General features: G+C 38.5%; 2 protein-coding genes across 2 annotated transcripts in view; one reads left to right on the forward strand and one right to left on the reverse strand.

Annotated features, from left to right (window-relative positions):
• FYB2 (FYN binding protein 2) overlaps positions 1-40,492 on the forward strand; it is a 94,714-nt gene extending 54,222 nt beyond the window's left edge. Inside the window, 13 exon segments of the mRNA XM_039238088.1 lie at positions 890-1,008; positions 3,580-3,723; positions 9,898-10,012; positions 10,103-10,143; positions 12,233-12,293; positions 13,353-13,451; positions 18,166-18,194; positions 19,637-19,697; positions 34,038-34,121; positions 36,334-36,427; positions 39,692-39,848; positions 39,954-39,987; positions 40,213-40,492. Of these exon segments, the coding sequence (XP_039094019.1) occupies positions 890-1,008; positions 3,580-3,723; positions 9,898-10,012; positions 10,103-10,143; positions 12,233-12,293; positions 13,353-13,451; positions 18,166-18,194; positions 19,637-19,697; positions 34,038-34,121; positions 36,334-36,427; positions 39,692-39,848; positions 39,954-39,987; positions 40,213-40,234 (1,060 nt within the window). The 3' untranslated portion in view covers positions 40,235-40,492.
• Positions 40,493-46,323: 5,831 nt separating this feature from the next.
• On the reverse strand, positions 46,324-118,969 carry PRKAA2 (protein kinase AMP-activated catalytic subunit alpha 2). The gene is made up of 9 exons (XM_039238865.1): positions 118,818-118,969; positions 93,640-93,781; positions 80,712-80,805; positions 79,861-80,005; positions 70,894-70,981; positions 68,930-69,154; positions 54,522-55,026; positions 52,941-53,067; positions 46,324-51,694 (listed from the first exon to the last, which is right to left on the reverse strand). Exons 1-9 carry the CDS (start codon positions 118,909-118,911, stop codon positions 51,456-51,458), a joined length of 1,659 nt encoding a protein of 552 aa, XP_039094796.1. The 5' UTR covers positions 118,912-118,969; the 3' UTR covers positions 46,324-51,455.
• Between the last annotated feature and the right edge of the window lie 11,329 nt (positions 118,970-130,298).

A 130,298-nucleotide genomic window follows, 5' to 3' on the forward strand; every position in this document is an offset into this window, starting at 1 on the left:
AGAAAAATTAAGAAGGCTGTTATGTTTTCCAGCAATAGATGAGGAAGGCATGTCTGACAAGGGAAATGATAATTAAACAGGGAGAGTTGCAGGGCACCTGGGTGGCTCAGTCAGCTACGTGTCTGACTCTTCAGTTCAGGTCATGATCTCACAGTCATGAGATCAAGCCCTCTGTCAGGCTCTGTGTTGACTTCACAGAGCCTGCCTGGGATCTTCTCTCTGCCCCTCTCCCCAAAATAAATAAGTAAACTTATTTTTTTCATGTTTTATTTATTTCTGAGAGAGAGAGAGAGAGAGAGAGAGAGAGGGGTGGGCAGGGGTAAGAGAAAGAGGGAGATACAGAGTCTGAAGCAGGCTCCAGGCTATGAGCTGGCAGTCAGCACAGAGCCCAATGCGGGGCTCAAACCCATGAACCGTGTGATCATGACCTGAGCCGAAGTCAGACGCTTAACCGACTGAGCCACCCAGGCGCCCCAAAAAGTAAACTTAGAAAGAAAAAAGGCAGAATTGCTTGAACTAGGATGGTATGTTTGGGAAATGTGAGAATCTAGGACAAAAGTGGAGGAAAGGAGCAGAGGGAGACCCGGTTGGAAAGAAAGATTGTGGCAAGATCATAGTGGGCTTCTGTTTTATCCTATAGGCGATAGGGAGTTCCTAGGGAGATTTCAAGCAGGGATTTGTTCTGGCATTGATTGGAGCAGATAGAAATTCAATGAGATGATCTAATGGGTGACCTGATCCTCATCTTAGAAGAAGTTGGGGAGAGAAGAGGGATTATTCATGTCTGTTTACATTCATTTTTTCTATTCGTTTCATTAAGGTTTGGGTGGTACACTATGTTCTAAACCTCTGAACCTCACTTTTTCCCTCGTATCTCTTCACATCTAAGCCCTACACATGAGGATGAAGAAAGGAAAGATGAAGGAAAGGAGCTGTGTGAATTGGAACCTCAAAAACGAGAAAGGGGTCTACATTCAAGCCATCTTTTCAAGGTACGAGTCTGCTAGGGTTCCGGGCCAAACAGAGCAGTTCAGGAATGTTCTAGGAGCAGTTCATGGAGGGACCTTTCAGAGGCTGTGACAGCAGCTGTCCAGAGTCACAAGATGCAGGGGGTGTTGGGTGTTTTATCAATGAAATGAACGTGACAGTAACACAGAGCTCTAGCCTTGGATTTTCCACTCAGTAGCCATGAAGCAGACCTTAGGAGGTGGGCTGGGTCTAGTGTGAATTCAGCAAGGTGCTCTGGGGGCAAACATAAAGAGATGGCCATTCGGGTGCTGTGCCCTGCAAAAGAACGAGCCTGGAGGAAGGGCCTCGTTAGGGCATGTGTTCAGAGGCGCTGCTTAGAACAACTTCTTCTCAGCTCGGCCATCTCATCTGTAAAAGAAAAAGAAATAACCTGTACCCAGTTATTTCCAGTCCCATCTTGATTCTGTCTCGTTAGTGAAGATAAAAAGAAGTAATGTACGTGAAAGTGCTTTGTAAACCCTAAGCTGCCATAAAAATGAAATGTATTGTTAATTATTACCTACTAGCAAATACCACACACTTGTGTCTCTTTGTATCCAATTGACACTGTCCCCTTGGAAACAGCTGGAGTGGTCAGAGGCTTCACCAGTTGATACCACCAGGGCTGCTAATACTGCTCAGAACATTCTAGGAGCCTATTTGAGATGAGCCTATCTTATGACCTCAGATTGTTTCCATTCCATCTGCAGGACTTGGGTGAATCCAACAGGCTGTCGGGGTTGTGGGCCTGAAGCAGTGTGTCGGCCCAGAGGCCAGGCTGGCCAGGTTGTGTGTTTGTTTATAGGGTGTCACAAAACACCATAATTCAGGGAAGAAATAAGTCACTAATTATGAAAGACTGGGACCAGAGTTAGACATTGCATGTTGAGGCCAGAGGGAGGGCAAGGCCGTAAGTGGGGGATGAGGCTGCGATCAGGAAGGGGTTAATCAGGAGCATGCAAAAGGCAGTAGGGGAGGACGGTTAGTCATAGTGACCATGAAAGAGCAAAACCAGGTATGGGGGGGGCGGGGTCAGGCTACCACTAAAGGGACACATTCCTGCTTTCAGAGAGTAGATTTGAGTTTGAGAATAAAAAGTACTTGGATTGTGTTAGATAAATGTGGTGGGTGGTGTAGCTGGGCAGTGCTGATTGGGGTCAGATGTAAATGCTAAGTCAGTAGAAACAGAATCCATTGTGACGCCAGTGGAGCCTGGAAGCACTCCCCAGGACAGCCCGCAGGAAGCCCCGCCCCACTGTATTAGGGGCCAGTGAAGGAAGGCAGTTTGGCAGGTGTGTGAAACTGACTTTCTTCCTTGTCATTTTTCCCCATTAAAAACTTTGTTCTCTGCTGGGTAACTTAAAAAGCTGCCCCTCCTTGTATTCTCTGTTTGTCCAGGTCCTACCAAGACCTCGAGAGATCCCATACTTAATGTCTCTTAAGTACTTCAGCTGTGTCCCAATTACTCAGAGATAGTGTCCTGGTCAACCCTCCCATCCACGTGCAGCTGCAAGGACCGTAATCTCCTCTCCTAAATGGCCAGAAATGCTGTAATTCTCCTTGGTCCTTCCAGGGCCTCTTCCTGGTAATCCATCCAGACCCTTCTGAAACGCACATCTGCCCAGGTTGCAGCCTGAGGCTCCGTGAAGCCCACGGTCGGCCTTTCCTGCAAGACCCTGCATCACTCAGCCTCATTCTGTCACATCTTCCACGTCTCAGCTTTTTTCCCCTCTTCTGGCCACCTGTGGCTTTGCTCATGCTGATTTGTGTACCAGGTATCTCTTTATCCCCTCAGTCGATCTCTTACTTACATTTTAAAATCCCCTTTAATAAGACATGGTTTAGAAGTCTTCCCCCACCCTGTCTCCCAGCCTAGAGAATGGACCTCCCCTTCTCTACTTCCGTCTCTGTGAATAATACAACTGTAAGTAGTGCTCACCACACTGTACTTAATTGTTCATGTGTACTGTCTCCATGATCGGCGCATAGGCCACGTGCCCCCTGTCTCTGTCTCCAGAACTCAGCATTAGTGTTGACAAATGCTGGAGGGAGGAAGGATGAAAGGAAGTGAAGAGGAACGGAAGAATGACAGGTGGAAAGATGAAATGTCATGGCAGAAGGAACACAGCATCCCTTGGTGGCCAGGAGCACAGAGCTCTGAGCTCAACTCCTGCCCTGGTACATGACTAGCTGTGAGACCAGAGCCCAGTGATTTAACCTTCTGAAACTCTCCATCACATGGACTAGTGATATTTTCCTAATGGGGTGTCATGGCGATGAGGTGAGATTAAATACATGAAGAATATTAGTGCTGTGTTACATGCGGGCTGCCTCCTGGGGGGCTGCCTCCGTGCTGGGCATTCCATGGCCATTCACAGATGAGCAAAAGATATCATATGCATCCTTGTGAAACTTAGTCTAGGGAGGCTGTGTTTGGTCCAATAATAAATCCTTGCTATCCGTGAGTAATGAATGAATAAAGGACGGCAGGAATCTGAAAAACAGAGCAAGATAAATCCAGGTTCACCAGTACCCTCCCTATTGCATGTGTTTAGGGGGCTGCCTTTGGAGGGATGCTGGGAAGAAACAAGGTGACGGAGGTCCACAGAGGCAATGGGGGGACGCTGCCCGGGAAGCAGGACACTGTGAGCGACGCTGTCCAGATGAAGCCTCGCCCCCATGACCCGAAGCTGGCCAGGCGCTCCTTAGGCCACTGTAAGTCGTGTTCTTCCTGGTTCTCTTCACCATCACCGAATGATTTTAAAGGTGTGCATGTCCAAGATTGTAGATTATTTTATAAACATTTATCGAACATCTGTTAGGTACTAGGTAACTCGCTGTAGTGACACAGGTATGGGGTCGTGGAAAGAGCATTGGATTTAGAAGTAGACCAGAGTTCAAATCTTACCCACTATGTAAGAAATAACTTCATGTTCCTGAAGTTCTGTTCCTTCATTCAGAAAAAGGGATCATACTGTGGACCTCACAGGAGTTTTGTGAGGGCCACGTCTGACAGTATGTCACATACTAGGTACTCAGCAAATACTTACTTCATTCCTCGTATATCTACCAGCTCCTGTTGGATTTTGGAGGCCAAAATAATTGACACACTGTTGATATAGTATGATCTCATTAGTTGCCTTTACTTAGGTTGTATTTTCCTTCCTGTGAGTCAAGACTCTTGATTATAGGTAACCATGATCACATCATACTGTATTAAGAAAAAAAAAAAAAAAGCTCACCTTGAGGAAAGTCTGGCCATGGCTGGATCTAAGTATACAGGAACACAAAGACTCAGTAGTACTTCTTGTACTCCTGGCTCTTCACCCTCTGGCTTGGGTCCACTTTCAGACAAACCCTACCCTGATGGAGGTAAGATGGCTTCCAGCATTAACAGGCTTATCCCCTATCATCTTGGGAACCCCAGGGGAACACTAGAAATTGTAACTTTCTCTCAACAGTTCTGAGAAAAGCCCCACATTTGGGTCTTCCTGGTTCTGATTGGGCCACATGTCATCGATGAACCAGCCATCATGAATGGGAGATATGATGCTGTGGGTGGCCCAGCCTGTGTCATAAACTCACCCCTGGAGCTGGGGGCAGAGTCAATTCTACCAAAACTATGTAACTCAGGTTGATGGATTTCCCAAGCAAAAGGAAAGGGATGTTGTCAGGGAGAGAAAAAGAAGATACCGGCTATACAAAACATGTCCAGCCCAGTAAATCACGGCAAACCACTGACATTTCACATGTTACAAATCAGTTATGAGAAGAATAAAAACACAGTGGTCATAAGATGAGCCCAGGGCCCCTTAAAATCCACCTTTGGACTAGTTGGCCACATCCCTCCATAGTCTGCTGTATTCTGTATTTCCCAAGTCACATATTTAAGTGCCCTTCTAATTTTGCCTGATCTCTGTTTGGAATCCTCTACTTCCTGATGTCCTAGGCATCCTTCAAGATCTGTCTCAAAAGTCACTTCCTCTGAGGCCTCCCTTACTCCAGTCCATCCTCCTCTTCCCTGCTCTCCAGGGAGGTGATTCCTCACTCCTTTCTGATTCCATGACATGAAAACAGCAACTGAGTGACCACATTCCATATTAGGCTTTAGAGTTAAGCCATCCTGGGGCCTAGGAGCACTGTATACTAATCCCATAATCCTAGGAAATTTATGGACTTTCATATGCAAATGGGAATAATACTACCTATTTTCCAGGGTCCTTTTGTCAATGCATATAAAGTATCTTGTTAGTGTGCTCAGTAAGTGTTAGTTCTCTTCATTGATTTCCTTATCTAAAAAAATTGTAGCGTCCTTTACATTCTAATTTGTGGGATATGTGTGTGCCTCCAGTGATACATGGTGAGCACTGTGTGATCAGAGACCATTTGGTATTTTGCTCTGTTTTTCTGCAACCTGGTACAGTGTTGGGCACCCTGGAAATACCCCAACAAAGCTGTTAAGGGAAGGAATAGAAGAATAAATCCAACTTCAGTGACTCTCTGGTAGGTTTGACATCATGAATAATTCTCTGGACTAAGGCAAGTAAAGAATACATTTTTGGAAAATGTATTAAAGTATCACAGAACTGATGTAAAAAGAAACCATCCATGTATTTGCAGGAACCAGGAGCCCTGGAGGGTGAATTCCAGAGCTACTCTAGGCCTGAGGGTTTTTACTGAGCTCCGAACCCCTGCGGCCTCTGTTCTGACTGCATGCGATGCAGAGGACAGACACTGTACCCCAGGGCCTGCCCCAAGTCAGCTTATAATAGGAGACTCCTGGATAAAGTCAGGACCTCAAAGGATTATGTCCACATAGAATGAGTAAGACTCTGCCTACAGTTAAAAATGCTGTTTTGTATTCTTATAAATTTGTTACAAAAGGCTAGAACCCAAGTGTTATGAACATCATAATTTTTTTTCAAAAATAAATGTGACAACAGGCGACAAAAAGAAATTTCTGATGATTTAATGACACGAGAAAGCACAGAGTTGGCATAAAATCAAAAACCGTGCCTTGAGAAGTGGGTAGACTTAATTTGGAGTATAGCAAAAAAAAAAAAAAAAAAGGAAAGAAAAAGTAAGGGAGAGGAAGACAAGTTGAAGTGAATAAAAGAGTTAAAGGGGAGCCCTGAATATGGGGCTGAGAACTGTTTTCATGCAATCACGTACTGCCCATGAGGAGTCACTATAGATGTGAGGATTATGCTGTGAAGAAAACAGTCCAAAGAAGATTATTTTGAGTAATCTGTACATAATGCACATGCGGTGAAAGCACAAAGGGAGATGCTGGGTCCATTAATGGCTCTTTGCGGTACTTGTTTGAGTAGCACAGGATGTTTAGTTAAGGAGAGTGCACACGAAAATGGAAAGTTTTGAGAAGAAAAAGACAACAGAGTGTCTTTCTATACTCCTATGCAAATAGGCCTCTTGTGAAAATGAACAAAATAAAAGTGTTACTTCTTTTGGATGACAAAAAAAGGACAAAGCATAAACCCCAGTGAGCCGAAAATTGTCCATTTTTGACCCTGGTGCTGCGTGAAGGAAAAAAATAAAATGATTACCGTAAGCTGATCCACATGCGCCACCCCCACCCCCACCCCCGGCAGTTCAGATCCCCACGGCTGTGTGTGGTCCAAAAGAAACCCAATTTAATGTAACGTGGTATCAACTTAGTAGCCTTCCCAGATCACTGGTAAAGCAGATAGAATCCTCTTTGATGGAACCTCCTTCTAGCCCAGGTTTCAAATAATTCCACAATATATACTTGTAAAAAAATCACAGGGAAAACCATCTGGCGGCATCTATTAAAGTCCAGGGTGTGCCTGTGACTGGCAGCCCCATGCCTATTCTTGCACGAATAGAAATGCATGCTTCAGTTTACCAAGACACATACAAGTTGTGTTGTAATGGTGGCTACACTTATGAGAAGGAATGACGACCGGAACAGAGCATGGGAGGGGCTGGGGGGCCAGTGGCAGTGTTAGGTTTTTGATCTATGTGCTCCCCGCATGAAAATGTTCAATTTGGGAAAAACCACTGAGCTGCACTCTTAGGATTTGTGCTTTTTCCTGTATAATTAAAATTGAAAACATACTAGGGTAACTTTTAAAAGATACACATGGCGGATATGCCTTCCAAAAAAATAAAAAAGAATAAAGAGAAGAAACCTCAGTCAAGAAAGAGGAAGATGAGGGGCAAGAAAAAAGAACAAATAAAAGTATGTAATGAGATGGTAGATATAAAATTTAACATATCAGTAAACACTATAAATTCAGTACACAAAACTCTAGTTTAAATCCATTTAAATCATTCAATATTATAAAATACTGAAGTGCCTTTATGTGCCCGGCACTGTTCCACATGCTGGGGGTATAGCAGTAGACAACACTGATAAAAATTCCTATCCTCAAGGAGGTTGCATTCTGATCCGCAGAGACAGATAATAAATATATAAACAGTAAAATATCCACTGTGTGGAACGGCAGTAAATGTTATGTGGAATAGACAAGGCAAGGAAAGAGAATCAGGAAAGCCAAGGAGAGGTGCTAGAAGTTGCGGTTTTAAAGTGTTCGTAATAATTTGACAATAAACTATTTGTAAAAAAAAAAAAAAAAAAAAAAAAGAAATTCATATTAATAAAATAATACTTTATGCAGCAAAAAAAAAAAAAAAAAAGTGTTCGTAAATGACTTCAAAGATGTAAAGTAGGTAGGAGAGCCATGTGTACCTAGGGTAAGGATGTTTTTCGGGAGTGCAAATATCCTGGGGCAGGAGCCTACCAGGTATGGGGGCAGAACAGCTGGGAGCCGGGACTGTGTGGCTGGAGCAGAGTGTAGTAGGAGATGAGGTCACAGACGTGATAAGGGGCCAGATAGTGTGGGGGCTTCTGTAGACCATTGCAAGAACTTTGACATTTACTCTGACAGGTTTTGAAGAACCAATGACAGGTTTCGAGCACAAGAACAGAATGATCTGATTGCATTTAAAGAATCATCCTGGCTGCAGTCAGGAAAGAAGAAATGCAAAGGGATAAATTAGGGACCTGTTAGGAGCTTGTTGTACTAATATGTGTGTGTGTGTGTGTGTGTGTGTGTGTGTGTGTGTGTGTGTGTTGTGAGAGAGAGGGAGCGAGGGTGGGAGCTTGGAGGAGCGCACGTGGTAGACTTGTTGAGACGTGTATGGATTCAGGATAGAATTTGGAAGTAGAGAAGAGACTCAAGGATGTCTCCGTGTTTGGGGCCCAAACAACAGAAAAGATAAGCTGCCACTGTTTATTCAGTTGGGGCTGGCTTCAGGAAATGCAGATTTGCAGAGAAGCCATGAGTTTGGTTTGGAACATAATGTGTTTAGACAACCAAATGGGAGTGATGTGAAGGCTGACGGGGAATCTAGAATTTGTGAAAGATGTCGAAGTTAGAGATGTAAATTTGGGAGTTGTCTGTGTTTTTAAAATGAAGCCATAAACTTTTACATTTGCTGCAGCCAAGGAAGGATTAAGAAAGAAAAAAAACTTGTCTTGAACTAGGAATTAAGCACCTGTGTGTTCAAGATCTTTGCTTTGTGCTGGGAGAAACTTACGGATAACCTCTTACAGAAAGGCAGCACCTGATGGATCAAGGAGCTGATGTGCTTGAGACAGTTTGGGGTCTACATGCTGACTTCTTACCAGGGGATAAGCTTTTCTTACTTGGTTCATTTAATTACATGAGTCAATTTGCACATTGCTTATTTCTCAGATGTATCACTTCTTCTTTCTGATTAATCGTTCGTGTGTGAAAATGGTTCTGAATCACCCGTACTCAAAATATCAAACTATGCCAACTGATAAAAATATGACAGTTTTATGGTTATGACACGTTTACAGCTCTGTGAAATAAACCAGCACCTGTAATTAACAGGCTCGCTACTTGTGCCCACAATCTCTGTACATTTTTCAACCTGGCACACCATCTTCTGGCTAATTCCATCACTGAGGAATAAGGAAATGCTAATGTGCTCCATCAATTTGTCTAAGAAATTTGAAGAAAAAAATGCCACAAAACTGAATAAGATTATCTAGATTTAAAGAGAGAGAAGGGCACCTGGGTGGCTCAGTCGGTTCAACATCCAACTTCGTTTCAGGTCATGGTCTCATAGTTTGTGAATTTGAGCCCTGCATCGGGCTCAGTGCTGACAGCTCAGAATTTGGAACCTGCTTCGGATTCTGTCTCTCTCTCTCTCTTTCTGCCCCTCCCCCACTCACTGTCATGCTTGCTGTCTCAGAAATAAACACTGAAAAAAATTTTATAAAGGGAGAGAAACTCTAGGGCTGTACCATGGAGGGTTTCACCATCTGAGGTCTGAGATTAGACAATAGCCATCAAAGAAGAGGGTGGAGTTACTGGTCACTAGGTAACTAGCACCCTTCCTGAATACGTATTCGACCTTAAAATACTCACTTAAGAGTCGGTGTTTTCATCATCCCAACTTCAGAGAACCATAGCTGAGTCTCTGCAAGGGAAAGTGGTTTGCCAGAGAAACGTGCCTATCGAGGGGCGCCTGGGTGGCTGAGTCTGTTGAGCGCCCGACTTCAGCTCAGGTCATGATCTCACAATTTGTGGGTTCGAGCCCCACCTCGGGCTCTGTGCTGACAGCTAGCTCAGAGCCTGGAGGCTCCTTCAGATTCTATGTCTCCTTCTCTCTCTGACCCTCCCCCGTTCTCACTCTGTCTCTGTGTCTCAATAATAAATGTAAAAAAGATTTAAAACAAATGTGTGTGTCGAGATTATAATCCAGTTTATGAAATCTGCCTTTGCTATTCTTGCCTCCACTACCGTGACGTGCGAATGCATTTATGCTAGCGCTTGATGAGCTATTCTTCCAGGACTTTGTCTGTTTTCTGTACAGGTGGGTATGTGGAGGCCTTGGAGGTCACTACAGAAATGCCAGGCCAAGGGGCCTGGAAGCCTCACTCCATCTCAGAGGAGATGTATGATGATGTTGACTACCCTGGCAGAGCGAGGTAAGTGCATCTCAGCCCTTCGGCCCTGTGGTGAAACTTTAAAGGTACAACACAACAGGTTAATGGTCTTTGCATTATTTCTCCCTGCAGAACCAGGTCAGATTTCTCTAGCTCATTTGCTTCAGATAATGGTACGTAGAAGAAGACGTTTGAAAATGTGGGTAGGAATTGCTGATGCTTCTGTGACTTGGTGTAAGGTGTCTTTTATCTATATTTATACTTTTAATAATGCCACTCGGGCAAGGTGGTGCTAAGCTAGAAGTGGTCTGAGGTGTGGGCTAACAAATGCTTTAGGATCATGCAGATGAAGCCACTAATAATGGGGCTCTCATGGCAAAAAAAACAAAAAAAAACAAAAAAAAAACCCTTCACTGTGAAATGCTATCCTTCCTGATGGCTTCACGATGCAGGTCTGATGATAGGAATGTTTTTTACTTAACACCCAGTCATGGTTTCCTAGAACTTTTAAGATCAGCCTTAACATGGTCTAGAGGCCTTGAGTGGTTTGCCTCTACCTGCCACTGGAGTCTCTTCATACCGTACAGTCTTCATCAACATCCATTCATGCCGATCTCCTTTTAGCTTCTCATACTTGCCAAGCTCCACCTCAGAGTGTTTTCATGTGCTCCTCCTCCTTCATGGAGTGTTCTTCACTTCCCTGGGCCCCTTTGCCTACATGACTCTTACTATTTCTTCTGACCCCAGCTTCTGCATCATTCCCCCCGGGAGGCATAATCTACTCAACCTCAGGGTACCATGGCCCTGCCTCTCAGTCCTTTACAGCTATAATTTTATATGCATGCAATTCTTCCATTAGTAACTGTCTTCCCTCCTGGATTATTACCTTCTTTATGCATGCTGTTTTCCCTAGCCCCTAACAAAATGCCAGACACATTAGACATCCAGAAATTATTTGTCCAATGAATGGATGAAGAAGTAATAGAGGAGAGATAATCAAATGCTTCTCTGGTTGCTTTTGTCCTCCTTAGAATGTCAGAATTTTTGATGGTAAAACAACCTTAGAGATCATGAAATTCAGTACCCCATTTTAGAAAGGAAACTGAGGCATGGAGAATTTAAGTGACTCTCCTAAACTCACTGTGTTTGAGTCACGTTTTAAACTTGAAAATCCTCAGGGAGCCTGGGTGGCTCAGTCGGTGTAGCGTCCAACTTTGGCTCAGGTCATGATCTTGTGGTTTGTGAGTTCGAGCCCTCTGTCAGGCTCTGTGCTGACAGCTCAGAGCCTGGAGCCTGCTTCAGATTCTGTGTCTCCCTCTCTCTCTTCCCCTCCCCTGCTCACACTCTGCCTCTCTAAAAAATAAACATTAAAAAATTAAACTTGAAAATCCTCCAATACAGGGTAGCCTCAAATTGTATCTTAAGCTGATGTGTTGGAATTGGCTAAAGTCATGCTGTGAAGGGGAAGATTATTCAAGATGCTTTGGTTCTCTATTCTTGCCCCAACATTCAACACAATATGTGATGTTTAGTAGACTCTGCATGTTATATACAAAATATGCAAAGGAAGAGGGTAGAAGGATGCAATCTGTTGATAAACCTGCTTTCTTTGACCATACCAGATCAGACTTGGGATCAGGGAAGAAGCAAACGTGAATTTTCATTTTATACCTAATTTTACAAGGGTTTAATTATTGTTACCATATGCTTATAAAAAACATGTGACTACGGCACTTGGGTGGTTCAGTTGATTCAGTGTCTTGACTCTTGATTTTGGCTCAGGTTATGATCTCATGGTTTGTGAGATCAAGCCCCACATTGGGCTCTGCGCAAACAGCACGGAGTCTGCTTGGGATTCTCCCTCTGTCCCTCTCTCTCCAAATAAATAAATAAACTTTAAAAACAGATATGTTTTTAAACATATCTGGGTGGCTCAGTCCATTGAGCATCCGACTTCAACTCAAGTCATCACCTGACGGTTCTTGACTTCAAGCCCCACATCAGGCTCTGTGTCAACAGCTCAGAGCCTGGAGCCTGCTTAGGATTCTGTCTTCCTCTCTGTCCCTCTCCTGCTTGTGCTGTCTCGCTCACTCTCTTTCTCTCTCTCTCTCTCTCTGTCTCAAAAATAAATAAATGTTAAAAATTTTTTTTAAATGTACCTGACATGAAAGTGTACCTAGCACCTGATAGGTATCTAATAATTTCTTGTCAAGTATGAATTTGAACTATTGTCATTATAATAAATATTTTTTTTAATTCCAGAAGAAAATAGTGAAGTGTATGAAGAGGTCTACAAAACAAAAAGCAACTACTCAAAAATAGAGTGAGTTCCTCTCTTTCTTAGCTCCATAGCTAATGGTATTGCTGGTAAAGGAAAACTAGACTTTAAGAAGTAGTCCTCTTCCTCTTCCCTTGACCCTCTCATCCTTAGGATTTACATCATGAGTAGAGATAGCTATTTTAATACTACGATTGTGATGAATAAGAGACTTGGGATTGTGTACAATCATATGCTAGAATATTTAATCATATTGCTTTCTCTCTTAAGAAAACGTCCATCTCTCAAAGTAGAAGACTTTAATATCATGTTAGGAATTAAGTGAGAAGGGAGAAGTAAATAATAATAAAACTTGCTTCAGTCCTATCATTGCATTTACAGAAAGAAATCAATGGTTATGACTTGACTTGTGTCTTTGCAAGTTAATAAGACTATCTCTGGGATTTAGACTTAATTTAATATCTAAGAATTCAGTGTTCAACAAATTCGTATTTGTTCAAATGGGCTTTACTCGTCAACTTTGGTTTCTGAGGGCACATTGTGGAAATGACAGCAGCAGTGGTCAAAAGCAAGAAGTTCGAGGGTTGGAGGGAAGAGTAGTGTTCCATGCTGGGTGGGACGCTGTAGATGTATCATTCTCTCTCCAGCTACCCTAAAAAAAAAAACCCAAAAAAACCCAACCCAAGAGCATATTTGGAAGAATTTTAATGATTAACTGCGTGATAAATGTACCGCTATTGTTGTAATATCAGTCATCAAGTAAAAGTCAGTGACCTGATTTCAGGAGCCAGGAATTCTTATATTTCCAGTGTAGTTTGTAAACTAGTCTTCCCTAAGTCATCTTCTCTAAAAGGAAGACCTTGCTTCACATATGCAAAATAGAGACCATTTGGGGTGGATAAAGTTTGTACTGATGTATAATTCCCTTCATAGCTGACTGGTGTGTGTTCTTTCATATTGGCATCTAAATGAACAAGAAAAGCATAGAGGTCGATAAGGCATTTCCACTCTCTCCCTGGAGTGGGTTGCATTCTGGAATGAGCCTCTTCCTTCTGGAGTACTCTCTCAAATGCCATGTTGTTTATATCTTCGCGTTCCTCTTAGTTTAGATGGAAAAGAAGCACTTACAAGACTGCAGAAATTCTTGAAGAAGGAAAAGAACAGATTTAAAATGAAGAAAAACAAGTTGAACAAACATGTAAGGTAAAGATTCTTGTGCAGCGTCTCTTCCCAGGAGAAGACTAACAGTGATAGCCTGATAGTTCTACATCCGCTTCTCAGAAACCGTGCAGGGCGTATCAGCAACTAAAGTCGATGGCCTCCTTGTCACCTGCCGCCTCTTTCCAATTTGTGAATGAACCACACCCACAGAGAGTAATTAGGTGACAACACCCCTTTGGAAAAAAATCGATGAAACTGGGTTATAGACAAGGGTAGAGGGGAAAGTCTTAAGCAAAGTCCAGAAAGTAAATTTTTCCTCATCATCTTTGGCATATATCCCTGTTATCACCAGCCATTATGTTATTAATTATGTCCTTTTATGTTTTCTTAGCCCTGTGCTTTTCTGTGGTTTCGTATGTCTACGCTTCTATATTCTAATTTGCATCTCTGGAGAGAAGCAGTGTGTAGAGAGGGGAGATGAACTTTGCAGCTGACTGGTTCATGTATCTCAAGGTCGTACACCTGGAAAGGACCCTCCAAGATCGCCCCACTAATTGCCAGTGTTTGAGAAGGTTACGGGTTCACCAGCAGTATGGGAGACCCGGGTTCTGGTTTCAGCTTTGTCGTTTACTCTGTGTGCACTTGTGGGCAAATCATGACCCAGCCCATGGTTCCTCTTGCATACGAGCAAGGCTGGGCAGTCTCTGGAGACACTTTTTTAATATGTAGGAAGAGATATAGACGTAAATCTGTGTCTTATGAAAGGAGGGGGCAATAAGATAATTTCCCCAAGGTCACCAGATACGTTGGCATGGAATTCTTACTCTGCCTTGACGTTCTTGTCCATCATAAAACATGGAAGTTATGTGATTTTTTAGTCCAGTTGTCTGCTAGATCTAGATCTACCAAGAGATCCAACAGACTGTAGGGTTCATGGATTGTAGTTCTGACCATGGAAGTAGAGCTCCAGTAGTCAGTTAGACCTATGCACGAAGGCATACTCTGGCCCTAGCAGGTTAGATGCTTCTGACCAAAAATGAGTAGCATGATGCCTGTCATCCCCTAAAACTTTGATCCAGGTGAAAATGCTGATGTTTTTTAATGCAAATCCGATTTCCTTTGTCTTAGAACTATTCAGTGACTCCTTACGACATTTAGCACTAATACCCAATATTTTTCTATGGCAAGTGAATATTTTATGGAAGCTCCCTTCTTGTCTAGTTCCAGTTCTCACTCAGATTTCCTCTACCATCCCATATAAATACCCGACAGATGTAACTCCGCCATGGTATTGGTGCCTCCTTGCTTTAACCATGACATTGCCTTGGTCTGGAATGTACCAACCCTCCTCCAACCTCCTTTGATTATCAAAGTTCTTGTCTTAAAATTTGGTCAAATAGTATCCCTTCTCGGACGCCTTCCCTGAACCCCTCTACCCAGACCCGGATTATCTGTGTCTCCTATGTCTCCCTAACATCCTGTGCATGTCTTGTAACCTCTATTAATACTCCTAAGAAACCCTTTTTTCTTAGAGAATTGCAGGGTTACAAGAGAAATCCATATTATCTAGTCTAACTCACTACAAAAGCTTCTCTGCAAACTTCCTAACAAGCCAAATACCTGTGCTCGCACACCTCTATAAAGGAGAAATTCACTACCCGCAGAGAAAGATGTTTTATCTTTAAGACAGTCTATTAAGATTTTTTCCTGGGGTGCCTGCATGGCTCAGTCAGCTCAACGACCAATCCTTGGTTTCAGCTCAGATCGTGATCCCAGGGTCATGGGATGGAACCCTGTGTCTGGCTTCGCACTGTGTGGCGCCTGCTTGGGATTCTCTCTCTCTCTCGGTCTCTCTCTCTCTCTCTCGGTCTCTCTCTCTCTCGGTCTCTCTCTCTCTCTCTCTCCCTTGGTCTCTCTCTCTCGGTCTCTCTCTCTCTCCCCCCCTCTCTCCCCCCTCTCTCCCTCTGCCCCTTTTCCCAACTCACACTCTGTCAAGTAAAAATAAAACAAGATTTTTTCCCTCGTAAATCCCCTCAGCCTTAATTTTTCAATTAACAACCTATAGATAAAACAGGACAAGACAGAATTTCTTTAATTAACGTTTGTTGAGCTTTTTGATTGAGGGCTCCTCTCTTGAACACCAACTCCTAGTTAACTGTCTTACCTTCAGAGAGAGGTTGTAACAGTGGGAATGTGGCATTTAAAAAGAGTAAGGCTCTCCACCTGCTCTTTCTCTCAGATACACACACTGTCTCTTAGGACAGTCATTAAATGGTGTGGACTTAGGTATAAATAAGCCAAGAGTTAAATGCCACTGGCCTTAGCTGTGCTATGGATTTTACATGGGAATTAGATGTTAAACCTGTTCTCACACCATCTGTTCCAGATGCACCAACTTCCTTATTTTTCTTTAAAGAGACCAAGCACACCTCTGCCTGCAGGTCTCTGCATTGGCTGTTTCCTTTCCCTTTCCCAGAACATTCTTACTCAGCTAACAGTGTGGCACACTCCCTCACTTCCTTTAGATGTCTACTCCCGTCACCTTATCAGTGAACCCTTCCCTGACCATCTTCTGAAAAATGGCAAACCCAGCTCTCACCTGCAGCTCTCCTGTCCCCTCATCTTGCTCTATTTTGTCCAACTGCACTTCTGTCCTTACTTGACAGAGCATAAATATCCTTGTTCTGTCTGCTTCACCCTGCTAGAATCCATGAGGGCACTCATGGTTTTGTCCACTGCTGCATCTCCAGCATAAAGAACAGTGCCCGAGACAATAAATAACAATAAACAGTGACAATAATTTATTTAAGAATAAATGTTGAAAGAGTTAAATGACCCAGAGGAAGGAAATAGCATTCGAGATTTTTTGTAGCCTCCATTTCTATGATTAAGTAGGAGCTACTGGAGCACCTGGGTGGCTCAGTCAGCTAAGCATCCGACTTTAGCTCAGGTCATGATCTCACTGTTTGTGGGTTCGAGCCCCACCAGAGCCTGGAGCCTGAATCCGTGTCTCCCTCTCTCTCTGACCCTCCCCTGCTCATGCTGTCTCTCTCTCTCTCTCAAAAATAAATAAAACATTAAAAAAAATTTTTTTAAAGTAAATAGGGATTACCATCACTGTGATGCAACTAAAACAGAGGAAGGAATTGGTGTTAAGAAAGGCTTCGCTGAGCTAGGAACCCCTGAGTGGAGAAGCCAAGGAAGTATGCTAACTAGGCATTGAGCACAGGGGGGCGAACTGCTTCATGTGTGTTCTCTCTCCAATTCTCACAATACTCACAATGTGACAGAACAGATAAAAACGGGGGGCTTTGAAAAGTTAGGTTGCGTGCACAGGGTAAGTGGATAAGGGCAGAACTCCGAGTCAGATGTGGCTCTCTCTGACTCCGGGGACTGCTGCCCTCTATTCTGACACCACCGGGTCTGGGTGTACAGTCACTGACAGCAGGGACACTGAGTATCCTAAGCTCCCTCCCCTACACACCTTCTTAGGTACACCCATGCTCCTCTACTAAGTCAGCCTGTAAGATAGAGCTGGTATGCACTTTAGAAATGAAGAAACTGAGGCGTGCGTAAAGGTGAGCTGATTTTCCTAAAAGTGCTGTTGCTTTGGACATTCCTTTCTTGTGTTCTTAACACAGTTTTGTACTTTGGGTCTCCCTCACTAAACCCCCAGCTACTTTAGGGTAGAAACTCTGTCTGATCATTTAATATACCCAGCACATGGGTCTGGCCCATTGTGAGTGTCCCCATAGAACTGAACTGAAACTAATTGCTTAACATACATGGATTTTTTTTCCTACCGCACCATACTTCCTTCCATCTCCTTAACTGTGTAACCAAACAATTTACTTGGGCCAATGTCCCTCTCCCACATAGCAATTTGCTATCTTCCATTCCCCCCGGCCTGGAATTCTGCCCTCAGGATATCCTTTTGGCTTATTCCTACATATAGGCAGGGTACCATGTCTGCAGGGGGTGGTTCTCTTTCACCACAATGCATGTCCAGGCGCACCTCAGAGATGTTGTGGGTTGGGCTCCAGACCACCACAACAGAGCAAATGTTAACAATAAAGTGAGTCAGATTTTTTGGTTTCCCAGTTCATATAAAAGTTGTGTTTATACTGTGGTCTATTAAGCATGAAACATGTCATAAAAATGCACATACCTTAATTTAAAAATCTGTTGCTAAAAATGCTAACCATCATCTGAGCTTTAGTGCGTCATAATCACAGATCACCATAATGAATAATGAAAAAGTTTGAAATAGTTTGAGAACTACCAAAATATGATGCAGAGACATTAAGTAGGAAAATGTTCTTGGAAGAACGGTATTGATAGGCCTGCTTGATGCTAAGTTGTCACAAACCTACCTGTCAAAAATACAGTGTCTGTGAATTGCAATAAAACAAAGTGCAGTAAAACAAGGTACACCTGTATTTGATGGGCATCTCGGAAGATCTGCAGGTGAAAACTGGATCTTGTGACTGGATGGGGCAGAGCCTGAAGCTGTCTACTTAGAGAAGGGAATATGAGTGGTCCCAGGGATACATAGGCTCCTTTTCAAATGGTGGTGTGGAAGCAGGGGGAAAGGTTGATCAGAACAAAGCTACAGGAAAGGTTTGCTTTGCATCTTTGCCTAGATGCATCTGCATCAAGAAACCTGGTCATCAATATGTTATTTGAGATGGATCAGCTAATCTTTCTGAACCTGACTTTTCTCCTTAACCCTTTTGTGTCTTTTGTCAATCAACAGTGCATTTTCCATTTCGCTGCCTGATTTAGGTAAGTGACATCAACTTACTACTGGCACAAAACTACTCAGTATTGGCATATTCAGGGGCAGGAAAAGAGAAGTAGTAATCCTTCCTTCATTCCATATTTAATCAAAGTTTGACACATAAAGATCAAAGACAACATTTTATCCAACAGGATTACTTACTTTGCGGAAGATGAGTAACATTTCTCAAGTGCCTACTATTTACCAGGCCTCTTAAAATCCTAGAAAAATAGTATCTTTTTAGGGAGGCCGTAGGACCTACATCCACATCTCTTGAGTGATCTGGGATTTGTACTCAAGTCTCTCTGATTACAAAGCTGTGCATTTCACATTACACCACACAGCCTCTTGTAGAATCTGACGGTCAAATCATCCTAGTTAAGACAGAAGTTGGACCTGTTCACATTGTAGTACACATACAAATTGAATCAAAGATGGGTCACTGGAATATTCTTGGCTATAAAAACAATACACAGATTAGCACATTGCCTCACACACAGTATGATCTCAGTACATGTTCAGTAAGTTGAATCTGCCAAAAAAAGAGGGCCATGTGGTGTTTGTTGGTTTTTGTTTGTAAGCCTTAGCCATGGTGGTACTTTGATTTCACTCTGATTAGGCAACTCAAATGTATATTGTATTCCAGAAATAGGAGTTTGCTGTACTAAATAACAAGTGAAGGTTCTATAAATCAACCTGGTAAAATCATGGGTCCCCTCAAATTTCCTTGGTCCATGTAAAAATCCAAAAAGCCAACTCAGAATAGACATGCATTGTACTCCCAGTCAAATTTATGAATAATCAAATGCGAATTATAAATAATTATACTAAGAAGGTCTCAAATTCATTCAAGTGGCAAATCACTTAAACATGGAGTTCTATGTAGAGCAGCAAGAAATGTGACTATCTAAACTGAAAATGTCTACTTAGAATTATGCACTAAGATTGAATTTTATGCTAGATTATTATAGAATAGCAGTTACCAATGGTTTGAGATAAAAATTAAGGAGGAAAAAACATGGATGTTTTACTTAAATGTCTTTTTCCAGAATTTTGGAAAAGTCCTCTTACTGTTCTAAAAGTAAAACATCTTTGCCAAGTTCCAGGATGATGGGAAACTACTCTAAAGATGACCCTTTCAGCAACTCATATTTTCTGAAAATATGCATGAAATTAAATTGAGACAAATATATACATATGTATTTGAGATACTGGGCAGCCACTATTTAATCTCTCAATTGAATTTCTTCCCAAATGGAGATTCTTTTTGTTCTTTTATCCTTCCAGCCTGTCTGTATTCTGGGAGCAGATTTTGATAAAACAGACATGGGGATGGATGTACCTAGATAATTGGGTATTATGGATACTTGTGGATCATTTAGAAGGCCCAGAAGTTTGTATCAGCCATGCCTAATAATGGACTATTTTGTTCCCGTCCTGATCCTAGAACTTAGGTCTCAGGAAGGTATTATCTATGATAACGTGGATATAAATGAAAAGGAGTCAAGGTAAGTCATTTAACCTCATTGGTCATCCCTTCTGATATTTAACCCATTTCCTGGTGCTTTGTTAAATATGGTCAGAGGGCCACCTCTTCAGAGCCTTAGAAACTAGATGAAAAGTCAGATTCTGATGTCCCTTCCCTCACTAAGAAGGGAAAACAGTGAATAACGTAGATGATCTAATAGTAGTAGGTGATTCAGAAGTCACTAGAGCTTTGGAATCTGTTTCTTATCTTTGAATCTAGAGACTTGAAACTCATTTTAATGCAACATACCCTGATTTCATAACCTCCTATGTACAAGGTAACACAGAGGATAGCAAGCAGTATTTTACAGAACCTCTGTTCTCAAAGACAAAGTAACCATCTATGAAGAAAGAAACCATGCTGAAACTCGGTGCCCACTCTCTAGCTCCTTGTTATCTGTCCTTTCACTCTCAACTAAATGACTGCAAATACAGGTCTCCTCTACACATCTTTGATTCATTTAGGGTTCTAATTTTTTGGTACTTATAAACACTATTGCTATAAATATTCTTTTTTTTTTTTTTTTTTTTTTTTTTACAAATAGTTTATTGTCAAATTAGTTTCCACATAACACTCAGTGTTGCTATAAATATTCTTATGTCTTCTGTATGTCCAAGAATTTTCCCTGGAGATGCTTAGAAGGGAAGAGAAATGCAGAAGGGAATGCAGATTTGTACAAAAATGCCAACTTGTTTTCCAAAGTGGTTGTGCCATTTTACACTCTTCCTGGCTGTTTGTAAGGGGAATGTTGATCCACGTTTTTACCAACACTTAGCACAGAGAGAATTCTTAATTTTTGCCAATTTTGTGGATGTAAAATACTAAGTGTTGAACCCCTTTTAATATTCTTATTCATCTTTCCTTCTATAGAAGACCTGTCCATACCTTTTCTTTTTTCCTATTGCGTTGATGGTCTTTTTATTTCTTATTTATAGATTTTTCATGCATTCCAGATACCATCCCTTTGTCAGTTATATATGTTGTAGACACCTTCTCCCACATTGTAGCTTGACTTCACAACATTGTTCCTGGTCTTCTAATGAATAGAAGTTCTGAATTATAATGCATCTGAATTTACCAATTGGTTATTGCCTTTTGCTTCTTTTGAAGAAATCTTTATCCCAAGATCATTTTCTTCTAAAACTGCTGAAGTTTTTGCCTTTTACATTTAAACCTGAGATATATCTAGAACTGATTTTTGTGTTTTGGTACTATAATGAAGTAGTGATCCAATTAAATTTTTTTCCCATGTGCATAAATGGTTAATTGAATAGTTCCACCTTTCCCCATGGATGTACAGTGTCATCTTTGTCATACCACATTTCTATCTATGTCTGAAAGTCTGTGTCCAGGCTCCCTATTCCAGTATCCTTCCCATGTTAATAGCCTGCTGCTATGAAAAAGTAGCTAATAAGATTAGTACACTACGGGGGTCCTGGATGGCTCAGTCAGTTAAGCATCTGACTTTGGCTCAGGTCATGATGTCACCGTTCATGAGATCGAGCCCTGCATCAGGCTCTATGCTGAGAGCTTGGAGCCTGCTTGGGATTTTCTCTCTCCCTCTTTCTCTGCCCCTCCTCCACTTGTGTTTGTTTGTTTTTTTTTCCCCTCTCTCTCTCTCAAAAAGAAATAAACATTAAAAAAAGATACATAAAATAAACTACCCTGAGAAAATAGTTGCTATCAGTGTCTTGACATGTTTTAAGACATTCATGCCTAATATACAGTCAAGTTCTATCAGTGTTCTAAGTGTACTTTAGAAAAATATGACTTCTCTGTTTGGTACAACAATCAACATAGGCTCTTTAAATCATTCTCTCATTAAAATCTATAGATTTATGAATTTTTAGATGTTTGACCCATCAATATTTGAAAGAAATAGCTTGAAATATCACACAAACATGGTAAACTTGTCAGTTTCTTCCTAAAGTTCTATCATTTTTTGTTTTATATATTCTGAGGCTCTTTTGTTAGTTGCTTACAAAATTAAAAATACTTTATAGTGAACTGACTGTTTCTTATACGGGAGAGGTCTCTATCTCTAATACTATTAATAATAAAAATAATACATAGCTCTTATTGGGGTCAGTAACTGTTATATGCATTTAATATGTATTACTTCACTCAGTTGTCCCAACAATCCCATGAAGTAGATATTATTATTATACAAACATTTCAGAAGGGGCACTAAGGCATAGAGGTTGTTACTTGCTCAAGCTCACACAGCTAATAAGTGTAGGAACGGGATTCAAACCCAATCCATTAGTGAAAAGTTACTACTATACAGTGTCGTATCTCCCAGTGATGTTCTTTCCAAACGTCTAATTTGCTTGATATGTATCTATTGGAACTTTCGTTTAGTTAGGATTTCCCTACTATATTTTTAATCCTTTAATGTTCTGTTTTCCATAGTCTCACTCATTGGGTCTTGAATAAATGCATAGAGCTGCATTTGGCTTTAAAAAAAATCCAATATAAGAATCTGTCTTAACTCCTACCTTGACCTTGGCATAAGGTTCAATCTTATGAAATACTGTGGTGCTGACACTAGCATTTTCCACAGGACAAACTTGCCATTTGTGCTTGCATACTGCTTGCTGCTGTCTGGTTTCAGCTTATTTGGTGGGGGCTTTTAAGGTACTATGTGCAGTACCTACTCTAAGTATAAACAGTAGCAATTTTTTAAAACACTTGTATCTAGTAGGTTTGTACTGGGAGGGCCCTTTCATGATACTCTTCTGACCTACTGCTAAATGACGAAGTCCAAAACTCTGAGCAAAAGGACAAGGTAATCAGCGCTATACTTCAGGAAGAGTAAATGGATCCTTCTGCAGAATGCTTTGGAGAGAAAGTATGAAGTAAAACGTATGTTAAAATGTCATTATAATCACTGGAGTGAAAGATGATCAAATATTTAGGGTGGCAAAAGAAATAAAGGAGAGGAGAGATTTCAGAGGAGCACTTAAGTGGATTTTGTTAAACTGTGAAGTCCTCTAGTGGAAACCACATCTTCGTCTCTCTTATCCGCGTCCTAATATAGCACTTAGATGATGGCAGGTACCCAAGGAATATTTTGTGAATAAGTGATGTTTACCAAATCAGCCCTATCAAATTCTGACCAAGATCTTTTTCATGTGATAGAGTAAATCTTCTGTAGTTTGGCTTCACATAAACTAATTATTAAAGGCATTTGTAGCAGAGAGAACACTAATGGAAATTAGCAGAAGGGAGAGGGAAGACAATACCTGAATTCTTTTTTTAAAAAAAAAATTTAACGTTTGTTTATTTTTGAGAGAGAAAGAGAGACACAGCACGAGCTGGTAAGGGACAGAGAGACACAAGATCTGAAGCAGGCTCCAGGCTCTGAGCTGTCTGCAGAGCCTGGCGCAGGGCTCAAACCCACAAACAGCAAGATCATGACTTGAGTTGAAGTTGGATGCTTAATTGACTGAGCCACCCAGTGCTGAAACCTGAATTCTTAAAACTTGGCTAGTTTTCTTGTCACACCTTGGTAGATAGGTATTAGGTTGAGGAGAAACCTAAATAGCTCTAGGTTAAATTGTCACTAGATATTCCAGACCTCTGCTTTTTATTTGCTTTTGTTCAATAAATTGTCTCCTAGAGATTTAGCAAGGGAAGGAAGAAGAGGGGGATCTTGAAAAGGTCACTGGTATGGCTTCTACATCATGGCACCAGTGAGACCTGTGGCATATCCTCTTCTCTGAACCTTAGTTTCTTATACGGTAATACAAATCCTCATCCTGCCAGATTCATTAAGCTAATTAGATCCCTAGAAAAGCTAAAATAAATTGACAAAGGGACAAAGAGTGGGCCATAATGTTCACATGGCTAGCATGGATAGAAATTGGTATGCCCTCTCTGAAAGGATAACTTGGCAAGATGTATCCAAAATGCCCACACCCTTTACCCAGTAATTCCACTTCAAGCAATAAGCTCTGGTAAAAAAAAGGAAACATAAAGAAAAATATTTATGCATAAAAATGTGTATCTCAAGAGTATTTATAAAAAGATGTTTCAAACCACCCACCCAAATATTGAAAAATATAGTAATCTGCCAAGTATACGATAGTACTCAACACGACCTTTTTACATTATATGCTAAATATATACTGAAGAATTTCTAATGACACGGAGAAGTGCTTATTACACTATAATAAAATTGAAAAATAGATTGCAAAATTGTATATATAGTATGATCTCAATTCAGTTTTTAAAAGTGCTTGGCAAGATGTTTTAAAGGAAACTTAGATGTCTTGGAGAGGTCAGATTATGCTTTTTTTGTCTCCTTTCTACATCTTCAGATTTTTTAAATACTCCAAATTGTAGCAGTGCTTGCTGTGAAAACTAAATTCGTTAACATGTAAAATGCCAGCATAAAACTTGACACATAGGTCCTCAAAAAGTTTTAGTTCCTTCTATGAAACCCTCCCCCTCCCTGCATCCTTTTCTTTTTCTTTGAATGATCTTTGTTAAAAAAATTATTACTAAAAATTCCATAGAAAAATAAATAGAATCTTATAACGAACCCTCATGTACCCATTACCCAGCTTTAAAAATTACCAGTTTATGGCCAACTTTGCTTATACTGTCACCTACCTCCCAATCTCCAGTATTTTTTAAATTAACATACAGTATTATATTATTTTCATGTGTGTAATATAGTGATTCAACAATTCTATACCTTACTTAGTGCTTACCATGCATGGTAAGTGTACTTTTAACCTCTCTTACCCACCCCCCCATGCACCCACCTCTCCTCTGGTAACATGCAGCTCTCTAATAGGTAAGAGTCTGTTTTTCACTTTGTCTTTTGTTGTTGTTGTTCATTTGTTTCTTAAATTCCACATCTGTGTTAAATCATATGGTGTTTGTCTTTCTCTGACCTATTTGACTTAGCATCATACTTTCTAAATCCATCCATGCTATTTCAAATGGTAAAATTTCATTCTTTTTATGGCTGAGTAGTATACCTGTGTGTGTGTGTGCGCGCGCACACACGCATGTGTGCATACATGTTTTTCACACTACTTTTTGTTGTGGTGGTTACATACCACTTCTTTATCCATTCATTTATCGATGGACACTTGGGCTGCTTCCATCTCTTGGCTACTATCTACTATCTACATCTACTATTTGGGTAAATACCCAGTAGTAGAATTACTGGATCATATGGCAATTATATTTTTAATTTTTTGAGGAATCTCCATAATGTTTGCCACAGTGGCTGCATGAGTTTTCATTCCCAGTGACAGTACATGAGGGTTCCTTTTATCCACAACCTCACAAACACTTGTTGTTTCTTGTGTTTTTAATTTTACCTATTCCAACAGATGTAAGGTGGTATTTCATGGTGGTTTTGGTCTGCATTTCCCCTCTGGTGAGTGAGATTGAGCATCTTTTCATGTGTCAGTATGTCTTCTTTGGAGAAACATCTGTTCTGTCTTCTCATTTTTATTTGGATTGATTAGGTTTTTTGTTTTTTGATGTTGGGATGTAGGAGTTTTTTATATATTATGGATACTAATCCTTTATCAGATACACCATTTGCAAATAGCTTCTCCCATGCAGTAGGCTGCCTTTTAGTTTTGTTTCCTTGGCTGTGCAGAAAGAAGCTTTTTATTTTGATGTAGTCCTTTTTATTTTGATGTAGTCCCGATAGTTTATTTTTCCTTCTATTTCCTTTGCCTCAGGGGACAGATGTAGAAAAATGTTGATACAGCTGATGTCTGAGAAATTACTACCTGTGCTTTCTTCTAGAACTTTTATAGTTTCAGGTCTACACTTATGCCCTGAATCCATTTTGAGTTTATTTTTGTGTGTCATAAGAAAGTGGTCCAGTTTGTTTTGCATATAGCTGTCCAGTTTTCCCAACACCATTTGTTGAAGACATTGTTTCCCATTGTATATTCTTTATTCCGTATCAAAAATTAATTGACCATAAAATTGTGAGTTTATTTCTGGATTTTCTGTTCCATTGATGTATGTGTCTGTTTTGTGCCACCATCTACTGATTTAATTCCTATAGCTTTGTTAGTATATTTTGAAATCTGAGCTTGTGTTACCTCCAGTTTTGTTCATCTTTTCAAAATTGCTCAGGCTATTTGTGGTTCTTTGTGGTTGTATACAAATTTTAGGATTGTTCTAGTTCTGTGAAAAATTGCTGTTGTTATTTTGACAGGATTGCATTAAATTTCTAAATTGCTGTGGGTAGTATGGGCATTATACAATATTGATTATGTCAATCCATGAGCATGGAATATCTTTCCATTTGTTTCTGTCAGAGATTACAAGTCTTTCATCTCCTTGGTTAAGTTTATTCCTATTTGTTTTTTGTGCAGTTATACATGGGATTGCTTTCTTAATCTTTCTGCTGCTTCGTTAATAGTGCATAGAAATGTAACAGACTTTGGAATATTGATTTTGTGCTCTGTGATATTACTGAATTTATTTATCAGTTCTTAACATTTTTTGGTGGAATCTTTTGGGTTTTCTGTATATAGCATCATGTCGTCTGCAAATAGTGAAAGTTTTACTTTTTTCTTACCAATCTGGATGCTTTTTATTCCTTTTTCTTCTCTGATTGCCATGGCTAACATTTCCAGTATTCTGTTAAATAAAAGTAGTAAGAGTAGATATATGTGTCTTGTTCCTGATCTTAGACGTAAAGTTATCAGTTTTTTACCAATAAGTTAGGATGATGTCAGTTGTGGGTTTTTCACTTATGGCCTTTATTGTGTTGAGGTATGTTCTTTCTAAACCTACTTTGTTGAGGGATTTTATCATGCATGGATGTTGTACTTTATCAAATGTTTTATCTGCATTGTTGAAATGATCATATGGCTTTTATCCTTTTTCTTGTTGCTGTGACATATCATGCTGATTGATTTGTGAATATTGAACCATCCTTGCATCCCAGGAATAAATTTCACTCCACCAAAAAACGACTAGAACTGATAAATGAATTCAGTAAGATCAGAGTACAAAAGTGAATTTTAATGTATTGTGGGATTGATTCAGTGTGCTAATATTTCGTTGAGGCCTTTTACATCTATTTTCATCAGAGATATTGATCTGAAGTTCCCTTTTTTGTAGTATCTTCATTTGGTTTTGGAATAAGGGGAATGCTGGCCTCATAGAATGGATTTGGAAGCTTTCTTTACTCTTCTGGGTTTTTTTTTTTTTTTTTGATAGTTTCAGAAGAATGGATATTAATTCTTCTTTGAATGTTTGGTAGAAGTCACCTGTGAAGCTATCTCGTCTTGAGCTTCTGATTTTTGTTTTGAGTTTTTTGTTTTTGTTTTTATTTTTTTAATTACAGATTCAGTTTCTTGCTGGTAACTAATTTGTTCAAATTTTCTATTCTTAAGTTTTGGTAGGTTATATGTTTCTACAAATTTTTTCCATTTCTTCTAGGTTTTCCAATTCATTGGCATATAATTTTTCATAATATTCTCTTATAATCTTTGGTATTTCTGCATTGTCATTTCTCTTTCATTACTAATTTTATTTGAGTCTTCTCTTTTAGGAGTCTAGCTAAATGTTCTTTATCAATTCATTGATCTTTTCAAAGAAGCCCCTCCTGGTTTCATTGATCCTGTCTTTTTAAAAAATTTTCTATATTGTTTATTTCTGCTCTAATATTTACTATTCCCTTCCTTCTACTAGTTTGGGGTTTTCTTTGTTCTTTTTCTACCTCCTTTGGGTGTAAGATGAGGTTACTTATTTGAGATTTTTCTTTTTTTTAAATTTTATTTCTTATTTTTATTTTTTCAAGTTGGAAACCTTTTCCTTTTTTTAAATTTTAGTTTATTGTCAAGTTGGTTTCCATATAACACCTAGTGCTCATCCCACAAGTGCCCTCCTCCATGCCCATCACCCTCCTCCCCCCCACACCCATCAGAGACTCTTGTATGCTGAGAACTGAGGACTGACGGGTGAGATTTTTCTTGCTTCTTGAGGTAGGCCTGTGTTGCTATAAGCTTCCCTCTTAGAACAGCTCTTGCTACATCCCAAAGATTTTGAACCATTGTGTTTTCATTTTCATTTCTCTCCATATATTTTTTTTTCCTCTTTGACTTCTTGGTTGACCCATTCATTGTGTATTAGCACGTTATTTAACCTCCATGTATTTGTATTTTTTCCAGATGTTTTCTTGTGGTTGATTTTCTAGTTTCATGGTGTCTTAATCAGAAAAGGTGCATACTATGACTTTGATCTTCTTGAATTTGTTGAGACTTGTTTTGTGGCCTAATATGTGATCTGTGCTGGAGAATGTTCCATGTGCACTTGAAAAGAATGTGTATTGTTTTAGGATGGAATGTTCTGAATGTATCAGTTAGATCTATCTGATCCAATGTGTCTTTCAAAGCCACTGTGTCCTTAGGGATCTTCTGTTTAGATGATCTGTCCATTGATAGTAATTCAATATTACTATCAATTACTTGTCATTATCTGCTCTATGTATTTGGGTGTTATCATGTTGGGTGCATAAATATTTATAATGGTTTTATCTTCTTGTTTGATTGTTCCCTTTATGATTATACAGTATCCTTTGTCTCTTGTTACAGTTTTTGTTTTAAAGTCTATTTTGTCTGATAAAAGCATTGCTACCCTGGCTTTCTTTTCACTTCCGTTTTCATGATAAATGGTTTTCCATCACTTCACTACCCATCTGCAGGTGTCTTTAGGTCTAAAATAGGTCTTTTGTTGGCAGTATATAGATGGGTCTTGCTTTTTTTTTTTTTTTAATCCATTCTTTCACCCTGTGCCTTTTGATGGGACTGCTTAGTCCATTTACATTCAAAGTAATTTTTGATAGCTATGTATTTATTTCCATTTTGTTATTTGTTTTGTGGTTGTTTTTGCAGTTTTACTCTGTTCATTCTCTTACTCTCTTCTCCCAAAGTTTGCTGGCTTTATTTAGTGATATACTTGGATTCATTTCCTTTATTCTTTGTCTATTACTACTAGTTTTTTATTTGTGGTTACCATTTTGTTTATATATAATTATCTTTTGCATACAGCAGCCTATACTTTGTTGATGGTTGCTTAAGTTTGAACCCATTCTTTACTCCCTCCCATTTTATGTATATGGTATCATATTTCACATCCTTTTATTTTGTGAATCTCTTGACTGATTTTTATAGATATACTCATTTTAACTACTTTTGTGCTTCCTACTTTCCTTACTCCTACTTATGGTCTTCCTTTCCATTCAAAGAATCCCCTTTAGTATTTTTTATAGGGTTGGTTTAATGATCATTAATTCCTTTACCTTTTATTGTCTGGGAAATTCTTGATTTCTTCTTCTATTCTGAATTCTAGCCTTGCTAGATATAGTAGTAATCTTGGCTGCAGGGTTTTTTCTTTTAGTACTTTGAATGTATCATCTCACTCCTTTCTGGCCTGCCAGGTTTCTGCTAAAAAATCAGCTGATAGCCTAATGGAGTGTCCCTTCTATGTAACTGTTTTCTTTTCTCTTGCTGCTTTTAAAGTTCTCTCATCACTCTTTTTTGCCATTTTAATTGCTGTGTGTCTTGTTGTGGACCTCATTGGTTTGATTTGGTTGGAAATTTTCTGTGCTTTCCGGATCTGAATGTGTTTCCTTCCCTATCTTCAGGAAACTTCCAGCTATTCTTTCTTCAAATAAATTTTCTGCCCCTTCTTCCTTCTCTTCTCCTTCTAGGATCCCAATGAAGTGAACGTTAACGCACTTGATCTGTTACTAAGTTCCCTAAGTCTCTTTATTTTTTCCCCTGTCTCCTGTTCAGCTTGATTGCTTCCCATTACTTTGTCTTCCAGGTCTCTGATCAGTTCTGTTGCTTCCTCTAGCCTACCCTTTATTCCATGTAATATATTTTTAATTTCAGTTATTGAGTTCTTCATCTCTGATTGGTTCATTTTATGTTTTCTATCTCTTTGTTGAGGGTCTCACTGGGGTCCTCCACTCTTTTCTCAAGTCCAATATCTTTATGACCATTACTTTAAATTCTCTACCAAGCATACTACTTATTTCCATTTTGCTTAGATCTGTTACTGGTTTTGTCCTGTGCTTTCATTTGGGACACATTCCTGTCTCCTTTTGTCTAACTCTACGTGTCTGTTACTTTGTGTTACAAAAGTTAGGCCCATCTCCTGCTTTGGAAAGTAGTGGCTTTATGAAGAAGAGGCCCTACAGTGCCCCCTACAGGGTAGTGTTCCCTGTTCACCAGAACCTGGTGCTGCTGGAGTCTCTCTTTTTTGTGTTGCATGAGCCTTGCTGCTGTGGCTGAGGTGCATTTGTCTTAAGTCCAGTCATCTGCAATGGCTCTCTACCTGTTGTAGGCAAGGTTTGGACCCTCTGTTATTAGGCCAGACTTGGGTTTGAGTTGACTCAGACCAGGCATTTGCTAGAGATGCAATAGTACTAAACTGCAGGATAGTTTCCCTGTGTTGTCCTGAGAAGCTTGCTGGTGGACAGGGCCTGCAATCATACCAGATGTGTGCCCCCAGCCACAGTCTGACTGGTGTGTATGATTATTTTCCCCTCTTGGAGCAGGAGTCACTTTGCAGTGTGCTGGGCCCTGTTGGGTCTGCTTACACACTGTCAGGCTTGTGGTACTGCTTTGGATAGGCTCTAACCAAGTGCATATTGGAGACACAGGTCAACAGAACAAGGCAGGGGTGGGTGTGGTGCCAGCAATCTGCCCTGTGTGCTGTGAGAGGGGACCTACAAACTCACAGGCCTGGTTGTAGGGGGCAGATCCACAGAAGTGTGTGGGGATGGGGCAATTGGTGATAGCAAAGTAGTGTTCACAGCACTGGTTCCCATAGATGTCAAGTCTGGGGGGAGTAGAGGAAATGGTGACCACCTGCTCCTTTGCTCCTGAAGAAGATCCCTGTCCATTCAGCACATGTTCCGAGATTAGTAAACAATTATCTTTCCCTTATACCCCAGCTGTTTTTTAAACTGCTGCTTCTATGCTGTATTCCCTTGGAGCTATTTGCTGTGCTATCTCTTTAAGGAAAAGGACACCGCTTCCTCTAGCCCTCTTGGTTCTCCCAGAGTTGATCCCCCTGATTTTTAAAGTTACAGGTGTTAAGCCTAACTGAATGTAAGAACTCATGAAATTTGGCCCTCTAGATTTCAAAGCTAAATGTTTTGGGCCAGGGGTGGGGTGGGTTCATCTTCCCCATGCCTGGGGTGTCTGTTTCTTTCCTTGCTCCTTGCCTGCAGCATCCCTCCCTCCTGTGTACAGTCCTGAGGGTCTGTTTAGCTTCCTACAGAGACTCTGCCCTTCTGAGCCTCTTCAGTATGGTCTCTTCTTTCCATTTAGCTGTAGAGAATCTGTTTTGTCAGTTTCAGATCATTTTATGGTTTTTTTTACACTGATTTGGACATTACCTAGTTGTATCCATGGGACCAGGTGAGCTTAGGGTCTTCCTACTCCACCATCTTCCCTGGCTTTTCCCTGCATCCCTTTCTACTAATGTTAAACACTAGTTAGATTAGTCTTGTCTCACGGTAATGATTAATATTAGTCACGTTTTAAAGGCAAAGAAACTTGAGGCTCAGAAAGGGAAATATGATTATAAGCAGGTTGATCTCTTGCTTCTGGTTTCAAATTTGGATCACCTCACATCAGAGATGAGCAAACTATGGCCTGTAGGCCAAAACAGCCGGCTACCTGTTTTGGTAAATACAGTCACAACGGCAGAGTTTACTAGTTACCATAGAGATGGTATATAGCTTGCAAAGCTTCAGATATTCACAATCTGGCCTTGACACAGATTATCCAAATATACTTCTAGATGACATTTTATTATTTTTTTTTACAAATAGTTTGTCAAATTAGTTTCTACATAACACTCAGTGCTCATCCCCAAAGTGCCCTCCTCCATGCCCATCCCCACCTCCCCCCCACATCCATCAGTCCTCAGTTTTTGTCAGCATTCAAGAGTCTCTCATGGTTTGCCTCTCTCCCTTTCCCCCACCATTTCCGCCCTTCTTCTCCCCCTTGTTCCTCCGTCAAGTTCCTCCTAATCCTCCTATACGTGCAAACATATGATATTTGTCCTTCTCTGCCTGACTTATTTCGCTCAGCATCACACCCTCAAGGTCCATCCATGTTGCTACACATGGCCAGATTTCATTGTTTCTCATTGCCATGTAGTATTCCATGGTATAGATAAACCACATCTTCTTGATCCATTCATCTGTTGATGGACACTTAGGCTCTTTCCATGTTTTAGCTATTGTGGAGAGTGCTGCTATGAACATTGGGGTACATGTGCTCCTATGCCTCAGCATTTCTGTATCCCTTGGGTAAATTCCTAGCAGTGCTATTGCTGGGTCATAAGGGAGTTCTATTGTTAGTTTCCTGAGGAACCTCCACACTGTTTTCCAGAGGGGCTGCACCAGTTTACATTCCCACCAACAGTGTAGGAGGGTGCCCGTTTCTCCACATCCTCGCCAGCATCTTGAGTTCTCTGATGTGCTCACTTTAGCCACTCTGACTGGCGTGAGGTGGTATCTCAGTGTGGTTTTGATTTGTATTTCCCTGATGAGGAGGGATGCTGAGCATCGTTTCATGTGTCTGTTGGCCATCTGGATGTCCTCTTTGGAGAAGTGTCTGTTCATGTCTTCTGCCCATTTCTTCACTGGGTTGTTTGTTTTTCGGGCGTGGAGTTTGGTGAGTTCCTTATAGATTCTGGATATTAACCCTTTATCTGATATGTCATTTGCAACTATCTTTTCCCATTCCGTTGGTTGCCTATTAATTTTCTGGGTGGTTTCCTTGGCTGTGCAGAAGCTTTTAATCTTGATGAGGTCCCAACAGTTTAATTTTGCTCTTGATTCCCTTGCTTTTGGGGATGTGTCAAGTAAGAAGTTGCTGCGGTGGAGGTCAAGGAGGTTGTTTCCTGCTTTCTCCTCTAGGGTGTTGATAGTTTCCTGTCTCACGTTCAGGTCCTTTATCCATTTGGAGTTTATTTTTGTGCATGGTGTGAGAAAATGATCTAGTTTCATTCTTCTGCATGTTGCTGTCCAGTTCTCCCAACACCATCTGTTAAAAAGGCTGTCTTGTTTCCATTGGATATTCTTTCCTGCTTTGTCAAAGATCAGTTGGCTGTATACTTTTGGGTCCACTTCTGAGTTCTCAATTCTGTTCCATTGGTCTATGTGTCTGTTTTTGTGCCAATACCATACTGTCTTGAGGATGACAGCTTTGTAGTAGAGGCTGAAGTCTGGGATGGTGATCCCTCCCGTTTTGGTTTTATTTTTCAGTATTACTTTGGCTATTCGGGGTCTTTTGTGGTTCCATACAAATTTTTGGATAGTTTGTTCTAGTTTTGAGAAGTATGCTGGTGCAATTTTGATTGGAATTGCATTGAATGTGTAGAGTGCTTTGGGTAGTAAGGACATCTTAACTATATTTATTCTTCCTATCCATGAGCATGGAATGTTTTTCCATTTCTTTGTGTCTTCTTCAATTTCCTTCATAAGTTTTCTATAGTTTTCATCGTACAGATCTCTTGTATCCTTGGTTAGGTTTATTCCGAGGTATTTTATGGTTTTTTGTGCAATTGTGAATGGGATCAGTTTCTTGATTTCTCTTTCTGTTGCTTGGTGTATAAAAATGCAACCGATTTCTGTACGTTGATTTTGTACCCTGCAACTTGGCTGAATTCTTGGATCAGTTCTAGTAGGCTTCTGGTGGAGTCTGTCGGGTTTTCTATGTAGAGTATCATGTCATCTGCGAAGAGTGAAAGTTTGACTTCCTCTTTGCCAATTCTGATGCCTTTGATTTCCTTTTGTTGTCTGATGGCTGATGCTAGGACTTCCAGCACCATGTTAAACAACAGTGGTGAGAGTGGACATCCCTGTCGTGTTCCTGATCTCAGGGGGAAAGCTCTCAGTTTTTCCCCATTGAGGATGATGTTAGCTGAAGGCTTCTCATAGATGGCTTTGATGATGTTTAAGTAGGTTCCTTCTATCCCAACTTTCTCGAGAGTCTTTATTAAGAAGGGATGCTGTATTTTGTCAAATGCTTTTTCTGCATCTATTGACAGGATCATATGGTTTTTATCTTTTCTTTTATTGATATGATGTATCACATTGATTGATTTGCGAATGTTGAACCAGCCCTGTAACCCAGGAATGAATCCCACTTGATCTTGGTGGATGATTCTTTTGATATGCTGCTGGATCTAGATGACATTTTAAATTCTTTGTAAGCATAGTTGTCCAAAAAGTGCTGACATTTCCATATATGTTTTAGTTCAGTCTTTATCTACTTGCTCAAAATATTTTTCTCCTCAGAAATGAAGATAAATTAAAAACCTGGAAGCCCAAATTTTTGATGGCAAAGGAAAAGAAAGAGAAAAAAGGTGAAGAATCTGAAAGGTAGGTACAGAGGTGCATTTACATTACAGTTTATCTGCTGAAATTTATACCTCTTACTAGCTGTGTGACCTTAGGCAAGTTATTAAATAATTTGATTTTCAGGTTTCTCATCTATAACATGAGAATAATAGCACCTATATTATAGTATGTATAGTTGAGAAGATTAAGAGAGAGAAAGAATATGAAAATGTAAAGTGCCACACACATTTATTTTCATCATCATTGTCCATACTTTTGGTGGATAGGGAGTAAGGAAAGATTTCAAGCTAGCCTTTATCAAATGAAGAAAAAACTTCACCTTCTTTTAGGCTGCAAAAACTTTTCCTCTATAGATGGAACTTAAATAATATACCAGTTTGAACTCAAACTTCGAGAAACTGTGATCACATAACAAGATTAATTTCCCTAAAACACAATTCTAGCTATGACTACTCCAGTGTTAGAAATATAGTTTAAAAAGTATATTTTAACTCCAGGTCTAACCATCATTCATGTGATTTGAGTTCCCAGAGTTGGCTGTTGGAGGAGGTGATGTTTTTACTGTCCCAGACAGTTACTGTATGATCTGTGCTCTGGTCTTCTCAAGGGCACTTTAATCGATGTCTTGGGGAAACCCTTGCCTAGTCACTGAGCTGGGAACACTGTGTGGTTTGTCTGCTCTGGGAAACCTATCTAGAAAAGTACTGTAAGAGCATCCCAAAAGAAAGCAGGCATCTGTCTCCACCAAATTTAAACTCAGAGGGATGGCATAAAATGGCCATCTTTGGGTTTGGACTTTATGTAACTTTTCCCAAGTTCAAAAAATGTATTCGGAGACTAGAAAAAACATCTCTCCACCTCAACTTCATACTTTTACTTACCATAGCAAAACAGAATTCCAAGAGAGAAAATATCAGTGAAATTGTTGACACCCCCTCCCAAAAATGTTTAGTATTTTAATGTACACGTAAGTCTTTCCAGGAAACAATTTTCTGGTGCTTCTTTATTTCTTACAAGCAGTTGATATTATAGTTTACTTTTATTTTCAACTGAGTAAATTTTATATTGCAGCTATTAGGGCTACCATATTCCTACAGATTGATGTATCAATTTCTAGGTCCTTTATTTCTACCGTAACTTTTCTACCAGTAAGAAATGTTTTCTGCATTAGTTCAACCCTTTTATTATTCTCTTTTTTATTCTCTTTCTGAATTAAAGATGACAAGTTCTCAGAGAAGTTGAGGAAGGATAACCCAGCTATAAAGGCATAGAAATAGCCCACCTTCCAAGATGTTCCAAGGTGGAGACTTGGTGTGTGCACGTGTGTGTGTGTATGGAAAATGTAGATTGGGGCCTGATTAGAAAATGCCCTGTGTACCACACTAAGGAATTTGACTTTATCTTATGGGCAATAGAGACAGATCAAAGATTTTAAACAAAAGATGACATGATCAATTAAATTTTAGAAAGATGACTCTAGAGATCGGTATGCAGAAAGATTTGAGGAAGGAAAGGTAAAAAAAAAAAAGGCATTTCAGGCAAATGAAATGTGGCAGTGGCTGTAATCTTGGGACAGAATGAAACAGATAAAGGAGACATTTCTGAATAAAACTAATATGACCTGCCTGATTTTTTTTTTCCTTCTGCCAATAAATATACTAAACCACTAAAAAGCAGCACCAATTCCCACCCACACGAAGAGCAGGAAAGAGGAAATGGGAGGAGTGAAGGGTGTAATCAGTCTCTGCTGTAGGGTTATCTATCCTCTTTTATGTGCATATTTTGTGGCAATTTGCTTTATTTTCTTAATTCGCTTCTTCTCCAGAACAATTCTGCAAATAGGACAGTTCTCTGATAGAAACACATAAATTTATGATTTTTGTAAACAAGTTGACTATACTTTGAAGTCTGATTTAGAGAAGTTTCTTGTTAAATTGTTGATTTTAGTCTAAATTATCTTGGTATCCACAAAGAAACTACAACTTTTTAGTTATAAGGAAAAAGTAATTGGTAATACCCTGTTCAGTTGTTCTGAAACTCTGCTCTAAGTGGAAATATATATATATATATATTTCTATACACACATACATATATAGGACTATATATAACTTTATATAAACAGATACACACAGAATTATACCTGAATTTATCCTGAAGCAGAATAAGTTTATAGATTTGGAAACTTAAAGAGTTTATTATGGTACATTTAACCCTATCTCCATTTGTCTTGCTACTTTTCTCCTAGAAATTTCTTTAGAACAAAGAAGCAAAACTTAGAAAAGATCAGGATGGAAAAAGAAGAAAAACGTTTTAGAGAAAAATTTGAGGTATGTTCACCTCTGAAGGTAAGAATTTAAAGTGGAAATTCCTAGCCTTTAATATTGTTAAAGATTCTACAAGAGTTGCACTTTTGCCTCTGGGCTCGATATCCATCACTAAACAACTGATACTGCTATTTCCTGATACATTTCTATATGATCATGCCTTTGTACATTCTAGCTTCTCTGCCTGGAGAAACTCCTGAGTTACTCTTTAAGGCTCTGTTCAAATGTCACCCACTCTGCCTTTTATACGCATATCTGTTGTAATACTGGTCAGTTATAATATAGCCTGTGTCTCCGTGTATATTCTGAACTAAACTGGAGTCCTCGCTGAAGGAGAGATTTTGTCTCATTCTTTGTTTCCCAGGTCCTAACATATCTGGATACACAGTGTTCGGTGAATAACTGATGAGATGTATAAATGAATAGTCAAATGGGTGAATGAAGGAAGCAGTATCTGAAGCTCCATGATGACTTCTGTCATTAAGAATCCATGGAGTATTCCCTTAATTCCAAGGTTCAAATGGACCTCCCTTCTGATACCATATACTGTCAACATGAGAGTTTATTAAGAAATATTGAATAGCCTCCCAGGTCCCAGATACTGGACTGAGAGAATGTGTGCATCCTGCTCAGAAATGATCCCCATTACCAAATAGGGATTAGGCTTTTTTTTTTTTTTTTTAATTTTTTTTTTATTTCTAGGAGAGAGAGAGACAGCGTGAGCAGGGGAGTCACAGACTGAAACAGGCTCCAGGCTCTGAGCTGGCAGTCAGCACAGAGCCCAACACGGGGCTCGAACCCACGAACCACAAGATCATGACCTAAGCGAAAGTCGGACACTTAACCGACTAAGCCACCCAGGCGCCCCGAGATTAGGCTTCTTGACATGGCATGTAAAGCTCTTCATGTCATGACTTTTGCTCGTCTTTCTGATTTTATTTCCTGCCATTCTTTACCTGGTACTTCATGCTTTGGCAACAAACTATGCATAGTTCTGTCCTCAAGCCCTACTATTCCCCTCCTATCGGCATTTACTTGTTCTGTTCCAACGGTCTGGTATGTTCTCGTTACTTTCTGCCATCTGACCAGCTCTTGTTCATTTATTAGCTTTCAGTCATCTCCTCTCCTCCAGAAGACTGACCCACACTTGCTCATTAAGGAAATCACTCTTCCTCTGTATTTGAGCTTATATTATTGCAATTATGTGTTCACTAAACTATGAGCTCTTGGAGGACAGAGTTATTTTTTTTATTTTTTTTATTTTTTAATGTTTTATTTATTTCTAGGAGAGAGAGAGACAGCGTGAGCAGGGGAGGGTCAGAGAGAGAGGGAGTCACAGACTGAAACAGGCTCCAGGCTCTAAGCTGGCAGTCAGCACAGAGCCCGACGCGGGGCTCGAACCCACAAACCGCGAGATCATGACCTAAGCAAAAGTCGGACGCTTAACCGACTAAGCCACCCAGGCGCCCCGAGGACAGAGTTATTTTTATATTCATCTGTAGAACAGAATAAAATTACCTTTGTAAATGTCCAAAAATGTTTTTGGACTGGATTTAAAAAAAAAAAAAAAAAAATATACGTGAATTCCTCATAGCAACTCCTGCTTTTTAAATTTCTTTATTTAGAGAGTCGGTGTGACTGGAAAATAGGGGAAGAGCAGGGGAGAGAGAAGGAATCTTAAGCAGACTTCACGCTCAGTGTGGAGCCTGACTCAGGGCTCACTCCCGGGAACCGAGGCAAAATCAAGAGTTGCCATGCTCAACTGACTGAGCCACCCAGGTGCCCTAATAACTCCTGCTTTGGACCAAAGCTGCTTAGTTACTATACCTAGAAACTGATATGAAATTACTGCAACTGTGATACTACTAGTTTAGTTTTAAAAAGTTGTTTCTAAATTTTAATATTTTTTTAATTTCTGAGAGAGAGAGCGTGAGCAGGGGAGGGTCAGAGAGAGAGGGAGACACAGAAACAGGCTCCAGGCTCTGAACTGGCTGTCGGCACAGAACCTGACGCAGGGCTTGAATCCATGAACCGTGAGATCATGACCTGAGCCGAAGTCGGACGCTCAACTGACTGAGCCACCCAGGCGCCCCAAAAAAGTTGTTTCTAACAATTGTTTGTTGGAAAGACCCCATATTCCATCTAGTACTTTTCTAACTATACTTGTCACTGTCTTAGATGGGACTGAAATTCCCGTCGTCTGATGTGTATGATTCTATTCCTTATTACCTGTGGTGGGTTTTCTTATATCATTAGAAAAACTATGTGCCATTTCAGTTATTGTTATTCAGCTCAAATCATAGATTAGTGCCTCATCTGTGTTATGCACTGAGGGTACAAAGATGAATAAAACTGTCTTCCATTTTATAAGACAGTATGTTTATTAAATGCTGTAATAGGAGTATATACAAAGTGGTACAATTAAACAGAAAATTACACATGGCAGTCATAAAAGTCTTCATGTGAAGTGGTTAAGAGAAAAAGATATTTCAGGCAGAGAAAACTGTATGAACAGCGAATGGCCTGCAAACATAAAAGGTACATGGTATATTCAGGATCATAGCTTGATGTGGCTTGACAGAAATGGAAGCATGAGAAATGATAGTCTGCAAAGGACCCTGAATGTTATGCTGAGAAAGGTGGATCTTATTGTGAAAGCACTGAAGAATCTTTACGACTTCACAGAAAGCAAAGTGAACTGATCAGATTTTTGTGTTAAGGAATCACTGTATTCATAGTGAACAATGGCCTAGAAATCAGGGAGGAAGGTCAGAAATTGAGTTTTCTCATCAGTTTTTTTCACAAATGCCTGTTTTTTGACCACAGAAGGAGAGTGGGAATTGATCCCCACTCCCCATTCCTAGTACTTTATATATAAGCCCAGAGAGGAAGGGTAGAAAGACTGGCACCTAGCAAAGCAAGGTATATAAGAACATTATAAACTCTAAAGCACGACACAGATTTTTCTCTTTCCCTCTAATTTTCTTAAGCTTATCCACTCCTGAGTTTGGTGGTAACTTTAACATATATCCATGATATTTCTTGACACCCATGTTAAGACCTCTCATCCACCAGAATTCATTCTAGTACAATTAGGTAACAGGTGTGAAAACACTTTGAAAAAAATGTAAGATTGTGGCATTTTACTATTATATTTTCCTATTCCCTTAGATGTTATTTAATATCTAGCCTCTTGATTATGTCCTCCATTAATTTTGTTAGAATAAAAACGATGCACACAGTCTGATTAGTAATTTCTTGTTTCAGTATGATAAGGAGATTACCGTCATTAACACAGCAGTGGCATGTTCCAGGAACTCAAGAAATGGAACGTTTGATTTGCCAATAACCCCGGGAGAAGAACTGCAAGTCATTGACACCACTGAAGAAAATCTAGTGATCTGTCGCAATTCCAAAGGCAAATGTAAGTTAATGGCTTATCACCCAAAAAATTTCAGTCACTGTCTGAGAAAAATCTCAAAGCATTCTATAACTTTGAGATTAGTAACAGTGATTTCTGTTTCTATAGATGGATATGTACCTCTTGAACATCTAGATTTCAAGTAAGTGGTTTGATTTTATACTATAAGTCATGAATCCTAAATACTTAAGAGACTGTGTATGTTATCTCAAGGAAAGACTACCAAATTTATTTAAATTCAAGAAAAGTTTTAAGAATTACTTTGCAAGAGACTTGATTGTTGTGTTTCCAGTTATCAAACTTCTCTACAGGGCATAAGAATCCCAAACTGGGTGGGAAATCTACCACTCCCTTTCTGTCTTCTCAGGCATCAAGGCTGGTCACCTTAGGAAGATTAAGCTGCACCAGTAAGGACTAGTCTGAGATCTTAGTCCTGCCTCGCCTGTCAGTTCACACGTTGAGTGGGATGGTGGGATCTGTGCAATCGGAGAAGAGAAAAACAAATCCTCCACATTTAGATGTTGGTTTTACTCCTAAATGGTTATCTTTCAATGTCTGTGTTAGCATGTGAGCACTTACTTAATGAGCCCTAGCCAAAGTGAGAAACCATGCCTGATGGCACGTAGGCAGCTGTGCAGATGGTTAGTTTGCTCCTAATATTAGTATACAAGTGTTGATAATTCCTAGATGTTGTGCATTTAAACTGTGTGTAATTTAATTCTGAAAAAAGTAAATAGTGTAACCAAGGTCTTTTAAATACTCAGATTTAAGATATAAAGTGTAATTATGGCTCAGTCTTTCAAAAAAATCAAGTGTCCTTCTGCTTTGTCAACAAAATCAGACAAATGCTAATTAATATTGGCGTATTTTGGGACTAGAATGCTAAAAAGCAATTCATTCCCAAAGGAAGAGCCTAAATATATTTTACACAGTAAATATATATGTGCTGTCAGTTTAAAACATCCTGCCATCAAAAGGAAGAAAAATAATTCTATGCCTGAATCCCTATTCAAATAGAATTAAAGGGGGAAAAAAACGTGGAGCTGTAAATAACTGTGTTTTTACATGGTGTGCACTGCCTGTCCATGAGTTAAAGTCTATGTAGGCATACAGCTGTTCTAAGTGGCTTCTTCAGCCCTGAAAAACTGAACAATTTTGCTCCGTTGTTTATACAGGCTGAGTCTAGCCTTCAAGGATGTAATGGAATTTGTCCCAGGCCTAATGCTTTATACTGTGAAACTATTTTTTTAAGCATCCAGGTTCTTTTATCATGTTCCAAATGGCAGTCACCAAGAAAGGCCAAGCATAAAAAGTATTCATAGGGGAATCGGTGGCAGGGTAGGAAGACTCTCAGCTTGCCTCATCCCGTGAATGCAAGTGGGTAAGTATCAAACATCTAAAACCCCAGAAACAAATCTGGAGACTGGCAGAACAAAGTCCCCAAATAAGGGTGGAGAAGGTGCAGAGTGCCAGAGACACGGCTTGGGAGAGATGGATCGTGGCCCCTACAATGGGTAGGGCCACCTGCAGGACTCAGGAGAGTTTTGAGCAGCCTTGGAGCCAGTGGCAGCAGTGCCAGAACACACTTAGTTAAAACGTACCACAACAGCAAAGAGCCACTGCAGACTACTGGCCTGAAGGATAAAGCAGCTCAAGCACATGCTGGTGACCCTCCTGGAAGTGCCAGGTCCTGGGAACACACCACTGCAGGGCACTAGAGGACCCCTTCTTCACAAAGCTAGTAACCTCAAGAAGAGGACACATCGCTGACTTTCCTAACCCAGAAATAGGCACAGAGACTTGGATAGAAGAAAGAACAAGACCGGCACAGCTGGAAATCTAAGCAAAACAGATACAAGTAGTAACCTGCCTGATGGAGAATTTAAAGTAATGATCACAAGGATACTCATGGGCCTTGAGAGAAGGGGGAGGCTATCAGTGAGACCCTTAACACAGAGATAAGGAAGGACAGCAGAAATAAAGGGCTCAATAAGTGAAATGAGACTGGTAATCTATTTCTGCTTGGATCCCCCTGCATTGCATCTGCTACTCCATGAGAGGCAAGCACAGCCCTCCCGCACACCGTAGAAGATGAGGCTAAGTATGGCCTGTGGGCAAGGAGGTAAGTGAGTGAGAGGCTGAGCAGATACCTCTCCTGCAACAATCCTGTACAGAGAGTCAGAAACTCTCAGCTCTGAGCCTCACTTTCATCAGGAAAACCAGGCTACTCTGTCTCCATGTCTCCTTGGCTCACATACTCTCAAAACTAAACAACACTCAACCTACTTCACAGTGTTATTAGGCTGTTATGTTAATACAATAATATAAGTAAAAGTGTCCTAAAATTCTTAGTATACAATACTGTATAATAATTACTTTAATACCTGGCCTTTTCTGTGGTTGGAAGATGTTAGAAACAAAAGTAAGATTTAAATGTCAAAAACAAGACTGGAAAGAATGGCTGGGACGTTATAAGTAAACAGAGTATTTTCTGTGATTTCAAAATATAAACCCTTATTCTAATATAAGCTAGTACCTAATTACTGCTTCTATCCATAATCAATATTATGCATCTTGTTCACAAATTTCAGCCACACTTCTCCCATTCTTTAAATCTTACCCTTCAAAATAAGTACCTCATTATTGATCTACGAAGTTTAAACACTGTAACTAACACTTCAGTGATATCAAAGCAGATGCCCTCTGTCTCCTAGAAGCCCTAACCTAGCATAAAACCTCAACAGAAATTTTTTATAAAAAGACAACAGCATCCCAAAGCACTTTACCTTAAAGGAGGCTAACCCTGGCACACTCAAATTCATGGACAGGACGGGCCGCCAGCCACCTAGAAGTCTGCCCCAACAAGCCCTTCCCTTCCTCCTTTAGGGTTCCTCTGTGAAACGCTCTCTTTTCCAAGAGGACATAGCTTTCTCCTGAGCAAGCCCTCTCCCACGCGTCTTCAGAACTTTTAAAACATAGATTCTGAGGGAGAGAACACAAAGCAGGGAATAAAATGAATACGTAATAACAAATTCCTAAGAAGCCCTTCTTTGGGGACAAAAGAGTAGGGATATTACTTTTGCACCCTCTTTAAACTTCCTACAATAAGCATCCATACTCCTACAATTGAGGAAGCAAAAGAAAAACATTTTAAGTTTGCAGATTGTCATACCGTATTTTTCAGATAGTGCATTTAGATAAGTATGAATGGCGACCATTGTAAGTACATAGGCTCACGTCTACATTGTTCATTCTCTATCCTACACAGCCTTTAGTGTAGAATTCTATTGTTTTTACACTGAGGTCCTTTCCCTTCCTATTCTATGGCTGTGGTTAGCAGATTTTTTTTTCCTCTGTCATTTGTATGTCCTAGTGTCATTCCTGTAAATATGTGACTTTGCAAAAGAGGCTTCACAGATGAAATTAAGGTCGCTAGCCAGTTGACCTTAAAATAGATTATCCAGGTGAGCTCACTTCTCATCATAGGGGCCCTTAAGAAGAGGAAAGCAGGAGATATTCAGAGCATGATCCTTCCCCCGGCCACCCCAGCCCCATTGCTGGCCTTGAAGATGAAGGGAGCCACAGACCAATGAGCAATGGTGGCCTCTGGAAGCTGCAAACGATCGCTAGCCAACAGGCACCCAAGAAATGGGACTGTAGTCCCACAGCATCATGCACCTAAATTCTGCCAACAATCTGAAGCAGCCTTGAAACAGATGATTCCCCAGAGTTCAACCCTACCAGTGCTTGTGTGACCTTGTAGCACAGCCTTGTGTGACCTGAAGAAGCAACACCAAACTTCTGACTTACAAAACTGTAAGATAACAAATTCGTGTTAAGTCACTGGTTTGTAGCAATCTGTCATGACATCAATTGAAAATACAGTGGCTAAAGTTAGAAACTACAATGTACGACAAAAAGTGGTTATGAAATCATGGCAATCTTTTCCTTCAACAGCTCTCTCTATAACTATTAACTGATGTGTAGAATATTAGCTTAATGACGGAGCAGAAACAAAAATAGCTTTCACATTAACCAGAGACTTTAATTTGATTTTGTGAAAAAAGCTTATAAGCAATCAGGCTGCTTTTCTCTCTTGTGTTTGTTACCTGTGAGGACGCACAGTGCAAATACGAATCAGGGAGCATCCAGAACTATGAACTGGTGTGTAGTTCAAGAGGACAGCTTCACCACGTGGTTACTGGAAGACAGAGCCTTGTCACTGATCATTTCACACCCACCAAAAATACCTAACAAACAAAACTGAAATTTGAATCTATAGTTAATAAAACACAAAAACACTCAAAGTCAGGGCTTTTTTCTTCTTCCTAAAGTCATAAAAAAATGATCCCAACTTCCAACAGTTTTAAAAAGATTTTTAAATATGTTACCAAGTGCTTCAACAGGTGAATGTGTCAATGGGGTTTTTCTTTTTCTTTATCAAGGATAGGCTAAAAAAGAATGAATACAGGATACTCTTTAAATTTTTTTTGAATAAGAGCCAATCTTGTATTTTCTTGATTGTCATGGTCACAACCTAATGGCTGTCAACTTTCAGTTTTATTTGTTGCACTCAAAACTCACTGTATATTTCATCATACATGACAAAGAACACAGGAATTCTTAAAACATTATTTAGATTACTATGCTGAGAGTTCACAGTTCTCTAACAATTTTACATTAAACACACAAATCATTATACAACCATACATATTTGTGAACAGTCTTGAAAGAAAGCTGTATTTTGGTACATTAAGGCAGAGTCAGCCAACATTTTAAGAAGTTCTGAATATCTGTTGCCACAAAAGACAAGTTCAATATTTGAATATTTGATATTTTCAAGAAGTTTTAAGTCACTTAAAATACCAGAATTTGTGAAACTGTGGTCTTAAACATTTTTTTCTTACCACATAAGACTTACCTAAAATCAAGATACTCATCCTATCAGTATCAAAGATCTCTATTAAAAAAAAAAAAAGAAGAAGAAGGGATTTACCTTAAATAGGGTGATAAACCCTGTATTGAAGCGAGGGCCTTCAGTTTCTCACACGTCTGTGAGGTAGGTTATTGTCCACATTGTGTAGATGAGAAAACTCAACCAAACTGAGAATCAGATTCCATATTAGATTTTTGTTCTTTGCTCTGCATTATTTCTTGCCTTTACAAACATTTTAAAGGGCTGAAATATAAAGATTGCTCTTCAGTTTAAAAACAGGAGAAAGTAGCCAAAGTTTTGCCAAAGTGACTTAAAAAGTGAAGCAACGTGAAAGGAATAGAAAAATACATCCAGCGAACAGCTTCTGACAGGAATAGGGTAAGGCCTGGCCACAAACAGGCAAAAGCAAACAAAATAACCATTTGTGGACGGTAGATCTAAGGAAAAAGGAGAGGAATTAGAAAAAAGATAGTTCAAATTTTTGACCAATTATTACTATTCCACTAATTTGAGAAGGCACAATTAAGGTGTTTTTGTATACAACAATGGATCTCTTTCTTTCTCCATTCAGGAAAATGTTATCTAGAAGGATGGCCTTTCTTTTTAACAAAACTAACCGAAAAGGGATCTTTGCTATGAGAAATAAGTGCTGACATTAGCAGCAAAAAATTATGCAGTTCTCCTTGGATAGAACATTCCTATTCCTCCTTGAAATTCTAAATCAATACATGGTAGTTAACCTTGAAACAAACGTACGAACCTCCTCAAGATTCTATTTACGTTCAGAAAAATTTCCACGCTAGAATATTCTACAAATACTTAAGCTTTTGTCCTGGAAAGAGCATACTACTCTAGGATTTCCTTAATTGCACTTTAAATGTAACTGGAATTTACCTACCTTGCTTGTCCAAATAATAAGCTACTTCCCTAAGATCTAAACTGCTTTAGACATAAACAGTTATTACCGAAAGTCACATCGCAGTCACGGCTGCAAACTGGCACTGCTGTACAAGGCTGGCAGTAAACAGGGACACTGGCTCTCACGTTAATACCAGCCCACGGTCTGCTTGCTAACTTCGAGATCCAGCCTGATTTTTATCAGGTTATGGCTGAAAAGTTTAATTAAAGCTCAACCCAGTCTAGACTGTGAGTGCTGCTGGTCTTTATGCTCTTTCTGTTCACTGGCATCAAATGCATCATGATTATATGTGGAACAGCTAGTAAGGATGCCAGCAACTTGCTTAAGGAATCTATCATTTTTAAAGCTCATCAAACAAATTACGTTTCAAAGTTTTGTTAAGATTTGGGAGAATATTGGGGCGCCTGGGTGGCTTAGTCGGTTAAGCGTCCGACTTTCGCTTGGGTCATGATCTCGCGGTTCGTGGGTTCGAGCCCCGCATCGGGCTCTGTGCTGACTGCCAGCTCAGAGCCTGGAGCCTGTTTCAGTCTGTGACTCCCTCTCTCTCTGACCCTCCCCTGCTCATGCTGTCTCTATCTCTCTCCTAGAAATAAATAAAACATTAAAAAAAAAAAAAAAAAAAAAAGATTTGGGAGAATATCAAGCCAATAATTAGGTAGTTTGTGAATATAAACAGCCTCTATGAAAATAGTGTTTATCACCTAAATACACATACAAAATGAAAAATTATCAATCTGTATATGAAATTTAGGTAAGCCTAATTCAGATAACAGTCAAAACCTATGATAATTTAAGTTAGGGGCTGGAGCTACTTTTACTTTTTATAAAGATTGTGCTACAAGAATCCTCTAAATAAAATTAAAGATTCATGCCTAAAAGTTTCTTCAGTGTTTTGGAAGCACCCTCAATAACTCAGAAGTATTTTAAAATATCAATATGCTAATCATAAATGCTTCAGGTAATTGTATTAGTACAATCAACCAGTTCAAATAATTTAAGAAATATTCAATTAAGACTATTTTATGTCACTCTAAGACTCGAAAGCAATATAGATCTGTATTTATCTATGACTCGGCTACTCAGATGTTTCAGTGAGTCAGACTGTTCTCCCCTGGAGGTAAGTGGCAAAGAAACAGCAGTGATCATCGCTCAAAACTTGTATGGCATTAAAGCTTTGTGAAGAGCTCTGTGGTCCTGCTTCCTCATCTGGAAAATGGTTACCTCACAAGGTTGCTGTAAGGTATTAATAAATAAGTTAATAGACATGGTCTCAGAATCTAAAAGTCACTATAAAAATGTACCAAACACTTCCCACACTTCAAATTAGTACTATTTTGCCTACGCTAGGTACACATGATGTTTTAACATGTTTGGTTTTCTGGATGATTTTTGCCATTTGTAATCCCGAGGGCAGCTGTATTAAAATTTTTTCAAGTATTTGCCTTTAAAATACCTCACCGAACAAATACAGAACATTCACACTATAAAATTTCTAAATATGTAAAAAGTGAACACTAACACAAATCACATAAAAAAAGGCAAAGACAGAACTTTAAAGCTCAAAGGTACCTCAGAGGCCTTTTAGTCTATTCCTCCCACTTTAGAGGTTACAGACTGAGGCCCAACATAGGTGTGACTTACTAACAGATTGCACATATCCCTTATCCAGAGTTCCTAATAGAGCCTCTGAGAATTATTAAGTTACATTCCCTATTTAAAAAGTCACAGAATGACCAGGTAAAGTAATACCAGACTGAAAAGGTGGAGATCTTTAAAAACAAAGATGGACAAAACTGTGAAGATGTTTAGCATTTAGATATTGAGGTTTCACAGCCATTACCAGGATTTAAATTCGTAACCAGTGAATAGACAACGATACAGTGTCTGTGGTAGGCACGGTCTACGCTTTTTATATTTTATCCATTTATCCATATTTTATAAATGGAAGATACAGTGCTTATCTGTACAGTGCTTAACTGAGTAAACTGCACAATAGAAGTAATGAATTCAAATAGTCAAAATACCTGTAACCATTTTCTATGATTATTTTCTCAGTTATGTCTCATCTAATATAAAAAACCAATTTATGTTCCCTGAGTACAAACTGGCTAGAGAATAAGAAAAAGCAAGCCCACAATTATGTAACTGTTATGGGAACCCTATTTGCAGAAAATGGAGAATTGTCTGGACTACATAAACCCAATTCCCTGACACAGAAATACCATTACTTCTGATTAATTTAGGCTCCTAGATTTTTCTTATAGAGGACTAGTATTAAGGAATGTGAACACTTGAGATTACAAAAGTATTTCAAAAGTTTGTTGTTTCAAAACAAAAACCCACTTGAAATAGTTTGCCTATCTCCCTACTCAATGAAAGATGTTATCTGATTCCTACATTTAAAGATATCAGGAATTAGATCTAAATATGGTGTCCTATATAAAAGCATTTAGAGAATGTTCACTGACTACACATTTTGAAAGGGAGAATCAAGGTCATGAACTCACTGCCAACAGGGTCATCAACAGTCACTAGTCTCGTAGGCCTTTTTTTTACAAATAATCTTAAGGTTTTTTAGCTATCCGTTCAACACAGCACAGAAGAAATTTTGCTCCTAAACAATACCACAACCTGATTAAGAAGATCAAGGTGCTATGAAACACATCGCACACACACAAAATTCTATGTAGTCCAGCATTTGCTCAATGATTTTGTCCACAGGTTAAATAACATGAATTTTTTCTGATTTTGAACCATATTCTCTCCAACAACTGATGAGAAAAAGATATCTTAATTCTATTCTTAACTACTCTAATTTTAGCAACCTGGGACAAAGTATTTTTCAAAATTGCCTTTTCCCATGGGATATTAAGTTTAAAAGATAGTTATATTACTTTGGGCAAAGCAGGGTTAAAGTTAAATGGTATTTTTTTTTTTCACTGAAGGACGTTTCAAAGTCTTAATGCTCATAATCCATTGCCATCCTCAGGCAGGAGAGGCCTGTGACATTTTCCAAACTTGCTCAATGGGCTCGTTTTTCAGCAGAGCATCTCAAGGGAAACACTTTCAGAGTGCTACTGCAGAACCACATGGAGTCCATTTCCATGATGTGATTAAGTCTTTATAACCTAATAATAGAAGCTCTCCTCCAGAATCTTAACTGGAAATTCTTCTCACCCAGATCTAACTACCACATACCACATCTACAATCAACCAGCTTACAAGACTGAAATGTGGGAATTGAGCAATTGATTCTTTCCCTCTTCCTGCTTATTAGCAACAAGAGCTTCCCAGGACAGTGTTCTAGCCCCTGTTGGGCTGGACTGAGCCTCCTGAAATCTTCTCTATACAAAGCAATTTACTACGCCTTCTAGAGTCACAGAGTAGCTGTACTTTAAAAACTTGAGCATACAGGAATCAAAACTGCAACCCTGGTTCTCCTCAAATTCAACAGGTAACCATCAAAGTGTAGGTATTCACAAATACTGGCAAGAATGAGAAAATAGCAAATATTTTTAATTCTCAATAAACGTGATAAACATCCATATAAAATAATTTTTATATGACTAAGTTTTTAATATCTGACTTACAGAGCTAAAATGCCACTGTAGTCCTTGCTACTGTTTCTCCACCTTCAAAATTCCTAGGGATTTTGTCACTGGGGCTAGGACTCATCAGATTAATTCCTCATTTCTAAGGTCATCCCATTCATAATCAAGAAAATGTTATGAGGTGGCCCTGTTTTTCCCAAAAGAGGTATTTACACATTTGGAGAGGCCAAAATTATGCCCTATGCATAATGCACGTCAGACTAATAACAGCAGGACTGCTTTCCCTATAAAAACTACAAAAAGTACCCTTTGTTGCCACTAGATGGCAGCCTTTCAAAGGCTTAAATTTAAAACAGTTTAATGTAAACCCACCCTCTTTCCTAAACTGGCAAGCAAAGATTCCTTTCAATTTAAGTCAGATTTAAAAGTTCTTAACACCATTTTTAAAAAGTTCTATAAGCCAATATGATGTGACACACTGCAAACTCCTGACTCAAAACTACTTAAAGACAGACATGCTTATCTTCCATAAACACAAGAGAAACTTAGCCTAACATTTTCATTTGCTTCTTGATAGAAAACATCATTTTTGGCAAAGAGAAACCTGTTTTCAAGAGCTTAATCTTTCCTAGGGTAACTCAGGTGAATGAGAGTGTTAATTACAACATATTAAACAAAAGAATAGATAAATACAAATTAGATAAATTACACATAATTTAAAAATTAAATACTTTCACTAAAACAATATAAGCAATGAGCTATTATCTACTCTGCTGTATACAGGTTTCTTTTTAATCTTTAAAAAATAAAACCTGCACAAGGCAAAACAAAGAACCTGTTTGGTTTTCCTTTAAAAGCACTGGTGTCTGAATACATATATGTATATATGTAAACAACACATATTTATTCAAGAGAGGGTTTGGTTTTTTGTTTGTTTTTTTTTTGTTTTTTTTAATGTTTCAGGCTTCCCTACCCTAACAGCCTCAACAGTGAAGGTCAGAGCCTATTAAGCTTTGGAACTACACAAAAGCCCTTAGGGCCAGAACAATGGTTTCAAACTGGGTGGCTAGAACCAAGATACAGAACAAAGAAAGGGACCCAGAAAAGCTGTAAAAGCTAAGTCGGTCAGCCACTAAGAATCAAACAACAAAGACAATGGTGGTAGGAAGGTTGGGGAGGAGACCGGCTGCTATAACAAATTTGAACTTCAGATGAAGAATGAGCAGTGTGGGATACAACAGGACAGACACAGAACTCTCCACCACCACATACATTAAGTCAAAGGTAAGAGTTCTCTCTTAAGGGACTGCTGATATTTTGTTTTGTTTCATTTAGCTATTTTATCATGCTTGGTGAAATACAAAAATAAATAGAGCCAAAAATAATCTGAGGAAAGTACTTCTGAAGGCATGTTTTAAAATGATGTTAAATTTTTTTAAAAAATGATAACGTTTATGAAAAACACAAAAGTTGTTGCAATTCTAGATGTCCCAATACTGAGTAGAACATTGAAGGCTCTTAAGATAAATATATTATTCGAGGAAATCTCAAAGCCTCTAGCTGATTACAGCTGTTTTTAAAGAACCTGGAAAAACCAGTTACCTGTTTCAGGACCACAGCCCTTCTGTTAAAACACTAGGCAGTATTTGCAAAAACTAAAGCTTCTAGAAGAACTTAGTTTCTGAAATTTGGAGGACAAGCCTTTAAGATTTTAACATTTAAATACTATCTTACTAACTGCCGTATTATTTTTTTAATCTTCTTGTGCAAGAGAACAGGGTGCATAACCACAACTTAAAGCCTGCTGAACTTTTTAGGAAGTAAACTGGATTTACCTACATTAAATAGTAAAGCAAAAAGGTATTGCCAAACTATCCTTTGATGAGACGGTTCACCAGTGAGAGTATATTAATCATCTATAGTGAACTCACAATTTTAAATTAACAATAATCTTCACTAACGTTAACCTATTAAAGGTACTGCCTATGAATTTATCATAGGCAAATAGAATTACAGATGTCTACAGGTAAATAAAATGTCAGACTTTTTTTGTTTTCAGTAATTCAATGGCATTGAGTGTCCCTTGGAAATATTCATGACTCTCAATCAGTATTCCAGAGTATGTGATATCCATAAATAAAATAATAATTTCAAGAATATATCTGATTTTCACAGTGCAATAACAAAGACAAACTAGAGAAACATCAACGGGCTAAAGTAGTGATCAGACTGGCACACATTTCAAAAAAATCCATGGTGTGGCTGCCTAGGCGAGGTGACACTGAAGACAGTGTGCTTCCTGTCAAGGAGCCAGAAAGAGAGCCAGAGAGTGAATGACTCTCTGCTGTTACAGAATCAAAACTCGATCTGGGTCTATGTAAGCCAGCTGCAGAACAGGAACGCTGAGGTGTTGAGGAACCGGACCTCTGCTCCACCACTTCATCTGAAAAGAACCAAAGAAGAACAAATTACATGAACGGTGTAATTGTCTGAGCCCTTCCATGAAGATGCCACATTCAAAACAGTAAGTAAGCAAATGTGAACAAGCTCAACTTAGTGGGTGTCATGTTTCAGAGTCTGGGGAGCAGGGGTGGCTTTCCTCCCACAATCATAAAAGACATCACTAATCAATCATGACACTGACACAGTCAAAATGTCACCCCTAAATCCTTCTGTCATACAGTATTTGGCATCAGCCTTGTAATCAAATTGATACCCCATAGGAAGAAAGCACATGCTTGGAGGATTATTTTCCTGCAGCATATCAACAAAAGGTATCACTAAAAAAAACAAAAGTTGCCATCATACAGTGGTTCTGAACATTCAGTGCACACTGTGACTGCCTGGAGGAGGGACAAGGAAAATCTTGTTAAAAATGAAGACTTACAATTTCCCAGGACTCACCTCTAGAGATTCTGATCTAGTAGATCTAGGGGTAGTTCCCAAGTATCTGCATTTTAATATGAATGCTGGGTAATTCTGATGATGATGGTCAGGGACTATATAAATACGGCTATTGGTGGTGGTGGTTCAAGAATAAAATTTAACTATTCTATTGAAAACAACCTCCCCAACTCTGACCTCAGTTCTACTCTTATCTAGCACCTGGCCGTGGTTTACTGCTTTTATCCCACTTGGGCCTCTGAACTGAACAAACCCATTTGGTTCATGAAGGTTTGACTTCTGGCACACATTAAGTACTTAGACACAACCCACAACCACCTGCAGATTCCTTCATCTCCTGGACATCTGGGGCAGACGAATGGGCTGAATCCCAGGAAAGACCATTTGGCCAACCAGGATGAAGGAGGCTGATAAACAGGGAAGTGTAAATATTACAATCCTAATGGTAATAACATATGAATGGGGAAATATGACAAAGAACCAGACAACATCAGCAAAGTTTAGGTAAAAATTCCTTCTCTACTGTTCCTTACTTTTGCTCCACAGCCACCAACTTCAAGTAATTTTTTTATGCTAAGGAGGCATTTCTTTTGAAGAGGTGCTGAATTAGAGATACTCCAGATGTCTTCAAACCTTTCCATTTCACTTACATTTTTAGTCAACTCTGGATTACTAAAAAACCAGTACAGAAGACCTACCATCATGTCTTTGAGATGATTTTAACATCTTTTCAACTAGTGCCAAGTTTTATCTTCTCAGAGCTCATGCCTGCATAGCTTCCTTACCATCAATGCTTTTAAAGTCCAAAAGATAGCTTCTGTTGTCAACCAGGTAAAGTTGTAAGCTCATTTTCACATAATTGCCAGTCACTGGATTTTTTCTTCTTACACGAAGATGGTATGCATTCACTACCTAAAATGGGAAATCTTTTTTTAAGGAAAAATGTTACAAATAACAAACTAAAAAATATCTTCCTTCTTATTGCAAAGAATAGCAAAAGAAACAAATGAGAGAGATGGGGTAGAGTAGGAATTCTGAATGATCTTTTTTTAAATACATATTACATAACAGCTTGGTATTTACTTAATCTCTACTGATAGTACTGTCTGTACAGAGCAACTGACACTTAAAGGGAACTTAGAGATTATAGAGTGTCTAGCTCTCATTCGAGATATGCCTCCACTCTAAAACATCAACAGTAATTCTGGTTACCCAGCCTCAACTTAAACATTTCTGCCTATTATTAATATGGAGTAGAAGGAATAGAAGAGAACCAATATGTTAATGGTTTGCATTAGGCAGTATATACAGGCACTGTCACAGAATTTAAGTATTGCAATAATACTTCTGTGAGGAAGTATGATTTGCCTTTTGAAGACAAGAAAACTACAGCTCAGAAAAAAGACGATTCTGGGTTTTCAAATCATCTATCAAATTAGTTTCAAGTTTTTTTCAGTATGGAATTTTAAAGACATTGATGTCTCTCTTTTAAATGAATTGCTTCAGATATGTTTTTAAATGATTTAAGGAAATATCATTTTGCTTATTCATTTCATGTTACAATAAAATGAAAAGGACTAATTTTTCAAACATGTCAAATGAATATATGCATGGTGCATTTGAATGTTTTTCTTCTTCCTTTAAAAATATATTCATAGTCTTCAATAAAGAAACAAGAGTGAAAAAGGATACTGAGATGGAAAAAAAATGTTTTTCCCTCAACACAGACTCAAAGAGAATTGCAATGAATTTGAGCACTAATTTGAAAAAAGGAAAACTAAGGACTGAGAGTAAGAAAAATATACCATAACTAAGGATTAAAAGCACTAGACAAATAAAAGAGATTTTCTCAACCTAGAGAAAAGTATTTGTTAACTAAAGGAATATATACTGATGGTATCATTTGTATTGACCACTAACAGCTATAACAAGTGGGGAAAAAAAAAGAGAGCAAAAAGTTAAACAGCTTCGGTGAAGACACATGACTTTTTATTGCCATGATGCAGGTGGAAACAGGTGGGCAATTTTCTTGGGTGATTTCAGGTTGAGTACTTACTCCTTCTTGGCAAAGAATGCTAGTCGCTAAATCAAAAATATCAGAGGTCCCCCACACTAACAACTCGTCATCCTTACACTAGTTTTGAATGCACGTGGTATATTAATGGGGAAAACAGGATTTATCATCCAGAAGCAACACCACCACTACATTTGTATCTAAATCACTAAATCAAAAACAACTTTTTTATTGACCCTAAGAACTCAACAGTTCCAAACAGCTTACGATACAAAAACATAAACACAAAAAGAAAAAAAAGAAAAAAAAACCAACCTTTTACAAATGATCTTAATATACTGCAATTTCCTACCTTCCATTCAAAATCCAGCTGTTTCATAGCTCGGTAGACTTCAGCCATAATGTCGTATGGTTTGCTTTGACTTCTGATTCCAAGATGCCACTTGGCTTTTTTCACAGCTAAAGATTTGGGCTTAGTTGTATTCAGTGCATCCAGTGGACATCTTGCTTTAGGGCTGTCTGCTATAAGAGGTGGCATCCTCTCCGGATGAGGTTTCACGCCTGGGGGAATATGCATGGCACTGTCATCCATAAAGGAACCAGTTGGGGGGCTAGAGGCGAGGTAGAACTCACTGGCTTGGTTCATTATTCTCCGATTGTCAATGACAAGATGATAAGCCACTGCAAGCTGGTCTTGAGGGTCACCACTGTACAAACTGTTCATGACTTCTGATTCCGTGCACTCAAATTTTTCACACACTTCTCTCACAGCCTCATCATCAATGACGTTAGCATCATAGGAGGGGTCTTCAGGAAATAAGTAAGTGGGCAAATCTTGTTTAAACCATTCATGCTCTCTAGGAAAAATACCACAATACACTATTGTAAGAACAGGCTTTAGCAAGTCCCAAATAATTTATACATGGAGCAGTACAATATGACAGAATCAGAAAGACCTGTTCTCTATGTGACCCTGGGTAAGTTAATTGACCCCCACCCTATTCAGACGTAGATATTTGGCTGAAATTTTCTCAGAGGTAAGTAGAACGAGCCTATCACTTCAAAGGAAACAACTGGTAGTGTTTGTTGCCGAGGATAAAGTTTAAGCTTTCAAGCTAAATTTTAGAATTTTATGTAATTTGTATCTGCCTCCACTGGCTTCACAGCTTCCTACTAAAGACTTTGTTGATAACTTTAGAGTGGTAACAGTGAATATGGTTTCTAATAGTGTAATAATGAACAGGTCACCATCTGGAAAATCTTTCTAACTCAATAACCCAGTATTTTCAAAACGACCAACACATGAGGTTACAGAATCATACATGGATAAAACACAAAAGTGACCTGTGGATTTTAATGTAATATAATACAAAAGTACACTGATATCTTTTTTCATTTGGTACTGCAACTAACACGTTAAGCTTTGGCTTAATATCAAAGAAGAATATCCACAACTGCCTAAGACTATTAAAAGCGTGCTTCCCTTTCCAACCACATATTTGATGTCAGACTTTCTTCATGCACTGTAATTAACATACAACATACTGCAACAGACGGAATGAAGAAGTAGACAGAAGAACCTAGCCGCTGTCTCGGATTAAGCCCAATACTTAAGAGAATCTGAAAAACGCCACTCTTGTTACCATTTTCTTTTTGGTTATTTTTCAGAGACGCTATTTATTTAGATTAACAAGTAGTAAAGGTACTGCTTTAGCATTATTTTTAAGTGAATTAAATGTCTCTTTTAAGTTTCTCAGATATTGATATAACCTGCATTAAAAAAACACAATTCTTTGGAATCCTCAATTTTAAGACTGTAAAGGAATACTAAAACCAAAAAGTTTCATAATCGCTCTCCTAAATCTTATTTTCTCACACTTCTGGGCATCTGTACATGATGTAACTACTACCATCCTAGAATATCCCATCCCTTTTCATCGGACTAACATGTACTATTCCTTTGTGCACAAACATTGCTACTGATAGAACTGGGCACTCCCTAAGCTAAATTCAGATCAATATATATTTTACTAGAATGCTTTCTATTGACGGATTGTTTCATTTATGAATATCAGCTAAGTGTATATGATGATGGGGCGCCTGGATGACTCAGTTGGTTAACCATCTGACTCTTGATTTCAGCTTCAGGTCATGAACTCACAGTCTGTGGGTTTGAGCCCCACATGAACAGCACAGAGCCTACTTGGGATTCTCTGCCCCTCTCCTGCTATCGCTCTCTCTAAATAAATAAATAAACAAAAAAACAAACAAACATTTTTTAAAAACTTTTTGGGGCACCTGGGTGGCTCAGTTGGTTGGGCATCTGACTTCAGCTCAGGTCATGATCTCACGGCTCATGAGTTCGAGCCCCACATCGGGCTCTGTGCTGACACCTCAGAGCCTAGAACCTGCTTGGAATTCTGTGTCTCCCTCTCTCTCTGCCCCTCCCCCATTTGTGCTCTCTGTGTCTCTCAAAAATAAACAAACATTACATCCCCAAAGGCAAGGGAGTCAAGAGCAAAAATGAACTACTGGGACCTCATCAAGATTAAAAGCTGCTGCACGGCAAAGGAAACAACCCACAAAAGTAATAGACAACCGATGGAATCGGAGAAGATAGTTGCAAATGACATATCAGATAAAGGGCTAGTAACCAAAATCTATAAGAAACTCACCAAACTCCACACCCAAAAAACAAACAATCCAGTGAAGAAATGGGCAAAGATATGAACAGACACTTCTCCAAAGAGGACATCCAGATGGACAACAGACACATGAAATGATGCTCAGCATCCTTCATCAGGGAAATAGAAATCAAAACCACACTGAGATACCACATCACACTGGTCAGAGTGGCTAAAATGAGCAAATCAGGGGACTCTAGATGCTGGCGAGGATGTGGAGAAACGGGCACCCTCCTACACTGTTGGTGGGAATGTAAACTGGTGCAGCCCCTCTGGAAAACAGTGTGGAGATTCCTCAAAAAATAAACAAAAGAACTCCCCTATGACCCAGCAATAGCACTGCTAGGAATTTACCCAAGGGATATAGGAGTGCTGATGCATAGGGGCACATGTACCCCAATGTTCACAGCAGCACTCTCAACAATAGCCAAAACATGGAAAGAGCCTAAGTGTCCATCAACTGATGAATGGATCAAGAAGATGTGGTTTATCTATACCATGGAATACTACATGGCAATGAGAAAGAATGAAATCTGGCCATGTGTAGCAACATGGATGGACCTTGAGGGTGTTATGCTGAGCGAAATAAGTCAGGCAGAGAAGGACAAATACCATATGTTTGAACGTATAGGAGGATTAGGATTAGAACCTAACAAAGGACCATGAGGAAGAAGACGGGGGAAAATAGTGGGGGAGAGGGAGGGAGGCAAACCATGAGAGACTCTTGAATGCTGAGAACAAACTGAGGGCAGACAGGGTTGGGGGAACGGGAGGCAGGTGATGGGCATGGAGGAGGGTATTTGTGGGGATGAGCACTGGGTGTTATCTGGAAACCAACTTGACAATAAACTATTAAAAAAAAATAACAAAAAAACAAAAACAGAGTGGAGCACCACACGGCATCACAGGGAGAGTCTAGTGACGAATTACAATAAAACGAGAAAAACGAGTATTTCCAAAAAAAACGTCTTTTAGTAATTCCTGTTAATCATCATGGTTTTTCAAGATATTCCTGGCTAACTAGTCCATTAAATATTAAAAAACTTAATTATCCATCTTGTGCCAAAAAGTTTTAAAAATTTCTCCCAGATGAAGATTTTTGTTCTTGTTTCATGAAAAATGATATAACTTATATTTGAAAGTTCTAGAATAAAAATAGTAAGTCTGAAAAAAAGTAAACATTAAAAAAAGTTTTAATAAAAATAAATTTTTAAGGTTATACTATGACAAAAGGACTCTCATCCTCACAGAGATTATATTCTAGCTGTATAGATACAACAAATGCTCAAAAAAAAAATAAATACACAGTTACAAATGCACAAACATGAAAATCCTGTGATCACAATTCTTAGTGGAAAGCACACTGTAAAATAATATATAAAAGAATGGGATGCATCTGATTAGGGAAGCTACTGAGTGGTATTTAAGCAGATAACAGGATGATCAGAAATCAGCTAAGCAAAGAGCTGGGAAACAGGTATTCCCAGCAAAAGAAACAATACACGTAAAGACTGAGACAAGAAAGAGTTGTGCCATGTTCAAGCAGCAAGAGGACTGAGGTCACTGTCATGAGAGCATGAGTTACAGGTGGGAAGGTCAAAACATATCAGACATTTCTGACAGCTGGAAGTGGTAAGAAAGATTTGGGGCCTAGAACCTATACTTGATGAAAATCAGTGAAAGAATTTACAGAGACAGGGGTGACGGTGACCTGATCTAATCTGCATTCTGTGAAGATCATTCTGCTTGTGACAGAGAAATTGAATCGAAAAGACAAAAATGATGATGATGTTGACGATGCTCGTGCAGCAGTCCCAGGGAAATAATGGTATGCCAGGCCCCAAGGATGATACAAAAGTAAATCTTCTACAGCGTCTAGTAGATCTTTGTACAGAACACTCACCGCCTGACATGGTGATGATTATAGGTGTTGATTTTTTTTCTTAATCTTACCCAATAAACTCAGAGCTCCTTGAAACAGCATCATGCCTTACTTAGTTATATTCCATTACCAATATTGTGTAAATGCTCAATAGATGCAAAATAAATAAATGATGAATACACTCAGTATGAAAACCAAAATGAATTCATTAATGTGTTTATTTCCGGTATCAGACTAAGCACCCAAGGCTTGATAAAAATGTGAGGTGTTAATTTCTTCAAAAGAAATAGATGTAAGAAATTGTATGTCTAACATTTTTAAAATATCAATGACAAATAGGGAAGATGAGCACTTTCAAATGAACTCCAAAAATTCACTCTTCCATAAAAACATGAAGATTACTAGCAAAAATGATCAAACCGACTCTTCCAGAACTCTGGAAATTAACCAAAAAAAGCCTGCAAAAACCTGAGAAGTATTTACTCAGGAAAACAGCTGATCTCGGTAAAAACAGTGAGATGTGAGACATTTTAAACTGCCCTGTATCCACCTTCCTTTCCCCCATTTCCATGGTAGCCTTGAAAACCAACAGCATCACAATCATGGTAGCCCAGAAAACTAGCAGCCTAACAACCACTAAGGGGAAATTGGTTTAGAAGAGCAGAATAGGTTTAGAATTCTCCAAAGTCCTATCCCTATACAACTGTCATTATTTGACATGTCTGGCAGTTCCCTGAAAATCTCCACTTTGCGAGCCTTGTCTTTATCTGACCTGATTTCAGAGCTCCCTCACTGCAAACAGCCTTCTCCCTGGAACATTTGTCAAAAACAATCAATGGCATCTGTCTGACATCCCTGCTGCCTAAAGAGGCAGTAAGAGTTGGAGCAAGAAAGAAGCTAACCAAAACCCTTAAAATGAAAACTTGAGGAATAAGAATTCCACTGCGATCTTTGAAATACTCTAATATATTCCTGGGACTCAAGAAGGCCATGTCCATATGCAGGGCTGTATATATGTCCAAGAACTACCCTCATTTCTAATTACTGGCTCACATGGAAGCTCTGTGCTGACAGGAAGGAAGTGAAGACTAAAGCAGAGTTATGAGCTTCTCACTGGAGCAATGAAGACATGTGCACAGCAAAGGCTGGAAGACTCCTTAGATCAACGCATTCGAGGAAAGCTCTAATAATAAGGTGACCATTAAGCTAACCAAGCAGAGATTTCTGTGGCCAACCATGAGAAAATATATAAAATTTATGGAATTAGTTCAGTAAAATCACTAAACAAGAAGAGCAGCAGCAACAACATACAAGAATTGCAAACTCTAGGCATACACCCAAAAGAAATGGAAACGTGACCATAAAAAACTTGTGCACAAATGTGCATAGCAACATTATTCTTAAGAGCCAAAAAGTGGAAACAATTCAAGTATCCATTAAATGACGGATGAACAAAATGTACTGTATCTATACAATGGAGTACTTTTCAAGAAAAAGGGAATGAAGAACTGATACATGCTACATCATGAAGGAGCCTTGAAAACATTATGCTACATGAAAGTAGCTAGACTTAAAAGGCTACATGCTATATGATTCCATTTATATGAAACTTTCAGAATAGGCAAATATGTAAAGGCAGAAAGTAGATTACTGGCTTCCAAGGGATAAAAGGAGGGGAAAATGAGTAATGACTGCTAAAGAGTATGGAGTTTTTCTTAGGGAATTAGAAAATGGTGATGAATGGGGAGCCTGGGTGGCTCAGCTGGTTAAATGGCTGACTTCGGCTCAGGTCATGATCTCATGGTCCATGGGTTCTAGCTATGCATCAGGCTCTGTGCTGATAGCTCAGAGCCTGGCACCTGCTTCCAATTCTATGGCTCTCTCTCTCTGCCCCTCGCCTGCTTGTGCTCTCTCTCAAAAATAAATATATGTTAAATTTTTAAAAAATTGTGACAAATCTACAACTTGGTGAATATATAAGAACCACTGAATTATACAAGGAGCAAACTTACGGTATATAAATTATCAAAAAATGTTTAAAAATCATAAAAAGGGGAAAGAATTCACATTTTTATTTTTAATTCATTCATTTAGACAAAGGACCAAATTATTTACCATAAAAAAATTGCCAGTTAAAAAGTTATACTCCCAGCTTTTGATTTTCAGGAGTCAGTTTATGAATTAGCTCTATCAAGGGAACCCGTATCCAGAATGTTTATGAGGGTTTGCCCGAGACAGCATCAGTTTATTTCCCATGGGCTACTACACAGCCATCAGAAATTGTCTGTCACTACTATCTGATAACCAATTCGATGCATGACTTAAGACTCAATGAGTTATGGAGACTCCATGAAAATGAAAACACAACCATCCAAAATCTCCAAGATGCGTGAAAACAATTCTAAGGGAATTATATAGCAATATAGGCCTACCTCAATAACTAAAAATAAACAAATAAATAAAAGCTCACATAAACCATCTAATCTTACTCCTAAAAGGAACTAGAAAAAGAAGAACAAAGTCCAAGGTGAGTTGGAGCATATAATAAAGATCAGAGTAGAAATAAATGATATAAAGACTAAAAAACAGTAGGAAAAAAAAATCAAGCACTGGTTCTTTGAAACCATAAACAAAATTGATAAACCCTTCACCAGACTCATCAGGAAAAAAAAGAAAAAAGGCCCAAATAAAATGAGAAACAAAAGAGGAGGACTAACAACTGATACCACAAAAATACAAAGGATTATCAGAGAATATTACAAAAAGTTATATGCCAACAAACTGGATAGCCAAGAAAAAGTGGATAAATTCCTAGAAAGATACAGTCTTCCAAAACTAAATCAGGATGAAATAGAAAATCTAAACAGACCAAACTAATATACAAAATTGAATCAGTAATGAAGAACCTACCAAAAAATAAAAGTCCAGGATCAGATGGATTCACAGTGAAACACTGAAAGAAGAGTTAATACTTACTATTCTCCTCAAACTTGTCAAAAGAAAAAAAAAAGAGTAAGGAAAACTTCCAAATACATTCTATGAGGCCAGCATTATCCTCATACCAAAACCAGACAAAGACATTACAAAAATAGAAAATTACCAGCCAATATCCCTGATGAACAGACACAAAAATCTTTAAAAAAAAAAAAACAAAACACATTAAACAACACATTAAAAGGATCACTCATCACAGTCAAGTGGGATTTGTTCTGGGGGATGCAAGGATGGTTCAACATTTGCAAATCAATCACCCTAATACACAAAATCAACAAAACAAAAATCAAATGATCATCTCATTTGACAAAATTCAGTATCTGTTCATGAAGAAAAACTCCAAAAAAGTGGGTTCAGAGGGAAAAGATCTCAACATGATAGAAAGCCATATATGAAAAACCCACAGCTAACATCATACTCAATGGTGAAAAACCAAGAGCTTCTCCCCTAAGATGGGGAACAAGACAATGATGTCTACTCTTACCACTTTTTTCAACATAGTACTGGACATCCCAACTATAGCAATCAGACAAGAAACGGAAACAAAAGGGATCCATATTGGTAAAAAAAAAAAAAAAAAAGAAAGTCAAACTGTCACTATTTGCAAACGACATATTATACGTAAAAAATCCTAAAGACTACCAAAAAACTAATTCTAGTATTTTTCAAGAAATTAGTGAAAATTGCAGATACCTACAAATCAATTGCATTTCTACACACTAATAATAAAGTACTAGAAAGAGAAATTATGAAAACAATTCCATTTACAAATGCACCAGAAATAATACCTAGGAATAAATTTTGACTAATGAAGCTAAAGACCATGCTTACAGACTGGAAGAATGAATTTTTTTTAAAGTTTATTTATTTACTTAGAGAATGCGCGCGTGCATACACACACACACGCGCACACACACACACACACGAGCAGGGGAAGGGCAGAAAGGGAGAGAGAGAGAGAGAGAGAGAGAATCCCAAGCAGGCTCCGCATTGTCAGCGGATCTCAAGATCCAGGAGCTCATGACCTGAGCCAAGATCAAGAATCAGATGCTTAACTGACTAACTCAGATGCCCGAGAATGAACATTGTTAAAATGTCCAAACTACCCAAAGCAATTTTTCACAGAATTATAACAATCTTAAAATTTGCATGGAACTAAAAAACACTTCAAATAGCTAAGGCAATATTGAGGAAGAAAAAAAGCTGAAAGGATCACAATCCCAGATTTCGAGGTGCACTATAAAGCTACAGTAACCAAAACAGTATGGTACTCACACAAAAACTGACACACGTATCAATGGAACAGAACAGAGAGCCCAGAAATAAACCTATGCTTACATGGTCTATTACTCTATGACAAAAGAGGCAAGAAAATATAATGAAGAAGACAGTCTCTTCAATAAACAATGCTGGGAAAATTGGACACCTATATGTAAAAGAATGGAACTGGATGGCTTTCTAATAACATATAAAAAATAAACTCAAAATGGATTAAAAACCTAAGTGAGAGATCTGAAACCATAAAACTCCTACAGGCAAGCACAGACAATAATATCTCTGACACTAGCCGTAACAACTTTTTTCTATGTATGTTTCCTAAGTCAAAGGAAACAAGAGCACAAACAAACTACTGGGACTACATCAAATAAAAAGCTTTTGCAGTGAAGGAAACCATCAACAAAACAAAAAGGCAACCTACCAAATGGGAAAAGATACTTGCAAATAACATATCCAATAAAGGGTTAATATTCAAAATATATAAAGAACTTATACAACACAACACCAAAACAAAACAAAAAACAATCGATTAAAAAATAGGCAGAGACCTGAATAGACATTCTTCCAAAGAAAACATACAGATGGCCAACAGACACATGAAAAGATGTTCAACCTCTGTAATCAGGGAAATCACAATCAAAACCACAAGGTATCACCTTACAATAGTCAGAGTAGCTAAAATCAGAAAGACAAGAAATAGTAAATGTTAGCAATGCTCCAGACAAAAAGGAACCCTTGTACACTGGTGCTGGGAATGTAAACTGGTATAGCTACTGTAAAAAACAGTACAGCGAGTCCTCAAAAATTTTAAAATAGAGGAGCACTTGGGTGGCTCAGTCGGTTGATTAAGTGTCTGACTCTTGGTTTTGGCTCAGGTCATATCTCATGTTCATGGGTTTGAGCCCCACACTGGGCTCTGCAGTGACAGTGTGGAGCCTGCTTGGGATTCTTCTCTCCCTCTCTCTCTGTTCCTCCCACACACACAAGATTATAATCTCAAAATAAATAAATAAACTTAAAAAAAGTTAAAATAGAAATACCATATGATCCAATAATTTCACTACTGGGTATTTACCCAGAGAAAACAAAAACATTAATTCAAAAAATATATAAGCACTCCTGTATTTACTGCAGCACCATTTACAATAGCCAAGATATATTCTATAGTGTCTATATATTATATATATATTATATAGAGCCTAAGTGTCTATCGACAAATGGATAAAGAACATGTGGAATACATGTATGGTGGAGTATTACACAGCCCTTCAAAAAGATGGTATTGTGACATGTGCAACAATATGAATGGACCTAGAAGGTATTATTCTAAATGAAGTAAATCTGAGGAAAAATAAATACCACATTATTTCACTCATAGGTGGAATCCAAAAAAAGGAAATGAATAAACAAATGTTAAAAAGCAGAATCAGACCTATAAATAAAGAAGAGATGGCTGCCAGGGAAGGGGGATGGTATTGGAAAGGATGGACAAAATGAGAAGGCGAGGGGGAGATGCAGGCTTCCAGTTATGGAATGAGTAAGTCACAGGAATAAAAGGCACAGCACAGGGAATATAGTCAATGATGCTGTAATAGCATTAGGTGATAACATATGGCAGCTACAGTTGTGGTGAGCATAGCACAACACATAGAGAAGTTGAATCACTATGTTGTACACCTGAGGATAATGTAACAGTGTGTGTCAACCATACTCAAAAATATTTTTTTTTAAATATTTTTATTTATTTCTAGGAGAGAGAGAGACAGCGTGAGCAGGGGAGGGTCAGAGAGAGAGGGAGTCACAGACTGAAACAGGCTCCAGGCTCTGAGCTGGCAGTCAGCACAGAGCCGGACGCGGGGCTCGAACCCACGAACCGTGAGATCATGACCTAAGCGAAAGTCGGACGCTTAACTGGCACCCCTCAAAAATATTTTTTAAAAGGAGACCAAATGAATTGTAAAGACTACCAAATTTTAGAAATTTCACAGTATGTCCAAACTTCTTTAACTGCAGCTAAAAGGTGTCTTCTATGTTAACATGGTGTGCTGGGCATTATTCTAAGAGCTTTTAACTATATTAGGTTGAATGTCTAAAGTTTCTGATATTCAGCTGTTTTTAGACCTACAGAAATAAATTCACATGGTTCAACTTAAGACTTCCTCCCAACATATCCACTATATATGATGTAACTAAGGCACAAAAAGAATAAGTAGTATGCTGACAGTAAACAGAAAAACTAGGATTCATACTAAAAGATGAACTTCAGACCCTTCACTTTTAAGCATACATTGTATTAACTATTATTAGTAGTAATAACAGTAATACTAAATTTAAGGCACGTGGGAGAATACAAAAATGTTATTTTCATGAAGACAATGTCTATCCTGTCTCTCACTCTATTCCCAGAACGTACTCTAGGGCCTTGAGCAGAATAGATGCTAAATAAATAATTACTGAATAATAAAATGAAAAATGATTAAATGCATGAATACGGAGATATATTTTCTAGCCTCCAACGGCTTACCACCTTTTAAGAAAAATAAGACCTATATGGAAATAACTATAAGAATGTAGTAGCATAACAACTTGGGATATAGGACATGGGCACCTCGACCCCGAGGCCAATGCCACCACGACCACGGAAGGAAGGGAGCTCTGCTCTCAGTGCTCCATAAGCTGGTGGGCTAAGTCATCTGCGTGTGGGTGTTTTTGGTCCGCCCACCACCCACAGGCCTGAGAATGCACCTGTGGATGCACGGACCAAGGTGTGCTGTGGAGGGGAGACCCTGTGGGGCACCTCCTCTTTGCAGCCAGCCCAACTCCACCCTGGATGCTACAGAGGGGCACAACTTGGATCCTGGAGGTTGGCAGGCGACTCCCGAGTGGAGTGAGATTTGAAACCCCGGTGGGTCAATCCACACCCCATACCTTCCACAGTAGCAGATAAAGCACCTCTGAGCTTGTGTTAAGTTCAGCTGGGCCACAAAACCACTAGTAAGTGTGAGAATAAAGGGAAACATAGCTAAAAGAGAGCAGGGAGGCTAGAAGGGAGAGCCCTACCACTCAGTATCATTTACAGACCCCACCAGGGAAAGCTATGCTGATCACGACTGTGACAGCAGCCAGTGAGAAACTGTCATCAGCCTGATCTCTTTTCTCTAGTGGGTTTTGGTTCAGAAAACTCCCTCCCAGCTTTTTTTTTTTCCCCTCTATGAAATAGTTACTTTTCTTTAAACAAAGAAAAGAAAAGAAAAGAATGTAACAGCATAACAAAGATAAAATATTTTGGTATAACAAAGGAAGGACAGCTGTCATAGAACTGACGCAGCAGTGTGGGTTAGTGGAAACAGGACAGGTTTTGAATTCAGGCATTTCTGAGTTGAGACTCACTTCTGCCTCTTATTAGCTGTGTAATTTTCCACACACACAGATTTACTCAACATTTAATTCATATCAAATACACAATGCCTGGTGTATGTTAATACTTGATTCCTAACTTAAATAACCTAACATTTAATAAGAGCAAACAAATAACCATTTTAAGCTTCTGTTTTATGGTATGTAAAATGAAAATAATAGCAGCTACCTATTAAGAGACCACGCAGTGCTATATGTCAATATCTAGCAAAATGCCTGGTATACAATAATTGTTCAATAATTAGTAATTCTTTCCCTGCTGAACTGCATTTTATTGAATCAAGAATCCCAAACATTAAAAAACTGAATTTGGATAAATAAAAAATAACGGAAACTATAAATTCAAGTTATCTTGAGAACACAAATGAATGCCACTATCTTTTTATAAGTGGAAGTTTCTACTTGTACTGAATGCTGCTATCTTATATCAAATCCATATGTATAAATTACTTCATCCTAATAGACTTTTATTTACAATTTTCATCTAAAACTTGTAAATATACAAGTATCGATTTTAACACAAGAGGAATCAGTACTTTTCCTATTCTAAATGAATGTGCTGACAGAAACAAGTGCAAATATATGTATCAGCATCTATAGTTTTCTTTCTAAGGAAAAGCCAATTAAGTGACCCAGGTGCTTGGCTGGCTCAGTCCATACAGCATGTTGACTCCTGATCTCTGAGTTGTGAGTTTAAGCCCCATGCTGGCACAAGGTTTAATTTAAAACAAACAGACAAACAAAAAAACAAAAAATTGTGAACACAAAAGGTTTTATTCCTGCTAAGTTCATTTCCATAATTAAACTTGGTGCTCATTTTCAATCACATTTATTTTATGTATGAGGCCTGGACCACTGAATAAAAGCTAGGGTAAGAAAAAAGTATACAAATGCAAAAGCAATCAGTCCCTGCTTGCAAAAGAGATCAGCAGCTATTGTTTTGTTAAAAACAAAACAAACAAACAAACAAAACCAACAACCTCTATGTCCATCCTTTAAACAGTCTAAGAGTCCAAGGTCTCTAAACAGCCATTCTGGCTTATAAGAGGAGAGATTTCTGGAGAGATGGTAAAGAATGTGTTTATAAATAAATAAGTGATGAAATGTTAGGTAAGAACAAAAAAAAAGAAAGAAAGAAAAAAACACCCCTGGGAAACATAACACGGTAAATAAAAACTAGAAGGTAATGAATTACCGTGGGTTGTGTATGCTAGATCAAGGTCCTATTCACAGTAACACTGCACGTTCCAAAGTTTCTCACATAACAAGAAATCCTTCACAGTGCTAGCAGTTATTTTTTTATTCAAAATCTTAGCAAAACTTATAATGCTTTATTTCATCAACCATATATAAAATACATAAATTTCATTTCATTTGTATTCCATTTGAAATGTATTCACTTTTTTTTAAGTTTACTTATCTTGAGAAAGAAAGAGAGAACACATGCATGCGTACACAGGGGAGGGGCAAAGAGCGAGGGAGAGACAGAATCCCAAGCAGGCTCCAAAGTGTGAGCCCAGAGCCTGACACAGGGCTCCGATCCCACAACTGTGAGATCATGACCTGAGCCAAAATCAAGAGCTGGACACTTGACTGAGCCACCCCTGAAATTTATTCAAATAGTTTCTCAGCGTATACTACACTCGTGGGCCTTCTAGCACTGTGTGTACTAAGATGGGTAAGACACTCTCTCTACCCTTATGTAATAATTTAGGACTGGAGGAAGATGCACTGAGTAACAGCTAGATACAAGTGACAATGACAAAATAAAACCATGAACAAAATGTGGAAATCACAGAAGTGGAAGCAACTAACACTGCCTAGAGGTATCAGAAGTCATTTCACACAGGAGGTGATACATAAGAATTTTAAAGGATGAATGCAAATCTATTAGGTCAAAAAAAGACAGAAAAGGCATCAGAGACAGTAATATAAATTAAAACATAAAGGCATAAAATATATGCTCTTTGAAGAACAAAGAGAAGCTGAGTGTAGATGAGGCACTGGTACCAGCATGTGGTGAGGACTGAGACTTCAGCAAAAGGAAATGGAGCCTTATTAGAAAGGGCCTTGAAGGATTTGCTACTTAAGCTAAAACGTTTGGGAAACAATCCGAAATATTTTTAATTTTTTTTAACATTTATTTATTTTTGAGAGAGAGAGAGAGACAGAGCCCAAGAGGGGGAAGGGCAGAGAGAGAGGGAGACACAGAATCCAAGGCAAGCTCCAGGCTCTGAGCTGTCAGCACAGAGCCTGACATGGGGCTTGAAACCACTAACCCTGAGATCGTGACCTGAGCCGAAGTCAGATGCTTAACCGACTGAGCCACCCAGGTGTGCCCAATCTGAAATATTTAAAAAGATGAGTGACCTGATCAGGTATGTGTAAAAAGGAAAGTAAAATGCCTATGCAATTAAGTGTTACAGAGACTAACATAAAGCAGGCATTCAATTAGTGTTATTAATACTACAAAATTCACATAACAGTTTCAAAAAGAATAATCACCTTATATCTTTGATAGTTGCTCGTTTCAGGGGATCAACCTGCAGCATATGCATCAAGAGAGTGGCAACAGAACGATTTAGATATTCTGGGATATAAAAAACACCACCTCGGATCTTCTTAAATAACGTAGGTACGTGCTCATCATCAAATGGGAGGGTACCACAAAGAAGGGCATACAAAATAACTCCGCAGCTCCAGATATCAACTTCAGGACCTGCATACAATCTAAGAAAAAGGACGACAACACAAACCTGAAATACAAGTATCGCCTTTCCTCATCCGCGTGTAGCCGGTTTCTGTATGTACATAGTACAAACCTGGTTTATATTGATTTGCAGGCCTTCAATGAGGGCCATGGCCACACTCCAACACTCAATACTTGTTCCCCACAGAGAATTGGTCTAAGCAATTACTATTCACGTTTTCCAAAAGAAAGCAGTATTTTTCTTTGTCACAAACTTACTGAACTAATTGGCTTATTAAAACAAATAAAACTTAACTATGGTTGATTGTTTTATGAAAACATCAAAGTAGATAACCATAAACTTAAAAAAAAATACTATAGTGTATAAGTTAAATTGTTTTATCATAAAACTACAAGGAAAAAAGTGCATATGTAACAGAATTTTTTTCCCTGACACACCTATTTTATAGAGTATTTGAAAAATTACAGGGCCTAGCTAGTTCTACAGCCATCTCTTTGACAGTATTTGTCCTGTATAACATTATCCTGAGTATGACTTTCATTCCACGCTTGTTAGGTTAGCTCACGGGACTAAGGTTAGCTTTGCTACACATAACCTATGCCTGGAATATTATTCCCTTCTTCTCTCACCTATATACAGTATTAAAATGCTCCTGATAGCACACTGACAAACCTGGGTCTGAGGTAACAAAGTAAATCTGTTATTCCAATTAAAAGAATATAATCCATTTCAAAATGGTACATCATTTATCTGTCATTTGATGTAATATCCAAAACTCCTATATCTGTTCTTGCAATAATACCTTTTCTGTATTTTCTCTCAGAGAATTCTGTTAAGTTTTTAAATCAGACATTGGTCACTGTAGAAAGTCTCCAGTTTATCACTGCAATCTGTATAAACATTTTTTATATACACCAATGGGTAAGTTCTGAACTCTACTTGTACAGTTCAATTTCATGAAATGACAATATTGTCCCCAAAAAAACCTCAATCTTCTAAAGACAAAACATAAAACAAACTCTATATAGTACTTTATTTAAAAATACGTAAATTATTATTTAACGGCTATCTGATAGGAATGCTTGAATATAGCAAATGCTTTCTCTTATGTGTACTTTTCCAAAATAAAGAAAATGAAGATTTCTTTCAGTCTTTTTTTAATGGAAAAACTCCTTTAAATTCTCTTCAATAATTTAGCATCACCACAGACTCATGAAACTTTGAGAACAGAGAGAAAAAGTTCACCTAAGGGTTTTATGAGCATCAGTACACTTCTTATCTCTTCCATTAACACTTTACTCTTTGCTTACATCCTTATATTTTCTTTTCATTGCAATGTCTAAGTGACTTATACCTCTGCATTCTGCACAGGGGAACCTAGGTGTGTTATATATTGCCACCCTAAATGGGACCAAGAACACTAATACTGTCCTATCAAGCACTTAATGCTTCAATTCTTTTGTAATTATGTCCAACAAACATTCATTCTCTGTTATTACTGTATCATTAATAATATCAAATATAACTAAGAATAAAAATTATACCTGGAAAAAAGAAAAAGTCCTTAAATATACTTGTAACAAAATCTAAACTATTTAAAAAATTATTCAATAAAGCTATTCTCTCTTAAAGAATGGAAAAATTAAAAGGGCAACTTGTTCCTACTGTGTTAATCTTATCCTCCAAACAGAATACATAATTGTTATTAAAATGAACAAAAGATTATGAAAAGCTTCATCTCCACCCACCCATTATTACCTGCCTGAGATGACTTCAGGTGCTGCATAATTGGGAGATCCACAACTAGTTCGCAGAAATTCACCATCCGACATCATATTAGACAATCCTGAAAATAAGAGTAACGTTTACTTTATACTGGATATTTTTTATTTATTTTTTTTAAATTTTTTTTAATGTTTTATTTATTTCTAGGAGACAGAGAGAGAGACAGCGTGAGCAGGGGAGGGTCAGAGAGAGAGGGAGACACAGAATCTGAAACAGGCTCCAGGCTCTGAGCTGGCAGTCAGCACAGAGCCAGACACAGGGCTAGAACCCAAAAACCGCGAGATCATGACCTAAGCAAAAGTCGGACACTAAACTGACTAAGCCACCCAGGCACCCCTATACTGGATATTTTTTAAAGTAGACATAAGTACATGAGGGAAAATATCAAGTCTTTCATCTTCTATACATATTTTTTAATTATTAAAAAAATAAAGCAGTGGTGGGCGCCTGGGTGGCTCAGTCGGTTAAGCGTCAGACTTCAGCTCAGGTCATGATCTCATGGTTTGTGGGTTTGAGCCCTGCGTCGGGCTCTGTGCTGACAGCTCAGAGCCTGGAGCCTATTTCAGATTCTGTGTCTCCTTCTCTCTTTGAACCTCCCCTGCTCACATGGTCTCTCTCTCTCTCTCTCAGAAATAAATAAAACATTTTAAAAAGTAATAATAAAAAAATAAAGCACTGGAAAGCATTTGTTAGACTAGAAAAAAACATTCCAGCATGCTTACACTTTGACAAAAAAGATAAAGCACATCATGTATGACTGGAATTCCTTTTTCTAAATAAAAATGTTGAGTCACTTGAAAAATATGAGGTTTTCCTAAATTATATGAACTTTTCCAAATGTAAAAGCATCAAAATCCTTTTGCCCATTTCTAAAGCTGAAAGAATGAAATGGAGCCTATTACTTTTTATCCTATAGTTTTAAAGCCTTTAAAAATAAAATCTCCCAGTAAAGTTTTTTTTTGGGGGGGGGAGTCAACATGGCAGAGCTACAAGTAGGGGAACCCAAAGTTTTCTCATCTCTCAAACACAGCAGTATTGAGGCCAGAAGACGGAATTCCGGGAATCCAGGCTACAAAGTGACAGAAACATCTCTAAGGGCCCACGGGGACAAATTCATGCGCCATAGGTGCGTGACAGCCACCTGGGACATAAAACAGGTGGCGTAGGCACAGAAGGGAGGGATCCTGTTCTTGGGAGAGACACAAAGAAGAGAAAGAGAGGCTGCAGAAGTGTAGGACTATATTTGGACAAGAGAAAAACCACAGACCAGGAAACAGAAAAAATAGAGAAAACCAATCTTTAGCATCATCCACGGTTGCAGGTCTTTCTCTGGACTGGGGCCTGCGCCCTGTACACTAGCCTGGGGAGGAGAGGAGCCAGACCCAGGCTCGGTAGCAAGCTTGGAGACTCAGTTGGAGAGCGCGGACCCTTCCCTTGACTGCTGTGGGAAGAAAGTATATACCCACTCCAAAGACAAAAGACCCTGTAGACGCTTGCCAGCCAGAGGCCTTTGCTGGCTGGGCAGAGTGAGTGGCACTACCCCAGAACTGGGGTGCACAGACAGGGATCCTTATGGTGACGGGGACTGAATCTCAGCCGAGTGCCTGGGAGGTGCAGGAGATAGTGGAGCGGAGCAAACAGGCCACTCGTGTCTGCACGGCACTGTGAGGACAGCCTGAACAGAGTGGTTGGGGACACCTGATCTGGGGAGGAGAGATAGAGTGGTGTCCCATTTTCTCCCCATCTCCAAAAAGGTTGGACTTCAGGGAAGGGACAAGGGACCCACAGTGCAGGCAAGAGCCGCCTACACCAAACCACGCCCCTCCGTGCCTGATAACTGCAGATCTACGGAAGCAAGACCGACACTGAACCAGAGGGCGCTGCAGACCAGTGCTGCAGTCACCAGTTCCAAGGCACCAACAGGTATCAGTCCAGTGGTTTTGCATTTTCTGATTTGATTCTTGGTCAATTCTTATTTAATGTATTTTTTTTCTTCCTTTTATTACTTCTATTCTGATTGTTGGTTTGTTTAAGCAGATATTTTTAATCCATTCTTTTTACATCTCTTCTGTATCTCTTTTTTTTTTTTAATGTTTACTTATTTATTTTGAGAAAGAGAAAGAGAGAAAGCAGGAAGAGCACAGGCGGGGAGAGAGAGAGAGAGAGAGAGAGAGAGAGAGAGAGAGAGAGAATCCAAAGTAGGCTCTACAGCTGTCAGCTCAGAGCCCAATGCAGGGCTCAAATCCATGAAATATGAGATTGTGACCTAAGCCAAAGGCAGACACTTAATCAATTGAGCCACCCAGGCACCCCTGTTATCTCCTTCTTATTTCTCTCTCTCTCTCTCTCTCCCTCCCTCCCTCCCTCCCCCCGCCCCCCTGCCCCGGATTAAACCGGTTTCTCTGATTCTCTGCCTGGTCAATTTTTTTTTTCAATTCTTTTCCCCCTACCCCTGTCATTTCTCTCTTTGTAAGGGATAAGACTTCTTCCACCACCACCCTCATTTTAAAATTTTTCTCCAGGGTTCCATTAATGAACAAATCAATGCACACCTAGTAGAAGGTCAAAACCACCAGTACAAGGAAGAAACGAAAGCAACCAGAGTCACAAAAACAGAGAGCACACAACACACTCCAACAACACTTCCTGAAGGGCCAGACCCTGGACAGTGTATGACCCCTTTTTAATATAATTGTGCTCGCAGGTGCAGGTCACATAACAAGCTATTAAAACGCATCAAGGACAGAAAACTAGCCAAAATGATGAAACGGAAGAATTCTCCTCACAAGAAATTCCAGGAAGAAATGACAGCTGAGAACTGATCAAAACAGATATAAACAATATATCTGTTCAATAATTTAGAGTAACAGTCATAAGATTAATAGCTAGACTAGAAAAAAGCATAGAAGACAGCAGAGAATCTACTGCTACAGAGATCAAGGAACTAAGAAATAGTCCCAACAAATTAAGAAATGCTGCAAATGAGGTGCAAAATAAACAAGATGCAGTGACAGCAACGATGGAGGAAGCAGAGAGGAGAATAAGTGAAATAGAAGATAAAATTATGGAAAATGATGAATCCGAGAAAAAGAGTGATAAGAAAATACTAGATCACAAGAGGAGAATTAGAGAACTAAGTCATTCACTGCACATAATAATATCCATATCCTAGGAGTTCCAGGAGAAGAAGAGAGAGAAAGGGGCAGAAGGTCTACTTGAACAAATTATAGCTGAGAACTTCCCAAATCTGGAGAAGGAAGTAACATCCAAATCCAGGAGACACAGAGAACTCCCTTCAGATTCAACAAGAATAGGTCTTCACCACAGCATATCATAGTGAAACTGGCAAAATATAGAGAATTTAAAAGCAGCTAGAGACAAATGGGCTTTACACTACAAAAGTAGACACATAAAAGTAGTAGCAGACCTGTCCACTGAATCCTGGCAGGTCAGAAAGGGAATAGCAGGAAATAATCAATGTGCTAAATAGGAAAAATAAGGATCCAAAAATCCTTTATCCAGCAAGGCTGTAATTCAAAATGCAAGGAGAGGTAAAGGTTTTTCCAGACAAACAAAAACTGAAGGAGTTCATGACCACTAAACCAGCAAGAGATCCTAAGGGGGACTCTGTGAATGGAAAACACCAAAGACTGCAAGGAACAGAGATATCACCGCAAGCATGAAACCTAGAGATAACACAATGAAAACTAAATCTGTATCTTTCAATAACAGCTGAATGTAAATGGACTACATACCCCAGTCAAAAGACAGAGGGTATCAAAATGGGTCAAAAACAAGATCAATCTATATACTGTCTACAAGGCATTCATTTTAGACTGTCAGATTGAAAATGAGGGAATAGAGAACCTCTATGATGCTACTGGAAGTGAAAAGAAAGCTGGAGTAGTCATATCAAACAAGCTAGATTTTAAACTAAACGTTGTAACAAAAGATGAAGAAGGGAATTATATAATTATGGGGTCTATCCATTAAGAAAAGCTAGCAATTATAAATATTTATGCCCCCAACTTGGAGGCATACCCAAATATATAAATCAATTAATCACAGACATAAGCAATTTTATTGATAAGAATACAGTAACTGCAGAGGACTTTAATACTTCAATTACAGCAATGGACAGATCATTTAGGCAGAAAACCAATAAAGAAACAATGGTCCTGAATGATACACTGGGCCAGATGAACCTGACATATATTCAGAACTTTTCATTCAAAAGCAGCAGAATACACATTATTCCCCAGTACACATGGGACATTCTCCAAGACAGATCATATACCGGGTCACAAAACAGCTCTCCATCAACATAAAAGAATGGAGATCATATTATGCATATTTTCAGATCACAACACTATGAAACCTGAAATCAACCATAGAAAAAATCTGGAAAGCCTCCAAATGCATGGAGGTTAAAGAACATCCTACTAAAGAATGAATGGGTCAACCAGGCAATTAAAGAAGAAATTTAAAAATACATGTAAGCAAATGAGAATGAAAACATGACAGTCCAAACCCTCTGAGATGCAGCAAAGGCAGCCATAAGAAGAAAACAGAATGCAATCCAGTCCTATCTCAAGAAACAAGAAAAAGCCCAACTACAAACACCTAATCACTCACCTAAAGAAACTAGAAGCAGAACAGCAAAGAAACCCCAAAGCCAGTAGAAGAAGAGATTAGATAATCTCTTATCTAATAAGAGAAATAAACAATATAGAATCCAAGAAAAAAGATCAATAAATCTAAGAGTTGTTTTTTTGAAAAAATAGACAAAATTGATTAACCCCTAGCCAGACTTCTTAAAAAGAAAAGAGAGAGGACCCAAAAAGATAAAATCACAAATTAAAAAGGACAGATCATAACCAACACCACAGAAATACAAACAATTATTAGAAAATACTATGAAAAATTATATGCCAACAAACAGGACAACTTGGAAGAAATGGACAAATTTCTAGACACCCCCATACTACCAAAACTCACAGGAAGAAATATAAAATTTGAACAGACCCATAACCAGCAAAGAAATTGAATCAGTTCTCAAAAGTCTCCCAACAGGGGTGCCTGGGTGGCTCAGTTGGTTAAGTGTCCAACTTCAGCCTAGGTCATGATCTCATTGTACCTGAGTTCCAGCCCCACATCAGGCTCTGTGCTGACAGCTCAGAGCCTGGAGCCTGTTTCAGATTCTGTCTTTCTCTCTCTGCCCCTCCCCTACTTGTGTGGTTGCGCTCACTCTCTCTCACCCTCTCGCTCTCTTATTCTCTCTCAAAAATAAATAAAACATTAAAAAAAATTTTTAAATCTCCCAACAAATAAGAGCCCTGGGCCAGAAGGCTTCCCAGGGGAATTCCACCAGACATTTAAAGCAGAGTTAATACCTATCCTTCTCAAGCTGTTCCAAAAAACAGAAATGAAAGGAAAGCTTCCAGACTCATTCTATGAAGCCAGCATTACTTTGATTCACTGACCAGAGAGAGACCCCACAAAAACGGAGAATTACAGACCACTATCCCTGATGAACATGGACACAAAAACTCTCAACAAGATACTAGCAAATCACATTCACCAGTATATTAAAGCAATTATTCACTATGATCAAGTGGAATTCATTCCTGGGCTGCAGGGCTAGTTCAATATTCACAAATCAATCAATGTAATACATTACATTAATAGAAGAAAGGATAAGAACCACATCTTCCTCTCAATAGAAGCAGAAAAAGCATTTGACAAAACATCATCCTTTCTTAATAAAAACTCTCAAGAAAGTCAGGATAGAAGTAATATACCTTAACATCATAAAAGCCATAAATGAAAAGCCCACAGCTACTATCATCCTCAAGGAAGAAAAATTGAGAGCTTTCCCCCTGAGGTCAGGAACATGATAGGAATGTCCACTCTCACCACTGCTGTTTAACATAGCGTTGGAAGTCCTAGCCTCAGCAATGAGACAACAAAATGAAATAAAAGGCATCCAAGTTGGCAAAGAAGTCAAACTTTCACTTTTCACAGACAACATGGTGCTCTTCATGGAAAACCTGAAAGACTCAATCAAAAAGCTGCTAGAAATGATACATGAATTCAGCAAAGTCTCAGGCTACAAGATCAAAGTACAGAAACTGGTTGCATTTCTATACACCAATAATGAAGCAACAGAAAGAGAAGTCAAGAAACTGATCCCATTCACAACTGCACCAAGAACCATAAAATACCTAGGAATAAGACCAAAGACGTAAAACATCTGTATGGTAAAAACTATAGAAAACTTATGAAAAGAACTAAAGAAGACACAAAGAAATGGAAAAACACTCCACGCTCATGGATTGGAAGAATACTGCTAAAATGTCAATACTATCCAAAGCAATCTACACACTCAATGCAATCTCAATTAAAATTACACTGGTATTCTTCTCAGAGCTAGAACAAATAATCCTAAAATTTGTATGGAACCACAAAAGACACTGAATAGCCAAAGTAATGTTGAAAACGAAAACCCAAGCAGGAGGCATCACAATCCCAGACTTTAGCTTCCACTACAAAGCTGTAATCATCAAGAGAGTATGGTTTGGGCACAAAAATAAACACACAGACCAATGAAATAGAATAAAGAACCCAGAACTGGACCCATAAATATATGGCCAACTAATCTTTGACAAAGCAGGAAAGAGTATCCAATGGAAAAAAGACAGTCATTTTAGCAAGTGGTGCTGGGAGAACTGGACAGCAGCATGTAGAAGAATGAAACTGGACCACTTTCTTACACCATACACAAAAATAGACTCAAAATGGATGAAAGACCTAAATGTGAGACAGGAAACATTCAAACCCTAGAGGAGAAAGCAGGCAACAATCTAATCTCTCTGACCTCTGCCACAGCCAATTCTTACTTAACATATCTCTAAAGGCAAGGGAAATAAAAGAAAAAATGAACTATTGGGACCTCATTAAGATAAAAACCTTCTGCACTGCAAAAGAAACAATCCACAAAACTAAAAGGCAAGCGACAGAATGGGAGAAGATATGTGCAGATGACCTATCAGATGAAGGGTTAGTATCCAAAATCTATAAAGTCTGTTACCAAACTCAACACCCAAAAAACAAATAATCAAGTGAAGAAATGGACAGAAGACACGAATAGACACTTTTCCAAAGAAGACATCCAGATGGCCAACAGACACATAAAAAGATGCTCAACATCACTCATCATCAAGGGAAATACAAATCAAAACCACACTAAGATACCACCTCACACTGGTCAGAGTGACTAAAATTAACAGAGTGACTCAGTCAATAACAGATGTTGGTGAGCAGGTGGAGAAACGGCAACCCTCTTGCACTGGTGGTGGGAATGCAAAGTGGTGCAGTCACTCTGGAAAACGGTGTGGAAGTTCCTCAAAAAATTAAAAACAGAACTACCCTATGACCCAGCAATAGCACTAGTAGGAATTTATCCAAAGGATACTGGAGTGCTGATTCACAGGGGCACACATACCCCAACGTTTATAGCAGTGCTTTCAACAATAGCTAAATTACAGAAAGAGCCCAAATGCCCATTAACTGATAAATGGATAAAGAAGACAGAATACTACTTGACAATAAGAATGAAATCTTTCCATTTGAAATAACATGAATGGAACTAGAGGATATTACGCTAAGTGAAATAAGTCAGTCAGAGAAAGATAGGTATCATGTTATCACTCATATGTGGAATTTGAGAAACTTAACAGAGGACCATGGGAGAGGGGAAGGGGAAAAATAGTTTCAGAGAAAGAAGCAAACTACAAGAGACTCTTAAATACTGAGAACAAACAGAGTTGATGGGGATGGTGGGGGAGAGGGGAATACAGGTGAAGAACACTGAGGAGGGCATCTGTTGGGATGAGCACTGGGTGTTGTATGTAAGGGATGAATCATGGGAATCTACTCCCGAAGCCAAGAAGTATAGACACTGTATGTTAGCTAACTTGACAATAAATTATAAAAATATAAGTTGTTGTTTTTTTAAAAAAAAAAAAAAAAAGAAAAGAAAGTGAAACAGGGAAACCACCTTCCTTGTTTAAAATTTGTTTAATGTTTATTTCTGGGAGGGGAGAGACAACGAGGGGGGTGTAGAAAGAGGATCTGAAGTGGGCTCTGTGCCAACAGCAGAGAGCCCAATGTGGGGCTCGAATTCATGAACTGTGAGATCATGACCTGAACTAAAGTAGGACACTGAATCGACTGAGCCACTCAGGTGCCCCAAAAGGGGCCTGCCCAAGTTTCCTAGTTTTTAAAGACAAGGTATAGACAAAATTTTAAAATAAGCAATGCTGAACTTGGGCACTTTTCTCTCTCTCTTTCTATAATGTCTCACTTCCTAATCTTTCTGCCAAACTCCCTACACTATGGTACTCTTTCCAGGTTTGTTTACCCCAGAAAGTGTTCAGTGCATTAAATTTACATTTAACCTTTTTGTTTTACTCTTGACCAAAGCTCCTATTCTTTTAGCAAGTTGTTACATTTTACCCTGAGGTCCACTGACACCCACCCTTGATCAATTCATAAAGACTTTAAGTCTTCTAAGCTACATGCAAATTTTCATGTACCTCTCTTGAAGTGCATTCATCAAAGGAAGTGTCCATATTTTCATCAGATTTTCAAAGGACTCTGTGACCCCCACAGAAAGAACAGTTATGTATTCCTTTAGCAAGAAATGCAGATAAAATGGACTTACCTTGAAGCTAGCCCTCTAACTTCTCTGGAAGTATTTGCATTTTAATAACTGTGTTTAGATGAATACAATAAGCTAGTTTGAAGACCGTGCAACTAACCCCTTTTCATGGTATAGGATTTACAAAGTTGAAACTGCAAATGTATACCTTAACACTTGCTACTGACACACTTTAAAAGGCAACCAGTACACTTCTGAACAACCCTGGGGTTACATACCAAAATCCGCTATCTTGGCATTCATGTGAGCATCCAACAGCACATTCTCCGGTTTCAAGTCTCGATGAACCACCATATGCCTATGACAGTAATCCACAGCCGACAGAATCTGCTGAAAAAGCCGCCTTGCTTCCACCTCTGCAACCTGGCAAGTGTAACAGAAACCGCACTAAGAATGTTTGGGACATCTTCAGGCTAGAGTTTCAGTTTCATCATCAACCCAAATGTAACTGAGGAAGCCAATTAGATAGAACTGGGTCAGAATTTTTAACAAATCAGACAAACCAACCAAAAACTTGCATTAAAGATCAACATGTCAACCAACAATGTTCTTCTGTGTTGCCAGGAAATAAGATTTAATTTTCAATTAATATCACTAAGCATGCAAAATGTTTTAGGCAGTCAACAAGTAAAACATAACCTAAGACAGAACTTCTATGAAAGTATTCAGAAAAGGAAATAACTGAAGCTTCAACACATTATAGAACAGATCCTTCATTCTGAAAACACAGACATCATATTGGCAACGAAGTGCAACATGTTCCTAAAATCAGTATTTCAAAAGATGTATTTTTTTTAAGATTTTATTTTTAAGTAATCTCTACACCCAACATGGAGCTCAAACTTACATCCCCAAGATCAAGAGTCACATGGTCCACTGTCTGAGCCAGCCAGGAGCCCCTTGACAGGTTTATTTTTTGAGAAAGAAAATATGTCTAATATTCTGTATCTTTAGTTGGGCTTTATTACAGAAGCAACCCTGACTTTGTAGATATCTTTGTGGTTTACTATTTCCTACTATCCTCTTCTTTAGCTTAGGGGCTTCTTGTACCAGATAGTACGTTACTCACCCGTCCATGTTTACAGATGTAGTCAAATAATTCACCGCCAGACACATATTCCATTACCATAAAAAAATCTGTTGGAGTGCTGATCACCTGGTATCTTTTTTGTAAACGAAAAGAATCATAAAAAAATGTTAGTTTAATTTAAAAAATCAAGCTAGTATATTATTGCTAACATTTTATATTCCAGTGTTTTACAATATTCTAAGAAGGAAACAAAATATGTTATCAGAACAATCACAGAGCTATAAGCACAGCTTTACAAAATTCTCTACTTTCTGAGGCTTAAGGACTTTTCTTCAGATCCTCCCTTTCATGTTTACAAATTCTTCGAAATCCTTCATTCTTCAAAAACTAAGCATTAATTTCTCCATTTAAACCATCCTTTTTACAGTCTATGGAGATCAAGTATCTTAATGAAACATAAAAACACTCTTGTTAAGGTTAAATGATACAAGAGATTCAGTCAGAAAAATGCAGAAACTGGACAAATGACCATTTCTGCAACAAATAAAATGTGCAAAAATAAAAGGGGAGAGTGGAAGCCTTAGGTTAAAAGTAAATCAAGGGGCACCTGAGTGGCTCAGTCAGTTAAGAGTCTGACTCTTGATTTCGGCTCAGGTCATGATCTATCATGGTTCATGAGCTTGAGCCCCACACTGGGCTCTGCTCTGACACCATGGAGGCTGCTTGGAATTTTCTCTCTTCCTCTCTCTGCCCATCCCGCCCTGCTCTCTTCCCCTCCGTCTCTTTCTCTCAAAATAAATAAAATAAACAAACAAACAAAAAAAAAACCACTTATGAAACAAAGTCTGAATACTGGCTGGGTGGTTGATAATATTGTTAATTGCTTTAATTTTTTAGGTGTGATAATCAACTATGCTTGTGTTTTTAAAATAGTCTATATTCCAGAGTGGATACTGAAAGGTTTAAAGATTAAAAACATAGTATTTGGGGGGCACCTGGGTGGCTTAGTCAGTTAAGCGTCCCACTTTCGCTTAGGTCATGATCTCGCTATTCATGGGTTCAAGCCCCGCGTCGGGCTCTGTGCTGACTGCCAGCTCGGAGCCTGGAGCCTGTTTCAGTCTGTGACTCCCTCTCTCTCTGACCCTCCCCTGCTCATGCTGTCTCTCTCTCTCTCCTAGAAATAAAACATTAAAAAAAATTTAAAAAAAAACATAATATTTGGGGATTTGCTTCAAACTAATTTGGAGTGGGAAATATGGAAAGAAGCACATAAAATAGTACACTGGCAATCGTTGAAGCCAAATGATGGATACATGAGGCTTTATCACTACTTTTGTATATACCAAAAACATTCCATAGTAAAAAATTAACCAGGCATATATATGAATGAGTGTTTGTTCATATATACATTTTAAATTTACTTCTAGGCGAAGCTGAGAACATTAAAAAAATAAGAATCTTAGCTCTACTTGAAACAAATTTCATAAAAGACTCCTCCCCATATACACAATTTTAACAAAGTTTTGAAACAAGTTAAATTATTAAAGTTTTAACTGTAAGTTACATTTAATACACATACATGAACAACTGATCAACTGTTTAGCTTCCTTTGTTTACAAAGGATTATCTATAATGTGACTGTGAGCAATATCTAATTTATACTGAGGGCCACTAAGAACAGCTGTGTAGTTTTTGCATGGCTTGCAGGCACCCAAAGAAGATACAAGTAGGAGCTGAAAAGTCACCCAGATGCTACCCTATTCAATGTGTCAGAAGCAGGAGACCGTTTTGGTAAATTAGTCCACCCAGACAGGGTACCTTTTACTAATGTGCACAAAAGCAAGTATGTGCTACGTGGTGGTTCTGGTTATTATTCCCCATTAGAAAGGAAAGGAAAAATGGCCAGGTAATTGGTCATATAACCACACACCATACATTTTAAGAAAAGACACATCATGGATAAATTAAGCACTTGAAAAAAGTAAAATATTAAAGCTACAGTATACAAATGATTATAGATCTTCAGAAGAAATATTCCTAATAGCAGTCTTAGGAATGAAAAATGACACAGTAACCTACTTTGTATAAAATAAACTAATATAACTGAAGAATAAGGTGGAGATTACTTCAAATGAACTATGAAAAGGGAATTTTACCTGACAACTCCACAAGAAATGGTTCTCTAAGAGCAATCTTACCAGGCACCAAACTCTAATTGAATAAAATGAATTGTGAAGCAGGAGTACCTAGTCACCTCACTGATGGCTAATCTGATTTATTAACAGAATTCTCTATCACTTTTCTGCTCTGTTACATCCTTGGGGCATGACAGGAAAAAAAAGTGATTGAATTCTAACAAATTTAGCTGCTGCTTCTTCCAAGTTTATCACAGGTCTTCAGTGGATACTGCTGGATTGAACTATTTCATGAAACCTCTAACTCCACAGTAGCCACTGTGCACATTAAAGGCTAATCTAGAGCAATGAAAACCACAGCCAACATTACTAATAAGCACTTAAACCGTGTGCCAGACACTGAGCTATTAAACAGTGACATTTACTATTTGTTGCAAACCTACATGTATTGCACCTGGTGAGATCAACAGCTCTGGTCTCTAAGTTGTGGAGCCTACACTCATTCAGGAAGACAGACATCTGACAAGTACTGTTTTCAAAACATGAAGCTGTTCTTCAGCAGCCCCCTAATTAAAAATCTTCAGGAGGCTCCCACTGCTCTTAGGTCCTGCATGAATCAGGCCTCTGCCTGTGTCTACAGTCTCATCTTGGATTCCCATCACTAAAGGGCACTATTTCTTCCATTCATTCACTTGTGCTGCACTTGCTCCCACCACAGCATTTCTGTCTCAGCAGTGCCTAGAATCCTGTACCTTGACCCGTAATCGGCCCTCCAACTGGCCACCAGTCATCCTTTCTATCTCTGCTGCAGCAGAGAAGGTCACTCCCTAAGCCCAGGTCAGCCCTGTCTGCTCTCACAGAAGTCCTCCCTTCCCTTCAGTGCATGTACCTAAGTTTGTGATCATACAGTGACTGAGTGTGCACCTAGTGTAGTATCTGTAACAAAGCAGGCATTTAAATAAATATATAAATAGGGACTTAAAATTTTTTTATGTTTTATTTATTTCTGAGAGAGAGAGAGAGAGAGAGAGAGAGAGAGAGAGAGAGCAGGGGAGGGTCAGAGAGAGAGGGAGACACAGAATCCGAAGCAGTCTCCAGGCTCTGAGCTGTCAGCACAGTGCTCATCCCCACAAGTGCCCTCCTCCATGCCCATCACCCCCCTGGAGCCAAACCCAGAATAATCTGAAACAGAAATGGGGGCAACATTACAACAAAAATTCAATGAATAAAATTTCAGTTAACTAGAATGAAGTCGAAACAAAAAGAAACATGATTTTCAAAAGAAAGAAATCCTAAGAAAACAGTTTCATATTGGGACTTGGGGAAAAAGGCAAATTCCAGGATTATGTTCTTAAACCTAGCCAGAGTAAGCTAAATTTTTGTGCCCTCCAAAATAATCATCACATTGAAGCATTGTAAGAAATTCAATTATGAAATTCATACATGTCATCATTTTCTTAATACAATAGAAAACTAAACCAAGATGCTTTAGAAACATTTTTCAGGGAAAAAAAAGTATTTATAATTAGGCAAAAAAATTCCAGTATCCCCAAAATTCTTAAGCATTCTACAGCTGAACAAGTTATATGCATTTTTAAGCAATATCCATTTAAATAGCATACAGAACTCAAGGAAAATCTTTCTGAAGTTAGACAAAAATCAGTATTCATGAGTGTACCTCTTTAATGGTTACATCCAAAGAGATTTCAAAATATCATTTATATAGCTGTATATGTAGCATATTTTTATTTAGAAGTCAGTTATTAAAGAAATGTAGTAATCATTATCCTTAGTTCATGGCACCTGTCTTTATTGGTCTATGAATGGCCAACTTTTATTTAATTACTATTTTTAGTATTATAATAAGCACCTACAAACCCATCACCCAAACAAAAAACCTAGGACCCGGACAATACCTTCCACCTAACTATGCAGTGCAGTCATCTTTACCCTCCTACTGCTTCCCCCCAAGCAAGTTAGCCATCATCCTGAATCCCATTCCTGCTTCCCTTGTTTTCTCTTTTATACATTTTATTTATATATGCATATATGTATTTATCCCTTTATCTCCATATATATGTAAAATTCATATTCTTAAGATATATTTTTATTTTAATTGCTGCTAGCTTTAAAAAAGGGTATCAGGCTATATGTAATATTTCGGAACCTATTTTATTGATTCATCTACAATGTGTTTGCTGTAGTTATGTGATGTGACCATTATATAATATTGCATTATTTTTATTGATCTACTCTCCTGTTAATGGAGAAGCTATTTATTCATCCAATCTACTACTGCAGAGTAAATTTTTCCACAATTTTGCTATTATAAATTGTGCTGCTGTGAACGTTCTTATATACGGCAACATTTTCTCTCTGACATACACCTATGAATGAAATTGCTGAGTCACAGTTTATATGAATGCCCAATTACAGGAAATAATGCCAACTGTTTTCCAAAAATATTTTGGCAATACTAACATCTTTAGTAAGTCTGTGGATTTAGATATTCTCCAACCCTTACAAAATACCATACACATTTCTTATGAAATGCTCACTCCTGTCTTTTGCCCATTTCTATTAGGTTGATTATGCTTTTTTATTTAATGCATGGATATACAGAAAAAATCAGTATCTTCTCTAACATTCTAGAATGTAAGATTATTATATGTCTTGGTTATTAACTTGATAAAACTATGTATTTTTTAATCCAGTCCCACTGAATTTGGCTCTCATTGTTCTCTGTAAACAGATCTATATGTATCTCTAAAAAATTATAGCCTTAAAAAAGTACGTGTATATACCCATGTAATACTGTTATCAATGCATAAATTTAACAAATCATGAATGTCATCAAATATCCAAACAGATTTCCTGATTTGCTTATGTCTTTTTGCTTTTTGTTTTAATATTTTGATTAAATAAGGATCCAAATATAATCCGTACATTGCAAGTGACTGATAATGTCTCTCATGTTTCTTTTAATTTACATATGCTCCTCTACCTTTATTTTCTCTTGCATTCTTTTGTTGAAGAAACCAGCTGCTTGTCCTGTAGAGGATTCCATGGTCTTATGTGCCTGATCCATCCTTTACAGCAACATAATGAACAATTTATAGCATCTTATTAGATCTAGAGATTAGATCAGATTGCATTTTTTAAAATTATTTTTTAATGTTTAATTTTGAGAGACAGAGACAGAGTGTGAGCGGAGAGGGGCAGAGGGACAGGGAGACACAGAATCCAAAGCAGGCTCCAGGCACTACTGAGCTGTCAGTAGAGAGCACGACACAGGGCTCAAAGTCATGAACCACGCCCAGGCATCCCTAGATCTGATTTCATTTTTAGTTTTATTTTCGTTTGAAAGACTAGATGGTGCTGTGTACCTCCAGGCAAAGGTATACAATGTATGTCTTTCTTTTTTGAGAAATTGGCAGCCATTGCTGATCAGATCCTAGATTTATTAATTCACACTGAAATTTTAAATGCTGGACAATTTGCATAATCTAATAATATATTATGATCTAAAGGAAACCCTCACTCAGGATACCTGGGTGGCTCAGTCGGTTAAGCATCCAGCTTCGGCTCAGGTCATGATCTTGTGGTTCATGAGTTCAAGCCTCGCATCAGGCTCTGTGCTGACTGCTTCAGATACTGTGTCTCCCTCTCTCTCTCTCTCTCTCTCTGCCCTTCCCCTACTCACACACTCTCTCTCTCTCTCAAAAATAAATAAACCTTAAAAATTTTTTAATAAAAAAAATTAAGGAAACTCTTAACTCAAAACCTTCTTCCTCAAAAACCCCATTGTCTCTAAAGTACAGGCCATCAGGTTACACACCCAATACCTTTTCTTGTTATAGTCATCAACCTATCTCCTTGCCCACTCCCTTTTCATTCTGACTTAATGTCTTTTTCCCCACTGCTACTGTTGTCATAATTTAGGGTGTACATGGATGATTTGTCCAATCAATACTGGTCTCTAATTTCCTTGACCTCCACATCCTCCACCACACAGCCATTCTCTCCATGGTCATATACTATCAAAGACTAACTCTTCCAATTACACACTGGATTCCTTCCTCCCACCTACTAAAGGACTTGCTTTCTACAATTAGCTCTTCTTTTCTCCTGTATCACTCTCTCCACCTTGACTGAATCATCCCCTTTCGTATACAAGCATTAATATCTTCCATCTTAAAAAACAAACCCTATATATTCCCCTCTAGTTACCACTCCTATTCATCTCCTTACCTTTTAATAAAATTCCTGAATTGTATATTGTTAGTATCTCCTCCTTCATCTCAAATGCTCTCCTAAGCCCTCATAACAGGATTTTGTCTTAATCTCACAACAAATAGGTCTTTTTTGAAGATATCAGCAATCTCTACCTTGCCAAATCTAATGATCAAGTCTCAGTACCATCTTACTTAATACTCAGCAGTAAAAGGAACAGTTAATAATCTCTCTCTCAAATACATTTTTCACTTGGCTTCCAAGATACCAGGTTCCCCTGGTTTTCCTCCAACCTCGTAACTGTTCATTTTCATTCTCCTTTGCTGGTTCCTCCTCATTTGGACATCTTAACATCATAGTGCCCTAGATATCAATTCATAGACTTCTTGTTTATCTATACTCACATCCTTGATGATCTCATCCAGTCTTAGGCCTTTAAATATCTTAACTACTATCTATATGATGAGGACTTCCAAATTTCTATGTTACATGGTTCCCTTAAGTCCAGAGTCACATATGCAATAGACTATTTTTATCTCTACTTCGATGCCTAATAAGCATCTCAATATCATAAAATGAGGGGTGCTGGGTGGCTCAGTCAGTTAAGCATCCAACTTGTGGGTTTAGGCTCAGGTCATGAGCTCATGGTTCATGGGTTTGAGCCCTGCATCAGTCTCAATGCTGACAGCACAGAGATTCCCTCTCTCTCCCCCCTTCTCTGACCCTTCCCCACTCGTGCTCACTCACGCTCTCAAAATAAAAAACTTAAAAAAAAAAAAAAAGCATAAAACCAAAATCACATTCTTGATTCCACCCCCCCACCTCTATACTATAGTCATACCATATTACTAGATGGCTAGATCTTAATAATCTTTTATTTATTTTTTAATGTTTCCTTATTTTTGAGAGAAAGAGAGCAAGGAGGGGAGAGGCAGAGAGAAAGGGTGACAGAGGATCCAAAGCAGACTCCATGCTGACAGCAGAGAGCCCAATGCAAGGCTCGAACTCATGAACCATGAGATCATGACCTGAGCCAAAGTTGGATGCTCAAGCAACTGAGCCACCTAGGTGCCCCAATAATCTTTCAGGTCTTAGTTCAAACTTTACCTCTTCAGGGAGGCCTTCCCCACAACATAATCTGAATTAACACTTCCTCCTTGCTAATTACACCCTAGAACAGAACCACATGTTTTCATTCTCCTCAAAGTACTATCAGTGCCTTAAGTAATCTTGTTAATTTGATTACTCACTACCTAGAAATGCTAGATAGCTCTAGAACATAAACTCCACAAAAGCAGAAACCTTGTCTTTCACAGCTATATCCCCAATGATACAAGATTAGGAGGTGCTCAATAAAAATCTGTTAAATAAAAGAAAAAATTTATGCTTCTAAATTTTTTTTTATGTCTTATTTATTTCAAAGAGAGAGAGAAGAGAAAGAGAGAGGAGAGAGAGAAGGAGAGAGACAGCATGAGCAAGGGAGGGTCAGAGAGGGAGATACAGAAACTGAAACAGGCTCCAGGCTCTGGGCTAGTTGTCAGCACAGAGCCTGACATGGGGCTCAAACCCACCAACTGTGAGATCAAGACCTGAGCCAAAGTCAGACGCTTAGCCGACTAAGCCACCCAGGCGCCTCATAATTTCTGCATTTCTGCTTCTAAAGAACTCAGTCTTGTGGAGGGATACTTAAAAAAAAAAAAAAAAAAGGAAAAAAACAAAAGGGAGAAAGTACAACTGAATGCCCAGGACTTCAGAAAAGAGGACGGCTATAGTACAAAGAGGATGATACCTAACTCAGGCTTAGCAAGTAAAGCAGGTTATCTAGAGGTAATCACATGTAAAGCCTGAAATCTAAATGGCAAGTTGGAATTGGAAGCCTAGGGGAAGGGAGGTGTGGGAAAAGTTTTCTAAGCAAAAGCAACAGCCAAAGGACAAGACATGGTGACAATAAAAACAGAAAGAGACAGACTCAGGAGATGCTGAGGAAAAAGAGCTTCAGAACTCAATAATTAATTATATGTGGAGGTGATGAAAGGAATTAAAGATGATGTCCAAGTTTTAGGCTCAGAAAATTGCATGAATGGTATTTTCACGAAACAAACAAACAAAAAACAAAAGTGTGGGAAAGAAAGAAAAGTTCAGCTTAGTTTCAGAGGACTCCATGACTTCAGAATGGATGCATCCAATAAGGAGTAAATGTGTTCAGAACTGAGGAGAAATATCTGCCCAGAAATACAGGTCTAGAAATCTTGAGCACAGAGATGACAAATGACAGCCAACATAACAGATGGGGGCACCCAAGGGTGGTCCACTAAGATTATGGTGGCTCACAATGCTGAAATGCATCGTTATTTAATGGCCATGCGGAGAAAGAGGCCCATAAAAGTCTTAAGAACTGGCAAAAATGAAAGAAAGAAAATCAGGAGACTATGATGTCACGAAAACCTAGGGCCTACAACATTTTAAGGTGGTGAATGATGTTACAGAGCTCTCTACAGGCTAAATAAGATTTAAAAAAAAAATTAAAAACAGACAGCCAAAACCAGCTCTACCAGATTAGAAAGTATTGATCTTTTGATTAGTAAAATGAAGTTTCCCAAGAACTATGGGGTGGGGAGAGGGACAAAAACAAAAATCAAGTCAACAAATTCTAGTTCATGGAAAAGTCTGGAGTCTCCTTTGAATCCTGTTTACTCCTTTCAATTTTCTCCCAGTGGTATTTTTTTCAATTTGAGTTAATGGAGAAATCATCCAAAAAAATATCCTCCACTCCAGGTTTTTGGTTTTCAAACTTTCTTACTAGAGAAACTAGAGGCTCATCCTGTAACAAGGGAACTATTCTTGGCAGCTAGACCAAGACTGTACAAAACAAACAAAACCACTAAGAGGATCCGGTCCCTCTCTGTATTTAAATCACTAACACTGTTAGAGGCTATGTCAATAGCTTGTTCTACACCAAGGATACGTGAGTGATTTTTCTTTTATTTCAGTCCACAATTAAAGAGGCAATCAAGCTGAATGGATTAAGCCCAAGGCTAGAAGGCAAAGCTTTAAACATTAAATTTTCCTCCACCAATTACTTTCCGATCAACCCTGAGAACATTCTGTATCTCCTACACCAAACAAGTAATTATAATTATAAGCAAATAATTAAATAATTCTAAACCAGAATGAGATAATTAGCCAAACTAAATTTAAAATTATAAATAATTATAGAAATGAAAGCAAGAAAACACTGGTAGACAGGACAACAAAAATAAGTGTTTAGGGGAGTCTGGGTGGCTGAGTCAGTTGAGCATCCAAATTAGGCTCAGGGTTCGTGAATTCGAGTCCCACATCAAGCTCGCTGCTATCAGCCCCCTGCTTAAGATCCTCTGTCCCCGTCTCTTTGTCTTTCTCAAAAATAAACAAACAATAGAAAAAATAAGAAGAAGCTTTTAAATACTCATGACAGTTGCAACTGTTTACTGACAAAATCCAATCAGTGTTTGTAGGAATACAACAGGAACTAGGATTCATACCCTAAATGGGCAAAGTTTCTTTAGGGTCTTTCAGGGCTGGCATTCTAAAAGGGATGAGGTCAAAGAACAAGGCAAATACAGAGGTATCTCCCTTCACTCTCATTCTGGCATGTGATACTTTAGTCTGACTTCTCAGCTTTCTCCTCTAACAGAAAGTGGCCACTCAGTAAGGAGCAGCAAAGAGATTTACCTTAGAAGTCACTCAGTAACGAGAATAAAAGTCATTATTAACATGGAGTTGAAGTCAGATATGAACTGTTTCAAGTAAAGGAAAAACAGTGGACTGGAATCAGCATGCGGGCTGCCAATTGCTACTTTAGACCAATGTTCATCAAATACTAGGCATTGTACCAGTGCCAACGCATCCTCATTTTAAAACTAAAGAAACAAAGAATAGGAGAGGCGACTCACGAAGCTAGTAGGTGGTATTTTAATTCTTATCATAACCTTAAAAAAATCAGTATAAACGTACTCTGGATCATCTAGAATATAGGTCCTAGATGATGACCTTATTATCAATCATGTACTGCTGTGCAAATTCAGTGACCTCATTTCTTGTTTATGTTTATGATCAAGTGAACTTCAATCAAGATAAAATAAGACTGAAGTTTACTGTGATGAATGAAGCTTTCATGGTAGTGGTGTGAGACAGAACTGAGTCATCACAGTCACCCAACAGCACACCAAGACCCTCCAAAAAAGGCTTTCTCTCAACAGTTAGTTGCATATTCATGTTGTTGGTAAGATGCACTGAACATACCAATGTGCAATGGTTCAGCAACAATAAACATAGCTAGTGATAGTAAAGACTATATGCATGCTCCACATCCCAGCAATAATTGGACTAGCCACTCATTTAAGGATTTCAAGAATGCTACTGTATTAGTTTCCAATTGCTGCCAAACTTCAAATTTGGTGGCTTAAAACAACAAAAATGTACTATCTTGTAGTTTTATAGAAGTCCAATATACCTCATTGGGCTAAAATCAAGGTTGTCAGCAAGGCTGTACTGCCTTTTCTAACTTTTAGAGACTGTCTGCATTCCTTGGCTCATAGCCCTCTTTCTCCATCTTCAAAGTCAGTAACACCCAGTTGAGTCCTCACATTTTATCACTCTGACCTTGCTTCATCCTTAAACCTCTTTCTCTGAGTTTTCCAAATCTCTCTTTCACTTTTAAAGACCATTGTGATTACTAGGGACACACCCAGAAAATCAAGGAAAACCTCCCTGAAGTCAGATGATCAGCAACCTTAAATCCATCTCTAACATTAATTCCCATTTGCCATGTAATGTAACATATTCACAGAATCTGGGAAATAGGAGATCTGGGGCAGGGGATTATTCAGCCTACCACAGCTACTAGGCTAGCCTTGTCATAGACAAATGTACCTCTGAAGCTTATTAAGATGTTCCTCATTAACACTGACATCCCAAGACTACTCACTAACAAAGTTAGACTAAATATAATGCCTGATTATAATGAACTAACAAATAAAGCCTCAAAGATATTAAGTGATTTTTTTTATGCTTTCTCTGCAATATTATTTGAAGGATAAAATATACAGGTCATTGGACCTCATTCTACTAATTCTACAATTAAACTAACAATGATTTGGTTTTGAAAACCACCATTATTTGTCACTTTACAATACATATACTATGAATTTCACTGACTTCATTCATTGTCTTATATTTAAATTGTGAATTTATTTTAGTTTCATAATTGTGAAGCTATAAGCATATCGAGTTTTTACACCTAATTCTTTGTTTCTATATACTTAAGTAACAATATACTAAAAATAATTAGGTCAAAACCAGGGATCTACAAATTTATTTTTCCCTTAAAAGGGATTTATATAATTTTGTTTTGAGAAAAACTGGAGTACTGGAGTAAGGCATTAACAGCATGGCATTTGAAGTCAGATATAAACTCAGCTACCAGCTCTGCAATTTATTGGCTGTCTGACCTTGGACACACTGCTGATACTCTTTAGATATGCAATTTCCTTACTTACAAACTGAAAACAATGATACCTATCCTATAGGCTAATCAAGAGGATAAAATGAAATTATATATGTAAAATTCTCAATATAGTTCCTAGCAATTATCAGGTACCCAACGAGATTAAAATTTATTTTATAAAACTCCAACCAAGCTTTAAGATATATATATATATATATATATATATAAAAGAGGGGTATCTAGGTGGCTTAGTCAGTTATGCACCCAACTCTTGGTTTCAGCTCAAGTCATGATTTCACAGTTCATGGGATCAAGCCCTGCATCAGGCTCTGGCAGTGATTAGTCTGTTTGAGATTCTACCTCTTTCTCTCTGCCCCTCCCCTACTCCCACTGTCTCTGTCTCTCTCACTAAATAAACTTTAAAAAAAGTTTTAAGATAAAAAAAAGAGACAATTTTCAGTGTTTAGCATATTACATTTTCGCAGTAAATATAAAACTGCAACTTTAAATGATTTAAAAGAATACTGTTCCATACTCAATATCTACGTTTTTCTATGGGTCTCATCAATTTTAAATGATTTATCTTTCAATATAATTAATCAACTTTGTCAATCCCTTCATATTTACTTATCTTTTAAGTTGGTAACTTATCCTATCAAAAAAATCCATTTGCCTCCCTAAGAGCTTTGCTGTTATTATCACAGTAATAATCGCAGTTTTACAAGTAACATAGTAGGGTGGATAATCTCTAACAATTACTTTCTACCTTTCCCAAAAAGAAAATACTGTTATGTTAACGAAAATAGACTATAAAAACAATTATGAAATGACTCTGGGAATACCAAAGTTCTAAATGCCCTTTAAAGTGAATCCCAGGGAACTTCTAAGGCTGAATTCATCACTTGAAAACAGTAGCAATTTTGAAAAATTACTCTTAATTATAAACTAAAAGTATACAAGAAAGGACTGATAGAGGTTAAATGAACTAATACTTGAATATAAATATAAGAATTATACTTTTATAAGAAGTTAGCTAAAGATAAATAATTATAAATTCATAGGAATTTTTTCAGGACAGTTTCTCTTTTGCATGATCAGGTACAAAAATACTTACAGTTTGATAATATGAGGATGGCGAAAGAGTTTTAGATTTTGAATTTCTCGTTTTATTTTTCCAACAACATCTAAACTGCGAATCTTCTGTCTATTTAAGATTTTAACTGCCACTTTATGGCCTGTCAATTGATGTTCTCCAACTAAAGAAAAGAAAAAAGGAAAAAACTTGCTGTCATAGCAACATAATCATTTATTCATGTTTCCTTCCACTGTAACCCCAAATTTCTTTACTCATGTAGACCACTTTTATTGCATAGACCTTCAGTTTCCTTTACTTCTATTTCTTCTACTAGAGTTTGTACTCCTTGAGGAAAGAATATGTACTGTAGTCTTCTCTGTATCCTCAGTACCTAACATGGGGATGTCCTTTAAATATTTGTGGAAAGGATTACTGAATTCTAGATTTCTACAAAAAAAACCCTAATTTGGAACATCTTTTGGATAAAGCAGAATTATGTCTTGTTAATCTCTTTATTTCTTCATTTCTAGTTAATGCCAGTCATTGTACGATATAAGAATAAATTAAGAATTTATAACTGGTTTCATTACTATCTCATCCAAAAATACACATGTAGTCCTTATTTTATATATATATATATCTTATATATATACACACACACACACACACACACACACACACACTACACACACTGTCTTTTCCATAGAGCCTTCCTATTTCCCTGTTTTTAGTGGGATCTCTTTCTTTCAAACTCTCATAATATGTTTATAAAGCTCATGTATCATTTAACATTTTAGGCTATTATAAACATTTGTGGTTTTCACAAATCATACGACTTGAGCTATTCGCTTATACCCACACCCATCTTGAATAAGGCAGTCAGTATTCATCCAAATCTCCCAGAAGAAATAACACAGTATTATGTACATAATACATGCTAAATAAACGTATGTTCCATTAAATTAAACAATAGTCCTTCCCTTTCATATAACACATCCATAGTATCCAAATACTGCTCAGATGAAACCCCTTCATTGGAGAAAAATTTGTCAGCCTCCCCTTCTTTTTCTTTGAAGTACTATTCTAAACACTGACCATTCTCCTCAAAACACTTAGTTAACGCTTGACTCCTCTCAGCAAATCCCCCCTTTCATTTCTTTGGGAAACATGAAGTCCTTAGGAGTAATTTCCTCTATCTTTGAGACTTGATTATATCCACATCTCTTTGCTCCAGTCTCAGATGTTTTCACCCTCCTTCTATTTACGGCCAGTATCATCAACTTGTGGCCCTGAACCTATCTTTTCTCCACTCTCCTTATACTCAACCTTTTCCTTTTCTTTTTTAAAATGTTTTTTCATGTTTATTCATTTTTGAGAGAGACAGAGAATCCCAAGCAGGCTCCCCACTGTCAGCGCCGAGCCCACTGTGGGGCTCCAACGCACTAACTGTGAGATCACAGCCTGAGCTGAAATCAAGAGTCAGATGCTTAACCAACTGGGTCACCCAGTAGCCCCTCAACCTTTTTCTTTTCTAATAGCTCCTTCTCCTTAGCTCATCAATATTCCATCCTGCCCCCCCAATCTTCCATTTACCCTGTATCTTCATTTAGTTCTCAATATCTGTCTCATCAAAATTTCTCAAAACAGCAGTCTACATTTACTATCTGTTCGTCCTCCCTTTTAACCCTTGCAAAGTCACTGCATTCTGGCTTCTGCCTCCATTCCTCCACTGAAACAAAAGGGTCACAAAAGACCTGTTAATTATCAAGCCATGTATGCTTTCCAGTTCTCAGATTACTGTAATCTCTGTTGTATTAGACAACATTGATTACTCTCCCTTTTTTGGTGCCACTTGTCTCTTCTGGTTCTCCTACTAACTCTCAGATGGCCTCCTTTATGGTTTCCTCCTATTCTTTAAAGTTTAGGGTCTCCAGGTTTCTCGCCTATAACCAAAGTAGATCCTTAAGTTCTCTCACCCATCTCTCATAATTTTAATTACCACTCATATGCCAAGGACTCTGCCCTCTTCTTCAAATCTCCATATCTCAACACTAGTATTCCACAATCACCTCTCAAATTCAGATGTTCGGAAGGAAACTCAGCATTCTACTCCCCTTCCTCTACCAAACCTATGTCCTCTATTTCACTCGATGGCACACAGACTATATGTTAGAAATCAGAGTCAGGTGACACTATCTCCCAAGTATTTCTTGGAATCAAGTTTCAAATCATTAAAACCAATAATGAAGATAAAAGTAACCATGATATTTATTGCTTATTATGTACTAAGCATTATTCTAAGTGCTAACTATCCTGCTCACTCAACCCTACAACTCTATGAAGTATTATTATCCTCCATAGTAAAGATGAGAAACCTGAGGCACATGTGATCTCAAGCCATCTCACTTCAGTTCACAGGAAGCGTGTTTAACTACACATAATAATAATGCCCCCAGTCAGAAGGGTCCAAACATGAAATGGGCTGACCCAGGAAGAACTGAGTTTCCTGTCAATGAAGATTTTTTTTATCTTTATAACTTTCTCAAGTAGTAAATTATCATCTCAAAACTCAGCCTGCATATAAAACAAATTGGGAGACAGCAAATTAAGTTCAAGCAATCTAAACTAGTATAATATTCCAAAATATGGCTCCAGAACTCCAGAAAAATATATCACCTTCAGGGACTTTCTTTTATTAATTTTCTAAATTCCAGTATAACTTATAGTGTTATGTTAATTTCAGGTGTGATTCAACAATTTTATACACTGTATAGTACTCTTAATCCCCTTCACTTATTTCGCTCATTCCCCCTGGTCTCTCTTCTGGTAACCACCAGTGTATTCTCTATATTTAAGAATTTTTTGTCCTTTTTTCTTTGTTCATTTGTTTTGTTTCTTAAGTTCCACATACAAGCGAAATCATATGGAGATTTGTCTTTCTCTGACTGACTTCACTTAGCATTATATACTCTAGAGATGTCCATGATGTTACAAATGGCAAGATTTCACTCTTCTTTCTGGTAAAGTCGATTTCAGGAAGCCTCTACTCAATTAAAATAACTTAAATGGTTTCTTGATGCCTCAGTAGGGTAGTATTCACTTTTGGGAATTTCATGATACCCAAACATTTGCTTGCATGGCCTAAAAAATATGTTTCTCCCCTCAAATCCCAGATAGTAGCAGTGGAAGTAATCAAGGTGGCACTCCTTACCGATACAATTCAAAAAAAGAGTTCCATTCCTCCTTTCCATTTGATAATTTTAACCAGTGACTATTAAGAACATATGGGCTCCTTTCAGATCAAAGGAGTAAGACCAAGGACTCTAACAACCAAACAGATGGATGTTTTGTTTTTTAATACCATCTGCTTAAACTGAAAAACAAGGAAACCAGAAAGTGAAATCACTCAAAAAACAATTTAATGATGAAGTATTACTTTGACAACATATTCAATAAAGCTGCAGTATACAAAATCAATATACAAAAATCACTGTTTCTATACACTAACGATGAACTATCAGAAAGAGAAATTAAGAAAACAAGCCCACTCACAACTACATCAAAAGAATAAAATACTTAGGAATAAATTTAACTAAGGAGGTGAAAGATCTACACACTGAAAATTTTAAGACACTGATTAAAAGAAATAGGAGAAGACAAAATAGATATACCACATCACAGATTAGATGAATTGATAATGTTAAGATGTCTATACTACTCAAAGCAACCTAGAGATTCAATGCAATCCCTATCAAAACTCTAATGGCATTTTTCACAGAAATAGAAAACACAATCCTAAAGTTTATATGGAACCACAAAAGACCCCAAGAATCCAAAGCAATCTTGAGAAAGAACAACAAAGCTTGAGAAATCACACTTCCCAATTCCAACTATATTACAAAGCTACAGTAATCAAAACAGACACATAGGTCATATTGGCATAAAAACAGACACATAGGTCAAGGGAATAGGATAAAGAACCCAGAAATAAACTATTGCATATATGGTCAACTAATTTACAACACAGGAGTCAAGAATATACAATGGGGAAAGGATAGACTCCTGAATAAATGGTGCTAGGAAAACTGGATAGCCATATATAAAAGAATGAAACTAGAACCCTATCTTACATATTACATACACATCAACTCAAAATAGATTAAAGACTTAAATTTAATACCTAAAAGCATAAAACTTCTAGAAGAAAATGTAGGTTTTCTTCCTCGACGAAGTCTTGATAATGACTTTTTTGGATTTGACAAAAAAAAGCAAAGACAACAAAAGCAAAAACGAACAAGTGGGACTACATCAAACCTAAAGAGCTTTGGGCCAGAAAAGGAAACAAAATGGAAAGACAAGCTACAGAATGGGAGAAAATATCTGCAAATCATACATCTGATAAGGGGTTAATATCCAAAATATATAAAGAACTCCATTCAATAGCAAAAACAAAAAACACCTGATTAAAAAGTGGACATAAGAACTGAATAAACATTTTTCCAAAGACGACATACAAATGGTAATCCATGAAAAAGTGCTCAACATCAATAATAATCAGGGAAATGCAAGTCAAAAGCACAATGTATATCACCTGACACCTGCTTGAACTACTGTCGCCAAAAAGACAAGAGATAAATGTTGCCAAGGATGTGGAAAAAATGGGAACCCTTTGCACTGCTGGTAGGAATATAAATTGGTGCAGCCGCTATTAAAAAAAGGATGTAGATTTCTTTAAAAATTCACAGAACTACCGTATGATCCAGCAATCTCATTTCTGAGCATGTATCAAAAAAAAAAAAGAAGAAGTATCTGCACTTCCACATTCACTGCATTATTCACAACAGCCAAGACATGGAAACAACCTAGGTATCTGTCAATAAATGAATAAAGATGATACATAAACATACATGTGTCATTCACCATGAGAAAGAAGGAAATCTTGTTTGTGACACAGATGGACTTTGAGGCATCATGCTAAATGAAATAAGCCAGTTAAAGAAAAATACTGCATTGTATCACTTCTATGTGGAATCTTAAGACAAGGTCAAATTAGAGAAAAGTGGTTGCCATGGGCTGGGAGATGGAGAGATAGGGCTTGGTAAAAGTATACAAACTCTCACGTATAAGATGAACATGGAGGTGCCTGGGTGGTTCAGTCGATTGAGGGTCTGACTCTTGATTTTAACCTCATAACTATGCTGTCAGGAAATTTTATAAATGAGGAAACTGAGACTTAGAGGAATTAAAAATGACTAGTAGTGGGCAAAATCAGTATTTAAATCCAAATCTGTCTGATCCTAAAACCTAGGTTCTCAATCATTGTATATGATTACATAGTATGCTGCATCCCATGGTTACCCAAGAGACTTATCTCATGTCTAAATTATTATATTAAAAGTACTATAGAATCTAAACACCATATGTAATAACAACTTGAGGTTGGGTGCAGTGGGGCTCAGAATTCCAAAGTGACGTGCTAGGGGTACAGTTTTTCTTGCTACAGTGGGATTTTTTACTGCCCTAGCTATAAGGTTCTTTTCATGGCTCTAACAAATCTTAGGGTGAGACCTTGAAATTGGCCCTAGTTTAAGGAGCAAGGGTGGAAAGTTGGGAATACATTACAAAATAGTTCAGCAGCAAGAAAGATTAGTCTTCTGTACACTGCAGACAAAGCAAGCTGATTTAAATAAAAAGCAAAGGTAAGGTTCAAGAACTTTTAACAACGGTGTTAGAAAGAAGTTCTGGGAGACAGATCAAATTATGGTACCACACAAAATGAAGGTTCCACTGATACTCGGAAGGTAGAATCTATCCTAGTATGTTCTGTACTTAGTTGGAGAATTGGAATGAGGAGATAATTTGAATGACTTACGTAATAGCAGAGCCTTCACTTAGTTTCATAGATACCCAGACAGTATTTACGTAATACATATTTTGCCATCTACCTACCTTTCCAGTATCATCTTTCACCATTCCCTCACCTCAAATGTTATAAATTAGTCATTTAGATCTATTTTGAATTCCCCATCTAGCTGTGCTCTCATTTTCAGGGCTAACATATGCTTAGTTCATAATAAGCATTCAGTAAATTTCAGTGGAATTTTATTGAGTATAATAAATGAATGCAGTTAAACAGGTGAACCCTTTGCATCCCCAATCGCCAATCTCCAATGTTTCACCTGTCCAAGTTTCATTTGTCTTTCAAAGTTCACCTCAAGTACCATTCCAGTAAGCACTCCCTAAGCGCCTCTCTTATTCCCCCACTCATTCCAACAGCTCAAATGTCTGGATTGAATGACCCTCCAATGTACAACCACAGTTCTCTCCATGATGGCACTTAACATCAAGTGCTATAATTACCTATTTTGTTGTAGTTATTGATCTTCCTCTTTAAACCAATCATCTCCTTCAGAGCAGGGACTGTGTCTCATTTACCTTTGTAGCCTCAGCATCTGGCACTGTGCCTGACATATAACTGGCATTCAATAACTATTTTTTGTATGGATGGAATGCCTGACTGACATTAATATTTGATTGTTTGAACATATAATTTAGGGTTCATATACTACTAGTGTTGCAGCTTTAGAATTTGAGAGGGGAATTCAAATTGGGTGTGCTAATCTCTCATATCTGAGAAAAATGAACAAATATCTGCCAGAGAAAAAAATATTATCTATACATTCTACATCCCTAGGAATCCCTTGGGGTATTACATTCCAGGAGCTCCTAAATATAGAAAGTACTGATAGAAGAAAGAATAACCATCAACTACAGGACTGCAATTTAAAGTCTAAGCACTCAGGGAGAAATCAAAGGTCTTCCAGGAAAATAAATTTGATAAAAAGAAGATGTAGATAGTCAATAAATACATGAAAAAGTGCTCAATATTTTTAGTCACCAGGGATGTAAATTAAAACCACAATATAAGGGGCCCCTCGGTGGCTCAGTTGGTTAAGCATCTGACTTCTGATTTTGCTTAGGTCATGATCTCCCCATTTGAGAGATGGAGCCCCACCCCCAAGTAGAGCTCTACGCTGTCAGCAGGAAGCCTGCTTGGGGTTTCTCCCCTCCCCCCACCTGCATGTGCTCATCTCTATTCTGCTGGTCTATGGGCTTACATTTTCAGTAGCAAAAATCTAAGAAATGGAAGAAAAAGTACAGGGTGCTATAGGAAAGGAACCAGAGTGGGTCTCCAAATGCAGGGTAAAAGGATCAGACAATTCTGGGGCTGAGGAAGGAAGCAATTTGGAGATAGGTGGCTACAGTATCAATAGGAAGAAAGGTATTTCTCAAAGGCATTTAATAAGTGCTTGCAACATGCTGGGCACTTTCTACTTATGTGCATGTCTACATGTGTGTTAAGTACTTTACACACATGTTCTTATTTAAAGGCTACAAGGATTTTTGTAGAGAAAATGGGGGCTCACAGAACTTAAGAAACTTACTCAAAATTCTTATAAGAAATTAATGCTAGAATGGTGATTTAAGTATCTTACTATCTCCAAAGATATTCTCAGGGGGACAGGGGGAGGGCAGAGTTTGTTCCTTTCTCATTTTTTGAGAGTCCTAAAGAGTTCTGTTGCCACTGGCAAAAATCATTTAGAAACAGCACTTGCACTAAAAACAAAACAACAACAAATACAACAAAGTCCTTTTCTCAAAGATATACCATATATTCCAAATATAACTTGATTGTTTTAACCAAAAGTTATACTCCAGAAAAGAGAGTCTTCCCAATTCAAGGTCCCATAAACTTTTCATATTTACAAAGGTTATTTCTAAATTATTTTTGAACGAATGACTATTTACCAAATGCACATTTGCCTAAATATATATCAATCATTAGCTGAGAGAACACATTTGACCAAATCAGGACATGAAAACAAAAAAGATATTTGTCAAGGATCAGTAATATAACATTATTCCCACACAATGATTTCATACTTACAAATGTATAAGATCATCTAAATAAAATAAGCCAAAAGATCAAAGATTTTTTAAAAAGCAGTATGCTGTGTGGTTACAACATTGTTAAGTTCGTAAGTATAACTCTGCAAGACAAATAAAAAAACCAAAGTTCTAATGTTTTATTAATGGGCACTCATTATAGTATTGCTCACAAATTCAAAATAACTTAAGTAAAACTGAATAGGTACTCTAAGACACTATGGTAGATGATTCAAAAAGTAGCCCCAGGAATGACAAAAATCTGAAATGTAATAGAAAAAAAAAAGTAGAAAAAAACAGTATTTCTAAAACATATGATGATTTTAAATATTCATATTTATATAGTAATGTATTATAAATAGAAAAAAAAGACCCAGAAGAATATTTAAAGCAGAATTATTTATAATAACCAAAATATAAAAACTACCCATATGCCCATCAATATCAGAACAGATAAATAACGTAATAGCATACAGCAATGAGAATTAACAAATTACAACTACATGCGGCAACATGGAGAATCTCACAGACATAATCTCAAGTGAAAGAAGCCAGGCACAAGTGGAACTGTTTCTACAAAGTTTAAAAATAGGTGAAACTAATCCCTGGAGAGTGGTTACCCTTGATGGGGGTGGAGGATGTAAACAGTAACCAAAATGGAACACAAACTGGGGGCTTGTGGGATACTGGTCATTTTGTGTGTGTTTAAGTAGCAGTTATATAGGTACCTTCCGTTAGTGAATTTTCACTGAGGATTTAGTTAAAAAACACTTAGAATGTATGCACCTCTTTGTATATGTGGTACAGCTTAATAAAATGTTAGGAACGAATGTCTGGACGACACTCTGCCCGTACTTAGGCTATGACAGGTCTCAGAGACACTGTATGTGTCAGCAAGCAGGGCTGGACAGGCATCAGCCACTCTTACTCATCTGTATCAAGAGCTTTCACTCTGGAAATCAGGAAAGTCATCTGAGGCACATATGTTCTGGCCCCTACCATCACCAGACTTCTGCCAAAACAACACAAGGCTCCTTTCTTCTTCACCCCTGGTGAAACAAAACACATACTCATTGCTTTTCTCTAAATTTCCTTTCCCTGAAAGCCCTTTACAGTTCTCTAAAGGACAGTTCTGAACAGGAAGCAAACAACTTTATTCCTTTTTATCTACCACTGATTAAGCAAGAATATTAAGCACTTTATATATAAGTCCTATTAATCCCCAGAATTTTATAAAGTAAATATTATTATACCCGGTTTACAGACGAAGCAATTAGAAATTAGACTACAGTAAGTGGCAAGATGGTATATCTGCCCAAGCCCCAACTAAAAATTCACACTATTTTACCTCCCAGTAACCAGGCTCTTTTGATTATAACAAAACAAGAGCACTTACTACATGTTAATCCTTTTATCTCCGGCACTTGAGTTAAGAAAGTAGGGTGCTGATGGGATGGAGCCTAGTTGTAGGTGATAAGCTAAGAAAGAAGAAACAAAGGACGAGAATAATCAAATATAAAAAATTGCTGTTAAAATGCAGGCTGGGGTAGGGCTGTAGCCTTTGCTGTGGATCAGGCAAACTAAAAGTATTCAAGAGCTGCCAAATGTCAAGAAAACAAAACACAGTCCCATAATGCAATAAGTAACATGCACTCCTTTATTCAGAGAACAAACTCCTATATCCTTGAAGACTTTTCATCCCAGTTGTTTTGATCCTCTGTTGGCCTGACCATTGATTTGATCATTCACTCATTCAACAAGTATTTTCTGGGTGTCTAATGTGTACTAGGCATTGCTCCAAATGCTGAGAATACAGGTATAAATGGAACTTGCATTCAGGTGGAGAATATAAACAATAAACATAAAATGGTAATATAATGAAGCACAATGAAAATAAAGCAGAGTATGAGTGACAGAGTAGAGATGGGAAAATATGCTATTTTAAATAGATCAGGAAACCCTGAAGATGTGAATTTTTGGCAGACTTGTTCTTCAGCTAACTTCTTTGAAACTGATTACGTGATATGCTGTATTCAGTTTCATTTTTAAAACGTATGTTTATACTGGCTTTACACTCTAAATGCCTTAACGTATTTCTTTAAAACATAAGTCAATCAAGAATTTCATAGAAGAGTCAAATTAATTTTTACATAATCATATAAGATGAATCATTTAGAGTCAGAAAAAAAAACAGTTCTCCAGTATATATTTAAAACTGCTAGAGAGAATATTAACATTCAGATCAAAGATAAAAACATTCATAGACGTCCTCACTCCATGTGAACTGTAGAATCTTCCAGAAACACTGGGCCAAAGCTCCTTAAACCATGCCCTCTCTTCTGTCTTTGCAACTCTGGTCTTTTTTGTTTGTTTATTTTTGAGAGAGAAAGAGAGAAAATGAAGGAGGGACAGAGAGAGAGGGAGATACAGAATCTGAAACAGGTTCCAGGCTCCAAGCTGTCAGCACAGAGCCTGACGCGGGGCTGGAACCCACAGCCAATGAGATCATGACCTAAGCCAAAGTTGGATGCTAAAGCAACTGAGTCACCCAGGCGGCCCCCAACTCTGGTCTTTAATGTGCCTGTTTTCTTTCTGTGTTTCTCTTATTCTACATGCTTTTTCTCCTTCTTTATTCATCCTTCTTTCTTTTCCTGTCTTCGAACACTTCCCTTTCTATCCCCATCAACTGTCCCTAACTATCTAGTTTTTTGTTTAACATATTTAGTGAACATAATTTTCTGTTCCATAAAATTTCTCTTTAAAGTAAAACTGGGGGCACCTGGCTGTCTCAGTCAGTAAAGCATGTGACTCTTGATCTCAGGATTGTGAGTTCAAGCCCCATGGTAAGAGTAGGGAAAAATGAAGTAAAACTGTGGGACGACTTAGCATTATCTCCAAAACAAAATAAGAACCAAACTACTTTTTACCCCTAGGGCCTTTAGGTTTTCATTTTAGTGGCTACCCCAGAAATTATAACATGCATCCATGACTTAGACAATCAAGGATTTCAGGACACTTTAGCTCCATGCTTCCTCTCCCACTTTTTCTGTTGTTGTATTTTATTCCTGTATATATTTTAAATCTTACAGGAAGTTATTATTTTGTATCATCAGTATCTATTTAGTTACCCACATATTTACCCTTTGCAATCCTCTTCATTTCCTCCTTCTTCCATCTGGGAAAGTATAATTTTCTTTCTTCCTGAAGGAACTCCCTTTGGTGTTCCCTTTACTATGGGTCTGCAGGTGAAAAATTCTCTCAAATTATGCCTATCTGAAATATATTTTGCCTTATTTTTGAAGGATATTTTTGTTGGGTACAAAATTATAGGCTGAACAGACACTACAAAATTCTATTACAAAATTTTATAATTTTGAAATATATTACAATGTTACAAAATATTACAAAATTCTAGGCTGGACAGGGCGCCTGGGTGGCTCAGTCAGTTAAATGTCTGGCTTCAGCTCAGGTCATGATCTCACCGTTTATGAGTTTGAGCTCTGCATTGGGCTCTGTGCTGACAGCTTGAAGACTGGAGCCTGTCTGGGATTCGGGGTCTCCCTCTCTCTCTGACCCTCCCCTGCTCACACTGTGTATGTCTCTCTCTCAAAAATAAATACACATTAAAAAAATTTTTTTAATTACAGGTTGAACAGAATATTATTCTACTGTGTCCTTATTTTGTTGAGAAATTTTGATTATTATTCCTTTGAAGACTGTATCTCCTGGCTACTTTTAAGATTTTTTCTTAACATTTTCTCCCATTTCTGCATAGAGAGATGCAGTCTACTCCATTACAGCAAAGCTTCAAGCAAAGGGAACCAATTTTGAACAGTTTTCCAGTGATGTATCTGGGAATGATTTTCCTACATTTATTCTGCTTGGGGTTCATAAGCTCTGAATCTGTAGCTTGATGTGTTTATCAGTTTTGGAAAACTGTCTGCCATTGTCTCTTCAAATACTGCTACTTCCTCATTCCCTGTCTCCTTCCTTTTGGACCTGCACAATGCCCACTCTGATCATCAGTGGTCTTGTGTTCAAAATAACATCCACGCTCACAGGACACAATAAGTAATAATCTAATGCCAGTTTTAGTTTTTTAGAAGGAATTAGGACTAGAAACAGCCTATCAGTATGGTAGAATCAAAGACTTCTTCATCAGGAGTTAAAATATCTAATCCCTGTTTCCCAGAGCCCATACCACACAGACGGAAGAGGCTGCGGGGAAATGACACTCACATGAATGGATAAAATCTCCAGTATTTGTAAGCCTCAAACAGTAACCACATCAAATAACTGTCCATTCACGCAGCTTCTAAGCCTCCCACAGGGTGTGCACTGAGTTAGAAGAGACATCATAAAGGGGAGCTGGAATATCCTTTTCTGCACAAGTTTGATCTGGTGAAACAATGAAGTATAAGTATCACAACAATGAAGTATTGAGTATCACATGTCCCTTCTGAGACCTCCCAGTCCACATGTAATTCAATAATCACAGGTCGTTTTCAAAATAAATACTGGTGTGTGGTAACAGAACTGAGAAATCACATCTTGGTATCTTGGTGTATGTTAAAAGAAACTACATTAAAAGAAGGTAGGAGCGCTTGAGTGGCTCAACTGGTTCAGGGTCCAACTCCTGACTTCAGCTCAGGTCATGATCTCACAGTTTGTGAGTTCAAGCCCTGTGTCAGGCTCTGTGCTGACAGCTGGGAGCCTGGAGTCTTCTTTGGTTTCTGGGTCTCCCTCTCTCTCTGCCCCTCCCCCCCCTTATGTTTTCTCCCTCTCCCTTTCTCTATCTCCTTCAAAGATAAACATTAAAAAAAATAAACTTAAAAAACAAAGTTACTCTGAGGTCATCTTTCCACAGTGGGGGGGGGGGACTTAAGCCTACAATGACTTTTCTCTCTACAGGTTCCACTAACACATGTTAGACTTTTCACTGTTATTTCTATAGGTCTCTTTCACTTTCTATCACTTTGTCTCCCTGCGGTTCACTCTGGATATTTCTTCTGACTTTTCTTCCAGTTCACAATTCTCTCTTCAACAGCATCTAATCTGCTGTTAAAGCATTTATGGAGTCCTAACTCAATTATTATAGTTTATAGTTACAGAATTCCCTATATTTTTATAGATTCCAGATCTCTGCTAAAATTCTCCATCTTTAACATATAAGCTATTTTAAAGTTCATGTCTGATAACTTTAATATCTGAATCACCCATGAGCCTGTTCCTGTTATCTTGGCCTTGTCTCCTAGAATGTTGAACACTGTACACAAAAAAACTGTAGCAGCTCCACATGATTTTATTTCCTCCAAAGAACAAAGATAAAAAGCAGATCATCTTAATAAGTGTGGAATTAAGCTGATTCTAAGAAAGATTTCAGTCCTCAGAGGGCTGCAACCAGAAACCCAACTGTTTACCAGGGGCCTTCCCTCTTGATAAGTTGTGAACTGCTTTTCTGCCAAGACTCAAATTCTGCTCAACTTTTCTGCCTTTTAGCCACTGCTATCTGTTTGACTTTTTACATGTACCATAATTACAAATTAGCAAATGAATCAAACAGAAAAGCCAAACGAAATATCAGACTCACTCCAATACATTTTTCTTCTCACTGGTTACTGACCACCCCAGTCCTGGCTGACTTCAAACAGATTTTCTCATTTTCTCAAAATTTTCCAATTGTTCTGGACTAGAAGGTTGATTTGATACAAGTTTAAAGCCATAGCAGGTATGGAAGTTAATCACATTAGAAAAAATGTTCATGCAATAATAGAATATTGAAATTAAAAAGAACTTTATAATTTATTTGTGCCAACCTACCATTCAAAACAGGAATTTTGTGGTAACAATCTTGATAGCTAACCATCCAGGATCTAAGCAAATATGTCAATGACAGAAATATTAACTGATTTGGGGGCACACAGGAGGCTCAGTTGGTTAAGTGTCTGGCTTCAGCTCAGGTCATGAACTGGCACTATGTGGGTTCGAGCCCATTGGGCTCTGTGCTTAGACTCAGAGCTTAGAGCCTGCCTCAGATTCTGTGTCTCCCTCTTTCTCTATGTGTCCCCTGCTTGTGCTCTGTCTGTCTCTCTCTCTCTCAAAAATAAACAAACATTCAGAAAAAAATTTTAAAAAGAAAAAAGAAGAAATCTGGCTTGGAGTATAATTTATACCATTCCTAAACAAGCTCCTTGACAGAAAGATTCTCATTATTCCGAACTGTAATTTGCCTCATTAAAATATTCACCCACTAGTCAAAGCTATATCCTTCAAAACATCACTGAATATGGTGACTCCTTTTTCTAGATGATGGTACTTTAGCTATTTAAAAACAGCTATCACACTTTAAATACATTTTCTATAGTATGTAAAATGTTTCCTTTACCATATTTCACATGACAGTCTTTTGGGGTTTCCTAGTTATAATGGTCATTCTCTGAAATATAATTGGCTAAGTTTTGCAAATTGTAGTGCCAAGAAATGAACTCAATATTCAAAATTTAGCTTAATCCAAAGTACAGAACTACACTATCTCTAAAACTACCAACTAATATGGTCTCTATACATCTATTTTCCATCCAGTAACAATTTTTACATTTAAAGCATTCAAAATATACACTTCCTAAGCTTGTGGTCAGTTAAAACTCTAACATTTCAAGAACTACTGTCAAACTGTTCTAGTCTTTTATGTACCTCTTCTCTGTTTTTAACTTAAGTGCTAGATTTTACACTTGTCCCTATTCAATTTCACCTTCTTCATTTTTGCCTAACAGTCTAATTGTCAATATAAATTTAAATTCTGCTTCTGTTATTTGTCTATTAATCACCTCATCTAGCTTTGCACCAACTAAATAGGAAATATTACTAATTAAATAGAGTTGATGTCCAAGATTTCCCTTTAGGATGATACCTGGTTTCTTTGGGAATAGTTGTTCAGTAGTAATAAACCATAAACAGCACATTTCTTCATCTTATTCACAAAGCTACTATAAGACACAAAGTCAAATTCTTGCTGAAATCAAGTTTATAGCATTTGGTATAACTGTTACATTGTTGAACTGTGAATGACTAGAGCACTAGGTAGAGCCTGATATAAATCTGAGTAAAAGGTGGATTTATCATATATTTGACTTTGAATTCAAATGTGAGACAAGATTCATTTAAATAAATTCTCAATGAATATTTCCCACTTTGTTTTAAATTAGTACGTCATCTGTAGTAGTATCATTGCTACAGTTTTAATACTGATAAAAATATTTTTGCATAAAATTCAAAATGACTAAACACAGTAAATGCTAAATACATATCGGTTTTATTATCTCATTAATGAAGCTTGAGAAAACTGAATTATGGAATACCATATAGTGCCAAATTATATTCAAACATATTTAAAAAGAAAATGAAATTCACTGATATTTATAGTATTTATCAAGTAAAATAAGAATTTGGAAAAATTATGGTATATTTAAAAATTTTAATTCCATGATTTTCAATTATGACAGCTAGTCTGAGACATGTTTATTTCAAGATCTGATCATTTTCCTTAACCATATAAAAGGTTGTTGTTTAAAAAAAAAAAAAAAAAAACCCTAAGGACAGGTTTTAAAAGATTACCACTTTAAAAACAAAGGCACCACCTAAAAAAAATATGGTAAAATTTACCAGAGGCAAACATGGTTAAACATAAGACAGCATAAGCGAGAATACTGTTCCCTTGAAGGGTTGAAAAAGGTTTCTATTATTAGCAGAGATAAGAGCTGCCTGAAATTCTTTCCTTAATACACTATACTAAAAATAAAATGGCTCACTACATTTCAAAATAAACACATTGCTTTGTATATCCATTTCAGTCATTTAACAGATAAAAATCCATTCAACCTGATTCAAGATCTCATATGTTTTTTATCTGATACATATACTAGGTAGATTTGCTCTATTTATAACACATTCAGTATTTTAGGAGTCTTGTGCCACCCACTTATTCATTATCTCTTAAAGGATTTGAGATTAGATCTTCTGCTAAAGCAAATTAAATTATCAGCTTGACTTAATTAACTACTTTCTCTATAAAATATTTTCCCTCTCATCAAGGAAAAATACAGGAATCTCAGAAGGATAAATGGGGCAGTGTCACCATTACAAATACCACCAAATGCTTTAATGAAAACTAACCTGGATGACAAGATAAGTTAATATTTTGGCATGTTTTTACAAAACAAAACAAAACACCACTATAAAGCAGTGCTGTGTCAGCACGGGAAAGGGATAAAGTCCACAGAACTTAGGTAATTACCAAAGTCTATGATCAAGCTTCCAAAATCCTGTCCAATTTACATAGATATATTAAGAGAAAGTTTGGTACAATGACATTTTTAACTCAAAGTGCATTTTCTGTAGTTTAAAAAAATGAACTGTATTATTTTGGTTCTACTCTAAGTATACAGGGCCTTAAAAATGACCCATAAATAAATCCTGCCAGCTGCTGCTCACATTCTTTTCCTTCTAACTTCTGCCTCCTTTTTTCAAGAGATCTGTGATTGCGACCACAGGAGCTTGAATATAAGGCAGTTACACGTTCACACATACACACAGGGAGTAGTGTATAGGAGAGGGTGACAGTGAGCCATATCTAGAGACATAGTTTTCTGAACATATCAGAAATATAAGAGGAGATCTGGGAAACACAGAACAGAAGACAGTAAACTCTTCCTCCCACTCATTAAATAAATTTCTGGTCTCAGACCCAGATCACAGGTAAGTCTCAGAATTCAGCTAATTATGGGTTTATGTACATAATAGGACCTAATTACATAAAATTACATAGGAGTTAAGTACTTATGAGGATCTTTTCACCTACATTTTCCATGTTCTTCTCACAACGATGTAAGAGAACATGTGGTATTATTCCCTTTCCTATAGATCAAATGACTAGCTTAAGGCCACTCAGCGGGCTTACAACATAGCAAAGGTTCCACACCAGGTCTTCCAAATCCAATGGTCTTTGTACTATATACCATGTTGCCTTTGTGCGCTTACTCTGGACCTATCCATCATTTATAACATTGTTTCTTGAGAGCACATATCTTCTGAGAGTCAGTGAACTGATCACACAATATGAACAAAACCCATTCAGAAATTAAGGACCAAATTACCTATGCTGAAATCATGTAAGTGATACAGAAGTCAGCCAAAAAAAAAAAGTCTAAATACCGTATCATTTATCCAATTTTTGAGAGATACCAATGAATTGATTTTGATTCAAACACTAACCTTCCAAAAAAAATTTTAATGTTTATTTATTTCTGAGAGAGAGAGAGACAGAGTATGAACAGGGTAGGGGCAGAAAGAGAGAGAGAGGGAGACACAGAATCCAAAGCAGCCTTCAGGCTCTGAGCTGCCAGCACAGAGCCCAACATGGGGCTCAAACTCACAAACCGTCAGATCATGACCTGAGCAAAAGTCAGACACTTAACCAACTGAGCCACCCAGGTGCCCCTAAACACTAACCTTCCAGTACTTGAGTAGAAATATATCTTTATTATTTGGAACTACTGTTTAACACTTGCTTAGAATTTGAATAATTTTAAAAGTAAAATCAGTTCAGCTAGTAACTTATATGAACATCCACTATTATTTGCCTTTTTCTTATTTTAGTCATTTTCATATTTGTGGGGGGAAAATTATATGACTTACCCAAAAATGACTACTGCATTTCAATAAAAATGAATAATTATCACATAACACAAATAAGTTAGTCGCTTAGAACTTTCTTCAAGGTTGGCATCTAAAAAATAGGGGCAAATTGTTACAGTTCTGTCTCCATGTCTCTATCAGAACTGAAGGCATTTCTGAACACAGCAAACACTAATACTTCACAAACAGTGCAAAATTGATTCACAACACCCATGCACCCAGGCATCTCCACAACACTGCCACTTTATCATTCTTAAAGCCATTTTATGTACCTCATTTAATCCTCAAAAAGTCTAGAAGGTAGTAGGCCAAATGCTCATTACTGCCATTTTACAAAGGAGGAAACAGAGGCTCAAAGCAGGTTTCTAGTTTTCCCAAAGCCATAGAACTAGTGGGTAAAATGGAATTAAAATCCAAGGCTAAAGCCTTCTTAGATCAATGTTCCTTCTAGGACATCAAGTCATTTTTATAAGTTCTCTTTACTTTGGTTACTAAATGTTACTGGTAATCTTTAGTCAGGGTTACTTTCATAATAAGAAAAAAACTGAAATACCTGGTGTTTACAAGAAATTTGGGTTAGAACTGTCAGAATTCAGTATATTCATCCATATAAGAAAAGGAAGAGATTGAAGCATTAAAGTTAGGAATATGAAAAAATAAATTTTAATCATACATATGATAGATTTTCAAAAAAAAGTTATTCTCTCCAAAAGTGAACTAAAATGAAACATATCAATCTTATTTTCTCAATACTTGATAAATGTCTACAGATATGTACAATTACATTCTTGTAGATTTAAAACTCGAGACAATACACTATGCATCTTGACTTTACACTGCATGGAACAGACTTTGGAGTCAGAAAATCTGGATTATGATTGCCAATTCTGCTACTTACTAACACTCTGACCCTGAACAAATCACTTAAGGTAAAGGATTCTCAATTTCGTAATTTGTAAAATGGAGATAATACCAAACTCAAGATTACTCTGGGGAATAAATAAAATCAAGTGCATTTTATAGTACTTAAAATATTAAAAAAAAAACTGAGTCGAGATGTAAGGGGTTTCTGGGGGGGTTTTTTGTTTGTTTGTTTTTTATTTGAGAGAGGGAAAGAGACACTGAGAGACAGACAGAGCTTGCATGGGGGAGGGACAAAGAGAGGGAGACAAAATCTGAAGCAGGCTCCAGGCTTTGAGCTTCAAGCTGTCAGCACAGAGCTCAGGCAGGATAGGGCTCAAACTCATGAGCAGTGAGATAATGACTAAGCTGAAGTCAGAGGCTTAACCAACTGAGCCACCCAGGTGCTCCTCGAGTTGTAGCTTTTATCACTAAACTATTACAGATGTGTTTCCCTTTTTGTTTGTTCTCCATTACATCTACATTCCAGCTCTTGAGTTTTCAGTAACTCAAATTTCTATTAATCCAGAAGGAACAATTAAAAATACCCATTTGGGGGAATTAAATCTTTTTAAAAGTCAGTTTAAAGTTGGAAAGGACCTGACAGATTACATGTTCTTGTGCTCTTCTTTAGAAGAAAAAGAAAATAATCCCAGCAAGGGCCCAATATGTCACAGGTACAACATTGACAACTGACCAAGTAGTTGTCCAATATTCAATTCATCACTTATAACTTGGTATTTACATTTCAGAAAACCTAACACTGGGATGCCTGGGTGACTCAGTCGGTTAAGCGTCCAACTTCGGCTCAGGTCATGATCTCACAGTTCGGGGGGTTCGAGTCCCACATTGGGCTCTGTGCTGACAGCTAGCTCAGAGCCTGTTTCAGATTCTGTGTCTCCCTCTCTCTCTGACCCTGCCCTGTTCATGCTGTCTCTCTCTCAGAAATAAAAAACATTTAGAAATTTATTTAAAAAAAAAAAGAAAGAAAACCTAACACTGCTTGTTTTTAAAAAAATGTAATAAAAAGCGGCACCTGGGTAGCTCACTTAGGCCTCTGACTCCTCATCTCAGCTCAGGTCTTGATCTCAGGGTCCTGAGTTCAAGCCCCACATTCAGCTCCACACTGGGCATGAAGCCTACTTAAAAACTGTAATAAAACTTCCATCTTCTTATCTTTCCTGTTAAGTAGGGAAATAGTAAATAAATAAGTGGAAACTTAGTAAAATTTCTTGAAAGCCACGTCTGTGGGCCATACACAGAACTATCTGAAAAACAGAGAAAGTAATCCCTTGATGAGAGTGCTGGCTAGAAAAAGGCTAGTGTGATTGCAAAGCATCCAGTGCTGTCTTCTGACAAAGAGTAAATATTTCATAAACCAAATCTATCAGTACTTACCTTGAAAACGCAGGCTGCTTTTTAAACAAATAATAAGCATTATATTACATATATTTTTCTTGAATCTGTTTCTGTGTAACACAAATAGAACAAATCCATTCTTGCATTTCTATCCTCTTTACTATTTAGTTAAGAACTGAACAAGTCCAATTACAAGAGCTTTTGAACAGTTCTCAAGCAGTTCTACCGAACCCTGGAAAGGATATAAACTAAATCAATGTGGAGAAAGAATTTAAGCAGATAAAAAGCATTACTTTTAAGTTCTGTCAGCTTGCACCATTTGTTTCCATGGCACTTCTCTGGAAATCTAACAAAACAACAAAACAATGGGGAAAATCAGTTTAGAACATTTTAAAGAAGGGTTTCATTAATTAACAGCAAATAGAAAAGGAGTTCTTTACACTTTTTATAAATGACTTGAAATGAGTTCTATCAAATGAAAATTATGCCACTTTCAATTTGTGCTAATCGTACCTAACGTTGGCCTATAAACTGATACATCAACAAGTTAAATTTGCAAAACCTGTAATTAGCCTAACAGTTAAAGAGAAAAGGCACATACAAAATTAATGCTACTCACTCTTCTATTTCTGTGTATTTAAAGACATATAAAACTAAATCACCGGGGTGCCTGAATAGCAGTCAATCAAGCATCCAAGTCTTTCTTGATTTTGGCTCAGGTCATGATTTCACAGTTACTAAGCTGAACCCCATGTCAGGCTCTGGGCTATCAGCACAGAGCCTGCTTGAGATTCTCTCTCTACCTCTCTCTCAAATAAAAAAAAACTTAAAAAAAAAAAAAGAAACTAAACCATCTACCACTAAGTTTCTTAGTAGAAAGTAACTTTACAAAGTCTCAAATCTATATAACAAAAATACGTATTTTTGATACATTTTAATTGTATTGGAACAATTGGATATTCATTCAAAAATTTTAGAACCTCCTCTTATACTCAAAAATTAACTCAAAATGGGACATGCACTTGAATGTAAGGGCTAAAAACAACAAAATATTTAGAAGGCAACATACGAGAAAATCCTTGAGACCTAAAGCAAACAGTTCTTAGATACAGCACCAAAAGCAAGGTCCATAAAAAGAAAAAAAGAATCAATAAATTGGACCTCATGAAAATTCAGAACTTTTATTCTTCAAAAGACACCATTAAGAAAATGAAAAGTCAAACAGATTAGGAGAAAATATTTACAAACTACATCCAATAAGGGACTTGAATCCAGAATTTGTAAAGAATTCTTGTAATTCAGCTCCTGAGATGAGCAAAAGATAGGAAGAGACACCTCACCCAAGGCAATATATATATATATATATGGCTAGTAAGTATCTAAAGATGTTCAATATCATTAATCATTAAGAAACGCAAATTAACGCCACAATGGGACACCATTTTCACGCATCCAAATGCCTTTAAAAACAGACAACAGCAAATGTTGGTAAGGGTGCGGAGAAAGGAGAATCTTTATACATTGTCAGTAGGATTGTGAAAATGGTACAACCACTTTTGAAAAGTTTGCAGTTTCTCAAAAAGCTAAACACGAACCTATGATATGTCCCAACAATTCTTCCCCTAGGTGCCCAACCAAGATAGATGAAACAAGTGCCCAAAGACTTATATCTAAGTATTTGTAGTAGCGTTATCTGTAACAGCGCAAAAGTGAAAGCAATGTCCATCAACTGGTGAATGTATAGGCAGAAAGTGGCATGTCCACACAATGGAATGTTACTTAGCAATAAAAAAGGAATAAACTACTGACAAATGCTACATCATGCATAAGCCTAAAAACACTGTTAAAGGAAATATGAAAGACTCCATATTGAATGATTCCATTTGTCAGCAGTGTCCAGGGAAAGCAAGTGCATTCGGACAGAAAACAGATTAGAGCTTTCCTAAGGCTGCTGGTAGGAGCAAAGAGGCACTGTAAATGAATATGAAGGATCTTACTGCGGTGATAAAAATCTTTCAAAATTGATGTTGGTTGGTTCCATGTATGATGAGGTTGCATCATCAATAAAGTTACAAAAATTAATGAATCATATACTTGGAACGGGTGAATTCTATGATGTGTAAATATGTAATGAAGGTATATTTTCCTTTTTAAAAAATACATGTTTTTTTATTTAAAAAATCCATATTTTTGAGAGAGAGCAGGGGAGGGGCAGAGAGACAGGGTGACACAGGAACCCAAGCAGGCTCCACAATGACAGCAGAGAGCCTGATGTGGGGCTTGAACTCATTAACTGTGAGATCAAGACCTCTCCATAAACTCAACCGACTGAGCCACCCAGACGCCCCCCTAAATACAAATTTTTAAAAATACATGTACTTTCGTTTGTTGTTCCCTGAACAACTAAGGCTGACTATAGCGATTTCTATCATTTTTATTGAGCAACTGTACTACTTCTAATCCGGGATGGGAAATCACAGTCTAACTTTAGAGAGGCTCCAACATGGTGTTAAAAACAGTTGTGCTGGACTGCTAGGAATTTACCCAAGGGATACAGAAATGCTGAGGCATAGGGAGCACATGTACCCCAATGTTCATAGCAGCACTCTCCACAATAGCTAAAACATGGAAAGAGCCTAAGTGTCCATCAACAGATGAATGGATCAAGAAGATGTGGTTTATCTATACCATGGAATACTACATGGCAATGAGAAACAATGAAATCTGGCCATGTGTAGCAACATGGATGGACCTTGAGGGTGTTATGCTGAGCGAAATAAGTCAGGCAGAGAAGGACAAATATCATATGTTTGCATGTATAGGAGGATTAGGAGGAACTTGACGGAGGAACAAGGGGGAGAAGAAGGGCGGAAATGGTGGGGGAAAGGGAGAGAGGCAAACCATGAGAGACTCTTGAATGCTGACAAAAACTGAGGACTGATGGATGTGGGGGGGAGGGGGGATGGGCATGGAGGAGGACACTTGTGGGGATGAGCACTGAGTGTTATGTGGAAACTAATTTGACAATAAACTATTTGTAAAAAAATAAAAAAACAAAAAAATAAAAAAATAAAAAATAAATAAATAAATAAACATTAAACATTTTTTTAAAAAAGAACAGCAAAAAAAAAAAAAAAAACAGTTGTGCTGGGGCACCTGAGTGGTACAGTCAGCTGAGTATCCAATTTCAGCTCAGGCCATGATCTCATGGTTTGTGGGTTCAAGCCCCACGCTGGGCTCTGTGCTGACAGCTAGCTCAGAGCCTGGAGCCTGTCTTCAGATTCTGTGTCTCCCTCTCCTTCTCTCTGACCCTCCCCGGCTCACACTCTGTCTCTCAAAAATAAACAAATATTTTTTTAAAGTTTTTTTTAAAAAAAACCAGTCCTCCCATTGGTTGTTCATTAGACTGGGCCCTCCAAAAAGGATTTCTCATAAATCAGTGCACCATCCGTGGTTTATATTTTAAGAAGCCGATGCCCAGAAGCCGCTCCAGAGTATATACAAAAGAGATTTAAGTTGTGTTTTGGCAACGGGCCAGTTGACCTGATGGGTGTTTTAGTCTACATTCAAATTATGTAAGAATTCAGAAAGACAAACATTTTAACAGTTTGAAAGGCTGTAGAGGGAGTTATGTAACTTTGAGACTATACATGCCAAGATGGCAAAGGCAGAGCTTGCCAGAGTAAATGTATCACATCACATGTCACGACACAACCGCCCCCAGTAGTGACACTGAATGGCAAGAAACCTTACAGGCGTGAATCTCACGCCTGGATCTTCCTACATGCACCCGAAACATACTCTCTTGACTAGCCTCTCTACGAAGTCTTTCATAAATGTCCCAGGACTTTAGGCGCACATAGTACTTCAAAGATTTTCACAAACTTCTCAGGTCTTTACACGAACACCACCTTGTCTGTGTGACTTTGCCTGACCTTATTGAAAACTGCTGACCTCACAACACTCATTCTCCCCTCCCTGATTCATGTGTCTCAGTCGTCCTAAACATACTACACATTCTACACGTATATTCCGATGATCTTTTGCCTCCTCCTACTAGAACAGAAGCTCTACAAAAGGAGAGATTTTAATGTGGTTGTGTCCCTTTCTGTCCCCACTGCCTACAACCATGTCTAGCACAGAGCAGGTGCTCAGCAAGTGCCTTCTGAATAAAACAGCATCGGATTCGTGCGAGTAAGAGCTGGTCTAGGCCACGGGAATGAGCGAGTTCCTTCTCCCCATTTAACACCCTTCACTTGACGTTAAAGTACGAAATTTACAAAGAAACAGAGGCCTGAGAGTAAAATCTCAGACTGCCTACAGCAAAAGAAAAAAGCTGACGTTTGACTTATAATTCTAGATTCACATCAAACGGAAAGTATTTTTAATAAGCTGGCTCTAATTCTGAAAAGAGGGCAGATTAATTAAATCCCATGTGACGCTTATTAACATCAAAAAAAAAAAGGTTCAATACTTAACTAGTAACAAGTAAAAAATAAATAAATAACATTCAAAAGCAGCCTGTTTTTCTACACCCAAAATGGGATCCCATCACCAAGAAAACAGGCCTCAGCAGAATAGGTCTTAGCAGTTCTGGCCTCCGGAGCCGGGCACGGTCCAAGGGCCAACATCAAGGAGCCTTTAATCCGCCCCCATTCCCGAAGCCTTCCTAGACTTCTCCCCACGCGCCAAGCACCCTCGAGAGCCGCAGGTCTAACCGAGCCCAGAGTCGTGGCAGCGTTCACGCCCCCACCTGCAGGCCCCGGGAACCTTCCCGAAAGCGTCCGCCCCCCCCAACCCCGAGTCCCGGAGCACGAGAGTCGGACAGAGGGACCTCCCGGCCTGGCCAGAACTGGAAGACATTTTGCACTTCATCCTGCTTCTGCCAATTTCGCTGTGACCTTGGGCACGTTCCCAAACCTCTAGGGGTCCCGGTTTTCCCACCTTCAAGGTGAGGACACCCGCGCCAAGTGGCCGCAAGGATTAAATGAGATCACACGCGAAGCACCCAGGAGGGCACCTCACGCTCTGGAAACTCGCTCACCGGCACCGGCTCTTCCTCCCCGGCGCTGCCCACAGCGACTCAGCTGGAAGGCACCCTGCCGCACAGCCCGACCTCCGGCTCCACCGAGCCGGGCACGGACCGCTGGCCACAGCCCGGGCCCGCCGCCGTGCCCGCCGCCGCCGCCCCCACGCCGCCCGCGCGGGGGGCTCCCGGGCCCGCTCCACCTGCCGCCAGGCCCGCGCCCGCCGCCCGGCCCGGCCCGGCCTCCCGCGAGCGGACGGCCCCGCGCGGCGGCCTCCGGCGCGTACTCAACTCTTCACTTTGCCGAAGGTGCCGACGCCCAGCGTGTCGCCCAGCACGTAGTGCCCGATCTTCACCCGCCCGTCGTGCTTCTGCTTCTCAGCCATCTTCGGCGCGCGCCGCCTCGCTCCGCCGCCGGCTCCTCAGGGCGAGTGCCGCCGCCGCCGCCGCGGGCTCCTCAGGGCGGCCGCCGCCTACCCACAGTGCAGCGGGCCCGCGGCGGGGGGTGGGGGGGGCCGGAGTCGCCGAGGGGCGCGGGGCGGGCAGCGGCGGCGTGGGAGCGCCGGGGCGCGAGCGGCGGCGGCGGCGGCTGCAGCCCGGGGCTGGGCGGGGCGCCGGAGGGGGCGGGGCGGGCCTGGGAGCAGCCAGGTGTGCGGGGGAGGGGCCGGGGAGGGAGTGGACGGCCCCTCCACCTGTGGGGGAGCTCCTAGCGCGGGAGCGGACCTCGGAACCCGCCGTGGGAGAAACCGAGGGGGCTAAGGCGTGAGCCGAGGGGGGCGGAGCGGCGGCGTGCGGCGGCGTGGGAGTCGGGGACCTGCCTGAGGTGTGGGGAGAGAGGGGCGTGAAGACTGAGACGCGGGTGTCGGGGAAGTCAGGGGGTGAAGGGCCTCGATCGAAGGTCGGTCTGCGGAGCGCTACGGGGAAGTTTCTCGAGTCAGCGGCGGGGTGTTTCTGATGCAGGTCTTGGCACACACAGAGGACGCAATTCGGGTGCTCTCCTGGGGGGCTCTCCTCTGTGGATTTTGTAATCCTCCGTTCTCTTGCCCTGTGGATGCAACAGCCTTCTCCGCAAGAGCTCGCGGTTCCAGTTTGCACTTCGTTCTCCGGTGAAGCACAGTCACGATATTTGCTCGATTGTAATTTAGCACACGCTCATATAAAGTGTAGAAATAGGTTGTCTTAGAGTTGCATAGGGGGAAATCGTAAAAGAAATGAAAAGGGAAACAATGTAATGAGCAAAGCAAGTAAAATGCATAAAGGGTATAGAGAATTGTGAAGAGCAAGGGCAATATAAGGGCACAAATTAAAAATAGAGCTAGAAGTAGGGGAAGAAGGGTGAGAGAAAACTGGAAGTATGACACCCAGGCACAGTATTAAAGACTGACAAGAATTGAGTTATGGATTGATGTCTCCCATCCTTCCTCCCTTTCGTCCTTACATGTGGTCCTAGTCTTCAGTGTTGCCCTTCAGTGCTTAAAAATTATTTGATTGGAAATAAACGTTTACGGAGTAGTTGAACATACTTAACGTTGTGCATAAAACTAGAGTTTCAAGGTCATGCTCCTCAAACAGGAAGCTTCTTATCTTACTGTTTATGTGTAAAGAGATAAAGATATTGATCAGAAAGAATAAAATGTAACAAAAGCTGATTTCCTAAGAAGCGATAAATATACAAATGGCAAACAAACATCCTTTCTTGTTTAGACGCCAAGACAATCTGATGATAGGTGATCACAGCTTATAAATTATAAATATCACAGCTGTTGAACAGAGGCTATTTTTGTTCATTCTTGGGATCACCTTTCTTGCTGACAAGAAATACCATTTAAGAATCACTCTACCTGGCTGGCAATTTGGAGAACACAGCCAGTTATTTTTAATGCTGAACCTTCATTTGGCTAAGGGTCACTCCTTCAGTATTCATTCAAATAAGTAAGAAAACAAAATACTTAGTTTTGCTCTTGGGATTGACGATGTATGGCTCCTGTTCCGATACACCATTAAAAGACATTGAAAAATCTGTTAGATTGTTTTCTTGAATCGCCATGAAGGCAGATTATAAATGAAGATTTTAAAGCATTTACACACCATCTTAACTACTTTTTGATAATTGCAACTTGTTATTATACACTTCATAACTATGATCCTACAATTGTGAACTACCTTATAGCTCTATTATTATGACAACAAGTATATGATACTTTGCTGATTAAAAAGTTCATTGGAACACAATAATCTCATTTGACTGCCCTAAAATAAACATATTATTACCCCCATTTTATAGATGGTAAAACTTAATCAGCTAAGTGGCAGACTCATCAGAACTCCTATGCAGTTCTGACTTGCCCTTTTGTTTTTCTATACTACACCACAGCTGCCAAAGAAAAACAAATGTGGTGTTCAAATAACACTTAAAATGTTCACAATTGTAGTCCCATTCTCATAGTTATTATTTCTAGGGCAGGCCAGCAATGTATACTTTTAAACTTGTTTTTAGCTGACCAGTTTGGCAAGAAGATTGAATGCTAAGGAGTGAGAAGGGTGGGAAAGCAGCACTGTTTCATTGGCAGTGAGAAGCCTTCTGTTGCCCTGGGCATTTCAGATGTGGTTCCCAGTTGCCACACCCTACGCAGGAGTACAAACCTGACTGTTCATCAGACCAAATCTCCTTAAGTGCCATGCCCCTTCGAGGTCTCACCGACCCCCGCCCCCGCCCCCGCCACCAGATGTTCTGGTAAATGATAATATTCCCCATTTGGTTATTTTCCAGTGATGTTACAGTGTCCCTATTTCTTTAGCACCTATCTCTATGATTAGTGCCCCAGGGGGCCATTCAGTTCTTAACCCTGGTTCAACTGTTACTGCTTTACCCACTGATACTCGATCTTTGGGATTATTTTACTTCAAATACTCAGAGCCTGAATAAGAGAATAATGAAGTACCATCAGCCTAATATACTACACTAGATCCCCCTGGTATCCTCAATAACCAGTTCCTTCAAGTCTTCGCTCAGTCACCTTCTCCGTAAGACTTACCTGCTTTGACCACCTTATTTTAATATGGGCAATACCAGCCCACCCACACTCTCTGCCCTGCACTCTCCTCCCTACCCTTCTCAACTGTTTTTTTTTTTCCCCATGGCACTTACCTTCTGACATACTATTTCGTTTCCTTGTTTGTTATGTTTTTGTTTTGTCTCTTCCTAACTAGAATAAGCTTCATAAGAGAGAGGGTTTTTTTTTTCTTCTCTATTTTGTTCACTGATGGATCCTTAGCTCCCAGAACAGTACCTGGCAAATTATAGGCACTCAGGTGGACTTAAGCTGTGTGGCACCTGAAGTTTATATAATGCGGAGGACCTCTTTAAGAAAACAAATACAGAATTGTGTATGAAAGTGAATATTTATTTGAAATGAGAGAACAAGTCTATGTACACATCTTTTGAAGTTGACAACACAAACATCCCTAAATCCAGAAAAATAATATTTTTATAAATTAATTGTCCCACACACATTTATAATACTTGTTTTTTGCATTTTTGCCAGCATATTCTTTGATTGTCCCTTCAAAATTTATGATATTCTCTTTTTTATTTTAGAGAGAGAAGGGGGGGCACGTGAGCAAGGTAGAGGGGCGAGGAAGAGGGAGAGAGATCCCAAGCAGGTTCCATGCTCAGCACTGAGCCCAGCGGAGGGCTCAATCCCACGTCCCTGGAATCATGACCTGAGCCAAAATCAAGAGTCAGACCCTCAGCCAACTGAACCACCCAGGTGTCCCTAATATTCTTTATAGAGCACATAGATAATTCTGTCCTTCCTCTGACATTATTGATCAAGGTTTTGATTACACATCTCTCTTCAGGGTCCCCATAGGACTTTTTTCATACAGCTAATAAGGCATCTATCAATTCTATTATTATATTTTAATATCTCTTGTATTTTTTATATATAAGTGAATATTCCATAGGTAGATACATATAAAAATTACATACCCAATCTGCTGTTCCTAGGGCCTAACAGAAACTGGTACATCATTCCAGAAGTATTTGTTGAAATAAGCAAATGGTTACTAAACTATAGAATCAAGGAACAAGAAGTTGGGGTGCCTAGCTGGCTCAGTTCAAAGAGCACGTGACTCCTGATCTTGGGTCGTGAGTTTGAACCCCATGTTGGGTATGGAGATTACTTAAATGAAAACTTTTAATAAAAAAATAAAACTAAAAAGTCAAAAATAATAGCTGTTTTATTTTATGAAAATGCCTATTAACTACAAAGCATAATTTTCCATCTCAGTGCAGTTGTCATTATTGACACTGGAAACAGGCATAAGTGAGAACATGTAAGACCCTATAGATTCATGCTGAGGCGTTTCTGTTATTGCTCTGAAGTTCAAAATAAGAGTTGGGGCACCTGGGTGACTCAGTAGGTTAGGCGTCCAACTTCGGCTCCAGTCATGATCTCACAGTTCATGGGTTCAAGCCCTGCATTGGGTTCGGTGCTGATTGTCTGGAGCCTGGAGCCTGCTTTGGATTCTGTGCCTCCCTCTTTCTCTGCCCCCTCCTGCTCTCTCTCTCTCTCAAAAATAAATAAACATTTGAAATAATAATAAAATAAAATAAGAAGAGTTGATGGGGTGCCTGGGTGGCTCAGTCGGTTAGGCATCCAACTCTTGATTTTGGCTCAGGTCATGGTCCACGGTCATGAGATTGAGCCCTGCATGGGGTTCTGCGCTGACAGCTTGGCACCTGCTTCGATTCTCTCTCTCCATTACCCTCTGTCCCTCTTCTGCAAGCGCTCACATTTGCTCTCTGTCTAAATAAAAAAATAAACTTTAAAAAAATAAGAAGAGTTGGACACTTAGTGATTAATGAACTGCCTTGATGGTATGCTTTATGTACTACAAGATCAAGAATTACTTATTTAATTTTTATTATGAGAATTCCAAACATACACTAAAGTAGTAGAAATAACCCCTACCCTTGATGATTATCAACAGTGTTAACATTCACCAATCTATCTTTGCACTTTGTTATTTGAAAGCAAATAACCAGATAGAATATTTCAGTGATTTAAAAAAAAAAAAACCACTTTAGGGTCAACTGGGTGGCTTAGTCAGTTAAATGTCCAACTCTTGATTTCAGCTCAGGTTATGATCTCACAGTTCGTGGGATCGAGCCCTGTGTCGAGCTCTGCGCTGATAGCATGGAACTTGCTTGGGATTCTCTCTCTCCCTCTCTCTCTCTGTCCGTGCCCTGTTCATGAGCTCTCTCACTCAAAATAAATAAACTTAAAAAAAACCAGATCATTTTATATCTCACTGGTAAAACTAGTAGTGTTGAAATAGATTGTATTGAAAGTTCTTTTCAGTTGTTAGGAAATTCAACTCCCAATCTCCTCTCCCCATTTTAGAATGAAAGTAACAAAGAAAAAAGATAAGATTACAATAAAGTACTGAAGGCTGGAGTCCAAGGTATCAACAAACTGATCTGGGTACATTATTTTCTCTGTACACATTTACCTCTTGACGTTTGTTATTACTGGTTTGTAAGGTTGAGAGAATAACATTACTGGGCCCAACCTTCTTCAAAAGGATAAGCGGGTGCAATATGTGTGACAATACTTGAAACCCTTTCAAGGAAATGTAATATAGAACTGTGAGATGTAATTTTTAGCAGGTACCCTAGTAACAGATATTAAACTTAATGTAATCCATTTCCATTTTGTGGCTGAGTACGTTTCTAAATTGCTTCAGTATGAGTCAACATTGTAATTTTCAGCGTCGCTGAGAAAAATAAAACGTTTTGGATCAAATTTCTTCCAAGAACAGATGCATTAATTGGAATAACAAAGGTTGTTTGCTTTGCTGTGTAAACATTATGGATCTGACAGCATTTTTAGAACCTTGCTTTCATGTGTGTGTTGACAGCTTGCCTGAAAAAAAGCTCAAACACAGTTTTAGATCAGTTAAATCAATTATTTCCCTCCTGGCATGAATTCAGTGTCTATCTATACTAAATACTTTTAAATCAGTGAGGTTGAATAAGATATCAATGTCACCTTGAATTGATTATTAACTTTGTTATGGCCATGCTTTGGAATTAAAACAACCCTTGACAAAACAATACAGTATATATATATATTATTTGAAATCTTTTGTAAGCTACTTTTAATGACCTCAGGTGGGTGTTAATGCTTTCACTTGTTGGCTCAATCCTGTTAACATTAACTGTAAAGCCCTGACATGATTAATTAGTGCAAACTTAAGATCAATTATGTAATTTCAAAATTTCCAAATGCTCTGTAAATGACAAAATAATTCACTCTCTAAGAATAAAGACCTTTAAAAAATAACCAAAGAATTCAGTTTCTTTTTTTTTTAAATTAGAATGTGGACTTGACACTAGGTGTCCAAAGCACTTTTTTTTTTTTAACATTTTATATATTTCTGAGAGAGACAGTGTGAGCAGGGGAGGGTCAGAGAGAGAGGGAGGCACAGAATCTGAAACAGTCTCCAGACTTTGAGCTAGCTGTCAGTACAGAGCCCGACGCAGGTCTCAAACCCTAGAACTGTGAGATCATGACCTGAGCCGAAGTCGGATGCTTAACTGACTACCCAGGCGCCCCAGGTGTCCGAAGCATTCGTAACTCTGAGGTTCTGATTCTATGAAAATAAACAAGTTAATACTTTTTAAAGTATTTATTAATAAATGGTTTACCCTTTGTTCTTAAAATATTGAAATGTTTTAGAAGTGGTATAAAATTAGCTTTATCTATTAAAGATTCCCAACTTCTCTGAGTATATCGTTCCTTGTTATAAATATTCATTTATTGAACTAAGATGTTTTGAATGCCTACTGAGAGCCAGACACTCTTCTAGGATATAGTTTTAAGGAAGGTAAGGCATATTTTATTCAGGACTGTTGCTACGTGTGTGTGTGTGTGTGTGTGTGTGTGTGTGTGTGTGTGTGTGTCTCCATATAGGATAAGGGCTATTGCACTGGGGTTTACAGTAGAAGAGAGATTTGGCTCAATTCCAAATACAATAATGAAAAGTAGGGATTTGTAGCCAAGGAGCTAGGTAGGAGGGTCAGTGGGTAGGAAATTACTAAAACGGTAGGTCATGTGACTCTTGATCATGAGTTCATGAGCTTGAACCCCATGTTGAGCATACAGATTACTTTTTAAAAATCATTAAAAAAAGAGTAATTCTTTGCTAAAGTGACTTAATAGGCCAAGGTGATGGTAAAAATGAGGAACTTTGTTGAGTAGTGAGGGTGATTACTCTGGCTGAACTAATTTAGTAGTATTCTTGCTAAAACTGGGCTCCTGATGACATGCCCAAGGGTAGGGCCCAGTTGGGCTCAGAGGAGTCTGACAAGAATCAGGTCAAGGAGAGGGACTCTGTCACATTCTACTGGAAAATACAGGCAATAAACATGCAATCAAATATATGATCTAATGTAATACTAGTGACAAGTGCAGTAAAGAAAAATAAGCAGAGTAAATGGATGCCCAGATGAAACTGGGGGAGGGAGAAAGGTTGAATAGGCATTTTATACAGGTTGTCAGAGAAAGTCTCTCTGAAAATGTAGCATTTGAGCAGAGACCAGAGAATTATGTGAAGGTAGGAGCCCTTGAAATATCTGAGATAAGAGCATTCCACACAGAGGGAAGAGTAAGTGGAAAGACCCTGAGGTAGTACAAATAGCATATTGGAGCTACAACAAGAAGACCAGAGTGGTGCGTACAAAAATGAGAATAGATGGGTTTGCAGTTAGAATGCTTAGAGCCAGAGGCCCCTGCGTGACTTGATTGGTTAAGCATCCAACTTTGGCTCAGGTCATGATCTCATGGTCAAGGTTTTTGAGCCCCATATCGGGCTCACTGCTGATAATGCAGAGCCAGCTTCAGATCCTCTGCCCCCCCCCCCACCGCCCTTCCCCTACTGGTTCTCTCTCTCTCTCTCTTTCTCTCTATCTCTCTCTCAAAAAAAAAAAAAGTGCTTACAGCCAGATCATATGGCTATGCTAAAAACTCTGGACTTTTTAAAAAGTGTGATCATATTTTTGGAGGATTTGGGAACAGGAGAGTGGCATGATATGAATCACAAATTTAAAGCATCTCTCCGGATGACTGTGTGGAAGAGTCTAAAGGGACAAGAGTTGGAGCAGAGAAACTAAGAGGCCATTGTGTAGTAGACCATGTGAGGGTTGATAGGAGCTTGCACTAGGGTGGTAGTAGTGAGGATGGGGACAGCCATCCAAATTTGGCATATATTTTGATATAATGCTTATCCCAGAGGATTTGCCAGTGGTTGGAAGAGTGGTATGAGAAGAATCACAAAAAGGAATGAAAGACTTAGATTTTTTTTGGCCCATATAACTAGATGGACAAGAGTGCAAAAGACTTCGTGAGAAATAAGTTGGGAAGAAGGGAAGGATGAGGGACAAGATTCTGGTTTGACCAGGGTGAGTGTGAGGTGTTTAACCAAATTCAAAAGGATATGTCAAGTAAGTAGTCAACCAGAAGAATATGAATTTCAGGGGACAAGTCCAGATAGTAAATGCAAGTTTCAAAATCACCAGTATATATACCATAGGACTGAAGATAATGGGAAATAAATATAAAGAGCAAAAGGAAGAGATTCTCACATGGAGGTATGTCAGACTAAAAGAACTATAAAAGGAAGAGGAGTTAACAAGCAAAACAAAACAAAACAAAAATGATACTAAGAAGAAATATCCACTAAGGTAGGAGGAAGTTTAAGAAAGTATTTGGGGCGCCTAGGTGGCTCAGTCAGTTAAGCGTCCAACTTTGGCTCAGGTCATGATCACACGGTTCATGGGTTTGAGCCCCGCATGGGGCTCTGTGCTGACAGCCAGCTCAGAGCCTGGAGCCTATTTCAGATTCTGTATTTCCATCTCTCTCTGACCCTCCCCTGCTCATGCTGTCTCTCTCTCAGAAATAAATTTAAAAATTAAAAAAAAATAAAGTAAGTACTATCAACTTTTTCAAGACACTGTTAGCAGTCATGCCTAATGCTACCAAGAGGTCAAGTGAGATGAAGTTGAAGATTTGACTGTGGGGTTTGATAATGGACTTTGTGGTGGTATGACAGAGCCAAAAGTTAGAATGGAGTGAATTGAGAAGAAAATTTAAGGGAAGACATAGAGAAGATGATTCTCTGCCACCAAAGGGAACAGAGAAATTTATGAAGTTTGCTATGAAAGGGGTAGTAGCAAGTGGGTAATGTGGATGGAAACAAGGGGGGATTTTTTAGGATGAGGAAAAATGCAACATGCTTATATGCTGATTGGTATGATCCAGTAGAAGCAGGGGGAAATAATGGTGTGAGACAGAATGAATAACTGTAACATTTAGCAGTGAATCCTGATTCGACAGTCCTGCCGGACCTCTCATACCTGCTTTCAAGGGTCTTATACTCTAGTGGAAATCATATACACCTTAATAAATTTTTAAAAAATGGTTCAAGAAGCATTTGACAGGGGCGCCTGGGTGGCTTAGTCGGTTAAGCGTCCGACTTTCGCTTGGGTCATGATCTCGCGGTTCGTGGGTTCGAGCCCCGCGTCGGGCTCTGTGCTGACTGCCAGCTCAGAGCCTGGAGCCTGTTTCAGTCTGTGTCTCCCTCTCTCTCTGACCCTCCCCTGCTCACGCTGTCTCTCTCTCTCTCTCTCTCCTAGAAATAAATAAAACATTAAAATAAAATTAAGAAGCGTTTGACAAAGTTCTGGATAGAAGAGACTGAAGAGTGAGGAGCAGTAGGCTAGAAGGCTCTTGTGCTTGACCGGGGAGAAAAGGTTAAGGACTCTAACCACTGACAGTTCCAGTAGGGAAGGAGATGAAAGGGTGGGTTTGAGTGATATTGAAGGGGAAGAATAAATGGGATTTAGTGACTGCTTATTTATGATTTAGGAGAGAAACAGAGCCATTTTGGATGACTTCTAGATTTCTGGCATGGTACTATAGATGGATGGATCTTCCTTCGACAGTTCTTAGTCTATCATTTCCTTCCTAAAAATGTTCAAAGACAGGGCATCTGCATTGGCTCGGTCAGCTAAGCATTCAACTCTTGATTTCAGCTCAGATCATGATCTAATGGTCACGGGATGGAACCCTGTGTTGGGTTCCATGCTGAGCATGGAGCCAGCTTAAGATTCTCTGTCCTCCACTCTCCCCTGTTCGTGCACTCCCTCTCTCTCAAATTAAAAAATAAATAAATAAATATATAAGCAAATAAAATAAAAATGTTGAAAGACTTTATGTTGCCTAAAGATTAATGTTAAAGCTCTATAGTCTGAAATTCATGGACCCCTGAAATATGCTTTTATTTATTTATTTTTTTTTTTTGGCATACCCAGTACCTTCCTTAGATTCTGCCTTGGAACTCAAAGACTTAGTGAAGTCCATTTTGTACTAGTCTGCAGAGTAAAATTCAAACTCTTTCAGTCTGCATTTAAGACCCTCTATATTCTGGTCCTTGCCAACCCCATTTCTTGCCTCATCTTTCTTACCCAAAGGTCTTTCCATTCTGTGTACACACACACAGCTATAGCAGACAAGTTCATTTCCTCCCATTGTTCTCATTGCCTAGAACCCCTTCCGCCCTTGGTATTCTTGGTCACAGTCTGCCTAACACCTACCTCCACATATTTCAAAATTCACCTCCTCTGTGCAGCCATTCTGCAACCTCCCAGATACACTTGACCACCCTGTCTTTAATAATGCCGTGTGCTTTATGTAATTAAATCCCTCATTGTACTTCTCTATTTATAGGCCTGGCTCACCATTTGACCATTAATCCCTTGAGGGCAAGCTGTGAACATAGTACGTGGTAATTGTACTTAATATATGTTGATACATGTACTTGATACATGTTAGGTGAGTGAATGAGTAACAGATGAAATATCATTTCAGGCATAATATTATCTTAATTAATCTATCACCTCCCAGGCAGCCCTAAAGGGTTCTTCCTGTTTATACCTGTAAGGTCCTGTATCACTTCTGTTCTAGCACCATATTGTGCTATAATGTTGTATGCTGCTCTATAGCATTGTGTCTTCTCCCTCTTTTGGTGCATACATCCCTTCCCTGCAATGTTCAGGTGCAAGGATTTTATCCTGTTTATCGTTGTATCCCTATCACCTGGGTTCTCAGTAGATGTTTTAAGAATGTATTGTTTAATAATGAAGGAGCTATCTTAACTTTTAAAGTCTTCTATCACGTAATCATGCCCATCTTTTTCCACCTTCACAAAGGAATCCCTAATCACTCTGGGCTAGAACTCATCTTTCGCTCAGCATTCTATTGACCTGTAGCTATACCTCTTTTGTGTCATTAGCACTTTCTAGGACAGTAATTGGTATAGAGTGACTACAAAAGCCTAAGAACAAGAAAACTCTTATTCTTCCTTATAATCCTATACAGCTGTAATTCTCAGCTCTTCTTTTTATAAACTTGAGTAGAACACACCACATACCAATTCCTACAGCACTTGCCATAATTCTACCCTTCCCATGGGAAAGAGCTGCAAAAGCAATGCTCCTGAATCTGATATGATTTATTTTGTTAAAATAAACAATTATAAAGTACTGCATTTATACTATTATTAACTATTTATGACAATCTCTTGTCCTCCCCGGGTCTTTACTTTGAAGGTTTTCTTTGGATGTTTGATGAATGAATACAAGAAAGAAGGAATACTATTTCCATTACCAAGTCCAGAGGGAATTCAGGCTTTGCCTTTTATACAAAAT

Source organism: Hyaena hyaena, unplaced genomic scaffold, assembly GCF_003009895.1.
Source record: "Hyaena hyaena isolate Hyena2069 unplaced genomic scaffold, ASM300989v1 scaffold_5, whole genome shotgun sequence".
In the NCBI taxonomy this organism is placed as follows: domain Eukaryota; kingdom Metazoa; phylum Chordata; class Mammalia; order Carnivora; family Hyaenidae; genus Hyaena; species Hyaena hyaena.

What these genes read in the sequence shown, in the direction of transcription:
- PRKAA2 (XM_039238865.1), bottom strand. Translation starts at nt 118,911, where the DNA reads ATGGCTGAGAAGCAGAAGCACGACGGGCGGGTGAAGATCGGGCACTAC. An exon ending in GCAACTATCAAAGATATAAG is followed by an intron (nt 55,027 to 68,929) that starts GTGATTATTCTT and finishes TATTTTTCCTAG; the next exon opens with AGAGCATGAATGGTTTAAAC. An exon ending in GGACTTTAAAAGCATTGATG is followed by an intron (nt 51,695 to 52,940) that starts GTAAGGAAGCTA and finishes GGTTCTTTTCAG; the next exon opens with ATGAAGTGGTGGAGCAGAGG.